A 144,179-nucleotide genomic window follows, 5' to 3' on the forward strand; every position below is an offset into this window, starting at 1 on the left:
CTTAATCAATGTATTAAGAAGGCCATGGCTAACTAGCCTCTAAATAGAAATAGTGAGAGTGACACTCTCATTAATTAATTGGCCAGGGATCCAAAATAGAATGGAAAGAAAAGAAAGAAAAGAAAGAGAGAGAAAGAGAGAGAGAGAGAGAAAGAGAGAGAGAGAGAGAAAGAAAGAGAGAAAGAGAGAAAGAGAGAAAGAGAGAGAGAAAGAAAGAAGAAAGAGAGAAAGAGAGAGAGAAAGAGAGAAAGAGAGAAAGAGAGAAAGAAAGAGAGAAAGAAAGAAAGAAAGAAAGAAAGAAAGAACGAAAGAAAGAACGAAAGAAAGAAAGAAAGAAAGAAAGAAAGAAAGAAAGAAAAGAAAGAAAGAAAGAAAGAAAGAAGCTACAGTGCTTCATTCAAATAAGCATTTTTACAGTGCATTTACAACATGCCATTGTGTCTGTTAATATTGCCACTAAAACACAAATTATCCTGTGACCTACGTAGAGGCAGAACTGCTGGCTGATGCTTTAGATTCAAGCAGTGAATACTCAAAGTCTGGCCTACATCAGAGAATTACAGAGATATAATCTCTCACAGCTTTGGCTTTCTATCTATAAAATAAGGATGGCATAGCTTGTAAGAGCAGATAATACTTGGGAAAGGGACTGCTTAATGTTTATCTGCATGTCATGCAACGTCATTCAATTGCCATATTGTGCTGTGCTTATATTCCACGATGTTTATCTGTGACCTTGGGCAACATAAAGCAGCTGGAACTCCCAAGGTCATTTCTTATGTCCACAGGGGTGAAGAGATGCATCTCCTGATATCTATTTTATAACAAGGTTCAGCACATTTCAGACTGTACATGACCTAAAAGTATATGAAAAATTCAAACAAGGCATGAAAGCCAAAACATCCACAAATGGGGATCAGCTACCCCTGCTTGACCTAAGTCCATTAAATTTTTACAATTGGATAAATTACTCCTGGAATACTTGTTATTGCAGCAGTCCTTTTCTTATCCATAAGAATCAAAATAATCAGAAATGGTTCTGATATAACAATTGCTTGCAGAGTCTCCTGCCTTTGGGAGACATTATTCCTAAAATATCCAACATTGAGGAGCACCCTCATCATCCTGCTCAGCTGAATATCTAATTTCATAGAATCATAGACTGGTCTGGGTTGGAAGGGACCTTAAAGATTATTATAAAGATTATTATAAAGATTATTATAAAGATTATTATAAAGATTTGAAGCCCCTTGCCACAGGCAGGGACATCTCCCACTAGCCCAGGTTGCTCAAAGCCTGATCTAGTTGAATTTATCCTCTGAATTCCCATAATTCATTTTAACCTTTTTTAATCACTATATTGATCTTGCACATTGCGTCTTCTGAGAATGCCCACAATGTGACAGTCCTGATAATGGCTCACACCATGTGAATTCCTGTCAATTTTAAGCCAGTTTCCAAACACTCTCAACAATGAAGTACATCAGATAGCTATTGCTCTTAACATAACCCAAGGATAAACACACAGATTTTTTCCCTTTATTTCAGCAGCTATTTCTAAGACAGCTTTGAAACATGGCTAGCCATTTGCCAGGAATTTTTAAGTTATGCAGTTAAGAGTCACATCAGCTGAAAAAGTTTAAGATCAAGACTTGACAAGGAGTCAACAGATATTTGGAATGCATTACAGTGCTACCCTGGCTGCACTAGGGGGAAAAAAAAAAAGCCATCTCATTTCTACTTCACTTTTTCCTCACTATTCTTTACTTCTCCCAGTTAAAAAATTCTTATAAAACAAATGTTTTCTTCAGCATCAATGCTAAAACAGTAAACCTACAAAAGCAAGTATCTAAAGAATCTGTACTTTCTTTACTTAAAAAAAAAAACGCATAAATATTACAGGGATTGAATTTGTTTACTTTAATTGTATATTAGAACAGACTAACTTTTTCCAGTTCTCAAAAATAGGCATGGCTAAAATGGGATGTCTTAAATCCTCAGTGTTATTCTTCCATGCTGTTTCAGTGCATACAGTAAAACTATTTCTAGAAATTCAAACTCTTTTAAACCTATTGTAAAATCCAGTTCTTTTTTTTCCTTGGTTCTAAAAAACATTCTTCAGAGGAAAACCAAGAAGACATATAGTATTTTTGCTATAAAAAATTCAAATATAGAAAATTATATTTTTGGCTTTATAAATACCAACTATAATAGTGAATTCCATCAAATTTCCTAGGACTGTTGGCACAGCATAAACATTCATTTTTTCTTATTTAGAGGTATATGTTTCAATGTTTTCAGATGAAAAATTTGGTGTTTGTGTGGCTTTAAGACATCCTTCTAGTTTCAGACTATCTACTGCCTCTAGTCATTAAAGAAAATTCACAACAGAGCTGATAAGTAAAAGCATTTATCATAATAAAAGAAAAAAGCATCAGATACTAAAGGAAAGAAGGGAGAGAGGGCAACAGAGAATTGTGTGTCTCAAGAGACACAGCACAGAGGATGCTGATTAAGTACTACTATCTAGACAAAAAAATAACTTCACTTCTTTCCCAGCTAAAAGAATATACAGTAATCATCATTTAAAAAAGAAAAATACAAAAACAACAACAAAATAAAAACCAGTCCCTGATTCAGTCGTCTTAAGTTTTTAAGTCTTTAAAGCACCTCTACATTGTTTTTCTCAAGCCCATTCTTCTTCTAAAGTTTGATCACCTGTAAAATTGTAGTCTCCCTCAGGCTGGAGACTCAACATATGTTTTTTTCTTCATCTTCCATCATGCATAGAAGAAATAAGTACACCTTCCTTTATAATTGCTTTTGTACAGTGATTACCCTACAATTTGTAATGTGTTCAAATGCATTTTGACACCGTTTTTTCCACCCAGCAATAGGGTGTGCATGCATTTGACACAAATTCTAATGTGACATGCTCCAGCAATTCAAGTCATTCATATAATATTCATATACCTATTATCTGCATTGGCAATTGATTTCCTTTCCAGAAATCAGTCTATGCAGAAGCTTAAAATTCTGGGTTTGTAATTTTAGAATAATCATCTAAAGTCAACATAGCTTTAACAAAAAAAATCTTTCCCAACGTTGGACTACAGTCCTGATGTTACCTCAAACTGACCTTCATGTGTAGTGTAATCACCAGTTTGCAGTTTCATGGTGTTTCTTGAAAGTTTGCTTCACCTTTACTTCAAATTCATTTACTGCTGATTCTTGCATACTTTCTACAAATAATACTTCTTTCCTGTATAGGAAATAGAAAAGCACCTTATTCCCCAAATAATGCACATTTTATCTTTAATCAGAAGCTGAAAAACACTTTGGTTTCTCATTAATATAATAACTTGGACTAAAAGCATGTTATTTTTGACCTGTGTTCTCTTAATGTCAGAATTGCTCTTCACACATTCTCTTGAACACTAACCTTGTTTGTAAATCATAGATTACTTCTTACAAAATCCACTAATACTTTCCTTATGCATACCCCTAGAAATATGTAGTACTCTAAATCAGACAATGTTTTCTTGCCGTGTTCTTCAGTTCAAGGCATGTTTTCTTATGTTCCATAACATGGAAAAATTCTTAAGTGTTTTTGAGTTTTAACCAAAGTGTTCTTACATCTTGCATATGTAAAATACTGCACATCTGTCATAACACTCTCACCTCTTACAAATGAAAAAAAAATCAGAGAAATCTAAGGTTTTCATTTTCTGTGACTTTTCTGCCTCTCTCAAAAGTTTGGACATGTGATACAATTTTTACAGGCTTATGTTTAGAAAACTTCATCCAAGTGAACTTCTGGAGGTGTCTTCCAAAAACTGGCTTTTTATTTTGGTTAATTTTAAACTAATCACCTTCTAGCCATATCCCTGTTTTTCACTTGACATAAGGAGCTTTAGGCAACACATGGGAAATACCACGGTCTGTAACATCTCCCAGTCTCTCAGACAGGAGACAACAATCAAGGAGAGTATTGGCATCAAGCAACGTTTTCACAGACCATGAGTGGCTGAACCATCACGTCTCTGAGCACAGCTGACAGCTTGCCCTTATTTAAAGAAGCATTAGCAATCCCTCCCAACAACAGGCCCAAGTCTATTCCACCTCTTTTCCACAGCTATATAAAGGGAGAGAGATCCCATATTCAGCTGGCTGTGCAGATCTTCTTAGCATATCTGGGATTGCTAATCAGGGCACAGACAAAGATCAGTCAGGGAAGGTTCCTCAGCGTCATACTCCTGGTGTCATGCTGTTAATTGCTAGACACCATTCTATAAATGTTAAAATTGTATCTAGGGAGAAAACTGAAGCAGTGTCCCTTCTTCAAATCTACTTTCTGCTACAATAATACCTGCTTTAAAATTATATCCTTGCAGAAAGGCCTTCCACATTTTAACATTTTCTTCCTTGGAAAAGCATCAGCTAAACTTCCAACTCACATACACACACATATTTTAACCTCTGAAAATATAATACAATTGGAGAAGAAATTTAGCTAAAAATTTCCGTTGGGGAAAAATCAGACTATAAATTCTAATAAATACAAATACTATCCTGCAGTTATGACTGAACTGACTTTTTTTACTGCTGTCCACTGAAATGTTTAACCAGCTCCAAATTATTACATGTGCCTTTTTATTAATCTTATCTACACTGTCATGCTCCCAGACTACTACAAACATTGTATGATGTCTTGTCTTTATGGTAAACAAGCTCTATCTGGTTACCTAGGTGCAACATAAACTATTTTCTATGAACCAAAGACAAAATTAAACATCTAAAAATGAAAACCTTAGGAAAAAAAACAACTGAGGTTTGCTGCCAGAATATATTCCTTACAGTAAAGCATTCATAATTTCCTGTCAAATTTTCAAGCAATTATAGTAAACAATATTTAGTGTAATTTAATTTTAAATCTTATGCTAATTGTCAGTGACCTTTGAACCTTGGAAATAGTGCTACCATCCGCATGGCAAATGTAATTATGGAATCTGATTTCCTATATTGTGTAAGCAATGAAACTGCTTTAATTGACACTGATATATATTTGCAATAAGTTTTGTGTAAATTAAAAATCAATGCCAATATTAGCTCCTTGAATCCTATTTTTATCAAACTGGTTATTTCTTTAGAATAGGAGATACACAAGAGCAAATGTTTTGCAGAATATACAATGTGTGTTTTAAATCCCAGTGTAGTTTTCATGCATGCCATTTATGTGAAAAGCTTGCATATCTCTCACTTATGTACACACAAATAAGGACAAATCCCGTCAGATCTAGGCTGCCTTCAGGAGATTTTGCTTCCAGCTGATTTTTGATTGATTGTCAAGCATGCTTCACCATGACTAAGTGGGATATCATTGTATTATCTGGTGCCAATGCTGCAGTGCATTGTAGATATCCAAAACATGGCTACAAAAGAAATTAAAAGTAGAATTATTGACTTTGATTGGGGTTTTTTTTCCCAATTTTTATAGGGTGTTCTGGATTTTAAGCCCTTCAGTCCTCTTGCGTATTCAAAGATATTCTTGGCAAACATTGTTAACATTTCTCTCCTATTTTATAATTTTTCTTTGTCTCCATACTCTTTGTTTAAATATTGCAAAGCAAACTACAAATACAAATGTATAAAATGCATTTAAAACTTTATACCAAGAAAGGTATCTTTGTTCAACATCAATGAAAACATTCTGCCATCTGGATGCAAGCATTCATTAGGAATTCAGGTAAATTTCAGACCAGGCTTTGAAATAGTCACAATAGCTGCTGTGGGGAGTGGAAGGAAGGTGGTCTTTGTGGTTTGAGTCCTCAAAACCAGCGTGCTGGACTGAATAAAGTATTTTCCTATTGTCATAAAAACCACAGCAACTTACAATTTTTCCCAAAAAGTAAAAATGCTAACAGTATATTTTGAAAATATGGCGTTAACTATATAAGCTATATATTAAATAGAGATGAATTGAGGAACAATGAAGAGAATAACAACACTGAAAGGTCTTGCTCTCAGACACAGCACAGGGCCACATCTGATCTCACAGTGGTTTACCCTGCTGTGACTGCAAAGACTTCATTAAGCCTCATCCTTTATATAAACACAAATGAATACATAAATAGAAAGCAAAGACTGCACAGATTTTACAGAGGGGGGAGGGCAGCAGGGGGAGGTGCAGAATCTGAATTGGGAAGCACCCAGCTACAGCTCCAGTCCTGTTTTCAAAGGCTGTTTGTTCACATTGTACTCCTTAGCAAGGAAGCTAATTTACATCATAGCTGCAAAGCAGAAAAAACAGTGCTGTATTGTCAAATATTAGGGAAATTTTGCTTCTCAAAGAAATAACATTTTCAACATGTAATTGAAACTCAATGTGATGTAAATTAGGTCTTTATATTAGAAGACTTAAACCATACCAGCACCTTGTAATAATTTCAGCTGAAGCAGAGGACTCTCTTCTCTCCTGTGTCCTTTCCTAGCAGTACGAGTCATATGTCAGGATGTACCCGATGTACCACCAGGATTCACACTCCAGAGAAAGAATCATCACCACTCATCTCACTCCAGATTCTTCGCAGCAAACTGCATTTGGGAAGAAGGAAAAATAGGAAAAAAATAATCAGACAGCTTCAAAACATTAATTAAATTTTTTAGCTTGCAGAAAGATGCACATTTTTGTGATCAGCTAAATAGTCCATTTTAAAAACAAAATAAGGAAAAGAAATTTTCTGTAACCTAGATTTTGTAAATGCCAGCACGCCCACTCTACCTGTATATTTTACTTAGAAAACAAACCATCGACCTGTAATTTGCTTCTGATGTAGCCTAAAAGCACGTTATAATATTAAAGCTTATTTATGCCTGGAAGACCCTCTTACCTACAGCCATTTCAAATGTAGTGAAATAATGCAACACTAATCACTAAGACTTTTATTCCATAATAGATGTTTTTCTCACTAAATCAATTCAAAGGCTAATTGGGGTGGAAGGTGACTATCTCTAGCGGTTATAAATACATTTGCATTGCTATCAATCTTTTGCCCGGCTGATGTTTAACGAGGCTGAACCGGAGCTCGGCGCTGCCAAGCCGCATCCAATGCTGCCATCCAGCGGCACAGCCGGCGGGGCAGGACGGCCGTTCCCTGCTCCAGGCGGATGGATGAGGGCCGGGAAGGATTCCTGTCCTCGGCTCCGCCTTTCCCATGCGGACCGAGCGTCCCGCAGCTCCTCCAGCCCGGAGCCAGCGCTGCCCGAGCTGCTGGGACACAGCAGCCGGCACCCCATCTCAACCCAAAACAGACAGGCCTCACCTCAAGGGAAAGAAAGAACAGGAAAGGTTGTTGATTCCTTCAGCGTGTCTTGGACCGAAGCCTACTTTGACATGGTCTGAGTCACCCAAAACGTCTGTAAGTTGCGTTTCATCCTCCTGCCCAGTGAGAAGCCTCCTGACACTTTTTAAAATAAGATTCCTCACACACACAATAGAAAAAATTTAAAAAAAAAAAAAAAAAAAAAAAAAGCACAACTGTACTTTTATCAGGCACGTAATATAAGGTATTATTTAAACTCTGCAAGCTTCAGGTGTCAGATAAATAGAGAAAACCAATTTACTTGAAAAAAACCCCAAAACAACCTTGAATATGTGAATATGCCTGAAATAAGTGATACGGCTTTCCTTAGAGAAACTTAAATAACAAAAAAAAACATTCTTACAGTATTTGCCTAATGCGAAATATGGAGATATGTGATAGAAAGCATCTAGTTTTCTACTGGAGAAGTTATTGGAGGAATGAGCTGTTTTATTTACTTGGTTTGTTTGTGAAATAGTGAGATTATCCAAGGCAGCTCAGCAGTGCCTTTCTCTGTGCATCATTTCTGTGTGGACAGCTTGCAATGAAGTGCATATTCCTCCTCAAGACAGGAGGCTCTAAATCAAGTATTTTGCATACACCTGCAAATTTTACCCATCACCAGCCAGATTGGTACAAGCATTATCCACAGCAGGATCATACATAGTCAATGGCAAACATACAATAAGAAAGCAGCCAATGCAACATTTATGAAGATACATTATTACTAGAAGCTCTCCAGCGTTTTACAACCAGAAACTTGAAGTAGCCAGTTGCTGTTTGTTAGCAGACTGCATTCAGTGAAGCCAGCTATTATGATTGCAGAATTTTGCTTTCATGTGCCTAATGTTGTAGTAAACAGTTCATAAACTGTAAGTTATGATATTAATGCAGTGGGCAAAAAAACCTTATATTCTGTCTGTTGTTACTGAGCTTTTGTACATTTAGTGCCAGAAGACAGTATTTCCTCTGAAATATTAATGCTGCAGCAGGGCACTTTGCAGTGCAAGTAAAGACAAGAAAAGCCTTTGTGTCAATGAATATGCAGGCTAAAATGAGTACAGAAATAGAAGCCCAAGGGAAGATAGCATCACAAAATGAACAAAATAAAGTTAGAACTAACTACGAACAAAGATGCATAGGGGTAGTTAATTGTACTTTCTCTAGCTCCAGTGAGAATTTACATTGCTGTTTAAAAGGAAATAGAGGGCACACTCATTAGATGATAAAAAAATATATTTAAAAAGCTTTCTCAAGACTTAAATCAAGAATACACATTGGAAGAAAAAAAGGTCCAGAATAAAAGTTCACTTTTGAACGCCTGTGGCTAAACAGTGAGTAAGCATTACAAAGAAGATCAAACTCTCTACAAATGTGGCGCATATGTTGCGGCATTAATATTTTTTCTTTAATGCGTTCAGAGATCACAACTGATGTCACACTGACATTTTTAATTTCTGCCTTGAGGAGTTTTAAACAGAGATGAATATAATTAGAAAGCAACTGAACAGACTACATTTTCTCATTTATTAGCTTCTCAGAAATCGAGACCTTCACTGGTTATTGAAAGTTCCAAAACATGACAATTTGAGACAAATCTACCCATGGTGTAAGCAGAAATGAATAGAATATAGAAACTGTGTGCAGACAAAATATGCCAGGTGTCAAAACAAGCATTCCAAGTAGGAAAAGGATAGCAACCGTCCATTTCAGATTATTTTCCTTGATGTTGTGAAATTTTGCAACACATTCTGAACAGCAATTAAGTCTACCAACAACCACCACCAAAACACACACATAAACCAAAAAACCAAACCAACGACAACAAAAAACCACAAAGCCTAGAACATAAAATAAACATTAAAAAGTATTCAGAACTATATAGCAGGAAAAGTTAATGCGTCGGGGCAATCAAGACTACAGTCAAAACCTGCCAATTTAACTAATGTTGTACCTTTTTGTGAATTTCCTTACTTCTGCCATGCCACAGCAATAGAGAGGACATGTGAAATCAGGCCCTTTGACTACGGCCACCTAAAGCCATTCAGTGACACTCTAAGCTAAGTTTCAAAAAATTCTAATAACATCAGCACAATGACAAGTAGACAGAGATGTTTTATAGCCAATGAAACTGTCCAATTAAAGGGTAGCATTTTATGATCTTCCATTTCTGATTATCAACTTCTCAAGTTCTGCAACTATTGTACAGAATTATCTGTGATTTCCTACATTTATTTCCATGTCACTCATTTCCTACATGTGCTAATGCACATTTTCAGAAGTTAAAAAACTCAAACTAACAAAAAGACAAAAAAAATCCCAATAAAAAATGAAACTAACAACAACAACAAAAAATGCCCCACCCCTAACATTAAAAAACCCCAAACAAAATAAAAAACTGCAATAAACAAAAAGTTTTGGACAAGCTCTGTTTGAGAGCTTTTCCAAACATTCCTACATGTTGAACTCATGTAGAAAGATTACCAGAAAGACTTTCCATTCATCTAGTGTCTAAATGAGGTACATACCAATTCACAAAGCAATCAGGGAACTTAATCAAAGAATAAATAAAATCCAGTGAGGTTATTAAACTGATAAATACTGCTTATGACTGAGAATATTCCTGAACTATGTAATGCTGAGAAAGTTGATTACTGGGAGAAATATTAGTATAATCTTTCTTTTTCTCACTCACTTTCTGAGGTGATGGGTGAACACTGACAGTGACAGACTACTGTGCTGCATGTACACATTCAGTCTGCTGCAACATGGCTTTCTTCCAGTGTGACTTTCAAAACCTAACCCGTTTTCACTCTTGATATGAATTAAGCTTATTTGGAAACACTACATTTGAGAAAAATCACAAAATTTCATTAGAAACATCCTTGCAATCACTTGCCTATGCTAAGACTACCCGTGGTTTCTGATAAGCCATCTTAAGTACATTTCATTAAAAGCTTCACAGCTGTTGATCCAGAGAAGCTTGCGTCTCCTCATGACACATGGACCAGAAGCGAGCTGCTGAGTTTCCACGTAAGCTGATTTTTGTGAACCTTCAGCTCTGCCCCTTCATTCAGGGGCTGCGAGGTCCCACTGCCACCCTGCTCTGACATCACTGCGCTTGCTGAAGGAAAGGAGCAAACAGGCAAGGGGTCAGCGATGTCCACACAAGAGCATTTTACCTCTGCTAAAGGGAATGTCTGAATTTAAATCACTAAAGCACTTCAGCAACTGCAAAGTTCAGTGCGTGAGTATTCTAAAGTTAAAAATTGTGACAAATGACTGTTTATTTTTTTGTTTTATTTTGTTTTGATCTAAGAGTGGCATTCCTGCTTGTTAAAAAGTTTTTTTTTCTTGTATGGTAAGATCATCCACATGGAATCAGATACTAATTTATATCACATTTATCCAGCAGAAATACACTAGTTTTGTCATACTATGTTACTCTCTATTGAAACAAAATTGTAATCTTTTCAGTACAACAGATTTCCTTAAAAGGGTCTCATAGGCAGGTTTGATCTTTATATTATAAATTTCATTTCATTGTAAGCTCTTACATTTATATTACTGCTTAACATGAACTCTCACTGAAATGTGACCTGACAATTTATATCTGTATTTATTCATGCTAAGCTTTCTGCTTCACCACTAGTGAAAGTGTAGTATATTCATTGCAGAAATAATACTTCCTGCTATTTCCAACAATGAAGGTCACACCAAGCTTCACATGAAATGAAAAGTAATGTTTCATGTTTTTCAGTTGGGGCACATGTTTTAAATTCCTTTTTATAATCATCTATAGTAGAACATTTGTGCAAATTTCTTTTTTCCCCTAGCTCCATTTTCTCTATTTTCAGTCAGGAAAATACATTTCATATGTATATGACCCAAATAGGGGGAAAATTAACAAACACAGATTCAAAACTTACTGAGCTATACAGTTAAAAACAAACAAACCAGACCAAACCACTGAGGCTTAGGCCTGTCTGTGCCTGAGTTTTGTTCATGTTTTCTTGTCCCGTTAGCAAAATCTTACATTTTGGGTATGCAAAGAAAGGATCCCAAAGAGATCCATAAACTCTCGAGCTTCATGTTCATGTTAAAGTAGATCAATAAGAATAACTGCACAGCTCTAGTTCCATGATGAGTTCAATGTGGTCGATTTTTAATTCAGTTTTATCTGCACACTAGCACCTCAGTTCGTAGCTTGTCATCAGTACACACCAACCATAGCTACTCTGCTAATTTCTGCATTACACACTCCCAAGGATACTGAAGGCTCAGAACAATAGATATTGCTGTCATGGAAAGACAGCTTCTGAAAATTTGAGTGCGTTTTTCTGGTTAAAAATATTGGTTGCTTTTCCTTTCTGTATTTTGAAATATGCAGATATCATTTGTGCTCTGTCAGTATGTTTCCAATGCTCTATCACAGAAAAAATGCTCTAATGTATCATTTAAAATAATAACATCAACAATTTGTAAATAAATATTTATAGGATAGTTCTTAAATAAAAAATGTACCGTTTTATAGACTGGTTGTATGAGACATCTATTGAACATTATTAGGGTGTCTACTTTTACAACAGTTTAACATATTTAACACAAGATCAGTCATTGGGTTGGGGGCTTTGTGTGCATATTGCTTGCTTGAGGGCTTTTTGTTTGAGCTAAAAATTTTTGCTACAAAATGGACCACTTTCTGAAGCACTTATTCAATTCCTCATGATATCTCCTGATAAAGCATATTTTATTTGAAAATAATTATTTCCATTTCAAAGTACATATAATAAGAAATTTCAAATGTTCACTTTAAGTGGCAACATAGCAGCACAACTGAAATTACATTATTTTAGCACCCTTAGCAGGAAATAGGTTTAAAACAAAAGTCACTCAAAAACTAATTCAGTTGCAATATGAGTTTTGTGTCTGTACAAGTAGTAAAAAATGTACTTTAAACCCCCATCCTTCCCATCTTCCCAGACTCGACTTCACTTATTCCTCAAATTCTCTTCCTCCTTCACCCTGCAGTGCAGAGGAAAGGAACAGGGCCTGCGGTCAGTTCATCACTCATCTCTGCCACTCTTCCTCCAAAGGGGGAGGACTGAGTACACTCTTCCCCTGATCCATTGCAGGAGTCCCTTCCAAGGCAGACAGCTTCTCCAACACGAGCCTTCCACCGGCTGCAGCTCTTCATGAACTGCCCCACTGCGGGTCCTTCACAGGCCCACGGATCCTGACAGAAAATCTGCTACAGCATGGGCTCCTGTCTTCAGTGGGCCACAGATGCAGCTCCAGCACAGGCTCCCACATGGCCAAAGCCTCCTTTGGGCACCCACCAGCTCCAGGGTGGGATTCTCTCGATGCTGCAGGTGGATCTCCTCTCCACCATGGATTTCCATGGACTGCATGGGTACATCTGTATCACCAGAGGCTACAGGGGAAGGAATCTCTGCTCTGGCACCTGGAGCAGCTCCTCCCCCTCTTTCTCCTCTGACCTTTGTGCCTGCAGAGCTGTTTCTAGCACATATCCTCACTCCATTCTTCCCCGGCTGCAATTGCTCCCACACAAAAGCTTCTTCCCCCTGTTCAGTTTGCCCGCTGTCACTGCCTGGCCCAGCCTCAGCCAGCAGTGGGTCTGTCCTGAGGCCAGCAGGCACTGGCTCTGTTGGTCATGGGGGGAAGCTTCTGGCAGCTTCTCACAGAAACCACCCCACAGCCCCCCGCTATTGAAACTTTGCAACGCAACCCAAATAGAGCCGTAGTGTTGCTGTTTGGATTTCAGCCTCAGCCTTGAACTTTCGGCAGGTGGAGATAACTTCCACCAGCAGGACACTGTCTCCTCATAGTTTTCAGGAAAAAAAATGTCCCACTTACTTTTAAAAGTTAATTCCTTTGAAATGTGTCAACCATCTAAGCCTAATTCCCTGACTACTTCAAACTTCTGGGTAGACTTGCACAGCCACCAGTTACTTTGAGCAACAGCAGGGCTGCAGCCTTCTTAGTGGTGAGGAGAGCAGGATCATCATCTGTTGCTGCTCCAAATACATCAGCAGATTCAACTTTTCCTGTGCTTAAGGATGAGACAACAGAGCAAACAGAACACCTATAGATGTTTAGCATCTACAAAGGATTAAAATAATTTCCAAGCAGGCATGAAAGACAGACCAGAGCAGAAATATCTTCCCAAAACCTTCTTCCTCAGTATATCCTATAGCAAGCCATGGTTGCCAAAAGAACCTTATTAAAGCAATTACGTTAAGCAATCTTCTGCAGTAGTTCTCAGCGGTAACCATAATTTTTGTACAGTTCTTGTAGTACCTCCTGTTTCAATACAAATACAGGTACAAACCTGTCCCAGCTGTCTCCTGTTGGCTTGGCCACCCACAATTTCTCAGCAGACAGACAGACACTGCCCTTCCTTCCCAAGATATTGAGCTGAACAGTACTGCAGGGTATCAGCAAAGCCCAGCTAACTGGCAATCTGCATCACTTCCCCTGCACACAAACTGACTCAGAATGATTCTGGCACAAGAAATTCACCTTACAGTAAGGTAAGCCTTGGCATTGAAGGAGAGGAGGAGGAGGGCAGGAAATGTTCAGAGATTAAATTCTTCCTCTCTTCCCTTTCTTCTTAAGGGTGTTCACTACTTAACAGTAGTGAACTAACTGTTCACTATTGTACTAACCCAGCACAACCTTTTGGTCAGCCTAAACTTTAGATTTCAAATGGTCATTAAGCCTCTTCAAGACACACATTGGTCTTTCACCAGCTTAAGGCTCAGATCTCCTATCCTGGTGTCTCCAAAGGCTGGCAACTAGCTTGTACTGCTTTCACAGATTTTAGTTACTCTTCTCCCACAACCCATTTCAGGAGAGATGATCCCCACCTGCTCAGAAGGCGCAAAAAAACCAGTCATCTGCCAGAGGAGACCAACAGCTGCATTTCTGCGGCTTGGCTTTGAAGGAAAACTGCCCCCAGAGAAACCCAGAAGAGCTGGGAGGGGCAGCTGCTGCAAAAAAGCCTCATGCCCCCTCCCTTTACCCCTACAGTGCAGCCAGGCCCAACCTGACCTCCAGCAGGCTGCTTCTGCTGCCTCTGCGACTTCACCAAGCCATAGCACACCTTCCCAAAAACAGCTGGATACCTGGCACACAATAGCTTCATGCCATTATAAATCCAAATAGTGAGAGATGCTTCTCTCCTGATTAAGGTGCTAATGAGACCACATGTCAAAGTCACTAATAAGGTTTTTTTGACTGTAAATTTTTTAACAGATATCAAGCAGAAAATAGTCACTACCCATGGTTCCAGCAGTGTCCCACTGGGGCTTCCTCACCCTGGGCCTCTCAGTGGGGGCATCCTGGAGTCATTCTTCTGGGGAAACCACCATTACACAGTCCAAGCTCCAGGTATCCTCAGGTTGGTTGCTGGTGTTCCTGGTGTTCCTGCATGTGTATGAGCAGTTGCTTCCTTTTCCACAGTTTGCCAGAGTGGGATTTGTCTGGATGTGTTCACTAGGTTGAGTTAACCAAATCTCACCTCCATCAGGCTAGGAATTAGCATCTTCCTGTTGTAAATTTCTCTTGTCTGTGCTTATCTCAAGTTCCTGCTCGGGTGATCCATCTTAGAGCAAGTTCCTTCTGTGGCCTTGACTGTTTTCAGATGGGCAAGTGTGGCCTTTATGTCCTCACACCCCGCTGCAGTCACACACAGCAGCTCTGCAGGCCCCTGGGGCTGCCCTGCATTCCTCTGGACTGCCCAGTTTTACATGTTTGTCCGCTCTGGTGAAACTGCCTGCTCTGGCTATGCTCAGGCCACAACTCCCAGATATCCCTCCCTGACAGTGCAGGCAGAAGGCTGGGACTCCACCACACATTAGACTGGACTGAGCCACAGAAGGCACCCTGGGGTGCCAGACATCTGGAAATAAACCACACGAATAACAAACTCTTTCCAGTTGTCTTGTCATTTTATGGCTGAATCACAGACCTTGGATCTGAGAGCTTTCCAAGTTTGTGTTAAGTTATATTGAATCAACCAAAGTGGGGGCATGAGTTCAACTATGGCTGAAAGGTGGAAACACACTTCCTACCAAAACCTAGCAAAAGAAACCATTAGTTAGAAACTTGACCAACAGCTGTGGAGACCATTTGTACTGAGCCAGGTATTGAAAACTAGCCTTGTAAATGTGGTTCTCTGCAGAGGACAAGCCAATTGTACCATCCTACAGCTTTCTGAGCCCTGGGCTCCAACATGGGTGCACAAACCCCAGGAGTGAGCAAGAATATCCACTGCGGTGAGAGGAGCAATCAGCAGAACTTTTATTTATATTTATTTTATAGCAAAAACAAATAGGCAAACAAAAACCCTAACAACAAAACCACTTAAGAAACAAATTCAGCTTTACTAAGATTTAATGCACAAACTGACACCAGTGTTTCCACTCACCTCATGTATCAGATTATGCCAGGCCATCCACAGTGCCGAGGTCTCCTCAGTGAAGAGAAGGCATCAACAGCACAGAGAGCTTCAAACAGTGCCCTCCCTCATTTGCTCACTTTCAGTGTTTTGCCACATAGTGCAGTTCATATGGACCAAGTGCATTTACAGCACCTGTGCTTGCTTCTGAAGTAAACCACCCTTCCAAAATGGACATGGAGCTTCCTGCAAAGAAACTGCAGACGGAAGACAATCCTGATGCTCCAAGCAATCAAGAACATGGCAGAGCTGACAAGTTTCCTATTCATCATAGCAGGAACCTTTTTAATAATGCACTACACAAAACTGATGCTTAACTGGGGGGCAGAATTAAAAGATACCGAAATTCTCTGTATTGGTCGTTGATACAGTGGGCTCATTTCATCTGCAACATGGGAGTATTCCTAAGAATACTAAAGTTTACCTTGTCTTTTCCAGAAAAGGTAGTTTTCTGTAACTATTTAATAAAATGGCACAGCACAACCAGATTATAAAATACAATTTCTTCATTTAAGAAAATAAATATAGAAATATATTCATTTGTCCTCCATGTAAGAAACTGTTCATTTTACCTCAGCAAATTTACATTGTAATATCCAGCTGAGATTTTAGTCCATGCAGGGAGGTTTATCAACCAAATTGTCATAATTTATGTATACTTACTACCTACCTAATTTCTGGGAGCTCTAAAGAACTTTATCTTCAGTCCCTCTTGTTCATAGAAAGAGGGCATTAATGTGGAAAACAAACTCCTAGCAGGGATCCTCAGGACAACCCCCTATGGCAGAATGTGGCCAGCATACATTCTCAGCTGACGAAACAAATGGACCTACCCCTCAAAAATTAATTCAAATTGAAGTGGATGCCCAAGTTCAGAATCTATGTATTCACAAAAGCAAAAAGGAAGGACTACTATTGAAGTCTCAAGATTTATATCTCTGAAGCAGCGAAGAACTCTTGCTATTTTGTTTAGGTGCGCCACAACAAATTTGCTAGCCAATGAAAGAAAGGAACAATATAGAAAATTATAAATTAATGTGTGATGAATTTAAGACTCATTTAAGACCCATGCCCCAGCTGTCAGCAGGTCAAACCAAGTGTGGGTTTACATAGTCACCCACAGACAACTGCCTCAAAAACCAGATAAATATCTGCAGCTATGCTGGCTCAAACTGAATCACAGAAAGGCAACTGGTCATCTATGGCTCTTCATGTCCAAGCAATGGACAGTCAATGCCAGCATTTCGTGCATTTGAAATATGGTATAATAGTACATTCCTAGCATTAATACAGAATTCTGTTGCAGAAGCCCTTCAGGATCATTGAACCCAATTACTCTCAGCACTGCCAAGCCCACCATTAAACCAGGTACCAAAGCACCACATCTACGTGTTTTAAGTACCTCCAGGGATGGTGACCACCATTTCCCTGGGCAGCCTGTTCCAACGCTTGAGAACCCATTTGAAGAAGCAATCTTTCCCCAATATCCAATCTATATCTCTCCTGGTACTGTATCAGGCCATTTCCTCTTGTACTGTCACTTGTTTCTTCGGAAAAGACATTGACTTCCCCCTGGCTACACCCTCAAAGTCCCCCCTAAGCCTTGTTTTCCAGGGTGAACATCCCCAGCTCCCTCAGCCACTCTGCACAAAACTTGTGCTCCAGACCCCTCCCCAGCTCTACTTCCCTTCTCTGACTGCCTCCAGCACTTCAATGTCTTTTCTCAACTGAGGCCCAGAAATGGACACAGGACCTGAGGTGTGGCTTCACCAGCACCCAGTATAGGGGGACCATCCTGCTGGGAATATCCCTGCTCCTACTGGCCCCACCATTCTTGATAGATGCCACGATGCCTTCTTCAGGGTACAGCTGGCTTCTGTTCAGCTGCTGAGCACCTTTCCAGCCATTCTTTCCACAGCATGTAGCTCTGCATGGGATTATTGTAATGGCAGGACTCAGCACCCAGCCTTAAGGTTTTTGTTCAATTTCAGCCCACTGATCCAGCCTAAGTCTCTGCAGGACTTTCCTACCCTCCAGCAGATACACATTTCTGCCTAACGTAGTGCTGTTTGTAAACTTACTGTGGCTACACTCAATGCCCTGGTCCAGACCACAGGTAAAACCAGCTGTCAGCTGAATGTAACCCCATCCACCTCCACTCTCTCCTCACACAGTTTTTTTATCCAGTGAGGAGTGCACCATTCCAAGCCATAAGCAGCCAGTTTCTCCAGCAGAACACTGGGGGAAATCGTGTCAAAGGCTACACTAAAGCAAGGCAGACAACATCTAGTCTTTCCCTCATCGACTAAGATCACCTTGTCAAAAAAGACCATGTGGGCTTAGCAGGCTTGTCTTTTGTAAACCTGTGTTGGCTGGGCCTAATCCCCTGCTCATCCTGTATGTGATTGCTACGTGACTGCAATCAAAACTACTTGCTCCATGACCTTCCCCAACACTGAGGTCAGGCTGGCAGGCCTGTTGGTTCCCTCGATCTTCCTTCCAGCCTTCTTGTAGATGACTATCTGCTTACTTGTATTAGGTCTGGCTGGGACGGGTTCTTTTCCCCATGGCAGCCCTCACCTTGCTGTGCTGTTAGTGACTGGTGAGGTGCTGGTAACAGAGTGGTGCTTTGGCTACCTCTGAGCAGCCCTGGCCCAGCATCAGCACTGTCTCCCCAAGATTCTGCACCCCCACCACCAGCAGGCTGGGGCTGGGCAAACCCGGGAAGGGGACATGAAAAAGACAACTGACCCAAACTGACCAAAGGAATATTTCACATTATACAAAGTCTGCTCTGATACAAAGCTGAAAGGCCAGAGTCTATCTTCCAGAAATTCAGGATGGCAGTTCTGCTGATCTGCCTCCTCACTTCTCTGAGAACCAAATGCTCTATAATTTTGTGATCTCTGTGCCCAAGACAGCCTTCAACCACCACATCACTCAGCAGCCCTTCTTAGTACACAAGTCCACCGGGGACCGAAACACCCTTGAAAGCCAAAAGCCTGGTCTTTCCTGATAGTAGCTCTGCTGGTATTTTTTTTTTCATAGTGCCAAGTATCTTAAACTTAACATCTTCATAATCAGCTGCAACCAAGACAGCCACTAATCTTCACCCATCAGACTATCTTTAGTTGCAAACAACAGACCTAGGAATGGAACTTTATCAAAAGCAACCTTCTATGTACTTTAGGATCTTGACAAGCTTTTGGAGTGCACACATGCAAACTTCCTGAAGGACAGCAAGGACAAGTTCAGCATCCTGCAATTGGCCCAGGGCAACCATCACTCTAAGTATAGACTAGTGGATGAAGGGTTGGGACCAGAGAAGCACTTGGGGATACTGATGAATGAAAAATTAGACATGACATAGCAATGTGCACTCAGCCAGAAAGCCAACTGTGTCCTGGGCTGCATCCAAAGCAGCGTGGGCAGCAGAGTGAGGGAGGGGATTCTGCGTCTCTGCTTTGCTCTGGTGAGATCCCACTGCAGTGCTATGTCAGCTCTGGGGTCTCCAACAGGAGAAACACTTGCAACCTGTTAGAGAAGGTTCAGAGAAGGCAAGAAAAAACAACAGAGGATGAGAATACCCCTCCCAGAAGGAAAGACTGAGTATTGGGTTTTTTCAGCCTGGAGAAAAGACAATTCTGGCAATACCAAATTGTGGGCTTTCAAAACTTGCAACATAAAACACGGAGACATTTACCAAGGCCTGTGACAGAACAAGAAAGAAGGTAGATTTAGACTGGATGTAAGAAAGACCTTTTTTTCCACGGAGGTGGTCAGACAAGCAACTGGAGTCAATTGCCTGAAAAAGCTGTGGAAACTCAATCCTTAGGAACACTCAGAGTCAGACTGGATGAGGCTTTGAGCAACCTGATCCAGTGAAACATTTCCACACTTACACTGGAGGGGGTAGTAGAGTTTTGTGTTTGGACTAGATGTTATTTAAGGGCCTCTTCTAACCTTAAATATGTCCTTTTCATACATTTCCTAGACCTCTTCAGGTCTTTTTTAAGGTGGCACAGACAGCATAAACTTTAATCCATGAGTAGATTTCAAATGTGTGCATTGAGGTCTCCTCACTCCGTTGCTGTTATCAGGTCCATTAAAGCACATACCAGTAACATCTGTTAAGTAAGCAAACACAACTCTAAGTCACACATTATGAGAATCATGCTTTCAAATTCATTCGCATCGAAAGAGAGTAGATTTGTTCAGCATATCCTAAAACATTAGTTCATCTAAGACTGTAGAAAAGGGGGGAAAAAGGCAAATTTTAAAAAACTATCTTTATTTTTTCTTACATTTAAACAGGGATGTATTTCAGTTTTAGACATCCAGCCATTGTTTACTTCTTTACTGTAGACAGGAAGAAAAATTATATAAATGCAAATCATATTGGCATACCTACATTAGTGCCAACTGCTTTACCAGAAGAAAACCTTCTTCCGCATTAAAATCAAGCACTTCAATTGCTGAAAAGCTAGTGTCTTGCTAATCATTTCAGCAAATAAACAGCTTTTATATATTCAACCATTTTAAGTCCATAATATTCACACTTTCTTGTGATGGAGTTTAGATCATACAAACACTGTAGAGATGAAAAACCTCCAAGAATAAAACTCACCAGGTGCGCGAGAAATACACATACCACATGTACAAGCAACAGATTTGGTCAAGTACTACAAAGAAGGATGTGTTTTCATAAGAGAATGGTCAAGTGACGTACTTCTCAGCTCAAATGAAAACAAAGAAAAAACTTCATGAAAACAAAGAAAAAACTTCAGTAACACACCCTGGTGGAGTGGAAACTTATGACCTGTTACACAGTGTGTATTTGTAGGCCAAGTTCAGATTTTCTAAAACAAAACTTAAGTGCATGAACAGTAATAATGACAAAGATTGAAGCATACATATGAGCACATAATCCAAACAATAAAATACAATTTTGGCTCTTACTGAAAAATAAATTACAAAATAAAATTAAAATCCTTGTAAATGCAATGATTAATTCAAAGGTGTACCTTTGCTTTTATATACATTTTAAATGCTACCACAAAAACAGAAGAAAAATAAATAAGAATGCCAAAAGATATTTGTGGACAAATGAAAAAAGAAAAAAAGATGGTACTTAGCTCTAGAAGAATTCTAAAGAAACAGAGATAATCTGTGTTTGGTCAATAAATCTATCTAGTCACTTCCATCTTCCACAGTCCTTCTTCAAAACTGGCAGTTAAACATGACAAAAAACAGAACTCTGTCACTATAACTTTAAAAGAAGCATGTATTTTCTGAAGAAGAAAATACAAAATGGGCTGTCTTGCCTACAGAACTGTTGGTTTGTTCATACTGCAAGCACTTCCATCCAACTGTAGAGAAGCGTCTGACACATCCTTGCTGTCCTATGATACTAGTGAGCTTACACTGCAAGACAAGAAAATTCCAGGAAAAAAAAGCAGGAAATTTGGGATGCTCTGGGAGGGTATGCAGTGAAGGCAGAAGTCTAACTCACTTCTGTTGCATTTATTTTCTAAAGAACACATAGTACACCTCTAACTTTACATGGCACGTCCATATTTTCAAGTTAAAGATGCTGTCAATCATCAACTACCTTAGTGAACATACAGGCTTTCATACTTATTCTGCTTTAACCAGATTCAGTATTTGCTCTGTAGTGCTCTTTTGAAGGTAATGTGATCTTGTTGACATTACCAGATGTACAACTTAAATTATACAAACATTTGTACTCTTGCACAAATACTCTTATAACTTCTACTGTACTGCAGTATTCATTGTAGGCAAAAGAAAAGCAGGTTTTCAAACCAAAAGGGTATTGGAAATACTTTCTGTTAGTAGCACCAGCATTTTGACAACTGTCAACAGTTAAACCAGCATCCCCAGTATCTCTAGACAGTGGCAATTTGACTGGAGTAACAATTTGACTAACCAGTAATACTGAGGCAAAAGAAGAAAAACAATGCAAATGTCATAAAATAAAACTTAATATTTTATTATTTTGCATTATTGTTGTGTATCTGTATTTTTCTTCTTAATTTTTGAAGAAAACTGCTTTAGATACACTGCTACAAACTCAAATAACTGATTTATGACATCCGTCTTCATCTAAGACACTGCTACTACTTCCTAGGAAAGAAGAAATACTTCTCAAGTTCAGTTTTGCTCAAGATACTGTTCATTTTCTATCATTTCATTGGTCCGTATGTTGATGGTCAAAGAAGCACTCCTATTTGACAATATCTTAAAGCTTTCAGAAGAGATGAATTAAAGAAACAGAAGATGGATGCAGAAGAACTAAATCAAAGCACAGAGGCATGACATTGTTTCAGAGAGTCCTCGGAAAATGTGTTTATTATGGAGGTTTTTGCTTTGGGTTTTGTTGTTGTTTTTTTAAGATCACAAGACAACAGCTGAACAAATAAGCATTTTTCCGTGTTCTGTTTGGTTCTAGTCATTTGTTGCGCTGGATGGTTTTCCTTTTCCTCCGCTTGAATAAGCAGCAGCACCTGCAAGTGTGACATGAATTACATTTGATATAAAAGAAACCACAAAACTAAACTATTTACTCTATGTCTCATTTGAAGTACATAGCTCAGGTACAGCCAGCACCACAAGGAACTCATTAAGCTCTATTGCAGGAAATTGATTTATTAGAAAAAGAAACTGAAGTAGAGATATTTTTGACACATTTCACCTTTTTTGGTAAAAAGTATCAAACTAAAGCTAAAATGCAAGTAGCTATTAAGCCATTAAGTATAGATGAGAGTATCAAAAGCACAGGTATTACAGGCTGACTTAAAAAGGTATTTGTAATAAAGAATATTCCATTACCCAAGTACTCTTTCATATTAACTGGCAATATGCCAAATGGAAGCTTGTGTTTATGACTGTGTCACCTAAACTGTGCACTTAAAACACTATTGTTGCTAAAACAAGAAAACAATTTAAGCTTCCTTTGTCAACCAGAACCTAGAAAAACTTTGTCCAAGGCTATTCCACAAGACATTTTAGAAGAAAATTCTAATGAACAACATAATTAATACTCTGACTCAGTGCTGTGAAAATAAATATTACAGGGAAAAATTACAGCTTAAATATAAAGAACACTGATAATCCCTCTTCTGCTTTATTGAATACTACATGAATGAAAGAAACTGACAAACACTGTGAATTTCACTTAGCAAACTGAGACAATCTGAAAGCACCTGAAAGAACCCTACAAAATGAAAAAGAGTTGGAGGGAGTTAGATATAGATAATATACAGAAGGACTGCAGAAGTCCAGAAAGTACTTTTGAAAATAAAGAGGAAAACAACAAATCACACACGCACACACAAAAAATTCCTTTAAATTGTACTGCTAGGCTTATTTTAAGCAACTCTCAGGTCCTGAACACCACCTTTAAAAATAAAGCTTCATGCTGAACTGTTCACAATGTGTGTGACCAAAACTGAGCATGCAAGTTGTCTACTCTAATAGAGCTTGTCCCATGGAGTTCTGTGGTTTGGTTACTGAATTCTCACTTGCAGCACTATACACTGATGAGTCTTAAACTATGAAGCACAGCAGTAGTGAAAATATAAATGTACTGCATGAATAGCCTTGATCGGTAAATCCTTAAGTTCACCAAGCATTTATGTCATGAAAATTCAAAAGGAATCCAGATGATTTAGTTTGGAATATGGGAAATGGGGAAAGCATTTAAAAGTCAGGGAGACTAAGGGTCTAAAAATAAGGTTCTACAGGGGGTGAGAACAACATCCAAAGTTAGGGGAGACAGAAGTTACCTTCTCAAAATATCCAAGGCACCCTGTTGCTCAGTCACTGAAAAAGTAGCAGTGGGCAGAGACAGACCAGAACTGCTCTGAGAGTTACATAACTTTCAGTAGAAAAAAACATTCGTTATTGATGAAAAGGAAGCCCAAAATTAAAATTCAGTAGGGGAAACTACACAGATAAGTATTTTTACAGCTAGCAGAAGTATCATACTGTATTTACTAAATTTGAAGTACTTCTTAAAGAAGAAATATAATTGGTTTTGAAGGGTAGGAGCCACTGACTGCAACTGAAATTCCCCCATAACTACTAACCCTTTTTTTAGCATCTGCCTATAACCACTAACATTCATTATCACTTAAGCTTTGAATCCACTTGTAGATCTATGAATCCCAATTTAGTTTAATTTCTTTTTCACCCCAAGAATTTTATGTATGCCATGTATCAAAGCGAAGCAGCTCTCCTCATTTCAATATGAATTATCCTATGATCTTGTAGATGAGGAAACCCTACCCTCATCTGTGATGGTAAATCACTTTTATACTTGCTCAAGATTAGCATGCCTTAGGGAAAGCCCAAAGAAAAATTCTGTTTTGATTTATAGCATTAGAATATACAGGTTACATAAGTAACCGTGTAGGAAGATGGAATTTATATTCTAGAACAGCTATCTAGAATTTTAACTCTTCACTCTATTTTTAAATAAACTTTATTTATATGGATCACAACCCAAGTAGATCATACTTCTTAAACATTTAGGACTACTTGGATCCTCTCTGGAATTCAAGGACACTTTAGGTCTTCTTGCTTTTCTTATTAGAAAATTTTAACTCATCTTTGCTGCAAATCTCATACGGTCTTTTATTCCTTCTCCTACTTCTCTGTCAACCAGAGAAAAAGGGCACCATGCAATGGTAAAATCAAAAGTTCTATTTTTAAGCAACATAAAGCACAGCTTTTTTAGTCTTCTGGTCTTCTGGAGTTTGCATAATACTACTATAATGAGTGTAACTTCTATTAACAGTTCTTTTGTTTGGTTTTGTTAAACTATAGAAACTATTCAACTAAATTTCAATTCAAGGAGAAATCATTAAATGCTGAAAACTTTTATTTGGTGTGGAAAAATAAATAAATTAATAATATATAACACATCTAAAAAGGACTAAAGGAATGCAAATTCCATGATGAATTGTAAACCATAGGACTGTTTTGGAAATAGAAACTGAAGTACACTTAAACACTGTGATTTTTAAATCTAGAAGTGCTAGACTTCAAATTGGCTTCCGAAGCCAAATAAATGCAATTTTAAAGTATATGCACCTTTAAATGGGATTATGGTAGAACAGACTCTATTGCCTGACAATAAAATTTCTGAAAGAAACATAACCCTGAGTCAGAGATTCATAATGCATAATCTCTCCATGAGTATAATTCGTAACAGAAATGCAGGCTTGTTCTTCAGCATACTGTCACTAGAGGGTGTTATTGTCGCTTCTACATAATACAGATACTACATTGCTCAGAGCTATATTTAAAGCTATAGGTGCTTTATTAAGGACTATTAAACCACAAATTTATTACACTATTCAATATGCATGAAAATACGGAAGAGGTAATTTTTAAAAATTTCTACTTCTAGGAAAGTATTTTTTAAAAATAAAGTATTTAATGACTGCTAACCTTCATCTGGAGTTTATTTAACATTTCTAGAGTCAGCAGTATAACAACAATCTGTAAAATGCAAAGAATACTGCACTTTTCCTGTACAATCTAAAGTGTCTTTTGAGGTATTAACTGAGGTAGCAATCTCAACATTATAGTTTTGAACAGTTTTTGTCCTTCCTAGGTCATTATCATATCTTTTCCCTGTTAAATACCCTTCCTTCCAGTTGAACAGTACCTTAGGCCAAAATTCTAAAGCAACTTAATTTGTCATTTGTGTTTAGACAGCTATGTTTTTATATTTGCCATCAAGCACGTGGCAGGCACTTTACTGTAGCATTAGAAACAAGTGTTAAAAGTGGCAAAAAAGATGCAAGATGCAAAAAGGACAGATCATATAATCACTTCCTTTTTGCCATTCTCTGCCTTCCCACAGAAGAGCCTTTTGGTTATCCAAATCACACATGTTTCACAGAAGCAACTGTTCTGTGGCCAGCAAAGAGGAAAGACAGGTTAATTACTCAGTGATAAATGAAAGAGCATCTGTAGAAGACTACAGATAGATCTGCAGATCCCCAAGTGTCAGGGCAGCACAGTGATCAGGTTAGTTTTCACCCTGCTTTACAACTTCATTAAGTAACAACTGAAAGAGGACAGAAAGCAACTTTTCTGAAAACCCAAACCAACAAAAAGAACCAACAACCCCCTCCACCCCCAACACTCACAAACAAAAAAACCAAACCCACCAGAATTCCCAAAACACAGCACCCACTGCTAAGTCATGCTAGCTGCACACCCACCATGAAAATGACACGGCATAAGATTTAGAATATATACTGCATGAGAGTAGATAAATAATTACTGAACAATGTAATGTTTGGTTAAACCTTGGTTAAATGTCCCAAAACAATAAAATCTTTACAGAATTAAAAAACCCCAAACTTATCCTTTCTGAAGTACAGGATTTCACCTGAAATGGTAGCAGAAACTCAAATATTCACCTAAATTACACTTATGTTCACAGTTAAAATCCTACATAATGGGGACAAACCCTCATGTCCCTCATGAGGGGCACCCCTTTTAAAAGAAGATATAGTCATGCTAAGTTTCTAAAACTAAGGAAACATCTAAAACAAAGAATGAAGCATTTCTAAATGAGATTCAAGTTTGTCTTTTCAGAGTATAAGGAAACATTACAAACAGAAGATATGAGCAAGAGAGGTTAGCTTTGTTCATACTTTCAGGAGGAAAAAAGATTATGAAAAAGGCACAAAGTTAGACACATCCTTGCCATCCAGTGTCTCCTTAGAAGAAAAAATATCCATGTCACAGACATGAAGGATACTAGTAATCCCATTCCCTTAACTTGTTCCAGAGTGTAAAATCTATAAACAAATGTTTGAATGTGTCACAGCCCTTTTTGATATTAGGCTTGTAATTACGGTGTTAAAATGTAAAATTAAAATCTTCTAAGTGCTCTTTCTGAAAAAATATGTTTACCTGTGCATTGATGTTTGATACTAAAGCTGAAGAGGAGGTGAGGGTGAGTGGGCGTGCATGTATGTTAATTAACTGTTAAAATATAAAAGAATTTCAAAATATAGAAAACTACCCCCAGAAAAACCTCTAGTCACTCAGGAAACTTGACTTTAAACAGACAGTGCTGGAACATTAATTTGAGTGTTACATACTCAAAAACAAGAAAATCAATCTAAAGAGCAGGACAATGAGACTAGTCATTTTGTCTGTAAACAAACTAATTAAGAGCAGGCCAAAAAGGTCAGGGATAGAATATTTGTCCATTATGTATTCATATCAGAAAAAGTGAACTCCTATACTTCTCAAGCAGCTGAGCATCTTGGCTCCTGAGAATTCTCTTAACTTTCCGCAGATATCTAATTAAAATAGGGAACTAAAAATGGGTTTAATTGTGCTAATCACTACTCAAAGTACAAGAAATTTAATCTTTTTCTGTGTGCACATGAGCTGAGCATAAGGAAGATTATCACTGTGCTTATTTGAAGAGAGGGGATAGGGAATTTAGCTATGGGCAACCTATCAATATCCTTGCCCCTTTGGATTTTTTTTGTTTCATATATATATGTGTGTGTATATATATATATATATAAAAGAACAGATATATTTTTGAAAGTAAAATAATACCATACTCCACAAAGATGGCAGCAAAGAATGTAGTTCTCCTCAGTGTTCACTGAGAAAGCCAGTGCAAAAATGTGGCCCTACAGACACTGCCATTCAAAATTATGAATTACACTTGCAAATAAAGCTTACCTACCAGAACCAGAATTTGTGGAACAATTGCTTCAAAAAAAATTTCACTTTGAGAAATTTCCCTTTTATCTAAAATCCGGAAAATGGGTCCTAGAAAAACTGCTGCTAGTGAATTGCTCTGCTGCTAATGCAGTAGAGCAATAATGCAGATACTGATGTATCCTTCATACCTATGTGCTTTTATTTTATGATAAACTAAATCCATACCCTTGTAAAATCCTATTTCAAGCACCACTATAAAATGAAACATGCTGGAATTCATATCACCTTTAGCTACCAAGAATATTGTTCTGTACTATTTTCTAAGTCTAAGTTTACTACTCAAATACATAAATATTAGTTGTCCATCCCATGGTAACAGATCTTAATACTTTTCCCTTCCATTGCACTGGACATAATTAAGAATTAAGGAACTCTGAAGTTATGTTTTAGTGATTAGTTAGAAAGTTGTCACAGACTAATACTTTGGTAAATAGTTTGTTTACAGAGATAATTGGAAAAGTTCAAACATCTGCTAGCAATTATTACTTATTCATGCGAATTATTTTCCAGATGTTAATACACTAGCTGAATTCTACAATATTTGAAAAGAATGCTTTCCCCTTTCAAACAGAATAGAAAATAAGAAAAAATATTCTAGTAGCTGTTAAAAAGGTTGATGTAAAGTACATCACAAACTACACAACTTAAAAGCAAGCAGGCTTTGAAGCAGGCAGAACAGCTCCTGAAGGTGGCGTTTTGTAAAAACAGTTAATTGTTTCACAAAATTAAAATGTATTTTGTCATTTCTAAATAGATATTTTAAAGTTTTCTGAAGTTAGTTTTAAACAAAATAAAAAGAACAAAGCTCCTGGGGCTATTTCTGCCTGCCTGTGCTGTATAACTCACCACATGTTCAACACTTTCTGGCAGCTATACAGAAAGAGAGCAAAGGAAAAAAGAGAATCAGAACACAATATAGAGGAAGAATTTTACATGTTCTATGCATGGCTTTTGGTAGTCACAACACTATCTTAAAATAAATATTTCAAAATGAGTTGAAACATCAAAAATGCATGCACTTCTCTAGCCAGCAGAGCAAGACATGTCATTCAAGGCTTAGGCTTAAAAAGCACGAGCTATAGGAACTCTACTAATTAGAAACTTAAAGACAAAATTAAGTATAGCACTGTAGTTTTGCTCCTCACCAACAGCTATTCAGTTCAGACAGTATTTTCTGAAAAACTATATACAAAAATATTGAAGCAGCTGAGCACAAAAGATACAAAGAAGATAAAAAGAAGGACATACTTTGTTTCATCCATTACTTCTGCTTCTGCAGGAGCTGTGATGGGTGCATTTGAACGGCCTGCAGTTGGGTCATCCGTGTTCAGCTCTCCATTTGTTGAGCTTACTACCTGAAATCAGAAGAAAGACCTGAAAATATACTAGTGCCAGACATACATTTGTTAATTCCTAAGGTTCCAATACATCTTAAAAAAACAGTACTTTTTATTATTTCTATAGTTATTTTTATTCCAGTAACAGTATTTTGTCCAGGTTTAATTCTGGCAACCCTGTGCTCTTGTAATTCTCCTTTCATATCTATTAATGGAACTAACCTCTACAATGAACTCACAGTGAATGGATGAAGCAAAGCAACTCTGTGGATGTCATTTACTAATCTCCCCCACATCTCTTCAGAGCCTTAAGGGAAGGCACTAAGCACTTTTCCAATATCAATTCAGTCGGGCTACCCTATCTCTGTTCCTTTGGTGTATTTATGTTACTTGGTTTAGCTCTTTATATTCACACTGAATATGAAGGTCTGCTTCAGTTGTATCTCAAAGGACACTCACCCAAATAGGGAAAAACTAAGGCTGTCTTCTAGACATAAGAGTATATGATGTCTGATTTTTAGGACATGAAAATATCTACTGCCAAAAAATTTATAAAAATTAGATTAATCTTCATTCCTATTAGTTTACCATGAAATTTCTATGTAAATTGTTCAAGTCACCGTGAAAGCTGTGGTTCTCTAGGAATATTTGTTGGGACTTTAAACCAAGTGGAACCCGATATTCCCTCCCTCAGTTCCTGTCAGCTTTCCTGCACGACAAATGGAGACATTCCAGAGGCCTCTCCATTATCAACCCCACAGAATACAAAAAGGAAGATGGTTAACTGACGTAGACAAGTGCCTACCTGATCAGAGCTGTTGACAGTGCTAATTGACCCACTAAAGTGTTGACTTGACACCATGGAAAGGTCTACCAGATATTAAATAGCAGCAACTGCTCGGCAAGCTAGCAAGCACAAAAATGTAATTCTGGACAAATAATATAAAAGTTTGCAGAAAACATCTGTAAACAATTAATCAGCTCTAGAGCCACTAAGAGTAGTCTGTAATATAAGATTATAACCAGCTGCTGGCTGATAGTCAGAGATTAAGGCAGATGAGAGAGAAAGAAAATCACTACCATAATATTATTTCCCTCACTCTTCCAAGCTCTCCTCTTGTTATAGCAGTTATGTCTCATCTATTTATAACCAGAGCTAAGAGCATAGCCTATTGAGGTTTGTTTTGTGGTTCCTATTGTAACTAAGCACTGCATCTCAGAAGTTTGCTGCACTCAAGGCATTTTCCATGCCCTTTGCCGACATCAGGTCAAGTTTTCTTCTTTTTCAAATTTCAATAAAATAGGAACCACTGCTAAAAAAAATCCTGCAGGTTCACAACAAAATTAATGATACGCAAGATCGCAGGAATCTAACTACCTAAATTTTAGTCAATATAACTGAAGGAATCATGGGAGACTGGACTTTATTCCTGCAATGATAAGTAAGTCACTGGAGTTTCAACTAGGTGTCTTAAGCTTAGTTTTGTATCACTGGGCATGACAGAAGCACTTCACATTCAGTGGCAGAAATAAATAGGAATTTTACTTTAACAAACCTTAAGATGGTGAGGCAGGCATCCTGACCAAATATCCTGGGTTACTAGTTATTGGGTTTTACAGAGTCACAGAATATTCTGAGTTGTCATCATTACATATTTACTAAGAACAGGGATATAGTATTATCCCAACCACCTCACTAGGTATCTTACTGTGAAGGTAATTTCATTGTTTCTCGTAAAATACCCAGAGTGGAAAAGTGCATCAGAAGTATTTGCTAATTAAGATAGGTGCAGTCATAAAAATGTAAGGGTAAAAAAAACTTTACTCAACTTGACCATCAAATGAGTCTGGCTCCAAAGGAAGCACAGAATGGTTATGGCTGGAAGGGATTACTGGTGGGGTCATGCTCACATGGAGCTCCCTGTGCCTAACTACATAACTAACCACAACTATAGCCTGCACTAATCCATATAAAGCAATGTCACCCAATTAATATTGTAGTCAACCTTGCCTGCAGCCCTTATAATGCAGGATTTCTGCTCCATAATCTAAGATTAAAAAGAACCTCAGATCCATGCTCAAGATTGAGTAAAAGTGGTTGATGAGAAACAGAAACCCTCAGTTTACCCAAACAGAAGTAGGGCACATCAAGAAACATCAAGACAGGTATATGGCCCTTTCTGGACGGGAAGCAAACACAGTATAACTTAGCATTCCTGACTGTTGTAAAGAACGGGTCACAGTCTGCAAAGGCATTTGCAAGAACTCCTGTTCTCTTTTCCTAAAAAACAAATGAAAAAATGTATGACTTTTACACAGATATCAAACACACAGGCCAACTGTAGCATCTGTAGGGCATTCATATGACACTTTCCTTCACACTTCTTTGCCAGGAGCACCTGTTCAATATCTATCCTCTTGGACAACACATTTGAAAAAAGAGATCAAACTTAACTATGTACACATCTTCATTTGAATTGGAAAATATGATAGTAGGCGTAAAAAAGTCCTTCCTGCATGAGTAATACTATAAGTATTATGCGTGTGCTGTACTAATCTAAGCTGACTTCCTCTTTATAGGAGGCAAATCACCCTCTGCTGGGGTCAATGCACTACTATGTGGTAAGAAAGAACAAAGCTTACTGAAGCTTATTTTTCAAACGGACTTCAAACTCAGCCATACACATTCACCAAATACATAAACAAATTCTATGAAGTGTCTGTTGCATGACACAGTTTAGATGGGAGGAACATGAAGTTCTTTCTGGAAAGAGTTACACCCATTGAAAGTGTATATAGCATAAATCCAAAAATCAGGATCATTCATGCTTCTCCAGAACCACAAGTGACCTGAGTTTTACTCAAATCTACTACTGCTGAAAGCAGCTCTAGGAGCTCCTCACTAATAAAAGAGAATGAAACTAACAAAGACTCATACAAAGGAGTACAAGAGATAGGCAGGACTGCATCAATTCCACTGTCAGTAAGGCTACCAGGAGTATGAATTTAATTTCACATTACCTCAGTAAAGTACTCTGCAGTATGACCTAAAAAAGCCTTTAATAAGGCAAATTATTACATTTTTTCTTTCCAACTATGAGCGAATCATGTCAAAAATCTGCACAACAGAGGCAGAAAGATATGGGAACATAACAGAATTGAGCAAGAATAAGTCACCCAGAGGACATCGTATGCACTGAAGGAGTGGTACACCAAATTCTGTAGCCAGAATGTACTGCAAGTAAGGCACAATGAAAATTCATCACAGTAGATTCACATAAACAGCTATAACTTTAGGAGAGAGAAGTAACATGAAACTAAATTTGCTTTAAGAGAAACTTTGAATTTCATTTCTCTACTTGTGACTCAAGTTGGAATGGATTTTGATGAAATCAATAGCCTGATGAAAAATGAGAGGCACTATTAATCTCTTAGGAGACTTGAATACAACTACAATGAAAAAATTAGGGTATTTAAGTCATGGTTTTGCATCTAAAAATTCTGTTACAAAATGTACATAAATATTCTTCCCTAAATAGTAATATAATTACATTTCAAAAAACAAATATTTTAAAAGCTTCAATTTAGAAGTCTTACAATATTCAAGATTAACTTAAGCTACTCACCTATTTTCAATTGGGAGAATAACCACTAAACTGAAAACCTAAAACTACTTTAAGCATTTTTATAACTCCATCCTGGTTTAAATTTAGTTCCTTCAAATTTAATCAGTTCTTTAAAAGTTTTAAGAGCACCTATATAAAGAAGCATATGCATCACTGGTTATTTCTTGATACTCTCTATGCCATGAGGTAGAGAAACAAAAATTCCACCCACTACCTATTAATGACACATTCACTGTGAAATAGACTTGATTTCTTAGATACATGGTCCTCTGGAAGCTTGACAAAGGCCAAGACACAGTTAAACCAAAATACCAAATCCCTAAATGGTGACATTAAATCTTCAGTCTCTATACTTTGTTCTGGATTAGTACACTAACTGATTTTTTACTTGCTATGTTCAAAAATCAGTTAGAAAGTCTGCCATAAAAAACAAATTTTGCTGAATTTCATTACTGTAGTCACACCAAGGAATTGCAAAAATTTGGAATAGACATAGAAAAAAAACCCTTAATCCCATTAAGAATCTCAGTAAATGAATTCTCCACTCAAAAAATAAAGCCAGTCTACATCTCTAAGGAATTCATTAGTGATACTACACAATTCTTTGTTTTACCTTCAAAAAGTTGTCAGGAAATACAAAAGAATAAAAGTTACCACAATACCTTTTTAGGTCACAAAAGCTCAGCAAGATTGATTTGTTTCATCTAACACTTTACTATCTTGACTTCTTGAAGGAGAGGAATCAGGCAACTGAAAACTACTTACATCAAATACAAAAGTCTTTCAAGCACTTCTTAAGTACTTTACTGAGAACTCTTTAACCCAATCTTTCCATCTAACCTCCTTTTAAAGAATTTCCCAATGGGAAAAAAGAAAAAGAAAAGAGAAAGAAGACCAGTTAGTAAGTAATGGAAAAAATTGCAATGGAACAGATTAATACAGTCTTTATGAGAGCGCAAGCAGATTGCAGCTCATGCAGAGAAAAAAAAAATTCAGTGTTGTACAACTGACATTTTGAGAAGTGAGACAAACTTACGAGAACAAAGGCACAAAAGCTGTTGAACAAATTGCTGGGAGGGGTGACTTGATCATTAATAAGTCTGCATGAACTAGAAAAATTAACTGAGGTAAGTGGAAGAAGGGATGTCTTCCCTTTACAACTCCATTTCCTAGTACTATTTGAACTTTAACTGAATCTAAAAAGTAAAATTAGACATGTCTAAGCACTTTAGGATGTTTTGACCACAAGCCTAGGGTCTGGGAAAAATTAAATTAGTACAAAAAGTAGAACAATATCTGTTAATGAAATACCAGTTTGAACCTTAATGGTTCCCACTTCAACTTATCACTAACAGCACACAAATGTATGCTAACAAACATACATCACCAACACTCAGTTCCCTCAATGTTAATATGTCACAGAAAAGAATCACTAGCACATTTGAATAATCATCTAAAAAAGAGCCTAAGAAATGACATCAGCAGTAGTTTTACAGATGACTAACAGCACTGACCTAAAAACATTCCACTATCACTTGGAAATAATCTGACAGATCTTCATGTCTTGCAGAAAAATTAATAAAACTGATCTCAAAGATGAGCAATGGCTCATTAACATCACAGAAAAAAATGCACTTTGATTTCACACCTCAGACTCAACTTCACCTTTGAACAATTTTCTGTATGACTTTTAGTATTTGTCTCCTTGGAAGCAACTAAGAATCCTACTAAAGTAGCTAGCTAATGAAACAACTTAACAAATAGCACGATTCAGTTAGTATCCCTGCAACAAAGATGTATTTGATAACAGCCAGGGGCTATGTCACAGCATAACTGGAGATACTATGTGATTTTATAAGTGCCCTTAATAAGGAAGCATGACCACTCCACAACAAAAAAGCAATCCAATCTGAAAACATCCTGCTGCACAACACTTGATCTTCAAAGACATATGGCTGCAGTTTTGCACAGTGCTCTCATTCACGTGGCAATTGCTTAGCCTCAACAGATCTAAATGATCTGAACTCATTCAGACTGCCTGTATCCTGTGAGGAGAAAGGATTGAAACAACACTATATTAACAGTAAGGAATACTAGTTAGTATTATTTGTGTTATTTCCTGGAAAATGTTCTCCCCATCCCTGAAGGGTATTTAGCCTATTTTACAATGGAAGAAAATTTCTTGTGATCATTACATTTTACCTGACAAAGAATAAAAGACTTCTGAAGTGCCACAATTGCCAACAGAATCATATGATGACACTTTGAAAGTTCTACTAACTGTAATCTAACTAATTCAATGTGTATTTTTTTAACCTAAAATATGGGAAAAGAAGGCTTTTCTAAACATTTGTTAATGGGAAGAACAACTTTTAAATTTTTATTTACACATTGTAATAAGTATCACCTACTAGATTTTGTTACACTACACATGACAGCTGTTTCTAAAGCAACAAAATTTAGAGAATGCTATTACACTGACAGAACTGCAGCCTTGTTTTCTGTATCCTGAGCTTTTCATTCTTTCTTCAGGCCATGACAATCTTTTTTCCAAATCAAAAACTTCAGAAGAAATGTATGTAACTTAGATGGTCATAATCAAAAATGCAGCAACAATTTCCACACACAACCCCTGCCCAGATAAGACTTCACAAAGCTGAACCATTTTCATTTTGGCCTCAAAGCTCAAAATCTCATGTAGACTTCACAGTTGGCATTTTGAATCTCCTGGTATTAATTCCTCACATATTACTCCAACTATTTCACACCTATATATATTCAAAGAATAAGACATCAAAAATTTCAAAAATTAGTTTTAAAAATTGAAAACAAACGAGGAAAAGAGCTCTTTGAAGATGAAATAAACTAATAATATAGGAAAAACTTCTGGTTTCTACAGATTTTTTCACTGAGATGTGTGAGGTGCTGCCCTGGGAACCTTTTTCTAGTAAATTACTATTTGAATAATGGAGTGAAGTTTAAGAAAACATCACTAAGTAGCATTTTAATTTGATGTTTACCTAAGGAACAAAAACCACAGCTTGAACAACATAATTCAGTGAATATTTGGTTTCAGTTGCTAATACAATTAACACATTTAAAGTCTAAACTTCAGTTGTTTTCACTGAGCTAAGTATATATTCTGTAAAAAAGACACTCAACTGTTTTATTTTTGACTTTAACTAAGAAACATGCAAGAAATATTCCATCAACAAAAAGTTCCATTGTTTCAGCACCCGTTTTCAGTTTGGCAACTGAACTGTGAAATAATAAATAATAGCAGCATTCTGAACATTACTGATAAGCACACTTAATATGAAAACATGAATCATCTGATACATTACAGAAAAGTAGTATTATGTAATACAAAACAACTGATTTAGGTCATGCAAAGAAGCAGAAAATACCTGTACAGAGCCTCCATGTCTGTCAGATGCCAGGTGAGCCCTCAAATGATGTGGATTGGTTTGCTGTGAGTCCCAAGCTGCCCTATGGTCTGTTGACTAACATTTTTGAATGTATCAGGATTTATGCAAAAGAAGAAAAAAAATTTAAAACAAACAATTCATGCATTAACTGTCATATTTTTAAGAAGTACAGAAGTGCTACACATTCAATCCCTATACAGAATGCACTTCAACATTATCAACATACTTACACATGCCTTCATAAATATTTTCATACAGAGCTGAAGCAGCTAAACCTCAAAATTCTTAGTAAGAAAAAGCACATTAAAATAACCCTCCAATTTTGCTTCGGTAAACTGACACAGCTCTGAATTCCTAACACCTAAGTCACCTTATCACCTAAGTCATTAGCCTGGTTTAAAAAAAAGTGAAAATGTTATACATAAATGTCAGAATGGAAAGAGTGGAAAGAGTGTATGGAGGAGAGACAGCGAATAAGGAAGCGTGAGTTGAGAGAAAATTCACTACAGATTCACTACACTATATCATAGCTTCAAACAAGCAAGCTTTTAGGAGATATTTATGTATCTCTACATATGTAGACTTTACCAAAAAAGCACCTAGAGTCACTTTTATTTTCAAGTTCTAATAAAAACATAGCACAAATCATTAGACAAAAGACATAGTAATTCTGATAATCTTAAATGAGCAGTTTACCTGATTTTTGGATTGTTGCATTCTGTCTCTGTGTTGATATGCTTCTCTGTTTGAAGACATTGCAGGGTCTGAATGTATTGAACCCACTGGAGTAGGCTACAAATATAAACAATATGTAGCAACTGGTAAAAAAAATAAATTTCTAAGTCTCACCAAAAGTTACTGGTTTATAATAGAAAATAATATTTAAATCTGACAGCTTCAAATAACACAAAATTATCAGATTAAAGCAGAAGCTTCACTACATATTTACTAATAACAACGGGAAATAAAGCAAACTATTACTTACAGAATGTATTGAAGTAGCAATTCTACGTATTATACATTAATTTTCTGAAAGACTTTAGGCTGATACTTTCTACAGTTAGCAGTTTTGACATTCTGATGAAACCTATCAAAACCTTAAAGCAACTTTTAATGCTAAACACTGAAAAATACATTTTGCAATAAAACAAATGCTACCTTTCTTTCAGAATCACACAGAGAAGGGTGAAGTGCATAATCTGAAACTGGTCAAATATAAACATATTAGCCCTCTCTTCCCTACATAATAGAAATAATAAAAAGAAATGAAAAAATTTGAGAAGCTGAAGTAAACCCCATCCACTACAATTTCCTAAATTATACAAACAGAGTGTTTCCTGAAACCTTAGAGGCACCACAATGAAATATCCAATGAACTATGCAATATTTTATCATAGTGAACTGATAAATATCTAGAGTATACTTCATATGCGGATGTATAGCTCTTTATTTTAAAAATACTGGGAGCAAAAAAAAAACTTCATGCAATAATGACAATTACTTGCAAAATTTTAAGTTCCTTCAAAAAAAAATCCAAATTTCTACCACCTCATTTTGGATTGAGCAGAGGTGTACTTTGATAATAACAGCACATTTGGAAAGAGAATTAATATGAAGCACTTCAGCCAAAAGATAATGTTAGAACATGCATCTGCAGATGGGCTTACAATAGCAGCTGCTCTAAGCTGTACTAGCAGCCTTGAGAAGCACATGCCTTAATGAAACTCAAAACTGATCACAAAAAACCCCATTTTATTACTGACAGCTGAACTGTACTCACCAACTGCTTGCCAATCCAGTCGTATTCATAATCAAACATATAACCTTTCCGATCAAGTAAGTCTGTGAAGAGCTTTCTTAAGTAGTCGTAGTCTGGCTTTTCAAAAAAATCTAACCTTCTTACATAACGTAGGTAAGTAGCCATTTCCTCTAGATAAATAAGAAATATATACATATGCCATTATCTGTTTTAACGGATCTCAAAAAAATCCCCACCACCTTATTTAATTTTAAAGCAACTTGTACTTCTCACCATAAAACCTGAACAGTTGTTCACCATGAATTACCAGAAAGAAAAGTTACTTAATGATGTTCTTTGAAATGCCACCATATTCTGAGATATACTACCATATTCCACACATATCCTAGCAAGTAACACCCCACTAATTTTTCCTTCATGCTACCTGTTGAGATCTTCTATTCAATGTTATAATTCTAATGCACTATGTGCAAAACTGTGTGGAGAGAAATGCCTCTGCTTTCTTCTTTCTTTCCAACCAATTTTACAGAGACAAGACTAAGAATAGGTAAAGAAAGGGGTATGCCACATAAAGCATCAGTTTTGTGTCCCCAAGACCTACTCTGGACAGAATTTCCTTTCATTAGTAATGAGCTACTCTCAGCAAGTCCACTTTGCCTATCAATGATATTTTGATTACCTTTCAAGGCATTCATTTATATTTTGGAAAAATCATGTCCATGCCATACATGTCCCCTGTTCCAAGCACTTTATTACAACTTTTAAAAAACATCCTATTTCCTTCTGTCCAATTTTCCAACACCTCATTGATTCTCCTTGTAGTTCTAGAGACCTAGAAGTGACACCTGAAACTTCTAAGTTATTTTAAATATTAGTTCAGGCTGTTTCTAACACACCTTGTTTTTAATATAGAGCAGATTTCAGGTGAAAAGGCTTGCAAAATTTTCAGTGTGAAGATACAAGTGCAGACTAGTTGATCAGTGTAAGTACACATAAAGTATTTTTTTAATGTTTCCTTTACAAGAATCTATATTTGAAGAACAACAGCATTAGCTTACTGCTGCTTCAAAGGATAATTCTTCTGTCTGGGCCCAGTATTGTTTAACTTATCCATCAATGATTCAGACAAAGGGGCAGAGGCCTCCTGAGCAATTTCACTGACAACACAAAGCTGGGAGCAGTGGCCGATAGCCCAGAGGCCTGTGCAGCCCTTCAGAGGGACCTCAGCAGCCTGGAGAGATGGGCACAGAGGAACCTTCTGAAATTCAGCCAAGGCAAATGCAAGGTCCTGCAGCTGGGGAATAATAATTCTGTGCAGCAGCACAGGCTGGAGGCTGACCTGCTGGGAAGCAGCTCTGAGGAGAAGGACCTGGGAGTCCTGGTGGACAACAAGCTCTCCAGAGCCAGCTGTGTACCCTGGGGGCCAAGAAGGCTGATGGAATCCAGGGGTGCATTATGAAGAGCAGGTCAAGGGAGGTGATCTTTTCCCTCTACTCAGTGGCTATGTCCAGTTCTGAGTCCCTCAGTACAAGAGAGACGTGGAGCTCCAGGACTGGGTCCAGCAAAGGGCTACTAAGTTGATGAAGGGACTGCAGCATCTTTTATATGAGGAAAGGTTGAGGGAGCTGGGCCTGTTCAGCCTTGAAAAGAAACAACTGAGAGGGGACCTGATTAATACATATAAATATCTAACCGGTGGTTGTCAATATATTGGATGAATCCAGGCTCTGCTCAGCGGTGCCCAGTAAGAGCAGGAGAGGCAATGGGCAGACACTGAGGCACAGAAGTGCCACCCAAACTTGAGGAAGAGCTCCTTTACTGTGCAGGTGACTGAGCACTGGAACTGGTTACCCAGAGAGGTTCTGCAATCTCCTTCACTGTAGATATTCAAGAACTACCTGGACACAATCCTGTGCCACATGCCCTGGGATGGCTCTGCTTGAGCAGGAGACTGGACCCCATGACCTGCTGTGGTCCCTTCCAACCTGACCCATTCTAAGATACTGTGATCTATTACATGTACTGTAATTTTAAACCCCAGCAATTACCTATGCCAGCTTCATTTTATAAATCAAGACACAACATTTTTATTAACAGCAGACATTACCTGGGAAGTTTTCACACAATACTTCTATAGGAGTTGCTCGTTTAGTGTCTCCAATTTTCTGGTAACGTTCCTTTAATGTATCTGCCTATGACAGAAGAACAAACAAGCTTCTGAAGTTATACAGCTTGCAGACATGTCAATAAAAATTGACAAAATATTCCAAACATGTCAATAAAAGCTGATGATCTGAAAACAGGAGAGAGGCAGATATCAAAACCCACTACCTTTAAACCTTGCCAGGGAAGACTTCCTCTGAGAAAATACATAAACATATGACCCAATGCTTCCAAATCATCTCTTCTACTTTGCTCTGAAACAAAACGCAAATATTATTAGAAACTACCATCTGTGTAATTTTACATTATATTTAGAAGACTAGCTTCCAAATTATATAAAAATAATTTTTAGGTATAAAGTACTTGAAACCAAACTGAGCATGTGGGGGCATTCTTATGTACTACAGACTGCCTTAAGAACACAGCTAAACTCAGAAAAAAAGCAGATGCACACTGCAGGTATATTCATCTCAACAGCACTTTTAGCAACTTATCTGGCTGAAAAAAATCATTCTCAAAAATGCAGAAGGATATTTTTTCTTGAGCTACTGGAAAAACTTCATGATTTAGTAAACTTTAGGATTTAATGAAATGTTAGGACCAAATGTTCATTGTTCTTGCAGTAAGAAGTTAATTAAAATTGATCAACTGTAGAATTATTTGGGGATGGTTTAGATTACAAAGGAGTCTGGCCTCTGCAAAACTGATTCTTAATCTAGAACCTATAATAGCTCTGACAAGAGAGTACATGTACTAAAGGTAAGAATTACATTTTCCTAGTTTTGTTTGAGGATAAGTACTTGTTTAAAGAAATTGGCTTCATTTGGCCTTTCTATTCATATTAAGAGCAGACTTGCTTCATGCCCAGAAGAGTTTCAAGTATTCATTGTATGATAACTAACCTCTGCAATAATTAAGCACTATCACAAAAAGACCAATACAATCAAGGACATGGGTAGTTCCCCAGAGAGCATTACAGATGGCTAGATTACAGTAAGTTATGACTCCATGTGATTATGCTTTCTGTAGCCAAATAACTTCGACAACACTTTAATAAACTGTTCTTCTGAATTTAGGGAAATCCCAAAATAATTACCAATTTACATATCCAGCAAACACAGAAATTTGCAGAAGTTTTACAGATGCAGATCTTTGTCTTCATTAACCTCCCAGTCAGAATCTACAGTCCCTGTAATCTCACTTTGCCCTCCTGAAAATGAAGTGAACTGGAGAAGAAGCAGAGTAATTCTACCCCTAAAAGAAATTATCTTATTGAAAGGTAGGGCACCAACGACGTGCTAGTAAGGGTTGCAGACTATTTGTATATCCTTCAAATAGCTCTCTGAATAAAGCCACGTTATTCTTCACATAGACAAAATACCTTCTATTCCATATGCACACTCCCAACTTGGCACACAACTACTAGAAATCCTTGATCAAATGTCTCTTCTGAAACAAAAGATTATTGACTACAGGATGCCCAGTAACTATGTATTTCCTATACACCTTTAAAGAGTGGGTTTGGGTGATTTTGACCAAGTTTTGATTACACATTTAGAGCCTTTCTAGCAGCTACGCGTTTGTTATGACAATTTCATATATGATGGATCCTAAAATACACTTTTTATTCAAGGACAACATCCTTCCTTACTCATACGCACTAACAGATAAAGTTACAGGTCAACAGAGACATATTCAAAAATAACTTATAAGATAATGTGAACCTGACAGCCTCCCTCTTTACTGAAAACATTTTTTACAAGGGTCAGCTGTAAGACCACTCAAGCAACTCAGGAAATTCTCTGCACACTAAAAATATCACCCTAAAAAATTGTCTTATTACCACTATTTTGAGAGTTGAGTCTATAACTGTATTCTATATGCCACTGTCTCTGTAAACACAGAATTTGAGGACCTTCAGCACTCTGTATATCACACTGCATAAATTTAAAAATATACTACATATCACAGAACATAAAAAAATTGTTGGAATGGAACAATTCAGGTTCTTTAGGAAGGAGAGGCAAGGGAGACCAGGAGGTAATGTTACCCTCCATGGCAACAGCCAGCTGAGTGCATGGAGTTTTGTCTGGGGATGGATGAGGAGCTGACTGAGAGCTATTGGGGAACAATTAACAGGAGGGCAGGGTTAGGTGGCCACAGGCACTCCAGCCAGGAAGACTGAGCAGCTGAGTCCTTGTGGTGGTGCATCGCTCCCTCACCCCTTCTAGGCCAGTGTTATCTGAAAAAAGGCTCCTTCAGTCTAGTTTGACAAACAGCACCTGGGCTCAGCTTCTCTTGAGTATATCAGAAACCCTTTGTTCCCAGGAGTCCCTGCTGTCCAACAAGCTCCTGTTTTCTTTATGAAAAGTCTTGGAAACTATTTTTTTTGCTTGCATAGCATAACATCCCTGTTCTCACACTTTCAACTGTGTGCCAACTCACACTGTGGCCAGGATGAAACATAATTATGACTAAAGGCCACTCTCTTGTGACCCTATAAAACAGTGGTCTAAAATGAGAATCTTTGAATTCTTCTGGACCACAGCAGCTGAGACCAGCAACCTCTCTCTGAGCTGGGCCTCTCAGAACCCACTAACTCCCAAGTTTGCTGTATTCAGATGACTGCTGAACAAAAATGAATTATAGGCCAACACCTTGCTCCTCAAGGCTCAAATCTTTGCACAATGAAGAGATACAAAAGCACGCAGAGTGAGTATTTCACTGCCTTAGAGGGGAATTTTTTGACAGGCACTTTGCACTGACTGGCTGCGTGCATAAACATATATATATGCTACGGCAAACTCTGGGAGAAATGCTGCTCTCTCAGATGTTCAGGTATCTTGGATATCAAAGTTAGGCCTGAAAGTAAGGTCAGGTTATAAGATAGGTTAAATGTTGTTGAGTGTTAATTCCTATGTTGAATTGTTAAGTTTAAGGTTTAAGTAAAGGTATAAGTTAAGGTTAAATACTTTTGAGTGCTGTTAAACTTTTAGGCTGCATTCTTTTTTATACCTGCCCTCACTGTCCTTTTGTCACTTGTCACATGCATCTAAACACACACAGCCCTAGACAGTTCATTTCTGGATTTTAATAGTGGTTTGGATTTTCTCTTTTTCCTTGGTGTAACTGACTAGTAAGTATCAGAGTGAATCTTGCAAAGAACTTTGTCATTGCTTAACATTAAATCAGGACACCCTTGCTGATGATTTTTTAAGTGATCTCAAACACTCATTCGTAACAGTTGTATGCCAATATACAGGAACCACCTTATGTTCACAAATGCTGGTCCTCACAGAGGAACCTCAATCACTCCGATATCTCCTGGAGTGACAAGACAGCAAGGCATCAGCAATCCAGTAAGGTATCCTTGATGATCGCTTCCTTCTCCAAGTGACAGAGAACATAAAAAGGTGGATGTGCCATGCTGGAGCTTGTTCTCACCAACAAGGAGAGGCTGGTGGGGAAGGAGAAGCTGAAGGGCAGCCTTGGCTACAGTGGTCATGAAATGCTAGAGTTTGAGATCCTAAAGGTAGTGAGAAGGGAGCAAAGCAAACGCAGTATCATGAATTTCAGCAGATGCATCTTGGCCTCTTCAGGGATCTGCTTGGCAGAGTACCATGAGATAAAGCTCGGCAGGGAAGCAGGGTCCTAAGAAACCTGGTCAATAGTATTGAAGCATGAATTCCTCCAAGCCCAGGAGCAATGCCTTCCAACAAAGTCAAGCAAAAACCATCAGAAGGCCTGTGTGGGTAAGCAGTGAGCTCCTGGATGAATCCAAAGTAAAAAAAGGAAGCATATAAACAGGGGAAGCAAGGACAGGTAGTCTAGGAGGTATACAGAGAAATTGTCTGAGCAGCCAGAGATCAGCTTAAGAAAGCTAAAGCCCTGATAGGATTAAATGTGGCCAGGAATGTCAAGGGCAAAAGAAGAGATTCTAGAAGTAAGATGGTGACAAAAGGAAAACTAGGAAAAATGCATGATCTCTTCAGAAGGAAATAGGAGACCTGGGATATGGAGAAAGCTGAGGCAAAAAAAATTACATTGCGCCACAGGAAAGTTTAGATTGGATCCTGGGGAACATTAAATTATTTTTTTGCCTCCATCTTCCCTGGTATGTATTCCAGTCACATTACTCATGTCACAAGAAGAAAAGGGCAGGGACTGGCAGAATGAAGAACACTGTAGATCAAGTTGGAGCCCATCTAAGGAACTTGAAGGTGCACAAGTCCATGGGACCTGCTGAGATGCATCTATGAGTCTTTAGGGAGTCTCAGGCAAAGACAACAGCCATTACATCCACGACATCTGAGAAGTCATTACAGCCCAGTAAAGATTCCACAGACTTCAAGAGGAGAAAGATAACCCCCATTATTACAAATGGAAGAAAAGGAAGGCATGAGGAACTATAGGCCTGTTAGTCTCACCAAGGGCCCAGCAAGATCACACTGTAGATCCTTGTGGTAACTGTACTGAGGGACATGGAAAATAAGGAGGTGACTGATGATGGTCAACATGGCTTCAGCAGGGGCAAATCATGCCTGACAAGTTTGGAGGTCTTCAACACAACTACATGTTGGTGCATGGAAGAGCAACCAACATTATCTACCTGGATATATGCTAAGCATCTGACACTGTAACACAGAATATCCTTGTCTCTGAACTGGAGAGACACTGATTTGACAGACAAAACAAAAGGGTAAGAAATTAGCTGAGTGGTCATACTGTAAATCATAGTCAAGAACTCCCTATCCAAGTGGATACTAGTTCCTTAGGGGATGTACTGGGACTACTGTGGGGTAACACCTTAGCTGGTGGCATGGACAGCGGGATCAAGAGCACCCTCAGCAAGTCTGCCAAGAACATCTGGCCATGTGGTGCTGTCAACAGCACCTTCCCCTTGAGGGAAGGGATGCCACAGAGGGACTTGGACAGGCCTGGGAGGTGGGCCTGTGTGAACATGACGAGAAGTCCAAAGACCTGCACCTAAGTTAGGGCAATCCAAGCACAAATACAGGCTGGACAGAGAATGGAGAGCAGCCCTGAGAAGGATTTCCACATGCTGGTGGATAAGAGGTGGGACATGATCCCACAATGTACACTCACAGCCTAGAAAGCCAAACACGTCCTGGGCTGCATCCAGAACAGTGTAGCCAGTAGTGAGGGAGGGGATTCTGCACATCTGCACTGGTGAGACCCCACCTGCAGCGCAGCATCCAGCTCTGGGGTCCCAAGATACCAAGGACACGGACCTGACCAAGCAAGTCCGAATATGTTCAGTGTCCCTCCCATGAAGGCAGTCTGAGAGCTGCTGCTGTTCAGCCTGGAGAAAAAAAGGCTTCAGGAAGATATTACAGCTCCTTCCAGTACCAAAAAGGAGCCTGCAAGAAAGCTATTCAGGAGCTTTTTACAAGGACATGTACTGACACGACAAGGACTAGCAGTTTCATACTGAAAGACAGTAAGTTTAGATTAAATATTCAGGAGAAACTCCTCAGTGTGAGAGTAGCAAGACACTGAAACACCTTGCACAGAGAAGCTGTGGATGTCTCATCTCTGGAACTGTCCAAGGCAAATTTGCATGAGGCTTTGAGAAACCTGGTGTTCCAGCCTATGGCAACAGACTCAGAACTGATGATCTTTAAGGTCCTTTCCAACCCAAACCATTCTACGATTAAATAAGTTACCATTAGACAAAAAAAACCACATCCTGTGTAAATATCAGACATGTAATCAAAATTCAGTTTGCTTTTCAAGTAATTATCAGTTTTACATTTTGGTTTATTTTTCTTAAAAGGTTTGGGGGCAATCATTTATTTAAGGAGGAGTAAAAAAAACTATTTGATTTTAAAAGGGGTTGTGCCACTGTTGAAAATGCTGTAATAATCAGAAGTATATTCTGCTAGTGGAGATGAGAGCCCAGTGTCAAAAGTGTAACAGTCACCTTACACTGACATCACCATTTATGCCTGAAAAATATAGTGGATGCTTCTTTGATCTGAAGAACCTGAGTTCCAAAAGTTAGATTTAGGAAGCTAAAACCCTACACTTGAGGTGCTGTACTTTGTTGCACTAAAGAGCAACAAAGCTGGTGAAGGGTCTGGAGCACAGATCCTATGAGGAACAGCTGATGGAGCTGAGGGTGTTTACAGAAGGAGGTCTGGGGGAGAGCTTATCACTCTCTACAACTCCCTGAAAAGAGAGTGTAGCCGCATTGGCCCCTTCTCCCAAGGAACAAGACAAAAGGAAAAAGCCTCATGTTTGCCATAGGAAAGTTTAGATTGGATATTGGGAACATTTGCTTCACCAAAAGGGTTCTCAAACATTGCAACAGACTGCCCAGGGAAGTGACTGAGTCATCACTTCCAGAGGTATCTTAAAAGCCTTGTAGATGTGGCACTTAGGGACATGCTTTAGTGGTGGATTTGGCAGTGCTGGGTTAACAGTTGGTCTTGATGACTTTGAGGATATGTTCCAACCTAAGTGATTCCTCGCTCTGCTTTATTGATAAAGCACCTTATTCCTGTCTGAGAAATGTGAATGGTTTCTCATTTGCATTTTAACAGTTATACTTACCGTTAAACTGTAAGTATTGTGCAATGTTTTTATGATCAATTCAAAGAATAACCTAATTAGTGATTACCATGCAGCGATAAACAACTGGCTTACACAAATTCAAAGGGGTCTAACTGATTTCACCAGAAAACCTCTCTATAGCTGTAATAAACAAAGATCTGAGTACTCATACCTTTCTCAAGGTGAATTTATTCAATCAATAAAGACAACTTTTATTTTTATAGACATCCTGTAATTACTTTAGCTTGCTGGCATAACCTTTAATGATTCTGGCAATGCCTTATTAACAGTGTAAGCATTAAAAAAAAATTTTAAAAAATTGAGAAATCAGCATTATCTCTAAGCTGTTTTATTACTTTATGGCGCATTTCAAAGAGATCAAAAAAGCAAGGAAGCATTGAAAATCCATGCTATTGCAACCTATTGACTTTTGTGTATTTAATAAGCACACCTATTTCCTGGACACTTCACCCTGCCATGGTATACTTATAATGTGAAGGTATTATGCTACAAAAAGATACACCACATTTTTCTTTTAAGGAAAGCTAACAAAGAGAACAATACCCAAAACATGATCAAGATGATTAGCAATTAAAAAAAGATTATTCTCATAAACAGTATTTCCATAAGGGCAAACTATATTTTGCACAATACACAAAATTTGTAGTTCCTAATGACTTCAGACTGACAAAAACTGTTACTTGAAAGCAAGATGGTTTATGACAAATCACAGCTGTTTCTGTACTTCAAAAGCACACGTACCTTTTCCTAAATGTGTATTTATACTCATGTATCTAGCTGTTCCTGTAAGGCTCTTGTGTTCTCGATATGGTATGTGCTTCTTTGTTTCTGGATCTACATACTCCTTAGCTAAACCAAAGTCTATAATGTGAATAACTTGCTGGGTTTTGTTTCCGGGTCGTCCTATTAAGAAGTTCTCAGGTTTTACATCTCTGTATATCAAGTTCTTTGAATGGACATATTCCATACGAGAAATCTTCAATAAAAGAAAAAAAAATAGACAAGGAAGTTAAATTTAAGCTTCAGATTGCCACATTAAAATGTGTCAGATGCTAAATATCTTATATTGGCTTTACACATAGAAGAAATCACCCCTCCTAATATCACCCCTCTTAATATCTTAAGACCAAAGCAATATTGTCTTAATGAAGTATCTCCCAGTAAAGTCAATGAAAATTGTACACTTTTCCAAAGCAGATACATCAGTTGTTGTATTGGAAACTTTCACACTGGACATTAGTCATGAATCTTGCACACAACAGATGCTTTTGCCTCTCAAAACAGCTGGCACAAGTATGTTTTGTGTACATGAAAAGTAAAACCAGAAATTATGTCACCAAGCAGTAAGCAGCAAAGTCTGATCTATTACATATTAAAGATATAACTGAGAGACGCACTGAAAGTTCATCATTATGCCAGTTCATTCTAGCTGGACTGCTTTCTATCAAAATTTCCACATTCAGAAAAAGAACAGGAAGTATTAAATAAAGCTGATCTCTGGACTTGTGAGGACTTGAGCATTTAACAAAAAGAACTTGGCTATACATAAGTTCTATGTGTCTGTATGTCTGTACATTTGTAGTTGGAGTCTGTTATACAACTACAGTCATGTTTTAAACAGCTATTTTTAACCATTACACGTAAAAATATCACTGTTTAGGGAGGTGGAAATCTGGTAAATATGTACAGCCTTAATTGTCCTTCTTTCCACTTCCACCCACCCTCAAGTCAGAACCAAATAAGGAATCATCAAAAAACAGAATAATTCTTCATTGAATAATTTTGTGCTACAATTTCTAGAAGAATTTGGGAAATTTTTCATTTGTTTGTTTGCTTTCTTATAAGAATGCCCAGGAAAAAAAATACTTATGCTATTTAGGAGTCTCATAATACAACTGCTTGTGTGGGCTAAAATTACTTTTATTTCTTTAAGGTTTTCTTTTTTGAAAGAGTATATCAAAATTTATTATTTTAGATTGTGACAAAAACTCAGAAGACACAAGTAATTACATTCACTGATTTGAAAAACTGGAACAAAGTAAATGAAAGTAATCTAAGAGTATTCCTGCTTAAACTGTATGACAAGAATTTTAAATACCACCATCATCAATTTAAAACTGAAATGCAAATCTCCTAAGTGAAGTAAGCTTTTAATCCATTGAAGACTGATATAGTTATTCTAGTGAACACTCAAATTAACATCTATTCTACTTACCAACTGTATGGCTATCATAAGAACGGTTTTAAGAGAAAATGTCCTACCACACAAGTCAAATAAATCTTCCAGACTAGGTCCAAGTAGTTCTAGCACCATAGCATTATATTTGCCACATGGGCCAAAATAATAAACCTGAGGTATTCCATCTGTAAAATGAAAATACAAAGTAATGATAAGGGGTTAATTAAGATTAAGGTACATAGCAGTATAATTCCTACCCAATTTCAAGTTGATCATAACTTAGAAATACATTTTTCACATAGAAACAAAAATAAACTTCCTAAAAACTACAGGTAAAAGACACAACAGGAATATTGAAGATAGTCACAAAAATTTTAATGAAAAGGGTACTATTACGTATTTGACCTGTGAAAGATATCGAGATTTGTATAAAAAGTTAAAATCAGAACCTCTCTATTAGTTTTGTAACCATAAATTGAAACACGGTTATGAAATGCTAGGAAGACTTTAAATAAGCTCTTGTACAAAAAAATATACTTAAATTAAACTTTTTAAATTAAGGCTATTCCTACCTTTAGGAATAAAAGCACCTTATTATCTAGAGAAATCATTTTAAAAAAATCAAGAAGAGATTAATGAACCCAAGAGTGTAATGATACATTCAGTCTGGACTTTATAGTTTTAAATGAACACCTGCCTTAGGAACACAGGCAATCCAGAATTTTGAAAGTATAAATAGTTAAAGCCTTATGATCCAATTTTACTTCCACCTTTTTGTAGGATATGCATTGTGTGTCTATTTAACTAAAAATAACTTGATACAATTGCTTTTACTCATGTTGTACTTTTTCACGTGCACAGAACATCTTCCTCATTCAGCAGAATAAATTTTGTTTGCTTAGGGAAGTGAGTTATTCCAGATCTTTGGGTTTTTGTTCTTTAGTACACATCCTCTGTTTAATTTATTCCAAATATTTAATACTCTGAAAATGTATTCTTTTCATGTGAGCTTTTTCTACAGTGCTCAATCTTTCAATAATGCACTACACAGAAGTACCCAACCTGTTATCAGAACACCTTAATGAAACTCTGGATTTCAACTTCATCCTCTATAGATCAAATGTAACCCTAATTCTAAGTGTTTTCTACATAAAGCCTTCAATTTTTCATACCTTACTATAGATACACTGAGGGCACAAATTTGTAATTGTACTGACTACAGCTTTGGGTAAAAAATTATATAACAATTACTGTTTTAGCAAAATTAACATCAAATCAAAGCATCATTTTAAAGAGGTTTTTCACTAATCTCTTTTCCTACAAGTCTAAATATTTAAAGAAAAACCCCTAAAAATCCAGCTGTTCAGTTTTCAGAAGACTTGAGCTACAATTTGGTTTTCAATATGTATCATCACACTCGTCTCTATACTAATATACTCAAAATGCATAATCGTACCCACTTCAGAAAGACTTCACAGGAGAGCTTATTGCTACTAATGAAGAAGTACTGATCATATTACATCCTGTATCAGAATAAGGTATGAGACAGTGTTCTTCAATTTAAAAATATCATCCTGAATTATCAGAAAGATACCTAAAACACTTGATCCTCTGATTAGATGAGAATTCCAAAACATCCCAAAACTGTGTTTAACATTTAAAAACCTCTGCAGTGCATATGGAGCATATCCTGTCTAAAAGTACCCATGTTGAAAAAATAATTTGATATTAACAGTTCAAAGTAGTAGAAGTTAGGGGCTTTGGTTCTTAATCAAAGCACTCTTAGTACTTTTGCTTAAAAGCAATAAGCAGGTGTCATTCTGCTACTTACATTCTTTCTCCACATCTCTAAACCTCCAGAAGTCAGAAAGTAACAGGCTACTAATAAAAACATATATGAGGCTTTTTCTCCCACTACAGACAGATAATGCAAGCTCTCTTAGATAAATCTTTAAGAGATAGTGGTTAAGCTAAAAACAAAGAAACCCTGATTTTTAGAAATTTAAGAAATCCCTATTTTATTGACAAGATATTCCACTGCTAATTACTCATTAAGAGGAGGTATTTTATTTCCATTTTGAATTGCTCTAGCTCAAACCACTGAAGAACAAAAGAAGGAAATACGTTGAGCTTTTAAGACGCATCTCAGTTGTCTTGCAGTGAATTTAAAGAAGCCACTGGTCTTCGGTTTCTTGATTAACAATTAATTTGATTACCATTCAATCCTTTCTAGTACCTTGACAGGTCTTCTCCCCATTCTTAAAAATCCTTTTTAAAAAGTATTACCCCTTCCCAGTTATAAGCAGAATTTAATGATTGTCACATAAATGTCACTAAAAGTTACATATAACTTCCTCATCATCCATCAAAAAGGAAACTTACTTGTGGCCAAAAAAGTAGATTCACAGATTCCCCCCTAAGCTACTTTAACACTTAAACATCTTTCCTTTCTATGTTTAAAACTCTCAAAATAGAACCATTTTTTAAGGTACAAGTTATATTTCCCTATCCCTAGATATTTATACTTGTTGACAAGTACAAAACATTTTCATTTGAACGGGCTCAATTGACTAAGGTAATCTACAATACTTAGGTAACTCCCCTGTCATAAATTTGTAAATCCATGTTAAGCCAGTATGATTTCAATCCTATTTTACTCTTGAAAAAAATCAAAGAAGTCTTCACTTGGAAATTAACTATTTGAACATCACTTGGATTCCAGTTTCTTCTATAAAAGTTAGCTTTCATTACCCACCTAAAACATTACTGCTGTACACCTCTGATCTCCAAAATCAAGTCCAAACATTCAAAAAGTACTTGACTATCCACTGAGAAGGTGAGGTGGGAAGGGCAGGGGTGCAAAGAGAGCCCACTAAAACAGTTATGTGAATTGATGGATTACACTCTAATTTTCAAATACTTTAGTCCACCATGTTTATGTGCATGATGTCCAGAAAGTTTTTAAAGTTGACATATCTGACTTCCTCTACAATGATGAAAGGACAAAAAAAGTATTAAATAAAGAAAACATGACTAGTAGATTAAACTGTATCTGCCAAATCTCTTTAAAACAAAGAAAATAATAAGCTATTTCTGCTTTGGACCATTATCCATCTTGGTTGTCTCCTTGAAGAACTTCATCATGAAACCTGACTTAAGCTTGAGACTGCATGTTGTTCAGTTATCTCTAGCAATATACATGACTAGCACAGACACATTTGTATCTTAAGGAAAAAATTCCATTTATCTGCTTTGACACAGATATTATGTCATAGCTTCAATTATTTTAGGTGCGTGTCCTCATTCAGGAAAAGAAAAACTAATTTGATAAACAGGCAGCAGAGACAGCCAAAGGAATATGTAACCCACAGGTCAATGGCAATACCACTTGCATTTAATCTCATCTATGACTGACTTAATTTTGAGCTGTATTATCTTAGCAAAATGTCTCTATACAATACAACCTAAATTTGTAAAGCTATTAAGCTAGTAAGTAGCTTTCCAGTGTTTTTCAGTTTCTTGTAATACCAATTTCCTTTTAGAGCTTTCTCTAAACGAATCAAGAAGCAGACTGATGGTATCTGCATTATATCCTATTGCTGAGAATTTGTTCAGACACATAAATGCCAATAAAATACACAACACTGCTCTTGCAGATCATGGTATCATGTATTCAGCTTCTTATATCACACTGCCTTTTATTTGCAGTCTTAATTTTCATATGTGGCAATTCATTTGACATAAGCCAAAAATACCTTAAACTAGTTGGAAGATTTACAGTAACAGCTGTCTTTCACAGCACATTCATACTAGTACTCTTGTCAAGGATACAAATTAACAAACTGCCACAAACACAAATATTCCCTAGTTATTCTATGGAATCTGGTTTGAATCCTCTCAAAGGAAGCGATTATTAAACTCACAGTAGTGTGTTCTGACTTGAGCCAAAGCAGCACACACAGAAGGTCACACAGTCTCTGGAAACATAGCACCTGAATGCCACTGAAATCATGATCAGCCACGAACTATAAAACTCTAAACACAGAATGAGACACTATATCACCACAACACTTAGACTACATCTCTTACTTACAAATATAAGAATATGTTCGCAAAAAGAAGAAATAGTAATAAAATAATTAGATCTATTTCAAAAGGAAAAATCTTCTTTAGTTATTTATATTACTAAAACAGAATTAGAGATGTATTTTATTGTAACCATGATTAAATCAAATATCCATTTATCTAACATTCGCTTTGTTCACTGAACTGTCTTATCAAGCTTCCTTTCACAATTACAACTATTGTATGCCTCTCAAAGCCCAATCTCTGAAATCTGTGTGATGTCACAATACAAAATCAATATACATTTTTGCATACAGCCAGGCTTATGGCCAGTAACTACTGTTTCTCGGAAACATTATCATGTAACTCTATTATGCAGCTGCCATCTGATTCTTATCAGATCTCTTGCACTTATTCCAGGGGAAAAAATTACTTTAAATTCAGAAAATCCTGTACATGTCCTTAGGCTAAATCCTGGAAAAGGATTGGCATAAAAAAGAAAAACTGCAAGCAACATATTTATAATTTTGTTGGACTACACTTAAAAAATAAATTAGGCATTACCATTTATGTTTATTCATATAAACATAAATATTACCATATTCACATTAATAACTGAGCAACTCAACTTTCCTATCAAAGGAAGCAGATCAACAGCAAAAACTCAAAACTGAGTCAGAGTTTTCCCCAAACAGCTCATGATACAACTGCAGCAGTCATCAGTACACAGATTAACAGTGCCTATGAATAGATTCCTCTTCAGTAAAGAGATTCAATATTTAATTCAGTTTAAGTGCTCTAATACTATATTCCTAAATTAAGCCTAGAGCTTTGTTTTTAAGGATCACTTGCATGTTTAGTTTTTTTAACTTTATCATGATTACCAACCACTTCAACTAACTGCTTATTGTTGATTCCCCAGCATAATAATACCAGTCAAATTCCAACAGAAGTAATAAAGCAGGACAGCATGACTAAAAAATAAAGAAACAGCCATCAGTTTAAGACCACATTCTCAGCTACCTACCTGGAAGCATAGTTCAAAGCAATATTCATGTGAAGTTACTAATAAAACTCACTTTGCATTCATACTGAATGTGGGCTAGCAAGATGTATAGAAAGGATATGAAGTGCAATAACTCTAACATATCTGTAATAAAATTTTATTTAGATATGTAAACTAGGACTACCCTGAACTCGCCTACTTGCTAACTCTGTAGTTTATAGAGATTTTGTCTTCAATATACGTTGTCATTGATTATTAGAAACATAAACACCCTTGTTTTAGAAATTAAGTAATACTCTAAAATTTGAAGTTCCAGTAAATTATTACTGCTTTAACTAAGCAGTAGGAACATCCAATTAAATACAGCTGCACATCACACTCGTGTTTTCCCGTAAACTCACTTCAAACCCTTGTAACTTCCATAATGTTTTTCCTATAATAGCAGCAAAACATCAAACCCAAAATATTTTGAATAACACAGAATGAGATAAGTAATTTTAAATTGTTTCTAGAAGATCTATGAAAAAAAAATAATCACATGACACAATAATCTAGCTGTAGTGCTTTATTTCTAGCACCATACTCAAGGAGACTTGCTATTGAGACACTTCCTCTTGGTATGATAGAATATCAATCTAGTAAAGTACATTACAGTCCACCAACTGAAAAAGAAATTAAGAAATTATTATACTGAAATTTTTGTCTTGGGAAGAGTTATAGCAAAACACAGACGCCGATGCACCACAATGAAATCATGCTGGGTTCTTTTTTCTCCCACAGGCTAAAGTGGAAGGCAAGGTGGCTATGGCCAAGGGGATGGTATCACTAGCAATCTGAGATCCTACTGCCTTCGCAGTGACAGCAAAAGGTGCCTGTAGCTATCTCAAATGCAAAAGATAGCTTGTCTTTCACGAGAAAAATCTGCTTCAGAGATTCCATACCCTGAATATAGCTATATGAAAATAATTAATAGCTGCCCCTGAACACTCAGATCTCACACACCAGCTAAAGCTGGCCTGAACGGTAATTAAATGAAGAAACACACTTTCTCACCTTAAATATTTTTGTCTTCACCTAGAGGAAAAACCACTAAAGACACTGAGAACTGAACGTCATTCTTGGCCTTCAGCCCATCAAACACATTTCCAACACAAAAAAGAAAACCATAAACAGCAATGTCTAAACTATGTATAAGGCACCTCATAACAAAGAAGTGTTCTTGCCTTAGGGTACTCTGCCCCCTCTCAAAATCAGAAATTCAAAGTATTTCAAACTCACTCTGCTACATTCCCAAACAAAAATGTGGTGAATCCAGACATGCTCTAAATGCTACAATAAATATTCTCCTGAGCTTGACTACAAAATGTTGAGCAGACTCTACTTACTGTATGGGAATGTTTCTGTGTCTCCCAAAACCACATTATGCCCACACTGAAATCCTCCTGAATCACTAATCCAACAGTAACTGTGTAATTACAGCTGTCCAAGTACTCTGACTCCACTGTGTCAAAGGCAGCTCCGCGTGATCTCAAAACCAAAAACCATATTTTTAGATACCAATAGAGACCACGTCACATGAATGTTAGTACCAAATCACAGTGGTTCAGGTACAGAATGCAATACTTAGCACTCATTTCACAATGGCAATGATCTTCTTAAATACAATACCTTTTCCCACTGTAGACAAATATATCCTATGCATTGACTAGCCAATAGTAGTGACCCTGTAAGAAAAGTGAATGGCTTCCAGTTTTTCAAGTGGATAAGTTAACTAGATTTCAGCTAGAAGAACAGATGTCCAAAAGTTAAGAAAAATAAAACGTTATTTACAATACTGAGCATCTGCTTTGTCTGAAATATTAATACAGCAGTTTTACCAGTAGGTTAATCCACTGCTGAACAGATCTGTGACCTGTTTTGAGATCTGTGACCTCAAAAATGACCTCAAATGAAAAAAAAAAATCTAATAATAGATACTCCTCGCTGCTATAAACAAGAACTGCTCTAAGCATGCTCTAACAGCAGCATTACAAACAGGAGTTCTACTAATTCACTTTAGGCAGCAGAAGCCGCTTGCCATTCTTTTGCTCCACTGTCAGGTAAGTACAAACGAGTTCTGAGTCACTTGCAAAAGCTCTCAGTCATTATGATAATCACCCATTTATTAAGAGAGGTTAGAAAAAAATCAGACAATGAAAGCTGAATCCTTTTTATGCTCTTCAACATGCAACACATAACTTCTTTCATTTACAGACTCCTTTCTGCAAAAGGAAACTGAACCATACCTATCTGTCAGTTATACTGCAGCGTGGTGCACGAAATACACCTACACTTTATCTTCTAATCATGCAAAGAAAGCCTGATAGCATAGAAAATTAATTAAAAAATCCATAAAAAATACAAAACTGTTTTCTATTCATTGCAAAAGCTTTAACGCAATTTCAGGTAAGAATTCAGCAATCATTTTATTTGGAGTATGATAGCATAGCTTTCTTGTATCTTATATCTGCACATTAAGAAAATACACATTAAACAAAATTTATTAGAAGCACAGATTCTAAATTCCATCCATACGTTCCCCATTCAATTGACTAGAAAATTCTTCATACTGACTAATGATCTCAAACTCCCTAAGGAAAACACCCTCATAGTTACTAAACTACAAAATTATCGTAGAAGAAAGAAAGCAATTTTCATAAAAAACTCTATTAGTACATAAAACTTAAATGAAAGCTAAGTAACGATGAGACTAAAATAAGCCACATCTTTTAAGTAATTTTCAAAGTTGTTTTTACTAAGTTTGAAGTCCATTTCCCTAAAAAACTAAAAACATTTTTAAAAGCCCAAAAGCACTGAAAGTATTTCCTCTTTAAGAAAGATTCTTCACTTTTTTTTCCTGAAAAACGCCTACATGTTACTGCACATTCACAGGCATTTCAAAGTGCATATTTAAGAGCAAATTTACATTTAGGCCTTCTATGTGAGCAGATCCTCTCCAAAGGAATACAGTTTTGAAATGTTAATTCCTACTCATGCAAGACAAAACCACTTTTTATTAAACACAGAGAATTAATACTCTCAGTTCCGAAGTCTTGTGTATAAAAGCTGCACATCTATCATATTTCATGCCTATTTTCCCCTTTTTCTCTCAGTGAGCCGAACTACAAAGGAACCCTCTGATCCTTGTTTAAGTTAAGAATGTCTTCCATTTTCATGGCATTCAAGACACAAAACAACATGACTTAGGAGAGAGATTAATACAAATATATATTTTAAAAAATCCCAAGCTACAAGGTTATTAGAAAAGCAAAAAAGGGATATTATAAATAAATAGACTTAGTAGACAAATACTGGCTGCAGATAAGGAAATACCTAGAAAACATACCATTTCAAAATCCTCTTTTCATCAAGGATGCCTACAAGATTATAGGAAGTACAAGGATGCTCCACTAAAAAGGGTTTGAAGGTAAAATAATCTGTAATCACAATAACATTTCTTTACTTGCTTTCAGGATGATATTGCCAGAAAATAACCTAATTTTCTTCTAGAAGTATTCATTCACATGTTAATGCCTCTCCCTCCTCCTCCTGCCACCTCCAAGTCAAGGAGGATTTCACAGGGCCTAAAAGAATTTAATCCTTTAAGCTTCAGGTTATTTCACACTGTGCCAATTAGTTATTTCACACTAAGTCAATTTGTAGCATAAACTGTGGAATCTGTAGTTCTTTTTCGTGAAAACCATGGGGGTTTTTATAGAAAATATTGGCTCTGCTTACAAGACTGGGAGTACAAATCCCTTTTCACTGATTGCTTCTGAAACCATAGTTTAGTAATCACTTGCTATTAATACATAAGTATACATGTAAACATGAAGAGAACAAGGGGAAGCACAATTCACTACAATTAAACGCAAACTACACAGTCCACACAGTTATAAAGCTATCGGCCAAAAGTTTGTGCAAATAAACAGCAAAGGAAAAGATTACTTTGTTGTAAGATAACCTACAAATGTGGATTTTTAGAAGCTTAAAAGATGGAAAGCTTGAGACATTTCTAACTTCTAGTATGGTGCATAACTGCGTATCAGAGAAACCTTCTCTCTTCACTATTGCTATATTACAAATTTCTTCCAGCAATGGCAGCAATTTTTATATCTCCTATGACAGACTCTTCTGTAACTTGCATACTGAAGACCACTTCTTTCAACCCATTCTCTCTCTGATCAAAGAACGACCACTGCCCACGAAGCAATACTCCGTAAATGGATAGACCTGGTGAAAGTATTTTTCCACTCACTATCTCCTGTTTTACACAGGAGGTTTACATACTTGTTTTCTGAATTTATCACTTAGTAGATCAACTTTCCAAAACTATGTTTTCAACTGTTCATGAGATAAAATTACTTAAATCTATGTTTCACAGTAAATATGCACGTCACAAAAAATCAGCAAACTAAAACCAGTTGTCACAGATTACATAAGAACAGAAACTACATAATACTACAAAGTTTTTTCTGAAAATCACAGGCTGTATAACTTCCTCTGCTTGAGGGCCCAACTCCTAAAAATATAGAAAAAGTGACTGCTGCCAGAAGATAAGGAATCAGCAATCTTTGTTTAACTTCTATGTAGATAGGAAAAAGAAAATTACTTTCTTCATAATGAGCCTTTGTCACAAAACCCCTTAAAATAAAGTGGAGAGCCTGAGAAAAGCCCACAAAGGAGTTTTCAAGGTTCTCTGCTGGGAGAGGCTTTCACCTTTGAATAAAAGCAGGTTACTGCAAAAACAAAGGAGTCTGTAACAAAGTTATTCAAAAATATTGATGATGCTCAGTAAGTCCCCAGCTCTATCTTCACATTTTCACCCTAAAGGTAACCTCATCTTCATGCAAAGAATCAGAGAGGTGACTCTCCCTTTCAGTACTTCAACAAGACGTCAGAGAAAAAGACAAAATTTGTTGCAACCAGCAAATAGGGTTAAGAAAATTAAATGGTATCTGAAGTAAAGCAGGATAACTGTGACTTCACTATGTTTCTACACTAAACACAGTTCCCAGTCTTATTCACTAAATAAATAAGTAAACATAGTTACACTCACCAAGACATTTTCCCAATAAATTCTCCTGTAAGGGTTCCTACCTCTGAGAAGCACTGCCTAACTTCTGCAGTCTGAACTAGAAATTACACCTTTATTCTTATCTCCACTACACAGCTCCTTTGCAATTTTAGATAGTTACACCTCTATATTCACAGATAGCTAATGTACCTAATTTGTGGGTTGTCATGCCCCATTACTTAAACACTTAAGATCTCAGCTTTCTACTCACCAGCTATTTCACAATGTTAGTGTACGGTATGCTGACAATTCATAACTACTTACAAAAAAACACCCATATTGTGATGACTTGCTCCAAACAGCAACCATAGAGACTCAAGATTTTGATTACCTATCTACAACTTTATTTTCCATCTAGGAAGAGAAATTGACAAGAAAAGTTGTGTTTTGACAAAAGTAATCTCTAAAAATTCCTGGTTGCAAAGCATTCATAGTACATCAGCAAAAAAAAAAGGTCTATATTAACTGAACACATTAGAAACTTGGTTTCACCAGATGTAGTCTTTAAAAGAGTAGCACGAAATTTTGAAATGTCAGAGCAGCAATGAGCTGCCATATGATCCCAAATTTTGAGGAAAAAGGTGAAAATAGGAATTAAAAAGTATTAAAATTCATCATAACATACACACATTCAAGGTAACAAAATCAAAGTGGTATGGGCATGTTCATTGTGTATTTCTTTTCAGAGACTTTTCATACCAAGTAGGATTTTATTCTAGCTTAAGCACAATCAAAATCACTGTCACAAATTCCAGGCTGCCTTTTCTAAAAAAGCCCCTGAACATACATGCAGAAACATGTAGAAATATGTAAAAGCCCCTGAACAAACATGTAGAAAACCACTGTTAGTAGTCCACTCATAAAATAAAATTCTACATTAGTAGAAAAATGGGAAAAATAGTTAATTACATTACCTACTCTAGGAATAATTTCAAGGAAAAGATATCAAAAGACTTCTTTTTCCTAAATTATAGCTGATTTAAAGAATCTGTACTCACTTTACTAGGGTAAGAAACTTCACATCTTCCTAACTGATTATATGCACTTTTGTGAAAGGCACAAAATTGTGTGAGAAGTTTTAGGTATCGCTCACCTATAAAAACAAAAGGTGACAATTGGATCATTCAGGCCACCACCATAAGAGTACTTCTGGGTATAAAAGCACCAACGGGAGCGAAATGAGAAATTTAAATATTAAACTGCACTTAAACTTCTCCTAGAGGTATTTAAGAGGTTTAAAACTAGTAAGCAGCATTATATACTGTATCAGTAGAAGTGAAGTAAAGTAAAACTGAATTTGAAGCTATTTAAGCTATCACATCAACTTTAATTCAAAATACATAATTAGTAGATCAGCAATTTGGAGATCTACAGTATTTTTTCAAAGAGTTGTACTGGGAATAGTCTTAGTTTAAGGTATACTTGTATGCAGACAAATGCTGTGATAGGTAGGATTTATTTAAAAGTCAGGACTTCATAGATACACTTTATTGAGTAGGAAAAAAGTTAGAATAATGGAATTTATAATTATTATTATTCACTATTATTTAATTCACTAACTCCTTGGGCTTTTTTTTTGCTTTAAGTAGTAAGGAACACTTTATTAAATAGATTTATACCTCTCAACCCAGAAAACTTCAGCCAAAAATTGATCCTGGATTCATCACAGTAAAATGCATTATACTGCTTTTTACCTCCAGATCCTAGCTGCTTGTAGAATCTGTATTCCAAATGTAGCTGTGGTGCTCTCGACTTCATTGGCTCCTGATTTAAAAACAAAAACAACATTTAAAACAAAGCCTAAAAACTAGTACACTAACCTACTACCAGCCAAACTAGTCCTACTACTTCCAAGCCACACAAAAAGTTTGAATGTTTCTTCTGAAATGACTGGCAATTAAGAAACAGAGAAAACTAAACCTCCTTCAGGTTAGAGTAGTGCATATATGGATATTTACATCTTGTATTGCTCCACAGGGCCAGAGTCCAACATGCAAATCAAGCAACAGACACATGATGGAATACCTAAAAAATAGTACGTTTCTCCAAAACATGTGGATAGTATGTCCTACATTTCTCAGAAAGTGGCATTAATACGCAGCTTAACAGATTGAAAAAAAAACTCCAAATATCTATTACTTGAGAGATGTATCTTTACAAGGAGCTTCTTTGGATCTTAATAAAAAATACCAAATCCTTCCACCAAATACTAACAGCTTAGCAGAAATCAAGTATCACCATTACAAACTATGAATCCAAAACAAGCAAAAAAAAAAAAAGCCCCAGAATAAGTCTGTATATATATGCAAACTAATATTTGCAAATTAATAAAATCTCATTATAGTGTTCAACATGCCAGTGCATCAGGGTCTCATAGAACTAAATGAAGTGGCATGAGATTAAGCAGAAGAATACACATGCAGCCTAAATGGAAACTCAAACTTTCTGATTATCTCCCTTTGCAAAGAAAAGGTTCTTTAGCACAAGATTCTTGAACTAATTTCCTAGAGCATCTTTTAGAAGATATGCCTTGTTTCTTATGATATGTAACATGACCTTAATATTAAGCTCCACCAGGGGATGTTTAGGTTGAACATTAGGAGGAATTTCTTCACAGAAAGGGTGCTTAGATATTGAATGGACTGGCCAGGGAGGTGTTAAATGTTCAAGAAAAGACTGGCCATGGCACTGAGTGACATTCTGACATGGTGGTCTTCAGTCAGAGGTCGTACTGAATGCTCTCTGAGGTCTATTCCAGCCTAATTGATTCTGTGATCTTTGAACACATCAGTGATAATTTGGAAATAATTCCGTAACTATTGGAACTGCAGCACACAGTAAGTAACTCTCAATATGGTTATCAGCACTAACTGATACTGCTGAACACCAATTTTCTGGAGAAGTTTGGGCAAAGTGCTCATCTTTTTCCTCACATCATCATATTAAAGCTACAAGTTTATAAACCTGTGTTGTCTCTCAGTATCACATTCAGGGCATAAAAACCATGACCCAATGTGCATGAATAAGAAATTCAGTCTTCTTCCTCAACCCATCTCCCTCCAAGACTTAGTTGTTTCCCAATGCTGCTGAACTCCCTGACAGTGTATATTTATGCATTTGATCTTGCCAGGATGATAAAGGTGGATGCCTGAAAGTAAAGAAGAACTAATGTAACAGTTTCTGCAAAAAACAAAGAATTTACGGTATCTTTTTTACACTCCAGAGCAACCAGCATAACTGAACACTGTATTTTTTGCAAAGATGTGAAAAGTGAGCAAGAATTACCTAAAAAAAGCAAGTGTTTATTATTCAGCAAATTAATTACTAAGCAAAACTAACTGGGCTATCAAAATGTGAAATCTGTTTCAAGTTCATTATGAATTCTTTCTACAATTATTTTTGTCCCAAATGCATGGAATAAAATACTATTCAATTTTCAAGTTACTTTCTGTTAAAGGGGCTTTGAAAAAGCAGTTTACTTGAACTATAAGGTTAAAAATGTTCAAGAAGTCTTGAAAGAGCCAAAGACCAATATAAACATTCAGCTATTACCTACTTTTCATGGTTTTAGTAATTCAGTGAGAACTCATCTCAGTTTACATTCTGCATCTGCTTTACACATTCATAAGCAATGGCAAACAAAGGCCATTTTCAGGAAAAAAAATTCCTTAAGAGGTAGGCTCTTGTTACAGGAAAAGATCAGTCTATTAAATAGACTTGCACTAGATTTGTATTTATTGCAAATATTTGTATTTACTGTATCTTAGAGGGATTCTAAAAAGGTGTGTCTCTAGACCACAGTTACTCCTTAAAAACAAAAAACAGAAAAAACATTACAACCTTGAAACAAAGTGCAACTTTCTTTCCACACACAACCCTCGTTTATAATAGATTTGAATTTTATCAATTAAAATCTTAAGAGTAGACTAGTGAGTCGGTGAAGGTTACAGTTTAAAAGACAGTGATGACTACTCTGTAACTTCCTATCTTTCATCCAAGGAAAAATTGATGTCTTTCCAGAAGCAGTTCCATGGAGGACTAAGCATAAGCACGTTTTGTCTCAAATATTCTGGCTGTTATGACAAGAAAAGTGTGAGTGAAACAAAGGGTCCATGGAGATAGAGGAGCAGTGTTCTGAGCCAGCTTCCTGCTCAGTCCCTCCTAACTGACCTCCCAGAGAACGGCTCAAAAGGTTGCCTGTGAATGTGCAAACACAACAGCAGGAAAAGTCTTGTTTACATAAGAGGCTGCACCAGGTTAAATGCAAAAGGAAGCACGTGGGCCCCCGTTATGACTTTTTCCATATCTTTCCCTTTCTTTATTTTGCTATCCCAGCACTGGACCATCCACGCAGCAGGACTGACTGCACGAATCTACAGACGGAGAACTTCTTCATTCTTCCTCTCTCTTTTCCACCTTAATTTCTCTCATCCCTTGCTTTGCCTGGGTTGTTAGCCAACACCTTTGGAGTCTAATAGTGGGGGTTCCAGAGTTATAACAACTGTACAATAAAGCACAAGAGCTCCACAGCTTGTGGTCTAGTGGCTTCGTTTAGACTTGTAAGAATTTACAACAAACATCACACTCCTACCAATGGCTTGTAACAATAAACTGGCATGACAGACATGACTCTTGTGAGGCTGAGAGGGACTGAACAGCTCTTGAGCTATTTTTAGCTGGGATGGGTTCAGATATCTCCATCTCCGACTGGGGTACAGGATGGATCAGAAACAGGGAGGAGCAGGACATGACAGCTCAGGAAATTCCAAGCATTGACCCCTTTCCTTTTATGGGAAAGTATGACCTACGCCCATCTTCATATGTGGAGTACTGTGTGTCATGCTGATGGAAACACAAAGAGATAAAAAGATTAATGACTCCTTACTAAAATGTCTAGATAGCAAAAATAGAGAGACATTTCTATAAAATTTGGTTGACTTCTTTACAAAAATGTTCATACAGAGAGCAAGATGAGACAGACTTTTTTTTACTAAAATATTTAGACGGCAAAATTTGGCTGCAAAACATTTGCAAAAGCATTTGAAAGTCTTGGTTGAGCTCTTAAAAAAACATCCAGAAGATTGGCTGACCACTTCCAGAGATGTCTGGATAGAGAGAAAAATGAAAGAACAAAGTTGCAATCTTTGCTGAATATAGAAGGAGACTTACTACACCTCGAGCTCTGCAAGGCTACAAAGCAGGAGAAAATACTGAGAGATGTGCTGGGTACCACAGTAGGGATGATAAGTTGGCCTTGGGAGTACAAGGACTTACAAGTGCTCAGATAAGGAACAAGTATGTGAAATGAAGAGGCAAGACTCGGCTATTTGATTTTCATAAACAGAGAGTGACGCACCCAAGTGAAGGATTCAAAAGTAGTGAGGGATAAGGATGAGGAGGAGAGAACCACACGAGTGTTGGGCATGGCAACAAAGGCAGCTGTGGAAGAGGCTGAAGCCAGAGAAGTGGCTATAGTAAAGACAGAAGTGCAGGCAGCAGTTGCTGTAGAGCAGAAAAAAGTTGCAGAAGAGGAGGCCAAGGGATACTGAGAATCTGAGGTTTGCATACAGATAAATGGTCCTTGAGAGTCCTGGTCCCTCATGCAGTGGGCTGCCTACTGGTCAAGGGGTTTAGGTTTCCCAGAGAAGGAGAGCAGGCCTCAGGAGAGGGAGCTGCTTGCTGCTGAGAGCAATCAGGAAAAGAGACTGAAGGCAGAAGGGCTGTTTGCTGTCAAACATGGTTATATTAGCAGGCTTTCAGCATAGCTTCAGCTTCATGTATATGAGAGAATCTTTCATGAGGAATTGCAGGATGTAGAATCTGGATTCTGCACCACTAATTAAAACTGAAACCAGAGATGATAGACAGGATCAGCAAACTGCTACAAAATAGTGCCATATACCAGAACCAAAATATCAAAGCAGGGTAACTTAAATGAGGAGAAGTAAGAAGCTGTACATACTCCCACCTCAAATATGGAGGTTCAGACTAATCCAAGTTTTTAGTTTAGGCACAGGCAAAAGCACAGAGTTTTAAAGCAGTGGTTCAGGTATTTACCCAAGCCCAATTCCACCCAGTGAGACAATGGCAACCACTTTACTGCTCCAGTGGTACAGGAATGGGCCACGGGAAACAGAATCAATTGTATCTTTCACAAAAGGAAGGACACAAAACAAATTAAATTAAGCAATTAAACTTACACTTAGCAAAATTAGCTTTAACAGATTTTTTCACTATTGGAGCAGAGACTTCAGAAGCCTTTCAGCAGTTACTTATGGATAACTCTCAATGCCCATGATAAAGAATACTGTGCTCACACCAGTTGACAGTATCCTCTTTTCAACCATTGGTTTAGAACAAGGCATTTTTCCATTTTCCTCTCCTACAAGAACTATGACAAAGCAATGAGTGATGTTAACATCAAGCATTTTGACTGCATATTGCTGTTGTTTTATAATATGTACCTAGCACTGTACCCAAGATGTTTCAGCAATGTGTCCATCCTGTTAAACAAGAACTACTGTAATAAGACTCCAACTCAACTTGGAAGCTAATACAAGAATTTGTAAGAATATGGAGGCCTCACAGCCAAGGGTTTTGCCTTGCCATGCCCTACTTCACTCAGGAAGAAATTAGGACTCTTTCTGTTGCCTCAAAGTTTGTCTGCTGTGATGCATAGTACTTGTAACACTTGCCCTGAAGAACTCCCCTGAAATACGGTTCATACTTGGTATTAGAACTTTGAATAGACATATTTGTACTTGCTAAAATTGTAATAGGACCAACATCCTCTACATTTTTCAGGTTAGTACCTGATGGCAGGAATTAGCTTGCCACAGAGCCACAAATAATTATCCTAAATCTTACTGACAATTATAAATGGAGAGCCCCTTTGGGGTTGGTTTGGAGGAGTTCAGATGAAAAATCTTATTCCTAACATTAGAATACCATGCTAGATGGAAATGAGGTGTCTGAATTTTTTCCCTGTGTCCTATCAATGTTCAATTTGACAACCTCTCGGAGATGGATGCACCATCATGTACCCATTATTGAACAAACATAACATGGGATGCTCAGCCTCACCAAAGAGGAGTACTCTGTCACCATCCACAATGCTACTTTATCTGAAGAGGCCTGAGCAAAGATGAAGGAAGCTGCTGACCAGATTGCTGAACAATTCCAAACACTGCAACCAAAGAACTTGTTCAATGAATCAAAACCAGATTTCTTTTGGTTTTAAATCATGGGGTGGGGAAAGTGTTTGACACAAATAGGAACTGTAATATTGGTGGGATTTCTGGTTTTAATGATGAGCATCATGTTTTGCAACTTTTTTGCAACTTTGATTAGCTGCACACTGTCTTCTGCTTCCTCCCTCTCCTAGCCCTGTGTCCAACGTATAGAGATCACCATAGTCAAAGATGAGCTGTATGCCCAACCAATAGTAAGGAATGTCTGAACCACTGGTTGGTGTGGAAGATCTTGCATAAGCATGGTCTGTCTCAAACATTCTGACTGTTTTGGTAGGAAAGCTGTGACTGGAAGACAGGGTCTTGCTGAGGTGAGGCAGCACAGTGCTGAGCCAGCTCCCTGCTCCACCTGGATGGAGATTTGTGCTCACTTCCCCGCCCTGCACTCATTCCTCATTCCCTGGAAGAGAGCTCCAAGGGCTGGCTATGCACTCCAGAACAAAAGAGCACAAAAAATCACATTCACATAAAAGGCTGCACCAGGTTATCGATGAAAGGAAGCAGACTGGGCTCCCCTGCTCTCTTTTTCTCCTCTTTCTATTTCACTGTGTCACAATTCCCAGCTCTGGACCAGCCACACAAGTGAGACCAAGGCATGATCTAAGGACTGATGATATTCTTTTGCTCTCTTCCTTTTCTGCTTTTATTTCTCTTCTCCCTCACTCTGTCTGGGCAAAGCACAGCTATCATTTTCTATTCCATACTCCGTACTGAAGTTTATTGTGGGAGTGGGGAGGTGCAGAAATGCTGTGGTTTGTGAGCCAGCACCTTTAAGTAGAGTGTTGAGGGAGTTGAGAGTTTATTAAAGTGTACCGTAAAAATCACAGGCCTGCTAGCCAGCATTTGTGAAAGCCTTCAAATGTAAGGGCTTGTTAGCCAACACCCTTTAAGTATAAATAGTGAGCTGGTTGCTGGACACAAGGCGGTCATACAAAAAAGCGCAAGAGCTCCCTAAAGCATGTCCAGTGTCTTTGTTGAATCCTGATGAGAATTTATAATGAACACCATGGGCCCTCCTGATGGGTCATGACATGCTCAAGCAGAAATTCCTTTAGCTAGTTTTTTGGTAGTGGTTAAGCATCTTCAGAGGAGGTAAGTTTGAGCAGCAGAGAAATATGTCAAAGGGAAAGGGAAAAATAATGAAGGTGAAGAAAAAGCTGAAGAGTGAATAGGAGGTTTAAGTCAAGTACAGGGTCATGCAATAAAAGTAGTAAATCTAACAATAAGAAGAGGTGAGCAGGAAAGGTAGAGCTTTTACACACCAAACAGCTATTGCTAAAGAACCACCTGATCACATGAAATCAGTCTGTATACTAGAAGATGAGCAGAAACATACTAAGACCACTACACAGCACTGAAAGCCTAGATCTCAAGAGTTTCATTATAGTTCTTTAAAAAGTCTATTCTGACCTCTCAAACTGAAGTATGTGCCCAACCAGAACAGGCAATAATGAATTAAGACAGATGAAGAGGAAGATTCTGGAACTGCAGCTGTTCTACCAAATTAAATATGCATTTACGTATAAACATTATACTTTAAAATACATATAGCTGTACAACCCTCGGACCTCACACAGAAAAACTGTTTAAGCTACTTTTTACACAAGTCCTGAAGCTGCCCTAAGCGCCATAACAAGAAAATGCTCGTATAATTTTGTCCACAAGGGAAATACTAATTCAAAACCATTTAAAAGTTTGAGTCAAAAGAGCACTTGTACAATTCACTTATTTTTAACAATACAGCACTCCTGAAAGCTGCTGTATAAACAGAGCCGTTTATTGCACTTGAGAGAAACCCACACAGTCCTTCTGCACTAGAATATATGCTTACCATTGATACACAAAACATCTGTCATAGGAGATGTCCTGCTGCACCTAAGACAACAGTAGGTCAAAACTGGCATGCTACCATGAGGAATGCAAATACAATTTTAGGATACTGCAGCAGAGATTACAACAACCACACCTGCCAAGGGTAACTGCTTAGACTGCAACATAAACTTAATTCAAGTAACCCCATTCAGGAAGGCTAAACTTGAACTACAACAGGTGCAAAACAGAGAGGAAGTTAAGAGTGCCTCATTTACAATAACAAAACAAGGGTTAAGCATAGGAAAATGACTGCTCTGAAAGCACAGAAGTACAAGCGCCAGAGTAAACAAAAGCTTACATTTAAAAAGGAAAAGGATTATCTGCCACTGTATCTATAACTGTTAGAAAAAAGTCCTGGCACTGTCTCAAATAGGAGAAGAACAGGAAATGTAAGAGGAAAAATTGAAAAGTCCACTATATACACTCAAGAGTTCTTTCAGCACTAGTAGTACATTACATATATAATTAACTGTATTGGTTCTTAAGTGACTTCAAACTAAGTTACTCAATAAAGTTGCTCCAAGCTTTTTACTCATCTGGGAACAAGCAGCTCTAACACTGAGATATTTGGAAATCAAAAAAGTAAATGTTGCCAACAACAAGTATCACCTGTGACAGCTGAAATGGGTTGAAATGGCAGCCAAGCTTACTAAGCTGTATATGTCATAAGAAACCTTTTCTCAAAACCAATCAGATAAAAAAGTTGTCTTGCTCTACATTATCAAGTAATTAGTGCTTAAAAAACCTGACTACTTTGCAATATATTTCTAAATGTGCTTTGGAGTAGACAGCCTTTAAGTAGAAGAATTCTCAGACTATTTTCAGCTTTCACCAGACATACAGAGTAAGTTCAAGATATGTTGAAACAAAATGAGTATAAATTTGATTCAACACATAATAACCCTCAAAACTGTATTCAATGTTGCTCTCTCAAGCCATAATTTGCATGTTTTAAAAACTTCTACTACTCCCAAAGTATTTCCCAAAGCAAGAAGAGTAATACCAGTATTTTTCAGGAGTTTATTATGTTTGTAATGCTTTTCAGATTTCTTATCTAAAGCCATGCATTTTGGCTCCCACGGTTTACCTTTCACTTTACGAAACCATACTATGCTACATAAAAAGTTCTTTGCTACTGCAGCAGCAAGAAACCAACCAGAGTCCTAAAAGTCCTTCAATGATAAGAGGTAACCAAGTGAATTTCATCATTAAATACTTCAGTTATGAACACGGTCATTTACCAAGAAGTTAAAAAAATCCAGAAGCAAAATATGGTGTTACCAAAGGAGTTCCAATGATTGAGAAAAAGCCAAACAATGACGTATTAACACAATAGCCAAAAGTATAATGTTTGCAAAAGAAGTAAACATATTACACAGCATTGCAAATAAAACATGTCTAACAAAGTGATGTGTAAATACCAGCAGTTCTAGATGAAAATACTGGGGGGCAGGAGTGTGGACATTGAAACACATGCAGCCTCAAGAATTCTGGAGTTTCTCTATAGTCACCTGATGTTAAGATTCACAGTAAACTTGTTGCTCCTCTACTTGTTGGACAACAAAGGAGGCTACTAAGATAACTGCCGTAGAACACATCCTTGAAGCAGCATTAAACCATCACTGATTTTGCAAACACAGATTTAGCCTTGAAAACAGTGGCAGCAATTAAAAACTACTTTTACTCGATATGGCCAAACTACACAATTACATCTATCACTAACTGCTTTTATCTAATTCAATGAAATCATACAAAACTATTAAAGGCTCCAATTAAAAAAATCAACCCATTAACATCTGAAAGGAAGAATCTGATTAGTTTCTCATCCCAAAACCTTTAAAAAAAATATTAACTTACCAGCTTAATTGCCACATAGTCATTTGTGTACAAATTTTTTCCTTGAAAAAAGAATAAAAAACAAATGTGAGACACTGGCTTTTCTGTTCATGTAAAGGCCATTTAAATATCAAGAAAGTCTTCAAACTATCTTTCATCTAAGGTGCTAGCAAAGTGGCAGTGACTTAGGAAATGTGGGTTTATTAATCCAATACCTTAATTTAAAAAGATTTTTTCCTTGAATACTGTAAGAGGTGGAAATTTCACAGAGTTGCAGATATTGTACCAAGTTTGTGATTTTTTTGTACTGAAAAAGCGTGAAAATTGGTAAATCACAATAACTAGAATGTGCGATTTTCAAAATTATTGCTGAAAATTATTTTAAATTTATTTTTTAATTACCATGCAATTTTGAAACACCAGCCACTAATTAAAACTAGAATTAACTACTTAATTAATTGAGGACTGTTTTATTCCTTAATTATGTATTTTACTAAGCTAAAACTTAGGACAGGACAACAACATTCCTGACCATTTCCTAAATGGCATTACACCATTTAGGAAATATATCTGCTGCTTTAAAGGGGATTCTACAACTGGGTAAGATCTTTCCAATAAGCTTCACTTCAAACCGTATGCAATGACTAAAGTTAAGCAAGTTTTATAGGTGTAAAATTAAAAAACAGCAGATAAAGGATAGATTAAGTAGTCACTTTCAACATTTGTTATTTCTTTACAATTTTCAAATGCAGTTAATGTATATTATTCTTAATGATAATTCTCCTTTTTTCTCTGTAGTATTACTCAGGTCTGAATTTCCTATGTTTATTTCAGTTTGTTAAAGAAATCATATGGGGAAAAGATGAGGACCAAGTCTAAAAAGTTCCCTGTGAAGAAAGTTACACAGAATCACAGAATATTCTGATTTGGAAGGGACCTACAAGGACACTGAGTCCAACTCTTAAGAAAATGCCCCACAGAGGGACTGAAACCACAACCATGCTTTGACCAAGTGAGTTACACCAATAGTCAAATACTAGGAAGTGCTGATGAGTCTTTTAAAAAATAGAGTACATCTGTAAAGCTGAAACAAGATGCATTAAAAGCTTACATCTCTTAGCAGATCAAACTTCACAAAAAAAACCCCAAAAACAAATAACCTGAGGGCTTCACAACAACAAACACATAATTAATATGATCAGTAGGCTATAAAGGGGGTTACAGTCCCCTATGTAGGGACTACAGTGGATATCCAGGCATCCTAACTATTTCTTACTGGATGACCATATCAGTTACATTTTTGGTAACAAATGTACTTTGCAGTTGTTTCTGTGTCTCTGCATGGTATTAGAATCTATAAGAAGCAGTAGTCCTGCTCATCCATCTCTTAGCTATGTACATCACCTACTCTGAGTAAGTAAGAAACCCAGTTACATTTAAGGAACTGGATACTGAGTTCCAAAAGTTGTAATGACATGCTCATTCTGAAGTAGCACCAGCAGGGACATGAAGTTTCAGGTGATCAGTCAGGACAATCCTCTCTTTAAAATACAGCAGACACACATATGTAAAACATCACTGCTGATCTATCCATAAACACACAACAAGTATTGAGTAATGTGTCTCTTTCAACAGCAACAAGTTCTCTCCTTACTACCTTATCAGCTTATTTTAACTGTATCAGTTTAATTTAACTCTAACAGAGAGTCTGAAAATTAACAGCTCAATATCCAAAGCAATTTAGTCCTCTGCAAGCTAATGACTGAAGACCACAAAGAGTAATCTGCTACAGAAAGCCAATTTCCCATTTGATCCACAAGCCACTACTGAAGCATGACCTCCAATTTCTTCTCAGATGGAAGAACAACAGCTCCCAACACATAACTGAATTTTTGTCTTCTGCGCACCAATTCATCACTCTACAACTCCAATCCTCCTTTAAGTTCCTCAGGTCTAACCTTAGGACATATGCTCAAAATATATTCCATTTGTAGACGTACATATAAAAAAACTAAGCACTTGAGTACACCTTTGTAGAAAGGGTGCATAGTAAGTACTTGATACTGTAGCAAAGCAAATGAAAAAATAAAAAAATTAAATCAGATTCTACAATAGCAATGTTAACTCTTGCTTTCAGTAACTTACATTTAAAACATCTTCCTCACAAAAACCAAAAAATAGGGATTTGAAATATCTAGAATATAAACAAAACCCACAGACATTAAAATCAGAAAGGCTGCACTCATTCTGGTGACGGTTGCAGGACAGTACAATGACCCATAATCTCCCTCCAATTCCTTTTACTTACTTGCTTTACTTTATTTCAGTACTATCAAACTGTAAGTCTTAACTAATTTAATATTGTATTTAAAATAAAATACATTGTTTCACTGTAACAACTGCAAGTAAGTTAATCAGATATTAATCCTTAATCAGCTCTGTACTTTGTGACCAAAAAAAAAGACGGACAAAAAATTACCTTTACTAGTTCGCAGTTGCCTTTATGTAGAATTAATTTTGCTGGTTTGAACCTTCTGAGAGGTTTGAAACAAAATTTAAGATTTGAAGGCACTATGCAAAAGTTTAGCAAGTGAGGAAGAGCAATTTTTCAGCTTGATTTGTGGACTGCAAAGTCATGTATGCAACACTGTAAATGTCAAAATGTATCAATTTTGTGTAACTATTAATAGTAGTAACAAGAGTACCTATTAATGAGACTGCAAAATTCAGTGTCCTAAGTCAGAACTGCAGCAATATTTTCTTAAATTCCTCTACAGTATTAATTTGCCAAGCTTGTTTACATCCTGACAGCTCCCAGAACACACTATATTAAAAACATATTGTTTTACGCAAACACTGTATCACAAATATTGTCTGACGGGCAATGAGTATTACTTCTACCACAGGCACTGATCAACAGAAACACCACCTATATGGCCCACCAATGCCTCACTGTGAAACCCACCTCTATTAAATGCATGAAGCACTTTAACTCAAGCCTGCTAACAATACTAGAGTAAATTCTTGCCATTAAGTGTCAAACTGTATTTATTAAAACATAGTTGAACTTACATATCTTGAAAACCCTAACTAATCATGCTGTCCCATCTTGGAAAAACAAGTTCCCAAATCTAAACACGTAGTTTTCCAAAAGAACACACCCATCATGTCTATTAATAAATGCTAGCATTTCCAGCTTTGTTGTTTAAATTCTGCAAAACTCTATAGGTCCTTTTCAGTCTGCCTTCTCCACCATCTGATTTTCAGCCATCTGTTCAGAAGAGAAGTAGAGTGACTGAGTTATCCCAAATTTTCTCTACAGATGGATTCTCACTGTCCTGTTCAACAGCAGCTCAAATGTTTAACATCACTACATTAAAAAAGAAACCAAGGAATTTCCTTGTTCACCAGTATTAAAAAGTCTGCAGTACCTGGTTACAGCATCTCCAAGAGATTGGCCAGACCTACAAGATGGGGATGTGTCTCATACGTTTAGCCCTAAATATACCTCAATAAAGTGCTTCAGGAAGTCAGAAAAGACTGCTACAATAAGCATCATATAACTTCCACATCTTGGAAGAGAAAAGTGACTGAATTTAGGAGAGCACTGCACATAGCTAGAAAACATTTTACTCACAGGAAGTATCCTGCTACACAGATTCTTCAAGTCATCAAGCTTGCACCGGCTGAGGTAAAACCACAAAAGATGGGCTGAATATACCTTGCACATCTGAAGCTTTAAGGCAGTTTGAAGAGCTGCACGGTATTCATAGAGAAATTTTCTTGCCTAGACTGCATAAAAATGGCCTTGAACAATGTAAACTGAAATAAATAAACAAGGATCTTACCTAACCGTAGTTCTCCAAAATTACCACATCCAATTTTTTTACCAACTCTGAAGTTAGGGCCAACCATTAACACTCCAGAATTTGAAGAACCACTTCCACGTGGATTATGGCCTGATCTCCCACTAGGCCGTGCCATTCTTTCATCTGGTTTGTCTTTGTCTTTCTTTTTATTTTCCATGTCAAATTTACGGTACTCCACTTTGATTTATTCCTCTTTTTAAAAATCAGTATAAGCAAATTCCAATTGGACAAGGTGAGAATGAAAACATCATGAGTGAAATGCCCAGCTGGTTACTGTGGGTGAGCAGTCAACAGCAGCATGTTCATTCTGTTTGCAAAGCCTCGGTGGTATTTGTAGTAAAACGTATTTCCAGAAGGTACAACACCAGCGATATTTCCTAGTCTTTAGAGGAATTCTGTTAAAAGAAAAACAAAGTTATTCAACACAGTAAGATTCTTGTACAAAATTACCTTTCCCTTCAACTAGACACACAATTAAGCTTTAACTAACTATACTTGCTTTACAGATCTATGAAAAGCACTACTTAAGGGTTAATTCTATTTCTAATATGTAACAGCAAGTGTTATTGTAGTGACTGAAGTGTACTAAAATTTCAACATTTCAAGCAATAGTTATTTTTTAAAAAGCAACAAAAACACCCTATAAAACTTCTTCCTGAATAAACACACTTAAAATTGATGCTTGGACACACTCACTTCACCTTATGTCAGTTCAAATGAAAGCATTTTATTTGTTTCCCTGAAATAGTATCTGCTGTTTTAAGCAAATGCTCAAACTGCACAGTTATTGAAGTAATAGAAATATCTTGTATTTTCTGAACTGTAATTTCTGAAATGCTCAATTTATAAACTCATGGCAAGGACACTCAAGTTCTTTCAGTAACTCCTAGAATCTGAAACTAAACTATATTTACTTATTCTCCCCTACTATACTTCTGTCATAAATCTGTTTCCCTGCTCCCCTTCTCCCTTGTTTAGCATCATTGCCTAGACACGAATTCCCACATGGATTTCAGCAAAAACAATGCTATCTTACTACTGCAATAAAGAATCACAAGAAGGCTTTTGTTTTTAAATCTCAGCTATAAGAACAATGGATATTGTTTTCTATTTGATGACAGTGGCGTAAAACCCCATAATTCAGAAGTTTCTACACCGGCAAAATTCCACAATGAGTTAAATGTCTGTGCAAAATTCTTTTCCTACATTTGTTTCAATGTTGGGAATACACTGAAGTAATGGAGAACATCCTCTGGAAAAATGTACTTCATGTGCTACAGCCTATTTTAAAGGCAGTCACCAGGAGCTTATTTTTAATACTTTGAGCTGAAGACACTTTTATTTTGTAAACCAATTTCTCACAAAGTAAAATTATTACTCATATCACAGCTTACCACAAAATTTCAAAAATCAAAGAGGTAGTTGTGAAAAATACACCAAATAATATGAACAGTCACCTGAACAGTTGCATCTGCTAAATCACACATAGTTATAGCATGGTTATAACTACATGTCATTTAAAAATCATTAATCAACAGCTGACTAACATATTACCCGAACAAGGAAGTACATGGAAATTTGTTTGGCAAAGAAATATGACCACAATACTGTGAAAGGGGGAATGAAAGGCTTGTTCTGAGAACAATCAAAAAACTCAAATGCAGATTACAATCCAAGATGACTTGCTTAACGCCAGGAAAAAGGACTTCAGCAGTGAGTAATGAAACTTGTGGTTTTTTATGGTACAGACAGAAGCGTTTAAGAGAAAAGGGGACATCCAACATAATCTTGCACGCTTTCAGATACACTAAAGTCACCTTCTAAACCACAGATCTCAAAGGAACTGACTCGATGGGAAGCAATAGGTAATTTTCCCTCATCCACTATGCTACAAAGGCATAGCAGAAGGAAAGGAAGAAATAAGGAAGCTAGACATTAAGTGTGTGGAAGTAGAACTTCAAAGTCACCATTCAGTTCTTAGAATGCAGGTCAGCATGTTTGATGCAAAAGAATGCAACTAGACGTTTTAGGTACCAAAGAAAAGAAGAATTCCCTATTTTACTAGCTTTTTCAGGAAGAACCAACAATAAACAACCCTAGAATTTTTAGTGTACCAAATACATGACAAACAACATCAATTTTGATTTCCAGAAATGTGTCTATTATATGGACAAATCCATTACACAGTAACTTATGTGTAATAGATTTCCTCCTTTCCTCCTGTTGAACCAACAGATACTCCACTTACATTACAAGCAAGCTTTCTTATATAAACTGAAATTAGTACCTTTTTATAAGATATTTGCTAAATAACCAACACAAGTCCCTCACATTTTCCCCCCACTACATATCTAAAGGAAGACATGGAAGTATTCCTTGTCACAGTTTCTCCAGGACACAGGTGTTCTCTTACATTTTCCTAATAAAATAATCTGCAACTAACTCAAAACAAGGACAGTGCTTATGACTTTCTCCATTTTGAAGTTCCTGTGCAATATTTTATGATGTATTTACCTTAAAAATACAAAACTTTTTCATGGTTGTATTTATTTCTATTGTACTTACCTATGACAGTGTTATAATGTTGATGCCTGTATCTTCTCTTCACCATAATGCTCACATTCTAAAGAAAAAGCACCAAAAGGCAAAGAGATATATTTATATAGTATTTGCAATTACTTATCATGTAAAAAATTCTGATACAGAATGAAAGTACAGGGTTTTTTTTACTATTAAGGAAGATGCAGCAGATTTGCCTCAAAGACTCAACGTCATTTACATTAGGGAATATTGTTAGGATTTAAATAATTGTTCTTAGTTCAAAAAGATACAGGACTAAATATCAGGACAATGGCAAACACCATCAAAGCCAAGTTGACAAAGCAATATCAAAGGAGTGAAATTACTATGTTCAAGTGTGAAGAGAAAGGCAAAAGAAGCTATAAAAAAGTCAAAATGGTATTACATAGAAGAAAAAGTAATTAGATCTCAATTATAAATTAAATCTCAAATCTATATTGACTGAGACAAAAAATAAAACAAGACTGGAAGAAAGCAAGTAACTTCAGAGTAACTGAAATGCACAACTAACAACAGCTAGCAGGGATTTCTTTTTTTTTGTGTGTAATCTGATAGATTTTTCCAAGCCCTGTAGAGAGACTGCATGAAAAGTAAGGAAAGGCACAGTAAAGAAAAATGACAACAGGGTTCCAATTGACTCACAACTCACACACCTAACACTTCCAGAAGTATCCCTAGATTAGAGCTATAAATCTACACATCTCTCTAAAACTCTTCTTGAAAATGTCCCAATTAACACTACTGAAGAGTATATGCAACATAAGACCCCTATTCTGTAGCAACAATGACTCTCTAGGACACTACATAAGGCAGAATAAAAGAACAGCTCATTTAAGCATCTTCTTTATTCATACATTTCTCAAATGCCTGTTCCTGCAGCAACAGCAGGAACACCACTGTAATTATATGCAAGCTTACATGTTCCAAAGTGTTGTCATGACAATGCTCATACGCAAGTGTGCAAGTCACCTTTAAAAAAATCCAACTTACTATCTACCTCATTCCTTTTTCATGTTCCAGATTTACTCCTAAACAAACTAACTAAGAGAACATTCAAGTAGCTAAATAGGACATTGCACTGCCCAGGAATGACAAACTTAAACGAAACATGCAACCATAACTGCTCCCTTGGGTAACATAAGCAGTACCCTTCATTGTAATTACAAGATCATGCATCACTGATAGTATCAATATACTAACATTTTGCTCTACTTTTAAGAAAAGCATATAGCAGCAAAAGAGCTACAGAGGAAAATAAAAATTTGATAGAGCTTTAAATTACATTGGAAGAAGCAAAAGGACATAAACAGGTTTGACAGTGATAAGCAATGGGATGGTATGCCAAAACTCAAGGAACTGAGTGCTGGTGAGATCCTAAAACTGGTCCAGGAGGTGTCAGCTACAACGGACCACACCCAAAATGTTTCCACACCAACACACACAGCATGAGGATCATCACTGGAATAAGTGAAACCTGGTGAGATGAACCCCTTGATTAGAGTGCCATGTTGGATGGTCACAAGCTCTCCAGGAGGGACAGGCAGGACAGGTGAGCTGGAAGGGCTGGAATACGGCCCAGCCAGTGATCCCAGGCTGACAAGTCTCTGAGTAAGGATTAAGGGACAAAAGAATAATGCGGATGCCATTGTAGGAGTCTACTATAGGCCACCTATCCAGGACAATGATTCCAGAAAATTACTCTGAGGAACTAAGGGACACCTTCAAAACAGCTGCCCTTGTCACACAGCTCCACAAATAGGTCCAGAACAGTCCGAAATCTGGGTAGTCTTACAATACTAATTGAGCCAGCTACAAAAGGTGCCCTCCTTGATGTGTTGGGGAAGATTGCATGAACGAAGTCATGACTTGGCCACAGTGAAACCTTGGCCACAGTGACCACAAAGCAATTGAGTTTAAAATCACCATTATCAGGAGAAAAAGTGACAGCAAAATTTCAGTCCTGGGCATGACAAGAGCTGACTTCAAGCTTTTAAAAGAATCAGTAAGATGGCCTGAGGGAATGGTTTTGAGGGTGCTGGGGCCCATCAGATCTGGTCATTTTTTAGGTCCCAGGGGCACAGGAACAGGAAGTTTCAAAATGTCCTAAGTCAAGCAGAAGAGGGAGAAGGCCAGCTTGGTTGAGCAGGAATCTTTTCTCAGAAAAAAGGCAAAAAGTGAGCTGTATGCCCAGTGGAAGGAAGGCCTGATGAAGGGAAGAACTACAGAGATGTAGCTGTAGCCAGTGACAGAACCTGAGGGAACGGCATGAAGTTGTGTCAGGGGAGATTTAGGTTGGATATTAGGAAAAGTTCTTCACCCAGAGGGTGACTGGGCACTGGAGCAGCTCCCCAGGTAAGTGGGCACAGCACCAGCCTGACAGAGCTCAAGAAGTGTTTGGTCAACGCTCTCAGGCACATGGGGTGACTCTGGGGGTGTCCTGTGCAGGACCAGGAGTTGGACTTCAATGATTTTTCTGGGCCCATTCTAACATGGGATATTTTATTCTTTTATGAAAGACTGTAAAGAAACAGTCCTGGTTTCAGCATGAGGCATTTAAAATTCACTCAGCCTTCTGGCATTTTCATACTTCTGCAGTTTCTCACCTCTCAAGTATCTGTTCACATACTTCTAACCCCAAGGGCTCATGATTTTTGGCAGTTACAGTAATTTAGCAACACAGCTTCTTCTCACATCTTCTACAAGAGTGAAGAGAAAGTTACTAGTGCCTCTGCCACAAATTTCCAAGATACTTTCTCTAACTATATGTAATTTTTGTTGAATACTTCACCTACTACAGTCTTCAACTGAGATGAAGAACAGTCACATTCACTTTCCAAAGATCATTTCCATGTTACAAATACATCTGTACTGCAGAAAAAATAACACAAGATTCCATCCAACAAAACTCTTTTAGAAATATTTAAGAGCAGAAAATCTGAAATTCATACTACAAATCTGAAACCAAGCAAGAATTTCACTGGGATATCATAATAAAAAACTCAAACATCTAATCAACTGTTTCTGCTATTTTTGTATGCATCATGGAAAAATTAAGCTGTTCTTTCTAGATTAGTTATTACTGCATTATTTACATTCATTTTTATATACACGTCTCTATGCAACAGAGGAAATCTACAAAATTCCAAATCCAGAGCAAACAGGATCCTAATTGAAGATCCCTTGAAAGTTTAGGACAGCAGTTTCTAACTGTGAAAAAGTTTTCAAACAGAATTTGAATTGGAAAATATCTCTGAGGTTATATATTATTTAGTTAGATCCACTGTTTTATTTAAAATGAAAAATAAACATTTAATGACAGAAGAGTGGATTTCATTATTTTCACTTTAGTCCAACAAAAGCAATGTAGGCTTGGACATGACTTTAACATGACTTTAACATGACCAATAGTTGAGCTGCTATTCCAATAATTTATATTACAAATAAATAGGTCTATAGCTTTATTTTTTGTATAATATTTTTCAAGTAAAAACTAAAATAAAAAGTTGTTTAATGATTCATTGCATGACTCAAATAAATGTAACCAAATTATTACTTCATCATTTTTCAGATTTCCAAAGCAGAAATAATATGCTAAATCATTACACTTCACTGAAAACTAAAAACAAAATTAGTGTGCTGAAATATTCAGTACGTAAAACTTCCACAGATGGTACATACTCATGATGTCAGCTTTGAAAAACAAAGAACATTTTCAAACAAATTTCTGCTGACACAATTTATCTCTCCAGTTATCAGTAACCTGTATCAAAATCGCTCATCACTGAATCATTTTGGAAGTCGTAGATGGTGTTCTTCATATGTGACCTGACCACAATGAAAACTTATTAATCAATAACACATTTTGCTCTAAACAATATAATCTACTTCATACACTTGGGGAATTCTAAGACTAATGGCATCTGATTTTACAGTTTTTTAAATTTTTTTTCACATAAAAACAAAATACAGCTTGGTATTATCTGCTTCTCATATTTTCAGAAGTTAGTTGTTTCATCAAAGACTATTTTATTCTCCCATTCCTTAGGTACTTATTCTAACTTCAATTAGTTAAACAATTACCTTGAAAGCACTGTAAAAAGAATATGCAAATTCTCTAAACAACATCTTCTTCCTTCCCCCCCAAAAAACCCCTGTATTTTGTAGTAGACATGAACTAATCCAAGATCAAAGAATGGTCTTTTCCAGCTTCAGATGGGAAGACTGCTGTCTCCACATAATAAAATAAGAAACATACAAGAAGTGGCAATGCAGCTAAATAAGATCTTCAGCAGGATCAACTTTCAAGCCATCAAAAACCACAGCCACATCACTTCTCTGCCAGTTTGCCTTTCCAAATACTTAACTACAGAACCCACATTTGCTACATTTCCTTCACAGAGAAAAAGTACATGATACACTAGTAAGTTCGAAATCCTTCCTAGAGTTTCATCAGCAAAGAAGGAAAACACACAAAGCAATTGCTACCTCTTGATCACATAAAATTTTTCACACTTCAGAAGACATGGGTGTTTATTTAAGAAAAAAATATAATAACCTTATTTCAAAGGCAAATGAAATCTCTTTATAACAGATCATGCAGGAGCTCAACTCTGCAGTTTATTTCTCAGTGTGCATGGCCTCAAAACACTTATTTTGGTTCATGCTCTTCATCACTGCAAAGCAACTAACAGATCACAAGTGCGCATAAATTTTGTTTGCATTACCAGAACTTCCAACAATACGATGTTTGTACCTTCTACACTATTTCTTTCTTACTTAAAAGTCTCGGTTTTCCACAGATTATTATTTTCACTTTCTGAAACTCAGACAACAGTACTGTTCTCGCAGTATTCAGTCTTTTGCCACATCTGCCTTCTGTAATATCAACCAATTCTAGACTCAGCTAAATTTTGCAAAAGCAAGAATGGAATTTATTCATTTTGGTGTACAAACTAGACTCTCAGCATTCCTAAAAAATACAGTTGTTTTAAAATAGGTATTTGCTTACTCTTACAGATATATATGATTTTCCTCATAAAACAAGGGTTTAGGTAACAATGTAAGTCTATATACATAGAGTCTCAACCTTCAAATACATACAAATGAGATGCACTGAAAGACGAAACCAAATTGAAAGAGTCAAGGTAAATCCAAGTATCTTTCTTATGAAAGTATTTAGAAAACAAAGCCTTCTGAAGTCTTGTTTTCATCTCCAGTGGTATATATATTAAATAAAAAATTAGATTTTTCTCTTACCATATAAACCACCACACACCATTTTCAACAAAAATAATTAATTTGAGATTCTAGAATAAGTGTTTCAATTTTCACGTATATACACATTTCCCTAGGGAAAGTACATCAACAAACCACATATGGCCACATATAATCCTCCTTAAATGCACAAAATCTAACAGAGAAACAGCTTTACTAACATTTAATCAACCACTAACCTGTACAAGAACTAACCAAAAACCTTCCTCATCCTTACTGAAGCTTGTTTAAGAAGTCTATTCTAGTTAAACTAGTGTAACTTGTCTTGTATCAAGGTTTAAAGTCACATGAACACATTGGAGGGCTGCCAACATCCAAAATTCAGTATCTGTTCTCTACACTTAATTTTGTCACTACTTCCTAATTAACAATAATGCATCCTTCTGCACCACCAATGCCAGCTCTGGTCAAAATGCTGTCACATCAGAAGACATGTACAGTACTGGGGGATCCTAAGTCAACACAATTTTTCCACAAATGACAGCCTGGACTAATTATGTAGCAATTAAGCTCTCCAAGCAATCTCTTAATCTCTGTTAACCCTAAACAAACATCAGCTGAGATGGCTAGCTCTGGTTACTGCACAAATGTTTTTATTTTCTCATTGATCTAGAAGGCAAGTTTGGCCCTAATCTATGAATTACACTTCATCATAGACTTTCACTACAAAATTCTACCAACTTCACTTAAAGATTCCATGCAAGTGCATGCAGTTACTTGGTTAAAACTTCTGCTCAGGCATCCTTGCACTTTCCTATAATCACCATTTCAGAGTAAAAGCTGAAAGTCAGTTTTCAGAAAGGAGAGCCATAACACAAGAAATAATTTTTAAAATCTAATGACACTATTAAAGCTGATTTACTAAAAAGAGCACAGAAAGGACAAAAATGATGGTTAAGCAATGTTTCAATCATTTGTTTGTTCACATTTCCACCACCACAACCATATAGACTTAAATGGGCTACATTGTCCTCAGCTGGCAGACAGCTAATGCTGAGCTAGCTAATACTACATAATAGAGGTGTCAATTTTCTACACGAATAATTGTACCACAGCACGCAAGTATTACAGCAGAACAACAGAAAGGTTCAGATTAGCCTAAGGCTAGGCCAGAGAAACTGTGAAGTTAACACATCTAGAAGTTTAAAAAAAACAAAAAGAGTATTGCATTTAATCTAACACCGGAACTATATCTGAAGACAAAATTAAGTAGCACTGTGAAACACTCCAGTGCTACATGGGAAAAAAAACATTTCTAAGAGTCCAAAAGACACTAATTCTATCTTCAGGTTAGATTTTGGATAGGCTAAAATACATAATGTGCTCTAGCATTCCACAGTGGTTGTGAAGATCTGTTTTCAAAATTAAAAGTATTTTTAGTTCTCTGACACAATTCTGTCACTTAACTTTCATTACATGGTCAAATTCTACTTCAAGAACTTAAGACAGGAGTCAAGCTCAAGTTTAATAACTCCATATATGAAGAAAGGGATAACTCACAGTACAGGAAAATGTGTCCAGACTAATTTTTGCAGCTATGAATCTGTCAAGGATTTCTAACAATAACAAACTGCTTGGCAATTAGATTCTGTAGTCTTAATTGTCTCCATAAACCAGATAGGTACCTTCTACAGCAGTTCCAAGTATTTCACTACTACACACACTTGGAACGCTCCTCTCACTTGCATGACTTTCACTGCAATGTACACCTAAAATGTCTCTATCAAATCGAAACTACAGTTCTACAGTCTTCAAAAGGCTATAATGCTTTTTTCTTCTGTTATAAGCTTAATATAGAATAAAATGGTATAGATAAAGTCTCAGACACCACACCAAATGGAATCATGCTTGAAACCTTCATATTGAATGCATAAGATGCACAGTGACAAAAATTAAGATGAAACACTAGCCACAGTTAAGATCTTGGATTCATCATGAGTGATGTAATACAAGACATATTTAAACCAATGCCTTCCTATGGAACTCAAAGGAAAAAACAAGTCTCCCAGTGTTTTACACAAATTCAAATGACACTAAATATGAAATCATTTGATGATTAAATGTGAAATCATTTTGTTCTCAGAACTTTTAATCATTCAGATTAAAAGTTCTGAGAACGAAACAACCTGGTGCTGTTGACATCAGTATTGTCAAGGTCTGAGGGCAGTTACTTAAGTACACTGATTTTAAATCAAAACAAAATTCTCAAGCATTAACATGAGAAAATGCCAGTATGTTGATGTGGGCACTTGTGTGTAGTTAAATGCTTGCTGCACTACTTAGGAAGATTAAAATAGAATCATTCCTCAAAAGCATCAATGTTGGCTAAACTTAGCTGCCTACGGATTAGCATTCAACACCCACACAGCCCCAGTGTAGTAACTTCACCTTTCTGGTTATCTTCCACAAATCCACCACATTTGCAGGCCACCCTCTGACACATCTTCAGCTCTTTCTTCACAAAACCACATTAAAATGTTCCCTTCTCCAGTGGAGATGTTCTGTTGCTTGCCTTGTACTACAAGTTGCAAGCTGAACAGCTCTCAAGATACTACCACACAAAACATATAAAATCCTTCCTTCACCATGGTAATGGTTAATAAATATCTACTATCTAAACTGGTTTTTATGACGCTTATAGGAACTTATCTTCACAGGCATAACAGTCTAAGTTTGGTTAAAAACTACCCTAAAAATTCCACATTTCTACAGGCAGCAGATGAGAGAGCTGCAGATCAAAAATATCTAGTTTCCTTAAAAAACACACTTAATCTTAATGAAAATTTTAAAAAATTCAAAGTACAATCAACGGTATTTACTTAAAGGTCTCACAATGCTTCACATAAAAACAAACAATAGTGAAAATACTGTTGGAAAAATTAAAAACAAAGACAAAGAGCATTTCTGTAAAGACATTTTTCTCTCCATCTGACAAAAGCTTACAAGCAAATTTAGTTATTCTGTCTTCCTCTTGTCTCTTGGAAAAATTCTGCCTTCCATCTTTACTGTTAACCATAAACTCAAGTTTCATAATTTTTTATTTAGATTTAACGATGCCTCCAGATTTAAAGATGCCTCAGCCTACTAACAGCAAATGTTACACAGAAACCTTAACAACTTGATACACTGAGCAACCAACCTGCTGACGGAACATTGCAAGAAATGAATGTGTGCCAACTGAAGTGATCTTCCACAGAAAGTAAAATACATTCTATACTGAACTTCTCTGTTTCCAGAAGACAGCATTTGTAAGGTGCAACTAAGAAAATACTAGTGGTTGAGGTTAGAAGAGAATCATGTCTCCCAGAACCCTTAAAGCAATCGTCTCCCTGACTTTAGCCTCTACAGTATTACTTCATCTTCCCAAGAATACTGCACAGTTAATTAAGATTTTAAAAAAAAAGCCGCATTTTTATGGACATTATCTACATTTAAGCTGACATTAAAATATCAATACTACATGAAATTAAGTATGTTCTTCATTATAAGCTGGCAGAACTCCTCTAAAGCAACACTGAATGCCTATAAAGATTGCTTTATATCATATTAAAAAAATGTTGAAACATGTTAACAGTCATGTTAACTACCTCATTCAAATATAAAGACATAAAATGGAAAATGCTTGGTGTCTTAAATACAAAAAGATACTCACAAGATTCTTCCACACATAATAATACAGTTTTTAAATAGTACTTTCTTATAGGCTGCAGACGTGTCCTATCCTGGACTAAATCACACCTTCCAAAATCACAAAGGGAACCTGTCAAGAAACCCATGCTTTTAAAGTATTTTTTACAAAAACAGAAAATGCAGCCAGTGAAGCTTTAAAAATGTAACAGATCCAACATTCACCAGGTAACTAGCATCTCAAGCTCAAAGACAAACTGAACAAAAAGAAGAATTTTATGGGTTCAATAGAACCTAAGCCTGAAATCTGCAAAATGCAAATGACAAAATGCAATTAGACAATTTTGATGTGCTTGTACCATGGCTCTTCTCCTACTGCACGTAGCACACTACCTGCTGCTCCCATGGCTCGCCAGCATCAGCACTCCCACGCCTCAGTGAAGCCATGACTCACTCGCTCAGAGTACCACAAAGCTCACAAACTCAGTAACTCCACTCAACAGAAGCTGAACCGACTCAGAGGAGGATACAAGACACAGGATGGAGAGCAAGAGTGGAGCTACAAGACCGCACAGCCAGAAGTGGAGCAGGGGAATGCCCCATATTAGAGAGAAGGGCCTTTCCACGCAGCACAGCCACAACGACCCGTGTTCCACAGCCCATCAAGAGCATCCCTGCAAGGACATCACATCCCAGTGACCTCCGTACACAAACAGCTGCCCCAACACCACCTTCAGCTCTGCTTCTGATGGAAACTGCTCCATCTATAGTCTGTTATTGCACAGGGCTTATTGAACAAAAAGCAAGGCAACTCATAAATTACTCAACAAATAACTGCAGAGAATACAAGAAGTTGAGACAAACCACATACTTGAAGTCTAGGCTCTGCTTGCAATAAATCACTTGTATTTTTGGCCTACTGAAAAGGACATCATCCTCCACTGTTGTAGTCCCCAAACTGTCTTAATCAAAAATAACACAATCAAAACACATGGTTGATGAAGACTATAAATCACCATGCAGGGAAAAAAATTATTTTTAGGAAAATGACATTGAATTTACTTAACTTAGTAATTAAATCTTAATTAAAAAACCTTAAATTACTAAGTTAAGTAAAACTTCTACTACAAAGTCCTGGTATGTTAAAAGCTAAGCTGGCTAGTAAGCTTACAGAGAAGATCCTAAAGCATAGGAAAAAACAGTTGTAGTTATATTAATGTTACACACAAAGTCAAATTAAGTAATAAACTTACTTGAATACGCAAATCTTACTTGTGTGTGTCATGGGCTTCTGTGACCTACAGTTATTTGGGCAAAGACATTTCTGATTCATCATTATATCTCCCATTCCTAACTCCACAGCACAAGGCAAGACACCAGACAAATGGCAAGATAACTGTTTTAGCTTTTCATACCCACAGAACATACTTATTTTGTACTAAATATCCTTCTTTTAACGGCTAAATGGGGTTTTTAAAAAGGTTTCCTACAGAAAGTCAAAAACATCAGATAAAGGAGGTGGTGAAGAGAGGGAAGTGCAGATGCTTAAAATGTCCTCTGTAAGAGATAAGGAACATGCAGTTCAATAAGCATGCTAGGAGAATGCACTGGCACATTTGTAATATTCTGAAATTTCTGCATATTTGATATTATATATTTACCACAAATATTTATATTTTATATGTAAGTATATTTAATATATATTCTCTCCCCCTTTTGTTAGAAAGAAACATTTTCATATATTTAAGGTAATGAATATACCATCTATAAAACAGGAGAAGTAAATGTAACAGGTGAGCAAAATCTCACCATAATAAATTATTCCATACTACACAACTTAGAGTTTCATAATCTCCTCTGAAAGTTAAAGTTTCAGAAAGCCCCCTAAGTAACCACAGTTCAAATCAATTCTACAGCATGGATCGGTGTGTGATGTCTCCTTTTCTGCATCCTCCCTATGCCAAAGGGGGGACATTAAATTGCAAGTGGCTTACCTAGGATCACAGGGAGGGACAAATGTTCCAGTCATTTTCTTTACCTGTTATCATCACCCTGGCTTTTAACTACCTTCTCACTAGACTGCTTTTATTTAAGCAACTATTTAGCTTAAACACACATTTTTCTTCACCCAGCTGTTTCAGCTGTAGCTTACAAAGCTCTAGAAGTCCAGTGACAATATCTGGGAGGCTACTCAGAATTATGCTTAAAAAAACAAGCACAACAGCATCAGGCTTGATCTCATTGCACTGGTTCTGCAGCAGCACTGAGAAAGCATCAAAATGCCTGCATAGCACTAAAAAATTAAGGATTGGCAGAAAATATACAAAAACTACTCCAAAGCTACCTTTGCACCTTTTAATAGATCAAGAAAATCAATTACATAGAATTCTCAAAATATTTTTGAAAGTGTGTTAAAGGCCCAGTGTACACTGGAAACATACCATCCCATTTACGTTAGTAAATGACTTCCAAGTATCACGATCAGTTTTAGATCATTTAAACCCAGACCACAGCTGAAAAGGATTGTCCCCCTCTTCCCCTAAGCACTGTCAGGGAGTTTGTTCATACAACCTCAGGTGAGATATTAAGGGTTGACTGAGCATTCTAAATATTAATTTGCAGTTGAATCAGTGAGCTAAACTGTGAAGAAACAGTATGTCAGACTCCCTTACAACTTTGCTATTCCTGTGGTTTGTGTGTGGTTTTAATTACATTACTATTTTTATGTACAAAATCTCAAAAAAAAAATCACTCAAAAGTAAAAAGAAAAGCCTGAGTAACAAGATGTAACTATATGTTTTCTCTAAAATAGACTGAAAAAAATGTTTAGCTGGAGAAAAGTTAGATAAAGACAGCTAATACAGCTGATCAGTACCCCTTCTTTAGCAATTTCTTTTTTGTAATTAGAAGATATTGGAGAAAAACAACCACTGTTACTTCCTTATTCCTCATGATGCATTCATTGTTGTCTCAAAGGCATAACTAAAATAAATTATTCTTAAACATCAGAAGACTTCCCAATATTTTTTAAACAAATTTTCAAGACAAGAGTAAAAATATTAGAAATACACGTAACTTTGCTACTTCTCATCACAGAATCATTTAGCACAGTAACTAGTGAACCAAGAACAATTCTATTTCCATAGGACAAACCTTGTGAATACTGTGGGGACACTAAGATTCAATACAATGCATGAGCTTTAGTAATGCATAGTAATTAATTAATTATGAAAATTTAGTTGTTAAAATTAATTATGAAAAACCTGATTATGAAAAAACTACACTAAAAGTAAGTCAATTCAGTCTTGCTAACTGTACATAAATAGGCTGGACAAGGTAAAAACTCTTTCAACAGGTTCAGTTACACTTTTTTTTAGGGGAAGAACAATCTCAGAAGGGTCAAGACATGGCCTATTGCAGGTTATTTCTCTTACCTAATCTTGAATATATTTATCTTGATCACACAGGAAAAAAAAAAAAGCTCTACAGAAAATGTGATGTATCAGAACTAGTACTTTAGATTCTGAAAACCGTTTACATTTTATAAGCCAATACATCTATTTGATAGAGAGTGGTAAGTGAAAAAGATTAATTTAATTAGCTGAAAGTCATTCTCAACTGATGCAAATAGTCTGCCGTTTGCCAGGTAGTTTCTCCATTTCAGGCCAGCACAAAAAAATACCCTTTTTTCCACTGAAAACACTGTTTAACTGTTGAAATGTTTCAATTAAAAAGAAATTGACCAAATTGAGAAACTGACTGACGTCGATATAGTTAGCACAGAAACGTCTATCTCATCTTTCCCCTGTAAAACAAAATTGCATTACTCCCATCTTGGATTTTAACATCCCAATGTAGCTCGAGATAAAATGTATTCACTAGATAAGTGGGTTAAGAAGAGGCATGAGTCTAAAGAGCAGGTAAGTTGTTTATCCTTGCAAGCAGTCATAACGCAGGCAGCAAGGCTTAATATGCTTAACAGCGTGCTTCACTTATAATCATGCTTAAGCACAGACACAGTATCTATTTCTAACTATGTATGCACTTACAAATTATCTTAGCTATAAAATTCAACAAGGAAAAAAAAGTCTTCGATTATATTGCAATTTGTTTCTTACACATCGCATGTCACTTCAACACTCACTAAGGCTGTACCAGTAAAATGAACAAGAATGCCAGAAAATAAGGTCTGTCCGAGCTCCATGGCCACTGAAACATCACTTTTAGAGATTTTAATTAATCAAACTTAAAGCCACTATATTCAGATCGCGCCTATAAACAACTTCCTGAAAAGCAAAATAAAAGGTAAGAATAAAAGAGCACTGGCAGCCCAGTTTGCCTCTAACCTGCTAATCTGCTAAACGAGCACAATCGCACTCCAACAACCTGCTTCCACAGACGAAGAAAACAAATTTACTTGTTCCTACAAACCCAGCTTGGTGCTCGCTCGGAACAACCACCGCCAGCAGCACCGACACCGGCCGCCACACAGGGAGCCCCACGGCCGCAAGCGCCTCCTGCAGGAGAGGGCACTCGGAGGTCTCACAGCGGCGGCTTTTGCCACCGGGAGCGCAGCCCCAGCGAGGCGCGGGCCCTCCCGGGGCCGGCACACACCCGCCCGGGGCACGGCTCTCGCTGCCCGGCCCGGCCGGCCGCTCCGGCCGCCGCCGCACTCGCAGGGGGCTACGCGGCCCCCACCAGCCCCGCGGCAGCCAGGGAAAGGAGGAGAGAGCCAGCCCAAGGCTTCGGCCCACGGGGCGGCTGCGACCGCTGCAACCGCCGCCGCTCCGAGAGGCGGCCGGGGACAGCAACCTACCGGGAGCCCAGGGGAGCGAGACACAGCCTCGGCGTTCGGCCCTTCACCTCCAGGCACGGCTTCCCGACCCGCCCCGCCCCTAGCGCGGGGCTCGGAAGCGGGGCCGGCCGGGGCGGCACCCCGAGGCGGAGGGGAAGCGGCGGCGGCGGCCCCGAGCGCCCGCCCCTTCCCACCGCGGCACAGGCGCCCGGGCGGGCGGGACGCGCCGCACGCCTCGAACGCGGGTGATTGACAGAGCGCGCCGGCCACTCGGGGGCCGAGAGGAGAACGTCAGGTTGTGGGAGGGGGCGGGGCTTGCTGGTGGGCAGAGCCGGCAGCCAATGACGGCGGGGCGGGGCGGGGCAACCTGGGGGCGGGGCCGCGGCGGCGGCGGGAGGGGCCGGTGGGAGGCGACTGAGCCCTGGCTGCGCTGCTCCCCTCACAGCGCCGAGATCGCGCTCGGAGGAGGCCGCTGCCCCCCTGCCCCGCCTCAGCTGCGCGCCTCCCTCGCTCTGAGCTTCTCCTTACAGGGACAAAGGTACCTGTTTAATATGTGAAGGGCTGGCCCCCAGGGATTGCCCTGTGCCCAGCGGCGGCTTAGACAGTGTCAGACCGCAGCCGCGGGGCGCCTGGAGCCGAAACTCTCTTCCATCCTCTGCTGGGTAGCAGTCCCCTAGTGCCAGCACCCTGGCATTAGGGGACTGCTACCTGTCCTGTTTGTCCGTGTGGGAAACCGGAAAATCAGAACCCCACGCTCACTTGATGTCTGCAAGAGCTGCCACGTAACTATTAAAAAAAAAAAACAAAATAAATGCTGTATCAGACTCTGTGCCAACACTCGTGCAAAAGAAAAGATCTTTAGGTTCTTTCCTAGTTCTGCAGTCAGGAGGAGAGTAGCATTTTAAAAACCTTGAGATTTGAGTATCATTTAGGCCACTAAGGGGCTAAGGCTTTAAGTATTACCTTTTTTATATTTGAATACATAAAAACAACTTTAAAAGTTTATTAACAACTTGTTTTACGGTCACTATAAATATGGAGGAGAGAGGATGCAAAGGATAAGTGTTGGAGGCTCTGACTGATCTTGGAGTATTGCTTGGTCAAATAATTTTTTAGGTAAAGTTGGCACATTCCATAACATTCTAGATGTCCTTGTAGGAAAAAGAATTAGCAGCAATATAGCTACCAGAAACTTTTAGAAGTCGTTTGCTGAAGCTTCATTTCCTAGTCTCAGTAGACATTGAATTACTTTTGCCAAAAATCCTCCATAGGCAGTCTGTGCTGGAAAAGATGCCTTAATCAAGGAGGAGTGAGCATATACTCAATTCCACTTCATTTTGCAGGATCCAGGTGGACACAAGCATTCCACTCTCAGAAGCAGCTAAGCAGAGACAAGAACAAGTTTGGCATTATGGTGATTCTAAGTTCATCTTGTACAATTGTCCTGAAGTTTTTCTTCAACTTTAATCAGAAATGGGCACGTATTCACAAGTACTGGTACTGGTTTTCCCAGTCTTTTCTAAATATACTCTCATAAACCTAACAATAAGTGCAGATTTTTTTTTTTTTGTAAAATCTGTAGGGTATTTTTCCAGTTACGATTTGTTATTTAAAAAAAACAAATTGTTTTAGGTTGGTTCAACTCAACAAATTACTTAGTAGCCTGTAATTCTAAGATGTAGGTGATGAACATAAGGCAAAAGAGAAAGATGTCTTATACATGTCAGAATTTACAGAAAGGTGCATCAGTTTGGGGTAGTTAGAATTACAGGTGTGCAACAGTGGTGCATGATTGCTACATGTAATCTTAATCTCCAAGAGCAACAGACACATGCCATGCCATACATCAAGTACATAAAATAATATAGATATAAAATAAATATCTTTTATATATTTATATGACTTAAGCCATATAAATACATAAAATGTGGCTTAAGCTTTATAGCATTCTCATGGTTTAATCCCAGCCAGCCCCCCAGCTCCATGCAGCCACTCACTCCCTACCCCACCAGTAAGATCACGGAGAGAACTGGAAGATTAAAAGCCAGAAAAATTGTGGACTGAGATAAAGACAATTTGGTAGGGAAAGCAAAAGCCATAGACAAGCAAAGCAAAACAAGGAATTAATTCACTGTTTTCCATGTGCAAGCAGGTGTTCAGCCATCCACAGCAGAGCAGGGCCTGATCAAATGTAATGGTGACTGGGGAAGACAAACACCATAACTCCAAACATGCCCCCTTCTTACTTTTTCCACTAGATTTGGAATTGCACCAGAACTGCTGAGCATGCCACCACACGGAAGGGAATATCTCTATGGTCACTTGGGGTCATTTGTCCTAGCTGTGTCCCATCCCAGGTCCCTGTGGAGCCAGCCTGCTCATGGTGAGAGGCAAGGAACCAAGCAGCCACGAGCAACACACAGAAAAGGCTTTGACTCCTTGTAAGCACTGCTCAGCATTCACTACACACGTATTAAATACAGATGTCTTCACACACTGTGTTTCTAGCACAAGCGTGAAACACAGCCTCCTACTAGCTACTATGAAGAAAATTTAGTCTGTCCCAGCCAAAACCACCATGTGAACATCCCAAAAAGTGATAGAACTTGCTGTGTACTCATATGGATGCTGCTCTAAGTGAATGAAAAAGTACTTCCGGTATTCAGTCTTAGCATTATCCCTCATGGCATGAGCATTATCCCTCATGGAATCCTTTCACAATTCCTGCATACACAGCATAGTACAGAATTGCCAGGTACCACACTTCTTAGCTTTCTAAAACTTTTTATCTTTTTAAAAACTACTTTATTATAAAGGTGACATTTCATTCCCTGTAATATCATCATATGATATTTCATTCCCTGTAATATTTCAGCTTTCATTTTAATATTCACCATTTGGCAGTATTTCAGCAGCTGCTTCCAGTAGCCTACACCATTTTATTTAGGCTGTATTTTTCTAATGAACTTATTCCCCTTTACTGTGCTGAACCATTTAATTACTAGATACTAATAAATAAAATTCTTGCACTAGAAACACACAGGCATAACATCTGGCTTTTAGGTATTATAGTTCCACTTTTCCTTCACATCTTAAAAGCTCTTCAGCTTCTTAAGATCTGTGTTCATTTCACACATGGAAGAAATAAATGGGATTTTTCCTTCCACCCTGTGTTTTAAACTGAAATTCTAAATATTTGTTCAATGTCAATTGCTAAATATTGTTCTTTTTTCCACTGACATAGGATTTGAGCCTATCAAGCTCATTTAGAATAATTATTCTCAATGTGATATCTCAAACACAGTCCCTTAAAATTTCTTCCATTCAGGATCCTGTAACTTAATCCATATGCCTAGGAAGATCTCAACATCTAAAAATAGAGCTGAGCAGGCAGTAACATCAGCTGCTGCAGTAAATTAATTATTTTTTATGGACCATCCAAATTCTGTTTAATTACCCCTTAGTTTAAGTTCTTTGTTCTGGACTAACAGTTACCAATGCGTGATGAAAAAATTACTGTGACATAGTAAAGTGCATATCACAAGCCAGCACTGCACCAGGTCTGTGTGGAGAGGCAGTGGAGGGAATCTTTTCCTGGATGCTGCAAACATATGCCTGCAAACAGAAAACAAACAAGCCTGGGTACCTTTCACTTGTTCTAAAGTTCATGCAATTTGGCAGCAATGCTGATGGGAAGGAGAAAGCCTTTCCTGGCTGGACTTAGCAGTGTGCTGGAGGCTGGAGTCCACTTGTAGGTTCCAAAATTTCAGGACTACAAGGAGCATTTTATAGTCCTTTTATGAATGTAAAGAGCACAGCAAAGAACCTGAATTTGTTAATACTGTATGGGAGAAACGTGAGGCTCGTGCAGTTCATGGTAAGGATGGTTACATGACCAGTTAGAGAATTCCTGTAATACATCAATCTTGTACATCATACAACAATAAAAATTGATAGAATGTCATTACCTTAAATAAAAAACAGTAACTCACTTCAGCTGTTTATGTCATCTGATCCACATACAAATGTTACACTACATTCTCATCACAATCCTGAAGTTGTTGGTTGAGCTAAGGGCACAGCAGTTTGCTGGTCACCATTTTTCTTTGGAAGAACTCCCTATAATCAAGGAAGAGTATTCCTACATGAGGGACAGATGTGGAAAAGGTCTGTGATCAGGCTGATCCCCTCCATACAAATGCGTGGTAAAAGGTGGTGGAAATCAGAGTAGGACCTAAAACAAAACAAAACGAAAGAAAAGACATGAGGACATGTAGACCTTCATTGGTGATATGTCTCAACTGCATTTAAATCTGTTTCCATACAACTTGAATTATCCCATTCAACTGTATAAAAAAAAATGTGAGTTGGGTCAAGTGAAAGGACTGAAAAGACCACATATGTAAGAACCACATGATAAGAAAATCAAGTACTTCGGCAAAATGCTACAATTCTGGAATTTGAGATAGTGATCAGTGATCTGATTGTTGATCTAACACTGCTTCATGTATAGAGAGGATTTTGTTTGTTTTAAGCATTTAATCATAGACCTGCTTAACCTATTGTAATCGGTTTGTCATTTATCCAAGAGGTTGAACAGAACACACCTATTTTTTAATGTAATTAAGAATGATCAGCAGGGTTCAAAATGTAGGAACAAAAAAACATGGAGATTTAAAGTTTTTGGCCAAAAAAAATCACAGATGTACTTCAAAAGGTTTTCTGTCTCATAAGCTGAGCTTCCCAATAAATGTTGAAAATAAAACTAGACCCTTTTGTCAGAATATTTAGAAATAAATCTATTGAATTAATTATAAGGTACTTCTTTGTTTTCATTCTATGATTCCACATGTAGCTATTTGAATTTAAAGCTGGTTAAGGCTTTTTTTAAAAATTGAGCTTTCTTTTATTCATATAGAGTATTTTTGAGAGTAGTTTCTCTTTTTCAGTAATATAGGCTTCCTTATATTCTTTATCCCATTTTCTGTTTTCAATATGTTTTAGAAGGACCTCCATAATTCTGTAAAATTAATTTTAAAAACTTAAACCAAAACCCAGAAGAATACTCCTATAATGTAATTTTTTTCAATCTTTTTCAGGTACTGAATTCACATCTTAATTATTATTTTCCTCTTTAACAGTAAGGAACTACAAATAAACTATGTGCTTCAACCTATTCTGCAATATTTCCTTTCATAAGAGTAGTTAGTAAGGTTCAAGGTTTTTAAAATGCTTCATTTGCTAATATATCACAAACTGCACTGGAAATTGTACTTGATTTTTATGCCAGCTGCTAAAAGGTTCATGATTTGGCTTTGCCGATATTTGTAGTTCTTCCCAATCCTTTCCCTTGAAGAACAGCAACAAATTGTCCTTTGAATCTATATTTTTACCCTTGTTACACCCAGGACTCTGTGCTCAAATCTGTTCTCTAGGTTACTAATTGTTTGAATGCTGCTTTAGGAAATCAATAGTACATGAGTCACATTAGGGTTTGGCTTTCTAATTGTCTGTCCAATCAATAGCATTCTGCTCATTGACACTAAAAATTTTTCCTGAAATAGAGTAATTGATCAGATACAGAGCTACAAGGCAAAATTATGGCTGTCCTACCTAGACCAAGTGGCTTTTGTAGAGTAGAAGCTAGAGAATTCTCTGAAGATTTGTATCCTATTAGGAACTGTACTGGCTCTTATGAAAATTAATTGGAATTTGTGTTTTTCCTTAAAATGTGAAAGAGAAGCAACTCATATCCATCTTTACTCAAATAATGCTTTCCTATTGGAAGTAACTACTTTTACAGTAGAAAAGGGATGTTCAGATTTGTGGTGCTTTTGCTTGTTTTTCCAGATTCAAATATTGCACTGGATTGATCACAGTATTTTACATTTTCTTTGAAAATTGAGATCAGTGGACTTTATTTTACAGATAGAAAATCAAGGAAGAACTGAACCTAAAAAATAACTTTGCTGTTATTTTTTAATAAATAAATCACATTCAAAAGGAGGTTCTCCTGGCTTGATGTTATTATCTATCCTGTTGATTTCCTAAGAGTTTATTCTACTAATTTTGACCCTGAAAAACGCTATGTATCTTTTAATGTATGCGTATTAAATTTCTGAAAATTGGGTTCACATGGATTTGGAGGACAAAATAAGATTTCCTGTTTCATCCTGAAACAAAAACCAGTTATGCAATTGGATGGAATACAAGAGATGAAATAGCTTGGCTTCCTTAACATCACTGCCTTTTCATTAATTCAATAAAAATCAGTTTTTAAGGGCTGCTTATGTGCTCTATGTTGCTGCTGTTATATAATTTTCTCTGGAAACTTGCCAATGATGTGCTGAAAACATGAGTGTTTCCACAGAACTCCTCTTCTTTATTCATGAAGAATAGTAGTACGTTCAACAAAACACTGAGCTCAGGGGATAATGATTACTATTACAAGATCAAGGACATTTCTGTGAACAGCTTTTCTGTGAAAATCCTTGAATTTTTAATTTCGAAATTCTGACAGCTGTTACTGTACTGGAAAAAAAAATATTTTGTGGGGGGAGGTAGAGAGATAAGATAAATACAATGTGAGCTATTTTGTGTTTACAAATAGTTGCTATACATAAGTTATTAGACAAGTTTGGGGGTTGTTTTGTTTGGGGTTTTTTTCGGGGGGGGGTATTTGCTTGTCTAGGGAAGGGAGGTTGGATTAGTTCTGTTTGGGTTTTTGTTTGGGGGAGGGGAGGTGCTGGTGTCCCAATAATGCAGTTACTACTTTAGTCAATTAAACTTAAGAGAGAAATTTTTTGTTGATCGAAAATCAAGCTTCTAGTTCTAAGCAAGAAAATTTCTACTTCTAAGAATCATATTTTATCTTGTTTAAAGTCTGTCTCTAAAGGTTGCAAAGGTAAAATATATCCTGTATATTAATATCAATATATCATATATTAATATATAAATATATATCCTGTATATTAATAGTTTAATGTACTTAAATATATTTACACTCTTGTATGAGCAACTGAGACAATGGAATATGCTGTCTTGAAGCAGCTAGTGGAGCCCTGAATAGACTGGCTCATATATTTTTTAGTTTTTCCTCCATTGTTCTTCCTTCTGAAGACAGGGATATATTCCTGACCAGTAGTATCATCATATGCTTCCCGTTTCCATCTGAAAAAAAAGGTTGACTTTTGTCAAAATTTCCCAAAGTTTTCCCCTACGAAAATTACTTTGATAAGATACCTTGTAACCACTTTGTATTCATAGAAACTCCATCTGAAGAAATTCTAAAACATAACACCACTCTGATCAAAAGGTATACTGAGGGATTTCCACCTGAACCAGCAAGACTGGAAGCCTGTAGCATCTTTTGAAATTGGCTCTTGGCCTTTATATAAGAACTAGTGCAAACAGCATTCCATGGGATCTCTCTGTTATTTGTCCAAAGGACTCAAACCATCACTACCCAAGGATTAGTAAGAACACAGCAGTCACTTATGAGGCTGCCCCCATGTATTTTCCAAGTCACCAACTGCTTTCACATCAGGGAGTTCCTTTGCTTTTTCTGTTTAGTAGCCCTCAATAGATCTCTTTGCAATGTTAGTCCAGGCTCCATTTGAGCTCATGTCAAATCTATGTACTGACAAGATCCTGTAGTGGGGAAATTCACAGAAAATGTAGCTCCTGTCTGAAGAATTTTCCTTGTTTTGAGCCTGGCTCATCTCTGCCTTGACTCTTGTTAGAAGTCCCGCTTAATTTATGCCACCACTGATTTTGCAGCCTCTGACATAACCCTTACAAAAGTGTTCCTTTGGGTGGGAGTCGGTTCTTTGGTTTGTGTGGGGTGTTTTTCCTAGACTGAAAAATGCACCTCATTCTTTTGTTCTTTTGTTCCTTGTAAAGAAGATTAAAGAAACTGTTACATGCATTGGTCATGCTTGTTACCCTCCCCTGAATCTTCTATAATTCCAATACCTCTTTTCCAAGATCAGGGAGATGAGGATCAGGATGATAATATGGTTCTTTCCATATTATTTTTAAACTATTTTTAATTTCCAATTTTCTTTTGTTTTGCCTCTATAGAGTATTAAGTTTAAGTTTTGCTCATAAACGAGGGTCCATCTTCTGTATAGTTATGATCAACCCAACCCTTTATGTGTGAAACTAACATTGTTTTGCCCCAGGTCCATCATTTCACACTTGTCTGTCTTGAAGTTCATCGGGCATTTCAGCTGCTAGGTGATTTGGTCTTATAAGATGCAGGAATTTTTATCATTAGATCATTAAAAAAAAATCAGATTGATGCACATTTCTAAGATACATTTAATGTACAGATCAAGCTTGGGTTTTTAGTTCTCTTTTGATTTGAAAAAATAGAGTGACATTGTAGGATGAAAAGGCAAAGCACAAGACATTTATCTTAAGAAAAATAGGAACTCTGTCACACTAAGTATAGTGTGGAAAGTAAGTGAGAAAGAAAGTAAGTATAGTGTAGAACGCCACTAGAAGATTTATCTCTGTGCATCTGACTCAAAAAAAGCCCAACAACCCTTTCCAAAGAGTAAGCAATTTACTCTTTTTTCAAAACACTGCAGTTCAGTTATATTTTTTTCCCATTTAAATTTGCAGTAAGTTAATATCTTTGTTTTTCCACATGGGAAAAAAAATCCCTGCCATGTAGTTTCAGATAAAACCCACTCTGCATAAAGGCATTTAATCCCATTTTCACTGCATACCTAAAGGTTCAAAAGAGTGTGAATGTGCACTTCATGACAATAGAAGCTACCTAGCAGGTTATTGCTCTTTAAAGTTTTTGACATTGTTGAATTTGAGGAATAATGAAGATAAGTGTTAAAATAAAGAAAATATACTAAGTTGTTTTCTGCTGGGACATCAGTAGGAGAGTGGAAGAAGGAAATCCTTTAAGGTGTCTGGATCGGCATACTTATGTTGTGCAAGGGTTGTGTCTCATTTGTTCTTAGTGTAGTTAATAAAAGTTCAGGCAGTGTGAAGTGTATGCATTTTACTTCCCATCACAGTCTGAAATGCAAGAAGGAAAAAGAAAAATGTAAAGGGTCTGGGTTACCAAGATATTGCTCACGTTAACAAATTCTAAACAAGAAGCTGTAGCACCGCTTGTGGTATAGACTGCATTGTATATTGATAAATATGTGTTTTACGCTTACCCTGATGGCTTTAAACCTGCTATAATTATTCTTCAAATTCTATAAACTTCCATATCTTCTACACTAATTATATTTGTGTAGAGTAAATTCTCAATTCATTCATAGTTTGTTTGCATTTTATTTTTTTTCTCTGGCAAGGCTAATGAAAGTAGAACCTTGAGAATTTGAAGAAACTAGGAAATCATCTCTTATTCCTGTTATGCCATTAAAAAGCTATCCATTCTCAGACAGTCTACTGTAAAAATTTTGAAAGCAAATTAGTTATTTAGATCATTGTGACAAAACAAACCCTACAACAAAAAATGAACACCAGACCCCAACGAAGCAACCAACCAACCAACCAACCAACCAACCAAATAAAAAAACCAAAATAGCTAAGCAATTACAGCAAAGGGTACTACTTTTTTTGTCCACACACAATGTTCCCAAAATTAATTAATGTTGCTTACCCAGCATATTTTTAACATTCAGCCAAAAGATTCTTTCATCCTCCATCCAAACAGTACTACTATTCAAAGGAATCATTCTCCTCTCTCCTCAACTTTGTAGCTTTCATGGGAAAATATACCAGCGCATTGTCCTACTTTGCAGTGGGATCAAGCAGTCTACCACTGCTTTTTACTGCTAATAAATTTATTCCTGAATTTTGTGACCTATACTTATGTAATTTCTTGAAATCATAAATTAATTAAATCCTAAAAACACCAGTTTTAAATTTGCAATGCATATATATTGTGGGTATATAAAAATTAGACACAACTAAACTAAAAAATAATGTTCTAAGAGGCCGATTAAGATCATAATTTCCAATTCCTTATCTCAAATCTACATCTACATTGATTCAAGCCAATGGTTGTCTAATCTTTTCCCAAAAGATTATCAATGGTCATATAATTGGGCAAATAGGCCAAAATTCACCCTTGCTTTTAGTACTATGTCAACCTATAAATTTTGTACTGCTGAAAACCAGGGGGAAAAAATTCCCATCTTCTTTATGGGGATAAAATTTATTTTATTATGTTGCTTGCCAGCCTTATCAGAGAATGATAGAACTATAAGTTTAGATAAAGTATATAAACAATATTTGCAGGTGATTTTTTTGTGCCAAAAAAGAAGAAGATGGAACTGAGTGAATTAATACTGACATAGTTTGATGTGAAAGAAATTTAAATAATTAATCTCCTAATCTAAAGCCTTTTTAAAGTCAATAGAAAAAATGTGGAAGGTTGAAATGCTATCAAGCATTCAGGTTGAGAATTTAATCCACCTTTCACTTGAAAATTAATTATCTTTATTCATGTAAATTTCTTATTTGGCCGTAACATATGTAATTATTTTGTTTTCTCATGGAACAAAAATATGGAATAGTCATCAGGCATAATTTTCTTTCCTACTGTAAGCATTTTTTGAGATTTGGAGAGGGTATATATTTTTCTACCAAGTAGAATTACTGTGAGTCAATTGTAAAGTTATATGCATTCTCACTATTGAGAAGAAGTCATGCAAAAAAAATTTAAGACCTGAACACTGCCAAGCATATGAATAGTTTTTCTTCCACATGAATTATTCTGTTGATTTCACTAGGACTACTTACATTTTTTAGGCATGGCAGGGTAAGGATTATCATTTCTATGATGTTAAAAATCACTTATTAAGATATAACCAAGGCAGGAATTTCTTAATGTTAAGAAATCACAAAAATATGTCAATTGTTCCCAGAATAGAATATCAAATGCAAATAAACCAGATTTAAATATGTTGACATCCAGTAAAATGAAGCATTTTTAAATTACAGGTTTTTCTGTTTAATTATCATCTCATAAGTCAACATTTGTCTGTGTATCTTTTGTCACTAAAACATTCTTCTCACTTAACACATTTCAGCCTTTGATTCTGATCTTGCCTAATGCCTCAGGTGGAGTCCACTATCCATCAGTGCAAATAGGCATTGTGCCCCTGACTTCAGACCCTAAAATTCCTAATTGGAGCCCTGGTTACATGCAATTAATAGGTAAATTATTCTATTCAAGAGATCCATCCTTAATGTACAGCTATTATATGTATTAAAACAGGCAAAGCAAAAATACCTGGTGCTCACACTCTGTAATGCTGCATGTTCCTCTTGGCAATACACAGCACAGATAAAAAAGTTTTCATTACATTTATTGGATTAATAAAGTAGGAAAAACAAATAAATCTTCAAAATGCCTGCTGTAAAAAAAACCACTTCTGCTACCATTGCTGTCTCTTCAGTAGGTTGCTATAAATATAAAACTGCAGATGAAAAAGAAGTAAGAGAATATCTGGAAAGGGATCTGCTTCTATGACCTAGTAATCATTCATTTTAGCAATGCAAGTAAAGCTTTCAATCACTTTAGAACATACTTTTAGATATTTTTTTAATTTACATTATTATTCACATACAATTTTTCTAATAAAAGAATAATATGGAAAATAAAAGAATAATACGGAAATCATCTTCATCTTGCAATTCTGTCTATTACTAAAAATTTATGTCTTGAGTTCAGTGTCCTTTGTAATCTGTGTATTCTGGTTGCATTTCAGTAACTGTCTCATTCTATTTTTTTCAAGGTTATTTAGAGGATGCGAAAGAAAAAATACAGATACTGCTAAATTTTGCTTATCTGGGACTATTGATTTTTACACAATGCTTTTATAACCCTATAGCATTTAGATTGAAGGCACGGGCAAAACTAAAACCCTCAGTAAAGGGTTTATCCTATCAGTAAAGTGTGTATATGTGTATTGTATGACTGTATTTGTATGATGTGTACCCACACACACACACACACACACATATACACACTGTGTATATTCACTACATATATTTTATGTGTATATATTGCATGTGTATACACTCTATATATATATATATAAATGCACCAAGGTATGTGTACTGGCAGCTCACACCTTAGTGGTGAAGAAGAGAGCAAGAAACACTGTTTTCCTTTAATATACATCAATATTTTTTACTAAGGACTTTGATCCTTTTTTGAAGCATCTAGTAAGTAGTACTAGGGAAAACAACCCCCACCAACTGTGGTTGATTTACAGTAGTCCTGCAGTAGCTCTGAATCTGTGCATTCTCCTACCACACTAGATGTGCTTAACACTGTGAAAATCTAAATAGTTAATATTCATGGCCATTTTATTATAAGTAATAATGGCAATGGCCACACTTTACACTTCTGTATCTCATGTACTTCCAGTAATGGTATATGCTTTCTAACAAGGGTGAGATAAAGAGACCTCACACAAAACATAAGTGAGTCAGCATCTCTGTACACACAGGCAGAGATTGCAAACTTTGAATAAATTTTATTATGCCTAAAGAAACATTCCGTTGGTTTAGACTAGGCATTTCATTTGACCTCTTTACCTGGATTTTATTTTTCACTTTAAACATATATTTATCAGTAGCCTTACGCAGTATGGTTCAGCATCACTTTATGCATTAGAGAGAAAAAATCAAAATGGCTTGTGTATTGTGAATTTATTTATTAGGCTTTTATGCAATCAATAATACTGCCTAAATTTGGCATGATGTAATGAAGTATTATTAAGACAATTTATTTAAATCTAATTATCCCTAAAATATATCCTGTTTTCACCTTGCTGAGTGCTATTACTCATCCAGAAAACATGTAAGATCAGGTGAAGACTGACCACTGGATTCAGCAGCTGCTGATGGTATTGCAATGCCTTTAAGTATTTAAAGAGGAAAATTATCATTCTGATAATGGAGGAAAGGACTTGGCACCAAAACTATTTTAACAATACCAAGCTAAGTATTAAACTACTACTAACTACAATTACTTCAAACTAATTGCAGGACACAATTATGAAAGTTGCAGTTTTGGTTTTGGGGTTTTTTTTATGATACTTAAGGGGTAAAATTCTTGCTATTCTTATGCTGAATAAGCTATGCTGAAATATTTGTTTACATTCCTTCTCTCACCTTCCAGTCTGGATGTAAAAATAGATCCCTTATGAAGTCCTAAAGTATCAATACAATTAAGTCAACTGCACTTTCATATACATCTCTTGTGGGTATAACACACTAAAATGTGGTTGGCAGGTCCAGAACTTTATGACATCATACTTGCAGCAACCAACCTTTCACTAAAAGTCTGTTTCAGCCAGGTTTTGACTATATGGGAAATAACAGATCTTGAAAGACAAGATGCTTATTTTATAGTTGTATGAAGACCACTGAAAATAAAGAGTTACATGTTGATATTATTTCATTTCAGCTTCCTATTTCTTAAAGACTAAGTGGATGATGAACTTCTAATATTATTGAAATAATATTGAAATAATATTGAAATAATATTGAAATAATATTAACCACTATGTAAAAAAGTAACACTCCTTTGTTTACCACTAAGAAAAATTGTAATAGAAATCCTAACCACAGCTGAAGAGCTTTTCACAGGAACACTTCTGAGCATAACTCCCTGATGAATCAAAGTAGAAAACTACACATCATACATTTACTTAAGAAGAATTTATATCTGCTAGTTCATTTTTCCCTCATGAAAATTCAAAGGGGATCTTTTTTTTTAAACTAAACTAGGAAAAATAAATTGTACCCACACTGTCCTGTCCTCAATTCCTTTTGATAACCATTTAAAATATGGGTAGTACCTCTGTCTCTGTCTGGTGGACTTTCCAGTGGCATGAAAGGAACATGTGCTTGCATTCAGTGTACAAGCTAATTTGCAGTGAGCTTTGGATTCTTGGTAAAAAGCTGATTGTGCAATGCAGGAGATGATATGTCCTTTTCTGCATTTCAGTTTTACATACCAAACAAAATTTTTGAAGTTATTCAGTTTGTGAAAAAGAACAGAGATGTTTCACCACGGCATATTCTAGTGCACTTTCACTCTTGTTTTAGTCAGCACCAATAAAGTAAAGAGTCTGAGAGATGACAAAAAATGGGTGACTGGGTCAAGCTTCCGGTTTCTGTGTCCTTATAGACTGTCTTCATGGAACACAAAATTTTTGACCTCCAAAAGCAAGATCAGGAAAAAAAATCTATTTTTGTCTTTGGATATCTCCTATAGAATTTCACTCCAGGTCCCTCAATGGAGTGAAAGCCTTTGATTTTGCCTTCCTGTTCAGGGAGGATGTAAAAAATTTCTGGGGATGGTGGTGAAATTAATGTACACATAAAGGATTTATATCTTTGGAGCATTCAAGCAGAAATATAAAACAGTTCAATGGATGATCTGGATGGACAATTATAGACACTTCAGGAGTGACAACCACGGCAGAGGGGTTGGAATGGACAGTGTTTGCATTAAAGGAAAAACAAATAAAGCAGATTTTTTGGTAGGAGTTTACTATAGATCAGCCAGCCAGGATGATGCCACCAATGTCTAATTCTAAATGGAATTAATGGAAATCTCCAGAGCAGTTCCTCTGGTCCTTTCAGGTAACTTCAGATTCTCAGAGATTAACTGGGTCTGTCATACAGCAGACACAAAGAGGTCCAGGAAATTTCTAAAGCACATTGAGGGAAATACTTAGGTACAGATACTAGAGGAGAGGAGTGGACAGATCTCTTTTCTCTGATGTCTGGTGATAGGACACAAGGGAGCGGTAAGGGGGGCATAAAAAATATCAGGGAAAGGTAAGACTGGATATTAAAAAGAAGTTCTTGTATGAGAGGGTGGTCAAGCACTGGAACAAGTAACCAAGGGAAGTCACCCCAGGCCTGTTGGTGTTCAAGGAAGACATGACTTGTCTTCAGGTTGCCCTGTAGGAGTTCGACTCAATGATCCTCATGGATCTCTTTCAGCTCAGGGATTTCAATTCTGTGATCCTTTATTTAACTGTCTCATAAATACTATTCACTCAAACAGGAACTTAATACGAACTGTGTGAGGGAGAGAAATGAGTCAATTTTATGTGACAGTTGTAATTTTTTACACAATTTTGAAAACTTAGAAATTTTAAAAAAGCTCACTTCCAATCTGCACATCAATTAGAAGAGAAAAAAACTGTATATATAATACAACAAACACTGTCTAGAAGTAAATTAACTTCACAGCACATGATAATTAGCTCCAAAACTACCTTTGCACATAATGTGTTCTGGATAGGACATTGTAATGGAATGTGGAGGACTAAACTAAAGTCTTTATTATTCCAAACCATCCATGGGCAAGGCATACACTCCTTCTATTAGTTATCCATCTTCATAATCGGATTAAAAAACCTGTCTCCAACTCTCTGTCCATCTGATCCACCCAAGATCAGATGCTAACTCATGTTGGTAGAGTTACCCAGTTACAGAAATAGTTTGTGTGAGCAAATCTATACAAATTCAAGTATAGATTACTGCTTGCTAGACTTAGATGGCCTTTTGCATGTCTCACTTTCCATCCTCCATACATGCCTTAATGATCAGCTTTAGCACAATTCCATGATTCTGGTCTTTGGAAATATAATACTCATACCTGTTATTTTTTGTTAGTTTGTTGCTGTATACATATTCTTTATGTTCTCTTATTTAAAGGAAACAGCAAAGACTAGTTTCTAATTTTATTCTCTGTGAGAAGGTATACAGTCTAACATAGATACTTGACTTGCATCACTAGATTTTAGCGTCACAATCATAGACATGTATTTGTAAATAATTTTCATTTTTTCTATATACCTGAGTGTCCCAGAATAATAGTGATTTTTCCAAGAATATTATGTTGTGCAACTGTACAGACATAATCTAAGAAATCCTGTATCTGTGGGAAGAAATATGTTAGAAAAGTGACTGAGTGCCATCAGTTCTTGATTAATGTCATTCCCTCAGGGCAGAACAGCACTTGTGCTTTTTATCATAATTAGTTCATTAGCACTACATAACTACTTTGTTGATGCCAACTCTGACACTTCCACTGGCTTTCTAATAACTACATTTACATTTTTAGTTGTGATAGAGGAATTGGAAAGAAAGTTGTTGCACTGAGCACACTTCCTTTTTCTTTTCTTTACTTAATGTCTGAAGCATGCTTATTATATACCCTTTGCAGACATGCTGATCCAAACACCTGTGCAGCCTTCAAGTCGTCCCTGAGTCCATTTTCCCTTTTGTTTTTCACTGGATGAGCTCCTGCCTACTCTTAACTTATGAAGTCTAAATAAATTGTTTAGGCACATATATCCCATTATTAATAGTGGATCTGGTAGCAGCCCAAACAGGAATACCACACCCAAATTATTTTTTTCTGAAAATATTCTAAAAAATATCTCTTTTTAGCACCTTTGCTGCCACATACCACAAACTACAGATGTATTTTGGTGTTTTTGTCCTTGATTTCTCCACTTTTGTATTATACAGCACATTCAGCTTTATAAATGTTCTCTTCAAAAAAGGAAGAGAATGTCTTGATTTATATTGAGGCCACCAAAGCCTAATGCATAGATAACTAAGACTTGGGAGTTCAAGGTTCTCAGTTTTTTCACTGATCTGCCAGGTTTTGCAAGCCAAGATGATACTATTCTCTTTAGTTAAATGACAAAAATCCACTATGTTTGCTGTTCAAATACAGCCTGAACTGCATGGATAAACTTCCTGCTTGCAGAGATGCAGGAGTACGTTTGTAGTCACTTGGGACAAGATCTAAAATCCACTGAAGTTATCCCTTCAAAGAAAAGGATAACATCCCTTCTATTAACTCACGTGGGTTCTGAATCAGATCCTTAGTTTAACTTGTTGTTTAACTTACTAGCTCTTTCAAGATGCAATGAGTTTTCCGGGAATTAAAGAGTAATAAAGGGAAACTGATAACATAGGAGATTGCCTTCAATGTTATCATAAGGAGATGCCATTTGCTAAACATATTTAAATATCAGTCAGAGAGTAATCTTTAAGACATTCTACCTTTAAGTACAATAAACTTTGAAAACTGTAAAGATCTGTCTAAGAATACTAGAAGTGAGAAATGGAGCCCATGAAATATGCTCACCTTTGCAGAATCTTTTTTTCCCCTCAAATGCTGACTGTACCAGAGTAGAAAATTTCCTCCTACTGTCTTTAACACAGGCTTTGAGGGGTAGCAGACTTTCTTTAAGAACTGGATCCAGTGTGCATATTGGGTTTTTTGTTCCTCTCAGAAGAAAGTTTCCTATGACAATGACATATCTTTTCTCTTTTTCTGTGTGGGAGCAGTCTTGACACAGGGAGTGACTTAAGCTGACTTAACCTCAGTGACATCTCTGACCTAGATGAACAATCCTTCTTGTCACTGTTCAGCTGCACTTGCAGAGCCTTGTAGCTGTTATATACCAGGGCACCTGGGAGGGTGGGATAGGAATGGAGGGGATGCTCCACTGTGCAAGGAAATTGTCACCATTTCCCCCCGATCTCTTAAGTCATGATGTTCTGCAGATTAAAGATCAGATAGGGAATACCCTGCATCATGCACCCTGTCTGCCTGACAGATTTGTCCCTGGGAAGGTAGGGGGTTTTTCAAGCAGTCTGTCTCTCACTCAGACTCTCTGATGCTGCTGAATGTACTCACCTCCTTCCACAATTCTGTCCTTAAGCAGAGGTGTTCCTCTGCCTGGTCACACGTCCCACAGGTGTGCTCACTGCCAGTGTGTCACATAGGGCACATCCTGCATCTGACACCTCAGCAGGCAAATGCTCAAGGTGAGATACAAGTTAGCAATAATAAGAAGACAATCTTTGGTGGTTCTTGGATGAATGAGAAAGACTTGGTGTACTGCAAAGTAAACGTAGATGATAATACCAAGATGGTTCCATTGTCTTTTTAATGTCTTTTTTCTCTCTATCTCCTTCTTTTATTTTATTTAAAAAGAAAAGGTCTTTGCTGAAACGTTTATAGGGAGGAGGCTCTTGGCAGAGTTAATACCTGTAACATGAAAATAAAATTCAAGTTAGAACCAGGAGAGAATGTCAAAGGATAAAGTTCCATGAGTTAGGTGACCTGATTTAAAGGCTTGCTGTTACCAAAAGGAGAGATGCTTTGCCATGTGCAGACATAAATACCCATAAACCAGCATTGTTAGTCACATGCTCTCAGTCTTTTGTGCTGGCTCTGGTATTTTTCTGACCCTCTGCTGAACCAGTCCAACTTGCTGAATAGGCAAAAAGCAAATCCATGTACAATTACAAGAAGTGATTGTTTATTCAACAGTGGTTCACAGGAATATTATTTTCATGAATCACACCAAGAGAAATTAATTTTCAAATAAAAAAGCTGTACAGGTTAACTGTATATTTTTGTTATCATCTGGGATCACGTTCCCTCATTGGCCAAAATCACTCACTTTTCAGAGGTCTGCTTCCAGGTTTTGTGTAAAAAGTATGTATAAAAAGTACCTACAGCCTGGCTTGCAGAAGATGGCAGCAATAAAAATGTAAGAACCGAGTCTGTAGAGATGAAGAGTTGCTGTGCAGTGTTAGACACCTGAAGATGACACAACAGAAAGGAGCAGCCAGAATTGAACTTGGGCAGATTCAACTCAGATATAACAAAGTGTCTTTTTGAGAAGTGTTTCAGAACCAGAATAAAATTCCAGCAGATGGAAAACAGGTTCTCCCTCTCCTAGTATTTGCAAATCATGACTCAATAACTTTACAGAATACGTGTGTTACTAAACAAGGATTTTATGTCTACACAAAGAGTTTGCTAGGCCATCTACTAAAAAAATACTATAAACTTAAAAATTGGGCGTTTTGCCTCACGGTCAAGACATTTGTGTTTAACTTGGGATGCCAGATGCAGCGACACACTTTTGTGATATTGTTGCTCACCTGATTATTAGTTCGTATGGAAGACAATACTCTAAAAAAATTACCTGAGGACAAAGCTGCATTTCACTACGACTGGATTCAAATTCTCCTGCTGTGACGCTCATCACAGTGGCGGGCTTAAAAAAAAGAAACTTCCCCACATTAACAGAAAGCACATCTTGGAAGCAGCTAGCACTCCTCCACTGCCAATGCAGAGTGCTTGTGAAAAACCTTTTTATACTTTTATTTGTGAGGTTTTCGACTACGGTTCCGCTCCACGGCACTGCCGCTCACCCTCAGGCCATGGGTCAGTGCGGGGGCGGTGCAGGGGCCCGGGAGCGGCGGTGCCGGGGCGGTGCCGGGGCGGTGCCGGGGCGGTGTCGGGGCGGTGTCGGGGCCGTGCCGGGCCCGGAGCGGCGGGGCCGGGGCGGTGTCGGGGCGGTGCGGGGCCCGCGAGCGGCGGGGCCGGGGCGGTGCAGGGGCGGTGCCGGGGCCCGGGAGCGGCGGGGCCGGGGCGGTGCAGGGGCGGTGCCGGGGCCCCGGAGCGGCGGGGCCGGGGCGGTGCAGGGGCGGTGCCGGGGCCCGGGAGCGGCGGGGCCGGGGCGGTGCAGGGGCGGGGCCGGGGCCCGGGAGCGGCGGGGCGGGGCCGGCGGCGGAAGCGGCGGGGCCGGCGTTGCCGGGCGGAAGCGGCGGCAGTTGGTGTTTAAAGGCTCCGCGGCGGCAAAAGGGCGGTGGGTGGCGGCAAGGCGCGTCCTAGAGCTCCCGGCTCTCTCCGCTCCGCCTCGGGAGTGGTCGCGCTTGCCGGCCCCGGCAGCGCCCGGGCGGAGCGGGGAGATGGTCTCCAGAGCCGCCGATCGGCTGCTGATCGTCGTCTCCGTGCTGGAAGGTAGGCGAGAGGGTCGTGGCCTCGCGGTTGCTGCGCGTCCCCTCTGTCCCGAGGGGAAGATGAGGGCTGGCTTTGCTTCCGAGGTGAGCGGGGTAAACTGAGCAGCGTTGAGTAAACCGATGTTATTAAAAAAGCTTTGGACGTACGTACCTTAAGGCCGGGGTTGGCTACCCTCTGTTAGGTTTTGGAGGTATTTACGCAATGTATTAAGTGAATACGAAAAGTTACAGTCGTTCCCCGAGGATCTGGGTTTTGTTGGTTTTGTTTTTTAAAAAGTATTCTGGTATTTTTATCCCTTCGTAGCAATCAGCCTTAGGTGTTGACTCAAACGTATATCCAATTGGTCATCTTGCATTTTCAGGGGTTATAGTTTCTGTAGTCTAATTAGAGTGTGTATGCGTGAGTGAGTTATTTGTTAGGATGTCTTTTTCTCTTTTGGAGATTGGTTTGGGGGTTTGGGTTGTTTTGGCTGAATGCTTTTCTTTTGTCAAGTAAATCCTATTATTTCTTTGTCCATTCATGTAGTTTGCCAAAGGAGCTTACAAATAAGATCCTGTCGTCTGATACGCTTGTAGTATGGTCTCCCCACACTGTGATATAAGTAATGTTTTACTTCTTTTTGTCATCTCAAATCAGAATACTGGATGATCCTGAGCCCAGGACCAATCCTATACGGTTTTAGGCACTCTCCTAATCTGGCAATAAATTTTTTTTTCAGCAAGTGGCAGGAGAAACACCATTCAATACTTTTACAAGATCATGTATTTCTGTTTGGATGTCAGACAGTTCATAACCTTTTCATTTGAAGCAAAACATTCACTCTTTCTCATGCCTGCTCCCTTACCTATTGCCAATCCTAGATTTCTCAAATAATTCTAATTGCTTGCTACTTTGCTTTGTTACTTAGTTTCCTGTTTCTTCACAAATAGTCTGCTTCATGTTACATTCTTTCATATTTCTGTATAGTGCAAACTTTTTCTTTCAAGATCAGAGCAGGGAAGGTGACATGGGAAGGTTATTTCACATAACTGATTCATGGCATCCATCTGAGCTCTTGCATCTCTTTTACTGATGGCACATGCAATGCCACTCTTTTACAGGGCGCTGTTTCCCAAAACGACCCAAGCACATGCTTATAGTTGAAGCCAAGTTAGATGGTGAACAGTTGGCTACTGACCCCGTGGAGCATACTGATCAGCCAGAATTTGCTACAGAATTGGCCTGGGAACTTGATAGGAAAGCACTTCATCAGCACAGGTAATGTTAAAAAGTGAAGTCTAATATGCAGATAAAATTTAACTTTCTTCTCTTTACAGTTAGTGAAATACAATTTTTGGTTTACTGTCATCTGAATTGTTCTATAGAAAATTTATTTTATCTACAATAATGTTATGGAAAAATGTACTAATGTACAAAAAAAGGTAATGTGTGGCAAGATAAGTGATGTTTAAAAATTCTAAAGGGTATATTTTCACACTACTAAAACACACCCCGCAGGCTCTTAGAGCAAACTAGTAATTCTGTAATTCAAACATTGCAGTCAAGCTTTCTTATGTATACTGTGGCACAAAATTAACTTAATTTCAAGTCTGAAAAGCCTGTGTAAATAGTTTTTGAAAATTTCAAAGAGATAAGCTGAGAAATTGAGTGTTTTCATAACTGTTATTTCATTTCATAAATCTTACAACTTACAGGTTGTAATGTTATGACCATATTAATAAAGAAGTTTAAAAAAGCTGTATAATTTTTATTTGACAGAGAAAGATGCCTACATTTGCCATGTGCTACATGTCTTATACGTGCCTTGCAGTAGTCAGGTGCTTTACCCAAAAATCTTGTCCACAAGTCCTGTTTTTAAGATGCCCTTCCAAGTGAAATTCAAATTTTGTGTGAGGCTCTGTACTTTTTTTATTTTATGTAAGTGAAATGTTTATTTGTTGCTAATGTCTTTTTAATAGTGCTTGAGACTGAGGCTCCAATGCACTCTTCCTCAAGAATTAAACCACTTGCTCATTCTCTCACTTAGTGATGACTTTTGTACGTTCAATATAAGTTCAGTTTCTGACCTAATGAAACTAGTTTGTATCATTGGCTTGCTGGAAACTTATGAACTATCTTTGAGAACTAATAGCAGGTATACATTTTATATTTAATGTTTCAACTGAGTTACTTTTTCAGACTGCAGCGTACACCTATCAAACTCCAATGTTTTGCATTGGATCCTGTATCTTCAGCTAAAGAGAATATAGGCTATATTGTACTGGATCTAAGGGCTGCCCCAGAAAAGAAACAGGTACGTTATGGGACATCAAGATTTAAAATTTTGTTTTGACAACAATGCTGTTACAGATAATATAACTTGAAGGCTAAACTTTTGAGTCTCATTTAGGAGTATAACTGATCATATGTGGGGGATTTTGTTGCTTTTTGTAAGAGGAGAGACATCTTGATTCTGAGAACGTGCACAAATTAAAAAATACAGTTGGTACTAATCTTGCTTACTTCTGAATTGAATAATAGGATCACTAGCAACCAATTAATCTACACAATTTCATTATTTAATCAATTGGAAAGTTTTATCTAAGCAATAGATATGGAACAATTGAATTGAGTCTCCATCATGAAATCAAGTCTTGTTTTTTTATAGTGGACCTCCATGGAGGATGATGTGTTAGGTGATTGTTTCTAGCTCTTTAATACAGCATAGAGTAAGCACAATATAATTGTTTATATAAATTTAATTAGCCAACTCCCTTGTATCAAGCTTGACCAAAACATAACTTTGATATGGGTCATACGAGGAGCCTGGTGTCCTATTCTGGCATCATTCCTCCAGAGCATTTTCAATGCATATGACTTACTGTGCAGTCGAGGACTTGAAGGTTTTCTAAATAAAGATTTGTGGTATATTTCTCTATCTAGCCTTTTCACTGTTCAAGTCAGTCAAAAAACCAATAAGTTCAGGTAGTCATCCAGTATTCTATAGAATATTTTAGTACAATAGTGTACTAAATACACCAAATTTTTAGAAATAAAAACCAAAGTGTATTTCTGTAGATGATAAAGTAGAAGTGCTAGATTAAGACTGAGTTTCCTGTAAAAGTATTCTACGATTTTTTTCTGTTGTATTTAAACACTTTGGGGTCTTATTTTTGTTTTTTTACTCTGTAGGCACCTAAATGGTATCCTTTGCTTAGTAACAAGTACCCTAAGTTTAAACCTGAAATACAAATTGGTGTTGCATTGGAGACAGACTCAAAAGCACTAGTTGACGATTTTAAAGCAAAGGAGGCACCCCCTAGAGAAGGCAAGTGTAAGTAACATGACATTGCTCACTTTGAATTAAAAATTTTCCTGTGGCAGATGACATATCACGTGATGAAAATCTGTTAAGTCTCAACAGAATTTTAATATCACAGCTGTTTCAGTGCAAACCCTTTGCAGCTGATTAGTGTACCCTGTGGTAGTAAGTTTTTCAGGGATTCTTTACTGTGATAATTGTGTGACTTTTAGGTGGACAAGTTGCAAACCAACTGGTATTTTAAATGAGAATCAGGGGCTCATAGTTAACTCCCTTGGGTATTTAACTTGTATTTATGTGCTTTGGAAAGTTATGAAAGAAATAGGGAAGGAGATTTACCTTTATAGAAGGTAAAGTTTCAGTAGTTTGGGCTTGGAACTGTAATGTAGTAAAATGTCTCATTTGCTGGGTAGACTTGCTTTTTTTTTGGTCGGTTCTTCTTCTAATCTTTAGGTACTTAAATTATGTACTATTGTTAAGATTTTTTTGTAGTAACATCTGCTTACTGTTGGGACTCATTCCAATTCTGGATTCTCTTGTTTATTTTTCTTGAAGGAAATCAGTGAAATGTGTCAAAAATCTATTGGACCTCAAATGTTAATGTTTGGTGCCTTTCTGTGCTATGCCTTCAAGTCACTTTTTCATCCGTGTGTTTTGGTTTTCTTTTTAATGCAAGTTAGTAACTGTTAAAAAAACAAAAACAAGATTTTAGAAACAAAAACATATTTCCATCTTGCCCTGTTCTCTCACCCAAATGCCTATCTACTTAACTTATGAAAAATGAGCCTTTTGGTAAAACTAGTGGATTTTCTCCTCCATACCTTACAATACTTGTGTTCTTGCCCTGAAGGTACATTTTCTCTAATTCTAAATCCATCATCTATCTGCTCATGATCTGTGGCTGTAATTTTGTAGAAGTAGAGTGATCAGTGTCAGTAAATGTTTTATAAGCTTCTGGCCCAGAATTCACTGACTTGGCTGCATTTCAAGATTGGTTAAGACAGGATTTAAGTTTCAGTGTAAGATAGCTTTCTCCATTCTTTCAGGATTACAGCAAAACGCAGGGAACTTTCCATATTGTAACATCTGTAAAGGAGGCAAAAAACCACTCTAAATGATTCCTTAGTCTGCACTTCCCATGTGGTCTTTGTACCTGCAAGTTCTCCTATCCCTCATAACACTGGCAAAAAAAAAAAAAAAAAAATCTTTCTGCCTTTACTCAGCACCGTTTCCCATTTCATTTTTTTGGTGGAATAATTGCTACAAACAAGTTTGCCGGCTCTTTCCTTTTTTGCATCATGTCAAAATTAGTCAATATCATATTTATGTGATGGGGAAAAACAAACTTCTGGGTTTGCACAGTTGTAAAGCTAATGTTCCCGGTACTGGCTATAACAAAGCTGTATTACCCAGTTCTAGTCTGGTCAGATACTTTTCCGTTTAGTATTCATACACTCTTTTCTTTCCTTACTGACTTAAGTTGTCTAAAGCTTCCAGTATTTGAAACAGAGCTTTTTTGTTCACAAAATGCTGTGTAATTATTTCTCTTTCGTGTAACCTGAGGGCCAAATGTGTTGAATTACTGGCACTATAGAACAAAAACTAGCAAACCAGAATACAGTTTTATGCACTGAAGACTTGAGATGAAAAATCTTTAAATGAAGCATTCTGAAGATCTGTGGAATGGCACAGCATCCTTGTTCCAATAGATTGCAATATGCAGTTACTGTCCTGCATTTTCTTTAATGATCAAAATAAAGAAAAAGCATGGTACACTCTAGCCTAGTAAAATAAACTTCCAGTTATTGTAATCTTTCTCATTGTAACTCAAAATAAAAATAGGAACTAGAATTCTGTTTAGCGTAGTGTTCAGCGTAACAGTTGTGAACAAAAGTTAATTTCAGAATTTTTTGTAGCTGTTTCGAAGTATACCTAGAGACTTCTTTGTGTTTTGCAAAACTTTGGTAGCAGACATCAAGATCTTTTTTTGTAGTTTTTCTTTCCACATGTAATTTCCATGTGTAATGCTTAAAATATATAAAAGCAATTACAAAGGCCACTAGCTACTCATGTTTATTTCTTCTCTCCTAGTACTAACCCTTTTTCGTGAACTGGACCCTAAAAGTCTTGTGCCAGTCTTGAATGAAGAAGAGGGCTATCATCAAATTGGACCAGCAGAGTATTGCAAGGATCACTTTGTTTTGTCTGTAACCATTGCATTTGCCACACAGTTGGAGCAGGTCTGTTTCCTTGCTATGTGTAGCTTTTAAGAAGTGTTATACCACATTAGTATTTTCACCCTCCCATTCCTCATTTCTAATTCATTTTTAATGGTTTTTTGAGCTTATTTCAAGAAATAACCTTGTCCCAAAGTGAATTTATATTCATTTTAAAACTTTATGAAGTTCTTAACATCTCAGAATGCAGATGAAATATAATTCTTTTGAAGTACTAAAGCTGTATTTACTTCAAATGATGCATTCGTATGAAATGCATACTTTTCTACTGCAATATTGTGTAAGACATTTATGTGGATAATACCAGTCTACAGTGTGGTGCCTGTCCACTGGAGTTCAAACAAGGTGAAATGCTTTTCAAGTATGTGAGACAGAGCTCGTATATTGCCTGAGGGAAGGACTTACTAGCTTGGATGAAGTGGCATGCTAATGGTTGTTTCAGCATTAGACCTTAGCTGCTGTGTTTTTGCTGTACTGAGAGTATTGTTTTAATTGGTCTAGAATTCATGGTGTGTGATAAACTCTCTTCAGTCTTGCCGTGTTTCTTTTTTTCAGGGAAAATAGTTTTCCATGTTAGAATTGTAGGACCTTGAGAAGCAAAATCTACAGTGATCATGCTTGTCACATGTGCCTCTTTAGACATTGAACTCGCAGGTGCCTACAGGATGAAGTTTGTCTGTTTCAGTCGTTTATTTAATCACATAAATTATATAACAGTTTCTAATCTGCATTATTTGATAATTGGATATATTTTATGAAGGCATAGCTTATTTCTGAGTATTTATGAGGTACTTGATGTTAGTAAATACTGTCATTTACAGCCTTTGGTGTTGACAAGTCTTGCTCTTTTTTACTTTAAGTAAAACATTTTTGAGTATTAATATAATAAGTTATATGTGGAGTGCAAGCTATGATTTAGGTCAGCTGGTCAGTCTTTAAGTTCTAATTTCCAAACTAGTGCTTCAGAATTACTGTAACTCTGCATCAAGGAAAGAGATACATAATTCTCTTCTGATCTCTTTCAGTTAGTTCCTAGTACTATGAAGCTCCCTGATCGACAACCTGAGTTTTTTTTCTACTATTCATTACTGGGAAATGATGTCACAAATGAACCTTTCACTGATTTAATTAATCCAAACTTTGAGCCAGAAAGAGCTTCAGTTCGAATACGGAGTACAGTAGATGTGCTTCAACTTTATCTTTGTGCACAGTCAAAATTGCAGGTAAGCTGTTTAATTTCAAATGTGAATGAAAATAAATAATTAAAATTAAAGAAGTAGAGTGTGTCTCAGGTTGTATCTGTGAAGCATTTCTGTTTCCAAAACTAAGATGGTATTATAGTATTTTGGCTCAAATATAAGTTGATCATCTTGCTGATGTGAGGGAAACCATAGCACCAAGTTTCCTAGCTAGATGGAGTGCTGTCTTTTTAATTAGTTGCTGTTACTGCAAGGTGATTTGCATGCCATGATAAAAGCTGTTGCTGAAAGATGATCTTCCCAAAGAGCTAATGTGGCTCTCTGAAGAGCTCTGAGCTTTGGAGTGTGTGCTGCAATCAGACCATCTGCAACCCAGAGTCCTGCTTTGTGCTACCTATGGTAATCCCGTACCAGCTGCTCGGGTCACTCTTGCCTCAGTTCTAAAATCACTGTCCTCAGCACACCTTGTGTGAATTATAAGGAAGGTCTGTCTTTTTTACCTGCTCTGTAGACAAATGCTGTTTCTAAATATACTGCTGACATTTTTGGGCTGTTATGGGATATTGCTTATCTTTTTTAGCCTTGCCTTTAAATGGAGGACAGTGGTGAGTTGGCAGAGTTAGGTTAACAGCTGGACTCAGTAGACTTAAGGGTCTTTTCTAAACTAAGAGAATCTCTGATTCTAAACATCAGGTAGTACTTAGAGTATTTATGGCAATCTGTGCGTGTCTCAAACTAATTACAAGATTACAAAACAAGAGTCTGCTTTGTTGAGTGAGGGTGGTATAGGGTTTCTGATAATGTAGCTGGTAAATAAGACAGAATTAGTTATACAAAGTATTTGTGGATCTGGACTCTTTAAAGTTATTTTCTTTAAGTTTATACAGACCATTCTAGGGTTTTTATGCAGAGTGGTTAAGAATGCTTTAGTTCAAATCTTGTAGTGTTTCAATTTTTTTTTTTTTGCCACAAGTTTAAGTATTTTTGGAGCAATGTCCACTGGTGTGTTTGGAATTTATTCTTAGTCTAAAACAGTCTTTAAACATATATGATACATAAATGGGGAATTATGCATGTTTGCATCATATGTAAAGAACAATTTTTTGAACAAAAGTTCTTTTGTGGTCAGATCCACATATTGATTTGGAGTTTTCTTCCTTTGAGTTCTCACTCAGCATCTTAAGTCTTAGGATACAGGATCAGAGCACCATGTTCTGATTCTTAATTTTAACATATATTTCCAAAAATGGAGACTTTGGTTGTAAAAGGTGCTAGTTGCCAGACTAGAATGTGTGTATGTATGTATTGTATGACCATATTTATATGTATGTATGTATATATGTGCACCTAGATATGTATACTGGCAACTCCCACCTTTCAACACAACAGTTCTCCTTAAGTGCAATAAATATTAAGGATGAGAATACAGTCTTCTGATCTGCTAAATCAAAACTGAAGTGACTCTTATTTGGGAAAAAGCAAGTTAGTATTTGAGTTTCAAAGAGTAACTTTGAGGAAAATAGAATACCTTTTGTGTTGTTTTTTTTTTTAAGATCAATCTTTCACTTGTAGGTGTAAATATTAAACTCTGTAAGAAACATACAGTTGAATCAAATTTTCAAATTATTATATTTACCAGGAATTAAAACCACAGTTAATTCAAAAAATTCTTCCCAGTTAAGTGGTATCTAAATATATGCCCAAAGCCTTCAAGTAATCTTTTTCATTACTTTGCAGTCATGCATTTTATATGCCTATGCATGAATGGCAGTGTTTAAAAGCCACTGAGTACTGAATTTATCCCACAGAAGGAATGATATGACAGGTCCTCAGAAGAGCAGTGCAGTGATTTGCTGCTGCCCTATCAGTGAACAAATCCTACTTGCTCAAAACTGACATTTCATAGCTGTTCTTATTCTCAGCATGCAGGGACTGGGTTAGGGATGATAACTTGTTTTATTTATGCTACCTTTAGTGGAGGGTGCACAGATGGTTCCAGTGCAAATTACACATACCAGTTACTTTCTAATGCTTTTGTGTGTGTGCAGATCCATCTTTGCTGTGGGGACCACTCTCTTGGAAGTACTGAAGTTCCCCTGTCAGGACTGCTGAAGAGAGGAAATGTGGAGATTGACCAACACCCTGTGGCAATAGAGGGACCATTTGTTCTTGTTCCACCAAATAGAGCTAAACAGAAACTGCCACAACTGCCTCTAGATCTGGCTCCTACTGTTGGGATATCTGTAGTTCTGCAAAGGGAGAACTTGACTACCCAGGTATGTCTTACCTGTTCATTGTTGGTTTAGACACAGTTTAATGTTAAAAAATTATTAGTGTTTCTTAATCATATTTGACTGGGTTTTGTGTTAAACAAAAAAAAAATAAAACCTGAAAGAATAAATTGCTTTATATGAATGACTCTTTCATTGGCATTTTTCTGTGTCAGAAAAATAATCTCATACTATGAAGTGTCATGGACAGAATTTTTCCATGAAAGCTATGGTCAATAAGAAAACTATTATTTATTTCAGCCTTTGATTCCCTTAAATGCTGCAACTGAACCCAAACAGCCACAGGAGAAAGTTCTTTCACCTGTTAGTGGAAAAACAGAGAGCCAGCAACAGAGATCCCAAAATGTCCCTTCTCAAACTGACCAGTGTTCTTCAAAAGAAGATGTAGCAACAGAGAGTGAAGTGGAAAGTCTTAAGTTTGAAAAAGGCACAAAACCAAGGAAAAGGGGTATGTAGTATATAATTTCTTTGCCCAGTTGCTAAGTGTGGTCTTGGATCATGTATTACTCCTTTCTAGTATATTTGTGAAGTAGTACTAACTTCTGGTAATAAGTTCCAGGCAAGTCAGAATCATTTGCATAAACAAATAACAGAAGGGGGATAAATGTTGTGATTTGAACATGATTATTGTTAAGTACACTTGCAAGAGCCAGATTAGAGATTTGGGGGTGCGTAGATTACAAGTGGGGTGGATGGTCATAAGCTTGAAAAATCATAACAAAAGTTTTTGGAGTTTCCTGGAGTTGTGAATGAGAAGGTTTAGTGCGATGCCTTTGAAGAAACTGACTTGCTCAATGAGATGAAATTGTCTAGTGTTAATTTATTCAATAGAAAAGCAGGGGTAATGTGGGATTTTTGAGTTTTCTAAGGAATTTACTATGTGGATTATAATTTGTGAAGACAAATGTTCATATAGTACAGATTCCTGGACAAAACCAAGCAACTGGGTTGTTTTGCTTGTTTTTACAAGATCCTTTTGTTCAGACTTGGTAGCCCAAGTCCTAGGAAGACTTGTTTCTGATTTGAGAACTCGGAAGTGGAAAAGTGGAAGAGGAACAGAGATAAGAAATACCATTAGAACCAAATAAATCTCAAAAAATGTTGTTTTGCTAAATGTTACTGAGCAGGAATCTTCTTAAGAGGTGGTTCATTAATAAAGTGGAATTATTGTTTTTCTAATTATATTTGTATTGCTGATCTTTTGAGCTTTGTCCTAAAGACAGTTCTGTAGAGGAAATTCTGTGTCCTAGAATGGGCTCTCAGGATTTGTCTGCTAATTCAGGCAAATTTTCTTTTAATCCTGACTGATCTTATCTAAGCAACGATTAAGTCCTTTATATGGAATGTAAAAAGAAAGTATTGTGAACCCAGCAGCTGGTTTGAATCTCTGGTTAGGAAATCCAGGATTGTGCTTTTTTATTAATAGTAATACTAATTTTATAATTCTGTTTTGCTAAGGTGTAAAACATGTCATTTCACATTTGTCTTTCAGGACTGGTGGCTGGCTGCCCTCAAGAGGTTAGCAAACAGTGTTTTGAAGAGCTTCCAACTTTGAAATCACAAAGCAGAGCAAAGTCACCTCTGCAAAATCCCTGTAAGGCAAAATTCATTAAATTTAGTACATTGAATGAAATTTGACTATACGACCAACTTAAATGGATTTTAACAGTAAGCTGTATGTACTTAAAAGCTGTATGACCTTTAAATTCCATTCTGCCAATTCTTTGCACCAAGCAATCTACTGACATTCTACCTGAATCACTTAAAATAGTTTCCTTCATACATTGTGTTAACTAACTGATGTTTAAGTATTACAGCATTTTAATTTTTTGTAATATTACTATTAATGCAAGCAAAACACTTAGGATAAAGGAGGAAAGAATAAAATCAATGCTAGTAATGAGATATTTCTTTAAAAATTACAAAAGTGAAAATGGTTTAAATAATTATGAAGGCAATATCAGAACAAGTAGCACTTCCAAAAGACCGTCACATTCTTATCTGATATTTTCATTCCCTCATTTTGTAGGGGCTTAGTAGCCTAAGTAGCCCTTAAAGTCTTAAACAAAATGTCTTGAGCATTTTTCAAGAATGCCTTTTGGAGACCTGTCTGTGGTTTGTAGTTTGATGTCTTACTCTCTGAAGGCAATATTGGGTCTCATTGTAAGGATGCAAGAAGCCTGGATACAATTGGGCAGGCACTCAATGTTGCTTCCGCTTTCTAAATTATAAAATGAGTGCCACAGTGCGTGGGTTCTGTGACCAGAAGCAGATGTGCTTTGCACATTTTTGTTTGCTTCAAAGTAAAATGTGGGGCCAAACTAAAAGCTTGGGGCCAAGGGTGATGCTGCCTTACATGAGCACAATTGACCTGTTAATCTGATTGTCTTTGTAATTCCCCTGAAGAAGTTACTTAATTTTAAAAAGCACTAAAATTCTAAAAGTATTTCTTCTCCTATGCATGCCCTCAAGCTGACTATGAAAAATTAGTATAAACTGAGGTCTTACACCATCTTTCTAAAGAATTTAATTTCTTTGATCTTATTGTAAACTTTTATAGGTGAGTTAAACCTTACATAGCTTCAAAGATTAAGGAAAAATATTACAATCCTGTAAGAAGATTTAAAGTATATTGGGTTTTTGGTGTTTTTTCCTTTGGAAGCAGTAACTTACAGGAGTGGTTATTTTTCCCAGTATTCATTTATTTTACAAGGAATAGAAGTCTCTTAGGGAAGCAACTGCTCTACTTGCATTTAAAATGTGACACTAATCTTTGATATATTTTGTTATTTTTGGGCAGAACAAGTTATAGAAAATGCTCATGAATTCTCTTTTGTGTTTTCAGCTGATAACACAGCTGGTGGTCCAGTAGTGATATCTCAGCCTAACCCTGTGGGTGTGTCCAGTTCTTCTGAGCCTGTGTCAGCACAGAAGATTGTCATTCCAGCAGCCTCTCACCATTTTTGCTTTTCAATAGACTTAAGAAGTATACGTGGTCTGGAAGTTGGTTTTCCAATAAATTGCATTTTAAGGTACAATTTTTATTGTTATTCTTGGAAAATACAAAGCCTTCATAAGCTGAGAGATTGCTGGTGACATAGTGCCTCTCTCCTTCTTCATGCCTTTTAAAATGTAGCTGATTTTCAGTAGCAAAATAATTTAGACTGTTCATCTGGCTTATCACTAAACTAAGCATTAAGGATTGTTGCCTTTTGCTGTAATTGGTTGTAAATCTTTCTGGCTACATTTCCAGCTTATCAGTGAAGTGATTTTTTTTTTCTTCATTTTGTTTTGTTTTTTTTGGTTTAGTTTTTTTGTTTGTTTGTTTTTGGTTTTTTTTTTTTTTTTTTTAGTTTTCCACATTCCACCAAGAACTCTTTACAGTGTTTTAGTGAGAGACAGATCACTGGTTTGTGTATGAATCCAAAGGAAATCCATTCTAGCTTTAATGAAGAATCAGTGTATCTGAGAGACTTGTAAATACAGGGATGATTTTGATGGTTTAAAAAAAGAAATTCTACTTTCATTGTAGCAATTATTGATGGTGTATTTGAAGTGAGTGATTAATAATAGTTTTTACAATTTGTCTTCTCATTTCCATCAGCATGCTTTTAATATTTGTGATGAAATATATCTTTAAATGGTGATTCAGTCAAATTTCTGAGTGTTTCTGACTGAGGAGTTGCCTCTCCATTTGCTCTGCCTCTTTTCTGGCAGAGCTTGATTCATACAGTTTTAACTAGTCACTGGGAAGTCTAGTTGCAGTGGGTTTAGGATCATGGGGTTTAAATTTTGTCTGAACTAAGTAGAAAAGGTGTGGATGAGATGTAGAGCTAGAATATTTTAAAATACGGCTACTATAGCGTGCATCATTAATGTCTTTCCATATTGGCTACATTAGTAAGTAGTATGCTGAAAGCAAGTTACAATGGATGGAATTTTGCCACATAAAATATTTTATGTAACATTTGAATAGTTAATTTGTTTCAGAACAGTAACAACACATAGGGTTTTTTTGTTTTATGCGCTTGAATTTTTATAGTCAGTGATGAACATGGAAGGAAGCTGAAGAGGAGAAACATCCAGATACATGAACATTAAGAAAAGTTGCAGGATAAAAAATTGCATATTCACTGTAGATTGGAAGCATTATTTTATTCCAGTCTAAACAAGCTCTTTAAATAGCTCTTCACGAAAGGTGGAGAGTGCATTTTTTATATATAGAAGCATCATTTGATTTTATTAGGAGCTTAGCTGACAGCTGGCATCATCAGTTTGAACAAAATGAAGTTTAAGAGGTTCATGACCTCCCCTTTGTTACAGTTTATGGTACACTGAAAGTTGCCAGTAGAGTAGTTTCAGGCCACATTTTAAGTCATATTGGTAAAATGATTTGACTTGCCTTTCAGTCAATTAAACTATGGAGATGAAAAAGCTAGTGAAATTTCTAATGATTCTGACACTGTGTGTATGTATGCCTAGTTATCAGTTATTGCATGTTAGTCTAGTCTGAACTTTAAGTACAGTTGCAGATGTTCTCAAGGAACAATCTACACGTGAGTATAAATTTTTCTTCTGTTTGTCTGCTCAGTTTATGTAATAATTGCAGAGTTCTAGTAAAATATGAATTCATCTGGTTGTGAACAAACAGGTTATAAAAACTTCTTTTGTCAAAGCAGCAGCCAATATAAAGAAGCTGGATTGTTCCTGAAGTAAATGACAACGTAAATACTTGACAGCTAAGTTCTGTTGTTGAATGTACTAGTATAAATTTCTCAAACTTTGATGCGAGTCATGCTTTACTAAATGATGTGTAAACTGGTTTTCCTGTTGCAGAGGTACAAAAAAGGTATCTATTTATAGAATTATTATTTTTGTTATTGTTTTTATTAGGTACTCGTACCCATTTTTTGGCAGTGCAGCACCTATTATGACAAACCCACCTGTAGAAGTTAGAAAGAACATGGAAGTCTTTCTTCCAAAGTCATATTGTGCATTTGACTTTGCAACTATGCCTCATCAGCTTCAAGATACATTCTTCAGGTAGTAATTTGCAATTTTTTTAATCTTAATTACGTTTGTTGTAAATGCAGTCACATTAAGATTATCAGTGCTAGAATTTAGTAAATAATTCAAGAACTAATGCAAATAAATACTTAATAGCTTACTCTTCCAGTTTCTCTATTATCATTTAAAGTCAGGAATTCTACAGTTCTTGATTTTCTCTCTTGCATACTTAGGTATTTTTGCTTACAGAAATAAATACAACTGCCATAAATTTTAAAAGTAAAGCTTGATAGCATTGTTTTTGACAAAGTACTTCTTGAAATATGAAAATCTTTTCTTTTTAATATGCAATGTCCATATGATATTTTTAAAAATACAGCAGGTACCTGGAAAAGAGTTTGCAGTGTTGGGGGCTCTAAAACAGTTTTCCTAGTAGCTCTACCAGATTTCAAGAAATGATTAAGATGTAAAAAAAATCATTATTTTTAAAGTAGCGCTGGGGGTGCTGTATTTTGAGTGACGATGGCTAAAATTATTTTGTAAGTATTTATAAATTAAGATGATCAAGCTGTGTTAGCACTATTCTTTATGTCTCTCACTGTAACATTGTTAGTCCCCAGTTGAAGAAAGGAATGATAATCTGAACCAAGTGATTGAGAAGATACAAAGTCAGTCAGTCTCATTCCTCTAAGTGAAAGGCAGTGAAACTCACTCATATTTTGACTTTTGTAACCATCACTGATTTAAGAAGTTACTTCTAGAACGTGAGATTCTTCTGAATAAGAATGCCTCCTGTTTGATTTTGGTGCCTGACACAAAGATCACTTCTTTGTTTCAGATTGCCTCTGCTGGTTGAATTGTGGCACAAGGATAAAACAGCCAAAGACTTACTTCTAGGAATGGCAAGGCTTCAGCTCTCTAATGTTTTGGCTTCAGAAAAGACCCGCTTCTTGGGTGGGAATGGTGAACAATGCTGGCGTCAGACTTGCAATGAAACCGTCAGTTTCACAGCAGCACAAGGGTAAAACTATTTTAAAAAATACTTAGCTCTGTAGCAAGTTTTCTAGAGTAGTTTGTTTAGTGTTTCTCTGAAAAACAGCTTTTCCTGCATAGCTTTTTGAATAGGTAAACAGGCTGCAGAGTGCTGCAGTATGCAGAGGGGGGAATAGGCATCCAAGAGATGAAAAGCTAAATTGCCTCTTCATATTGAGCAGTGTATACACTACTACCAAAGTCATTGTAATAAACTTTTATGTAATCATGATCCTGGGTAAGTTAAACTTCACAGACAGATTAAGAAAGAAACAATTGGAAAAAAGGTTCTGAGGCACTTCCAAAAGGAAGTCACTTAATTGTATAAAAGTTGATATTCCATAATATATTTAACATTATTTGTCCATAGTATGCTTTTAGATGCAACTAACTGACTTTGGTGAAAGTTAGGACAGATGCACCCAGAGAATGGAGACGTTTCCTGTTTTTTCAGGATAGTAGCAGGGGTTTCAGCTTGTGTACATCAGAAGGAGCAGTATTAGCTCATACTCTGTCTGAAGACAAATGTTCATTTACATGGAGCAGTGCTGGGGCTTTATATTTATAGGTATATTTATATTTGTGTGTGTGTGTATTTTTCTGTTTTTCTTTTTGATTGGTAATTACTTCTGTCCTGTGTCCTTGTTGAAGATGATTAGTGTTTACAATCAGTGTCTAGACCCTCTTTTTTTCTTTGTAATAATGGAATTTGATTATGCCCTTAAAAATAAACATAATTGCTATTAAGACTGAGGTCAATTTTAAACAGCTAATGCAACAGATTTTAGAAAATGCATTTTATATTTAACTCACAGGAAATTTCATGTTAGTGACTGGGTGTCTCCTCTCCTCCCAACTTAATAAGAACTTAACTTAATAAAAAATTAACCTCTGGCTTTGCTTAAACTTCTGTGGGAAAGCTGGCATGGCCTCATTCTGTGAATAGTTACTTTAAGGTCTCACCGTACATTAAGCTTTATACTTTTTCCGTTAGTTAAATGAAACCTGGTTTTGCACAAAGCATAACCACTAGATGGCATTCTCAAAATGTAATAAGGTCTGTGTTTTTCTGTGCTAACCCCTTCTTATCCTTGCTCTTGTTGGCGTAACCTTCTTTTTACACTGGTACGTTCAACAAATCATTTACTTGGATCTCTGAGGTCAACTAATGCAAATCTAGTTTTCTTGTTTAGTCAGTAGCCAATGGAAAGTTGTAAGAATTTAATGCAGCCATTTATTTTAAGTGAAGTACAAGCATTTATTGGATTTTTTCCTTTGCAAATAGAAGTATAGTGTAAAAGCCTGCACCCTTGTAAAAAGCATTTTAGTGTCATCTAATCTATATTTGCTGAAAGTGAATTTCTGTGAAAACTACAGCTGTGGTTAATTCTTTCAGCATCTTGTTGCTTGGTATGTTCTGCAGCTTCCAGGTGACGAGTGATTGTGTAATTTGCCTTTGAGTGATTATCACTGAAATGAGAGGTTTTGTTTTGACCAAGGTCTACAATTCAGTGTACTTTCCTGTGAAACTTTTGATCATTTCCAGTTACATGATTTTCTGTTCCTTCTCTTAATACCTTTCTGTGAAAAGGACTGGCTTTGTTTACTGCAGTTTGACTGTGATTAGAGATGAGGCAGTTGGAAACAAACTGTTCTTAAGCAGAAACCACAACTACTTTCACATTAATTTTTTTAAATATCTGTTATGTAGGTATTGTTTCTGTGCAAGGGCAGGTAGATATTTTAACCTCTTTGTGATTTGAAATTGCCAGTTCCCTATACTGAAGCTTCTAGAAATGTGTTTATAGAAATCCAAGGATGTTTTGCCACAAATTATATGCTAAGTTACTTATATTGTGGATGACTAGAAGGTTACTGTTAAAGTCTAAACAAGGAAAACTAAGGAAATTTAATGAGTATCTTAAGTTGAAGTCAGCAGCAGTGCCTGTATATGAACAGTTACATCATTAGAAAGATTTAGGACTGTAGGTACAATTTTGGATTATTCCCTCATTGCAGGGATGTATTGATCATAGTAATTTGTTAGTTAAATAGGTTTCTAATGCCAAGTTTAAGTCAGAAGGCTTGACATTAATTCATAAACTAGGCCCTAACTTAACAATATATATAGGAGAGCATGTTTGAGCTCTCATATGGGCAAGTGTTTAGAGATTCTGAGCTTGCACAGAACAACTTCAGCTTTGGTGTTTTGGGTGTTGGGTGTTACAGTTCTTTTTCTGTATCTTTAGGCACTTTTAATTAAAATAACATTCTAATGCTATTTATAGGTCAGGCACCAGAATAGCAGAGCTTTCGTACACCGTCACCTTGGAAGACTACGGACTTGTCAAAGTGCAAGAAGTTATGGTGTCAGATTCTTCTCAAGTAAATTTTATATAAAATCTTTTCTTTTTCCTTTGAACATGTCTTTGACAACTTAAAGTTCCAATGAAAAATCCACTCTTATTATATCAGGATGTAGGTGCTGGTCAGCAACAGCATGTCCCTCACACTCAGCTTTGCCGTGCCCCAGAAGACCATCCAGAACCTCGAGAAACTCTGGAATACAAAGCAGCACTGGAGTTAGAAATGTGGAAAGAAATGCAAGAGGACATTTTTGAAAATCAGGTTTTTGCTCTCTTTTTTATTACCTAAATTATGTGATTGCCAGGGAAGTTTTAATAGAATTGATACAGATAACAACCTTAATTATATTTTATTTTAGTATTTCAAGTAAGAACTAAATTTTACTTATACAGAATATTAAAAATTCAGATGTAAACTACTCCATTCACAAATTTCATGCTCTTACTTAATGGAGAAGGTTAATTCTTAAGAAAGTGAAGAAAGTCCTGGGTTTGAACTGCAGAATACCATCTTCACAGTTTTCCATTACTCTTAATAAAGTACAATAGATTCAAGATTCAAACTATTGATGTTAAATATTAATTCTATATTCTGTTAGTTGCATCTCAAAAACCATTGCTGTCTACTCTTGAAGTTGTTCTATGTGTTTTTGTTTACTTCTTTTGAAAAGGTAGTGAAAATCTAGTCATTCTTTGGATATTTTTCTCAAACATGCGTTTACTTTGCATTTTGTACTTCAGTTTAAGATGTCTTTCACTATCAGAATCATATCTTGAGCTATACAAGTCAGCATACTAAACACTTTTGCTTCAAGACTTAGGTCTGCTAGTACTCTAAAGGTGCACTTTCAGCAATTTTGATCTGGTTTGATTTTTTTTTTCCTCTGAAAGCTTAAAAAGAAGGAAATGGTTCATATGCAAGCACTTGCAGAGGAATGGAAGAAAAGAGACAGGGAGAGAGAAGCGTTAGTGAAGAAAAAGGTAAGGAAATTCCTCGTTATATTTGCAGAAGGTCTAAATTGTTATAAATCTAACAAGGTATTTGGTAACATGTATCAAAGGTCTGTAATTAACCTTTGCAGCTACTGATATGCATGCAGCTAGTCTACAACAGTGCAAAAGAATTCAAAGTAGCCTTTAATCATAGAATATTTGTTAGAAATTTCCTTAGATTAGTTTTGCTGTATATGGGAGCTGTTTGATTGCATTTTACTTGCCTGGTCAAAAAGCCCTTCTATGGCCTATGAGTTAGAAGTAAGTACCCCATTGCAAGTTTTTAAGAGCTAGATACTTGTTTTATATGGAAATTTCTAAATAAAAGCTATCAATATTTTATACCTTTTCCCTCCTTTGTTTAGGTAGCAGAATATAATGTTTTGGAAGGACAGCTTCAGAAAACCCTGAGAGATCTGGATAAGCGAGAGAGACAGCTTTTTAACGCTGAATCAGAGGTAAAAACTGGTTGTATTAAACAATGTAATTGCATTAGCTACTTCTATGAGGTTTGAGTTTTCACATAGTGACAACTGTGCTTTGTGTGTAAGATACTAACTAGACACGTTCATAGTGATGTGTAGAGGAACACTAGCAATTAAGCCAAGTTTTGTTACAGCTACACTTTTTTACTGAAATAGAAATTCAGTGAACTTTTAAATGGGTTGCTAGGATTACAGAACTGTAAACTTTCTATTCTTGACAGAATTAATGTCAGTGCAGACATTTGTGTAACATTAGCATATCTCTGTTTTAAGTTTAGCACTGTCAGGTGACTGTTGTACACATACACAAGAGTGCCTCACTTCAAAAAGTAATTGCTAGATTGTTTGTTGAAATAGGAGAAGGTGACAAGAAGATCTGGGAGAAACTTCAGGTTTTGTTTTCCAACGTTTTCAGAGTTCCTACTTCTGTTTATTTTTTTCCAATAGTGACAGGGTGAAAGAGGATGCAGGAGAAACCAGTAACTACCACTGTACTAACACGCCCAATCTGGCAAAGCGTGTGTCACTTCAGGGTTGCTAGTCATATGGAAAGAGAAAATAAACTGCCTATTCTTGTATTTCAGGACAAACTCAAAATTACGTAGGTGAAATACTGTGGTGTTTTAGCTGTGCAAACAGCTAAACTTTCTTTCCTCTTTGCAACTCAGATTAATTTTTCTAGCCTACTCATGCCTTCTGTGCTTGTAACAAAATTGATAATTCCCAATACAAAAATTCACTGGCTGAGCCAGTGTTCTGTTCAGTACCCAGGCTGTCTGTACCTCAAGATGCAGTTTGTGCTGTAAATAATGTTTTGACGTCAGCATCTGTGCAACAAAATCTGGTGCTCACGTTTGGCCAAGTGCATTTCAGTCTTAGTAGAAGTAGTTATTTTGAATCTTATGTAGATTTTTCTAAAAACTTTCTCAAAGTTTAGTAAGATTCTGACCTGAGAGCTAGAGATGATAAAAATCAGTGGATTCAAAAAACATCTGGTCAAAATAATGTAGTGTTCAGTTAGCAAATTACAGTTTGAGAAACGGGACATTGGAGAAGTTTCTATTCAGCTAGCAGTCATCTGGGACAGTAGCATCTTTCTAGAAAGTTCAAATGTGTCAAGGATTGTTCTTCTGTTTATCTTAATGAGAAATTATCTCAATATGCTCAGTTTGAACAGTGCAGTCTCACTGACCTAAAGACTTTTTGGCTGTAGCTGTGACTTTCACACTCTCTGCAGTGAATTGGAATATTTAGCTTTTCACATTGTAGTAGGAAGGTGGAAGTGAAACCTGCCTTGGGCAATCGTGTAGAATCATTTAGATTGTACAGAGGAGCTCCTGAGAGCTTTGTTTTTACAGTAGTAAAGCAAGAGTATATTTGTAGCCCAAATACAATAATTGGCAGATTGGTAGTTAAACTGAAATTCAATAAGAACATATATAATGAACAGTTGAACAATTTTATTGTTGAATTTCAAAAATTAATAACAATTTTTCTGTCATGAATAGCAGTAACAGTTGTAAGACTTTTCAAGTGAAGCTCTCACTCCTATGGATTAATGTAAATATGTGTCTCTTTTTAAGCTTCAAAGAGTAAAGAAGGAGCTGCAAGCAGAGCATGAACGAAATCTGCAGGTGCTTCAGGATTCTGTGCGTCGAGCCAGGGAGGAATGTGCGCACCAGCTAGAGCTAGAAAGGTCAAAAATCAAACAACTGGAAGAAGACAAGCTTCGCTTACATCAGCAGGTATGTACACAATAAAAGTAAGCATTTTTCTAAGAATACCAAGTTCAGTAATGGTTTGGAGGCAATTGTATTCGGGCAAATATGTTTGTTTGTAACAAACAATGTTTGTTTGTAACAAACATTTTATTTAAATTTGGGATTTCTGTGCTGAGATCCATCTGTGTCAGTCTTGCTCAGTTGTATGGCCGGTTTGCAGTGTGGTGCTTGTGATTATTTTTTCAACGTTGAAAATCAAGTTTCATTTAAAAGCTTACATTACATTAGTAGCTAAAGAAATCGGTTATTGTCTTTGGCATTATGTCTTTGTCTGTTTTAAAAATAAATAGGTAAAAATGAAAGGTGTTAAACAGCAGTATCTTTTGTTCAAGTCCAATAGGTTATTGTAGTTCTGAGAAAAAGAATGACATTACATGAAGAGCCTGAACAGCAGTGTACATTTCAGTAACTTAAATAATTATTGGTGATAACATCTAAGTAGTTTGACCATGCAGTTAATTTTATTCTTCTATTGCAAAAGAGTATTTCTGTTATCCTTATTGGGACGGAAGGGGGAACTCTCTTGTTATTGCAGTCTTCTATTCTGAGAGTAGTGCTTTCTAAACAGAAAATTTAGACCATGTTCTGTTGTCCTGTAAGCTAACTTTGGCACTAACAAGGATAGTCTAGACATTTTTTCTGACTGTTAAAGTAAACTGTAAAAGTTAGTACTTATTTTTTTTTAGCTGTTATAGCATTAGACACATAATTTGTTATTAAGTAGATTAAATCTTACAAATGCCTAAGTGTTCTGAAAAGTATTTTGTTTATGTAGATTAATTACTTGCTTTGTTTTTTGTGTCTAATATGTGATAGTGATAATCCAATATTAGCTTTCACTGTTCAAAAAACTGTATCAGCCAAAGCCATATTTTTGTACATAGGAAGAGTTCTAATAGATTTTTGTGAGTTTTTTAGTTCTGTAATAAATACTGTTCTTAACATACTTCTTTATTCATTAGCATATGTCAACCACAGTACAGTGAACTTTTTTAAAACGTAGCTAATACAAAAATGTTGCTAACCTTGAAGATAGTTATTTTGACTATTCTACTTCAGAGCACTCACTGAATCGAGATGAAGAAACTGCAGAATGCAGTCCTATTCAAAGTGATAAGCGGATCACTTTTGCATTTTATGTTGTTGGCAGCTGCCAGTAGCTCTTGTTCAAGTGGCCAAATGCCACCAGCTAGTATTCCTAATTACTCATTCTTTCAGCTCCCACTGACCATGTTTAGCTTCAACAGGCCTTTTCTAAATAAAATAGAATCTAAATAAAGTAAAATCGCAATCATTTTTTTTTTCCTATTCAGAACAGACATACAGTTGTCTGACCGAAGATCACTTAGCTCAGTATTGTGGTGCACAAAGGCTGGATTTAGAGGATAAGAAAAAAGGAAGTGAGACTCTGAAAAAAACGCAGTTTTGGTATATCCAGCAATACCATTAAGGGTTATATGTACTCTTTGCCAGAATCAGTTTCAAACTCAGTAGCCGTCAATGAAAGTTTTCTTCATGATCTCATATGATTCCTTTAAAAAAGTATTTAGTATTGCGACATACTATGGCAGTTGAGTTCTGAAATTTAATTATGTCTTTTGTATTTAAAAACTTCTTTTTGTTAACTTTAAGCACATTTTTTACTAATTATGAAGGCGCCTTTAGTGCCTGTGCGACATACTGTTCCTGATTACATAGGTGGCTGTTGTACTGTTTCTTCTCCAAACACAAGTCCCACTATGTTTTCTCTTGTTTAGTACTAAGGCCCATTTTTTCCAGAGCATCCTGGCTGTCTTCCTCTTTGCTGTTCCTGCTATGCTTCAATATGTGATGGTTGTTGCCACATATTGAGCATTAGACAGGCTGTTTTCTTTTGTGTTGTTGGGAGTGAGATTTTGTTTGCTTACTTTGGAGTTTCACTCTAGGGCCCTGCTCTTTGTAATTTGCACAAGCAGAAAGTTTCTGTTGCTACCAGATGAGTCTCTTCTTTTAAGATGTTTTTGGATGTGGAATTTTTTGTCTGTGTGACTTTTTTGGGTTTTTTACTACATGTTAAATGTTCTGTTATAAATGGTCTTATTCCATACCTTTTAAAGGGATTTGTCAATACACAATTTCCACACTTAGACACTTAGAGATCTCTAGAACTCAACCTGTTTTGAGGTAAGCCCCACTATGTACAAGAGGAGATCCTTGAAGCATCCACCTTGAGGAACATCTTTCTGAATAAGGAAGTTGTGCTTTATTTGTGGGATTTTTATAGTTTCTTCATGTCCATAGTTCTGAGTTCTCATAAGATATTCAGTTTTTGAAAGTGTTTCCAGAACAACACAAGAAATTAAATATTGTTTTAGAAGTTCCAGGGAGAGCTGATATTTCTAATAGCTAAAGAAATTGGTTATTGTCTTTGGCATTATGTCTCTGTCTGTTTTAAAAATAAATAGGTAAAAATGAAAGGTGTTAAACAGCAGTATCTTTTGTTCAAGTTCAATAGGTTATTGTAGTTCTGTGTGAAAAAGAATGACAGCAAACTCTGTTTTTGTATCACTCCCTAGGAAATATCTTTGCTTTCTTACATCTATTCTGTAACAATTATAAATGCAAAAAGCAGAAATCTGGGAGAAAACTAAAGCTGACCCAATTAGAAGATCCAAAGAATTAAACTATTATTGTACTAGTAGAAATTGTTAGCTTTGAAACAGAAATGAGTTCTCTAAAGCATTTTCACCCAGTATTTAAACTGTGGGATAGAATTCGTGTAAATACTTGCATTATCTAGTTGGACATAAATACAAGATCAGCACATGGGATCATTTTCTAGTGTGGAATACTTCAGTTCCATCAGGTGTATTAAGGTATTTATAGTTGAGTAATATTTAACAGAAGAAGAAAATCTCACAAAAAGTTCTTAGTATTTTTAATATATTATAAAAAATGCTGTTAAACATTTGACTTCATTACTTTCTCTGTAGCAAGTAATTGTGTATTGGCATCATTTTTCAAATTACCCATTGTATGTAAAAAGCAAAGCACTCTCTTTATAAAAATCTTCTTGAAGCTGTGGAAATACACTGTGAGGGCAGAGGTACTCAGCATTAAGTCATTAGTCACTGAAGCCTTTCTACTTTAGGCTTTCTTCTAAATCATTTGGCTGTACAAATTATTAGTCATTTCCTTTCACAGACATTCCTAAAAAAGTTATGCTGTGAAATTGAGTAAGTAATAAAACTTCATATAGTAGATAACACTGGCTTTCTTCAAAAGATGTGTAAATCTTAGTATTATGCTTTCTGTATTTCTTCTGCAAGTTGTTTTAGAAATGTGAACAAAAATGTGCATAAATCTTGATATTATGTTTATGAGGACAGACTTGTTTTTTTCTTTCCAGTACTGAGCAAAGATCCTTCTTAAAACTCTTCCTATTAAAACATTGCTGTGTGCCATCATCAAGAAATCATTAATTATGACTGTGTAACTTTCAGTGTCTGTTTTATATCAGATAATTGACAGTAAAATGTTGGTCCCAAGGACTAAGAGGTAACTTAAATTCTGTCATCTAATTATTTGTCTGTGAATGGGCTTTTCTGCTAACTTGCATTTTGGTTTCTTTAATGTAGCTTTTTGAAGCAGAAAATAAGCATAAGACTTTAGAGAAGGAGTTCCAGCAATACAAAGAACAGCAAAGTAGCAAGCCAGAAATCCAGCTACAATCAGAAATAAATCTTCTCACTTTAGAAAAGGTATGTTGGATTTTTCTAGTACTTAAAAATTGTCACAATGGTGTGTTCACTGATAAAAGGAATGTAGAATACTACTGTGTCAGGAAGTGTTAATTTGTCCGTTTTGGTTTACTTTTTCCAATAATTTCTTCAGGGTTTAAATATTCAGACACAAATAACATCAACAGTTGCCTTACTTCTGTAGGGGAAGCAGTAATGTTAGCCTCCAACACAGGAAAAAACCATAACCTATATATTTGAATAATGATTTATGATGCGGTCTCTGAACATTCTGTTTAAAAAACTGAAGAAAGATGATTTTCTTGACGATTAATTTAAACTGGTTTTCCATTATTTGCATTTTCATAATTAAGTATTTCTGCAAAGAGGTTTTGTCACTTATCAATAAAATGGAATCGCTGTCATAATTGATTTGCTAAAAAGCCATATATTCCCACAGTAGAGAATGTAATTAAAGCCACAGATATGGTCATTTAATGCTCAGAGTTATTGTGAGATTTGAGTAAAATTGTTGGTGAAATAAGCTGAAAAAATAAAAACGGCCAGGCTTCTTGGCACAAAATATACTCACTAATGTGGCCTGTCTGTATTCAGTCTGTATGTTGCTCTGTGCTTTAATAACTTCTAATAATGCAAGCAACTCATGGAAAATATTTTTGTGCTTCTAAAGTCTTTTTAAGCTCTTACATTAAATATTTTTAGATTTCCTATTTTTGTTAGATGAACTAAACAAACCAGTTCTTTAAGATCTTCACAAGTTTTAATGAAAATAATTTTTGTCAGATTCAAAAAGAATACTTCCTCAGAGATATGAAAAATACTTAATTTTTAATTGTGTTTATAAGTATTTTCATTTGTCTTTTAATACAAAATTTTTTGCACAGATAATGAAATTAATTTTTTAGCAGTAAAATCTTTTAAAGATGTATTTAGTTAGTAATATCATAGGTTCACACTAGATGCAGAGATTGTAAAGAATGGCTGGAGCAGATGGGTATTTCAGAGAAAATAATGTAGGCCATATCTTCCATCAGCAAACTAAAAAAAAAAAATCTGTGTACCTTTTTAAGTGGGATTTATCCATCAGCATTTTCATTAAATTAGTGTTTATAATCTTTCTTTGAATAAAAAAAGGATGAGGGGATGGCTGATCTGAGAATCTTAAATTTAAGGTTACATCTGTAGATTTAGTGCTAAAAACTAATCTTTTTCTTTGTATAGATGGCCGTCCAATAAAAATAAGGTTATATTTTAAACAAGAAAATGTTCTTGTGCCATAATATTTATGTTATAGTGTGTAACAGCTTTAGATGATGTTGTATATTATGCTACATAAACACTTTTCTTAAACCAGACCCTTTGTATATATACATCTTTCAGTGATTGTTACTGCTGTTATTGCTTCAGCTGATATGATTTTAATTGCTTTTAGGTTGAACTTGAAAGAAAGTTAGAGTCAGCTACCAAATCAAAGCTTCATTACAAACAACAATGGACGAGGGCTTTGAAAGAACTTGCAAGGTTAAAACAGGTATGCAGGTTTTCATTGGTCATATGAGACAACTGAGTTATTGTCATGTTGGAAGCTGCTGGGATTACTGTTTAACTACTGTTTTCATGTGATTAGTGTTTGTTTTTGCAAAGTAAAGCTCTCAGCTGTGCTTTTAACAAAAATGAGAACAGCAAAACTAGCTTGCTTTGAACTCAGGAAAGACCAAGGCTCAGACCTGCAAAGAAGGCTGAACTATTTAAAAGCAGACACGATTAGAAAAATAAAAGGTTTAGTTTAATTCCAAATAATTCTGCATCAGCTCTTCCAGGAAAATATTTTGCTGCAATCCCAACCATCTCGGAGAGTTACATAATAACTGTTTTGTATTTTATTTGTATAGTGAATGAAGGGTAAAGATGAGAAACAAATCTTCACTTTTAGAAATAAGAGTTTAAGTTTTGATGAATGCATAAAATGAAGAAAACTTAACTTACACTGGGTGTGAAATTTTTCTCTGCTTTTGGAAATTCTAACCTCGTGCTAATGTAATACACTATTTTACTTCTAGGTTTTAACAGAGCTCTTATGTGTCTGTGGACATCTATATAGATACAGTTATATACTTTTGACTTGAAATTACTCTGTTTAAATGTGCAGTAGTAGCTGTTTCATCCTGGTCGAATCTGTATTACATGTTGTGTTTTGTCATCATCTGTCTTTCGTGAATTCCAGTAAATATTAGCTGAACTATGTGCATAAGAATGGCTAGCATTTCCATTGGCCCTGACAAACAAATTAGTAGATCATTAATCCCAATTGATTCATGAACAAACCTTAACATGAGCACAGACCTTCAGTATTCACATTTAGTAAAAAGTTTTTATTGCCTGTATTCACACTTACTTCCAACTTGAAGGAACAGTGTTGGGTTTTCTTAAAGATTATGGTACCTGCTTCGTTTCTACTGATAGAATATTCAGGTTTTGGAGAATAAGAAGTTAAGCCTGTGTTCTTCTATTTTATAGTGCTTCTTTAGTCTGTATTTATGTTTGAAGAGAGTCAATGCACACCGCAATGATTTCTAGTTAGTAAGTCAAAACTAACCTTCATTTGCAGTCTTCAAATTGTACCTCTTTTGCTGAGCAATAAAAGGAGTCATCTACAATTTGGGAAACATCTATGCTTGAGAAGGTGATAGGGGGAATATAAACCTTATCCCTCTGATTAAGATTTCTTCAGCAGTCATGAAATATCCAGCCTATTTTTTCTTGCCCTGTTTTAAAATTTCCCATAGATTAAAAGCAAAGATTGTCACTTGCCACACTAACACTAATGTATATCACTATCACGTTCTTGTTACAAATTTCATCACCAAAGACCTGGTGAACTGATTTCATTAATATGTGTTGATGGTTTCAACTGAACCTCTTGATGAAAGTCTGAACCATGAAATAAGTTGGCATGTGCAGTGGATTATGCTACTTAAAACTTCTACAACAGAACAAACTCTTTCAATGCAGTTTCTTATGGTTTTTATACTCCTTGTGCTTCATCTATAATTAAAACCTTTATCAATAGACTAAGTGGCTTTAAAGAGCCAAATAGAAATTGAAGCAAATCTGATTAAAAAAAAATTAGAGTGTTTTAAATATAAATTTGGAAACTATAGCTTAAGGAATTCTAGGTTTGCTTTAGTTCAGATGATTTGTGCAATTGTGCATAGTCTGACCAATTTCTTGTTTGAATTGGATTAGTACCATGTTAATTTTGTGTTGCCTCTGGTGAATAGCCACAGGGCTGTAATCTGTGCCAGTAATTTGTCACACCAAAGCTCTCTAGAGAACTACACAAAACATTTGTGTAGTGAGGATTAGACGCTGAAAGCCGTATCTTAGATTGTTAATAAATGTTAATGACAAAACCCAGCTGGTAAGTCTTGGAAATGAGATCTAATGCTTTGTGCCCATTGCCAAAAAAATGTTTAAACAGAGATTTCCATTACTTAAAGGTGACCTGGTGCAGTCAATTTGTGAATTAAAGAAGCATAATCTACAGGCTAAGCATTTAGTAAAATGCTCTTCTGATTTGCAACCATAAAAGTCAATGTTTCCTTAATTAAAAAGTTTTCTTTTACTTTGGAACTAGTTCTTAGCCCACATCTGGGATAGTTTTATATTTTGCAGAATATAAGAGACACTGCACATAACTTAAAGTATGGGACTGTTAATAGAATATGATCTAAGTTTCTCCATGGATAGGACTTCGAATGCTAAACACAGTGCCAGTTTTATTGAAGTACAAAAAGGCACACATACATCATATTTACCTGTACTTAGAAAACACAGAAGTTAGTTAAATTTACATTAGTTTGTAAAATTGAGTGACAATAGACTTCACCCAGCTTACTTTTCTCTTTTACTCAGTAAAAGTCTGTATTAATGCTTCAATTGTTATAGCCCTGTTCAACTTCTAGGGAGACAGAAATGTCATCAAATTAACTACATAATCTGTGCACCCAGGTAAATGTTAACATTTCTGGAGATTTCAAAAACTTTCAATGTTTGGTGATTGGGTGACCTAAGTACTACACAAATGAGATTTCCTATTTTTTTTTTTAATGTGAACATTATTTCTCAGAGGAATCATCACTATTTACATGGAATTGCATCCATGTTTACACAGAACTTAGATATCAAATTTAGTACCTGTCTGAGTGTAAGAAACATTTTATCAAGACAAGAATCAAAATTGGCAGAAATGTCATTTTCAGAAGTCGATTATCTCAGTTAGATTTACTCTAAATTTCCAAAATCTCAAAATGTACATGCATCCACTGTTCTGGAAGAAGTATTTTTATAAGTTTTCTAATGTGTTTGTGTCCTACAGACCTGTTAGAACCAGCACTGAGGTATTTGTTTAAAACAGCATAGACCATATTAGCTGGCTGACAATTCATTCTGTCTTGTCCAGTGTCTTGCTTATCCACTCAGTAATTAATTTGATTAATTTATAAGTAATTTAGCCAAGGTTAGGATGTAAATCTTTGGTAAAAAAAAAATAAAAAGGCACACACACGCACACAAAAAAACCCCACAGTTGAAAGTCTAAATCTTGGTTAAAAACTGTGTCTTGAAACCATCCAGGCCCTCCTACTGACTTGTCAGCTCTGGGTTATTTTCAGAAAACTTTACTTGAGTTCCTTAGCTTCAATCGTAAGTTTTTCCCACAGACTTGCATGGTATGTATGAGTGGGAGAGTGAATAGTGGCTGCTATTTAGCCATTGTTTAGTCTAGTGTATGTATGTTTACATCTCCCTTTTGGATTTATAGGCAGCTATGGCAAAATAAAGATTGTGCTTCCTTGATTGAAGAGCCTCTTAACTAAAGCACCTGGTGGCATACAGGGATTCTTTAATGATCTGATTATAATTCAAATTTTGATGGTTTTTTATTATCAGTAATTTTTGTTAAATGCTGATTTTTCTGTAGTATCATAAGTTTCAAAACATGATTGAGATTTCCACCACATAAGCTTATAAAACAGTATTGCATTCCTCAAGCACTACATTAGCGAGGAAAACTGGTGAAGAAAATTAGTAAAACCTTGAAGTATGTTATCTGATAACTAGAATGCTGACTTGTTTGGTATAGATTTATTTTGTTTGTGGAGCAAAATGGAAAAATGTGAAATTAATAAGGAATATTGTCAGTAAGTATAAGGAGATGGGTGAGGGGCTGAAGGAAAAGGAGCAAGAAGAGTAGGAGGATTAGAAGTGCTGAGAAAGTAGTGCAGGCGAAGGTGTCTACACCAACTAATACCTATTGCAGAGATAATTCTTGATATTCTTACATATGATATTCTTGATTAATCTCTTGCTGCCTTACTGTGGGATAGTGGCTGATGGTTGGGTGATGATGTAAGTTTAATATATTTCCAAGTGTTCTGAGTTTCTGGTGGGTTTTATATTCTGTTCATAAAGTTGCCTTTAGTGTCCAGCAGCTGATGATTCTGATGTTCCCTTAGGTACAATTTAAAAATACAAAAGGTTAGGAACAAAAATAGTAGTACTTCTTATTGAGATTTGAAATAGCCTCACTGTATAGAATAAGCAGTTGGGAAGAAATCTGAAATATTCCTTATTTTAGGATATCTTATAGGAGTAAAATTTGGAAAGTTAGCCAGAAAGTCTTGACTGAGAGTTTTCAGCATGCAGCATATATGCACTTGTGTGCACTGAAGTACACTTGAAGAATACCAAGTATTCAACAATAACTCAATTTTTCAGTATACACAGAATAAAATGAAGATTGTTGTTTCAACAAAGGGATTTAGAAATGTTGGACTTAATTTTATGCATATAGTAAATGTGCAGAAGTGTTTTATTAATTGAATTTTTGCTTTGAAACATCTCACAATAAATTGTGCTATTTTTCAAGTCCTGCTATACAGTAGAGCTCTGTTCCTTCCCTGTTTAAAAAAGAAGAATGCTTGTTGCTCAGTGTTTTTTTACATTGTCATGGAAAAAGTGGATTTAATACCTGAATGTCTGATAAAGTGACACCAGTTTCATCACTGATATGTGCAAAAAATCCTTCCTTCTCTCTCACTATAACAAGATACAGTCTTTTTATGGTCTCTCAACAGATCATAACAAAATTATATATAAATTAATTTAAAGTGAGCATGCCTCCCTTCTTATCAAACTGTTGTAAATCCTTTGCCATCTTCTTGTATTGATGGATTATTAGGAAATGGGCTTCTCGTGCTCTGCTATGAATGGTATACATAGAACAAGTTTTCTGTTATGCACCCTACAAATTGTTATGACAGACTTTTTAAAGGAGTCAAAGACTAATGTTGGGAAACACATTTGAAAAGCACAGAATATGAAGTGTGTAATGTAAATTACACACAGGATCAATCATGAAAGAATCCCTTCTCACTTGTTTTAGTGTCTGTTTTCCAAGCTGGACTGTCATGAACTGAATGGCAGGAAAATCTTGCTACAGAAAATGTTGATTTTTATTTTATTAATTTAATATGATTGTGCTTAAATGTTGCTATTCATGGCCATAACATGGCACACCTCTAAAATTCTTGACTTTCAGTGACTTCAATTAATCTGGACTTTTTCCCTTTACACCCCAAATAAGTAAGTGCCAAATATTTGCCATGTTTACATCATAATTTTATTAGTAATCAAATTAGATATGAAATCATATTTATCTGAAAGGAATTCCTACCCAACATTAGTTTGGAGAAAAAATGTACTGACAAAGGTGTTTCTCCCCTTTATTGAGTAAACAAGAATTTAGCACGCACTGTATTTAATCTTGCTTCCCTACAAATCTAGGACCATTATTCCTAGCAAAGAGTATGCTCACTAGTGACACTGGTTTTGGTTGATTTTGTGTTTGTCCGGTTTTTTGATAGAATTTTTCTCCAGAGAAAAATATCAAAAGGAACAGGAACTGAACAAAGGGTTCTGCAGAAAAGGCTCGCTTTTCCTTCCTCTCTCCTTGGCTTCTTTGTCATTCTCTGTTGTCTCTTTCTTGGCTTAATTAAACATTATTAAAGATATTTATTTAAAAGTTACAGTTCTCAAATGAATTTGTTCAGTGAGGGCATAAAGGACCAATATATTAAATAATGCTCTGATGAATATGAAAGCTTTGGGAGTAGTGTGTCCTCTTTGTGGTCTGATAGATACAGTTTAAAATAGACATTGTTCTATTAACATTAAGAATATGTACTTCGTCTATATACCACTTCTTTAAGCTAGTCTAAAATGCCTTTTTTGCTCTCAGGTTGCCATTGTGAGCATGTTGCTGGGCAGCAGAAACGTATGGATCATTGAACTTCCCTGCCTCAAATAGTAGCGCATCAGGATGTCATGAAACCTGTGGTCCCACAGGCTGCTGCAGTTATGCTTTTCTTCTGCAGTGCAGGTGGAAGAGCACTTTCAAAATTTTCCCTCATAGATCAGAGTAATATACTTCACAAACTGAAGGACTGGATTAGAAGGCTCCTACTCAGTGTAGTCGCAGCATTGTGATGGTTTGTGTTTATGTGAAAGCATTGCTGTCCTAGTAACAAGTGCTACTCTGTTTTGCATCACTTTTCTAGTATTTTGTTTTTGGTCAGTTTTTGCACAATGTACCTTCACAATTAATTTTCTCACAGAATTATAGAGATACACCAATTTTACAGACTTGGAGTAATACCCACTCTCTGTCTCTTGCATCAAATACTTCAAAAGTACTGCTTTATATGTAGGGATTTTTTTTTTCAAGCACAAATATCTATCTTATTTCAAAACTTTCTGTGGTCAAGAAGCTCCTTGTGTGCTCAAGCATATTGCTTAAGTGATTAACTTCCATTCTTTCAATAACTTGAATTATGTCTCTAGTTTGAGGCATACCTAGTTTTGAGTTTCAGCCATACTTTTCATTGGATGAGAAAGACCCAGCTAGCTGAAATGATATGAAATATCAGTCTGGTCTATACAGAGGCCAGCAGTAGGTGCACGAGATCTAGAAATGCAGCTTGGATATCTGAATAGCCTCCAGCAGCCCTCAGTCAGTTAAGTACATTGTGAGCCAGCAGGTGCATTCCGGCTATTGTCTTTAATGGACTTAAGTGAATGTATTCTTTATTTATCTGTTTCCTTTTCAAACTGCTTCCTTTTCATTTTTATCTCCATAGTACCCCACTCTTTACACATCCACTTTTTCCCTGCTGAATTACATTGTAACAGAAGCAAACCTCCATAGTGATTTCCTCATTAATGAATATGTTGAAGGGTAGATTCTTGTGGAATTCTACTTTGGCCTTTTTGCTGTTGTGGAGATGATCAATTGCTGTCCTTTCTCTGGTGTTGTAAACCCTGAGTCAGCTGAGAGGGCTTTTTGCTGTGACTGCTTAGCTGTGTGTTTGGTAGGAGGTTTCTTTAGTGTGGTGCTTGGTTGGGTTTTTTAAGACTGGTGGGAAGAGTGACTTTTCTATAAAAGCTAGATTAATTCTTCCTGGTATACCCCTATGACCTGTTAGGTTTGGGTTTAGTTGTGGTTTCAACCAGTTTGACCACTATGGAAGTTAAGTTCTGCTGGTACTTTCTGGATATTTCTAAGGCCTCTATTTAAATAAAGAATAAAATAAAAAATGGAAAAATAGTTATTCCTGTGGTGTAAACACCAGTGTTGGTGATGGATTAAGACTAACCTCCAATCAGTGTTACAACTTTTTGTTTGGATTTCCTTATAACTTTTGAAAATTTTAAATACCAGCAGTCTGTAGTAACCTGTTCCTTGTTTAATCTACAAATGCATACATATACTGTATGTATTTGTGGATTATTCTCAGCCCAAGGCAGAATAGGTTTTGTTACAGCATTCTTCAACACTTTCCCACATAAAAAAGGATCTCTCTCACATGGGAATATCCTTCTGCAATGAGTTCTTGATGGAGAAGGAAGAACTATGGCCTTATTTTCACCAAGTGCTTTTTCTATGCTTCAGTCATCTATCAGCTGCAGACTCTGGCAGGATTCCTGCTTCTGGTTTTTTATTAGTATGTATCTCTTTAGCAAGATGTTCTTCAAGATTTATAACCTGTCTCACTGAAGTTTTAACATTTAATTTGGCTGGCTGGTGTATTGAATTTAGTATAAAAACAAAGTTTTTAGATTCTTTAGAGTTGATTTCTTGTTGAGTACTTTTCTGTTGTGTTGTCTATTCACATTAACAGTTGAAGCCTTTTTTAATACCAATTCCTTTTGAAATTCAGATCTTCTTGCCCACTATTGATCATCAGCAGGGAGTGTTTAAAATGCTGGCAGCTGGAATTCAGGAAACTACGTTATTAAAATCTTTCAAATAATATGACATTGACTGTGTAAATAATATGCTTACACATATCAAGCAAAGAAATTACCTTTTTTTAACCTGCATAATAAATATAATATGGATTGCATTAATAATCAAACACTCCAGATGAAAGCAATGTCAGAATTGCAAAGATAAACTTGCACTTCACAATATGTGTAGATCCAGGATGTTTGTGTAACTCCTGTCTTATTTTGTAACCACCAGAGGTCTTCTATCTTATTCTGGGTGTAAGACTGACTGCACAGTTAGTGCACAAGGTCATATGGAAAATGACAGGGAGAAAAATTAATGACGAGAGGACCATGTTTACTAAACCACTTTAATGTCATGAAGTGGATTCAAGCCTTCCTTTTTTTAGTATCTGTATAGAGCTTAAAAATTAGAGCCAAGCAAACTTTTAGAATGGATAGACTGATTTCATTGAAACCACAAAGTAAGCTACCTAACATTTTACATGGTACTATACACTTGCAAAAGGATACCTTGCCAGAAATTTGTTTC

At 36.6% G+C, this 144,179-nt stretch overlaps 2 protein-coding genes across 7 annotated transcripts in view; one reads left to right on the top strand and one right to left on the bottom strand.

Moving 5' to 3' along the window:
• Nucleotides 1-21,139: 21,139 nt before the first annotated feature.
• On the bottom strand, nt 21,140-76,361 carry CSNK1G3 (casein kinase 1 gamma 3). Of its 5 annotated transcripts, none has more exons than XM_054283233.1 (14): nt 76,302-76,361; nt 73,716-74,131; nt 69,889-69,929; nt 60,604-60,673; nt 48,759-48,907; nt 47,285-47,519; nt 40,115-40,200; nt 39,891-39,975; nt 37,805-37,953; nt 36,721-36,816; nt 36,004-36,099; nt 28,882-28,988; nt 28,480-28,503; nt 21,140-22,367 (listed from the first exon to the last, which is right to left on the bottom strand). In XM_054283233.1, exons 2-14 carry the CDS (start codon nt 73,891-73,893, stop codon nt 22,313-22,315), a joined length of 1,371 nt encoding a protein of 456 aa, XP_054139208.1. In that variant the 5' UTR covers nt 73,894-74,131; nt 76,302-76,361; the 3' UTR covers nt 21,140-22,312. The 5 variants fall into 5 exon arrangements, with proteins under 5 accessions (XP_054139208.1, XP_054139199.1, XP_054139216.1 ...); XM_054283224.1 differs by lacking the exon at nt 21,140-22,367 and adding an exon at nt 22,374-23,740; XM_054283241.1 differs by lacking the exons at nt 21,140-22,367; nt 60,604-60,673; nt 76,302-76,361 and adding an exon at nt 22,374-23,740 and having other exon boundaries at nt 73,716-73,737.
• Nucleotides 76,362-109,802: 33,441 nt separating this feature from the next.
• The window catches only part of CEP120 (centrosomal protein 120), a 37,943-nt gene continuing 3,566 nt past the window's right edge, over nt 109,803-144,179 (top strand). The window contains exons 1-19 of one of the 2 annotated variants that reach the window (XM_054287913.1): nt 109,803-109,867; nt 110,968-111,124; nt 112,046-112,160; nt 113,039-113,180; nt 115,260-115,408; nt 116,431-116,628; nt 118,653-118,880; nt 119,136-119,343; nt 120,388-120,489; nt 121,741-121,927; nt 123,789-123,938; nt 124,741-124,923; nt 127,223-127,319; nt 127,410-127,562; nt 128,192-128,281; nt 128,659-128,751; nt 130,362-130,523; nt 134,177-134,299; nt 135,732-135,830. In XM_054287913.1, coding sequence (XP_054143888.1) covers nt 109,816-109,867; nt 110,968-111,124; nt 112,046-112,160; nt 113,039-113,180; nt 115,260-115,408; nt 116,431-116,628; nt 118,653-118,880; nt 119,136-119,343; nt 120,388-120,489; nt 121,741-121,927; nt 123,789-123,938; nt 124,741-124,923; nt 127,223-127,319; nt 127,410-127,562; nt 128,192-128,281; nt 128,659-128,751; nt 130,362-130,523; nt 134,177-134,299; nt 135,732-135,830 — 2,688 coding nt within the window. In that variant the 5' untranslated portion in view covers nt 109,803-109,815. The other variant, XM_054287923.1, reaches the window with a different exon arrangement.

This window comes from Melozone crissalis, unplaced genomic scaffold (genome assembly GCF_028551555.1).
Source record: "Melozone crissalis strain CALT ecotype California unplaced genomic scaffold, PUWL_Pcris_2 ptg000005l_1, whole genome shotgun sequence".
In the NCBI taxonomy this organism is placed as follows: Eukaryota; Metazoa; Chordata; class Aves; order Passeriformes; family Passerellidae; genus Melozone; species Melozone crissalis.

What these genes read in the sequence shown, in the direction of transcription:
- CSNK1G3 (XM_054283224.1), bottom strand. Translation starts at nt 73,893, where the DNA reads ATGGAAAATAAAAAGAAAGACAAAGACAAACCAGATGAAAGAATGGCA. An exon ending in TTATGATAGCCATACAGTTG is followed by an intron (nt 47,520 to 48,758) that starts GTAAGTAGAATA and finishes CTTTTATTGAAG; the next exon opens with ATTTCTCGTATGGAATATGT. An exon ending in ATTGTGTGAAAACTTCCCAG is followed by an intron (nt 37,954 to 39,890) that starts GTAATGTCTGCT and finishes TTATTTATCTAG; the next exon opens with AGGAAATGGCTACTTACCTA.